We start from the raw sequence: 144,179 nt of genomic DNA on the forward strand, positions 1-144,179 counted from the left end.
GACACTCGGGACTTTTTAACAAACCGCGTTGGGGTAAGACACCCGAAGTACCCTTAGGGGCGGGAGGGGGCGAGGGGCTGACATTAAAAATATTCATAAAATAGTGTCGAATCCATACTTTTCGGGGTCTCTGAGATGAATACTGACACTCCGGAATTTTTTAAAGTCCAAATTCAGCCCCCTTTGGGGTGGGGGCGAAGGGGAGTGAGATATCAAAATAATCGAAAATGGTGTCGAATCCATCCTTTTCGGGGTCGCTGAGATGAATATTGACACTCCGGATTTATTTCGACAAACCGCGTGAGGGGTAAGACACCCCACGTACCCATTGAAAGGGGGGACATACAAAATATTCAAAATATTCAAATATTCAAATATTCAAAAATATTAAAATATTAAAAAAAAGTTTCGAGTCTATACTTACGTGGTCGCTGAGATGAATAGTGACACTGGTAGTTTTAAAGTCCAAGATAAGCCTCCCTTGGGGTGGGGGGCGAGGGGGAGGTGATAAACGAAAATGATCGAAAATAGTGTCGAATCCATACTTTTTGGGGTCGCCAAGATTAAGAGTGACATCATGGATTTTTTAAAGTACAAGTTCAGCCCCCTTTGGGGTGGGGCGCGGGGGGATGATATATCAAAATGACCGAAAATAGTGTCGAATCCATCCTTTTCGGGGTCGCTGAATATTTACACTCCGGATTTGTTTTGACAAACCCCATGCACCCATTGGGGAGGCAGGCGAGGGGCTAATATATAAAATATTCGAAAATAGTGTCGAATCCATACTTTTCGTGGTCGCTGAGATGAATTGTGACAATCTGAATATTTTTAAAGCCCATGTTCAGCCCCTTTTGGGGTGGGGGCGTGGGGAGTGATATATAAAATGAATCGGAAATAATGTCAAATACATAGTTTTCGGGGTCGTCAAGGTGAATATTGGCACTCCGTATTTTTAGTATCAGGAGAAAAACCGCGTGGGTTTAAGGCACCCCAGGAACAGTTAGGGTTAGGGCAAGGGGGTGAGATATAAATATAATCGAAAATAGTGTCGAATCCATACTTTTAGGGCTCGCTGAGATGAATAGTGACACTCCAGTTTTTAATGTTCAAGTTTAGCCCCCATCGGTTTGGGGGGCGATGGGGGAGTGATATAAAGAATAATCGAAAATCGTGTCGAATCCATTCTTTTCGGGGTCGCTGAGATGAATAGTAACGCTCCGAATTTTTCGGAAGTTCTGCCTCCTTTCGCATAGCGGTGAGAGGAAGTGAAAAACAAAATTTCCTAAATGACGGAGATAATGGACGTATATGTGCATATTCAAGCATAATTCTCAAACAAAGTTGGACCTAATGTCTAAAAAAAATACCTTTGGGGTAAGAGGACCGTAGCCTCTAAAGTAGAGCTGAAATGTTAACATTAAACGAAAACGACCGATATATGTATCTAATCCATAGTTTTGAGGATCGCTGAGATGAAATGTGACACTCTGGATGCCGCTAAGGTTAAATTTAGTCCTAATCGGCAGGCGAGTTAGAACCGGTAAAGAAAAGAAAATGTCAAAAGGGACAGAGTTAAAAGACTCTAGCATACCTCTCAACCAAACTTGGTTTACACATGACTTACTATATAGGAAACATTACTGTAGGGGTCAGATACACCTAGTACACCTCGGGCGAGGGTGAATTATAAAAAAACACTGGAAGACGGGTGAAATATAAAAAATAATAGATAACGACAAATACTGGTCGAGGTCACTGAGGTGAATAATGACACTCCGGTTGTCGTTGTTCAGCCCCTATCGGCATGGATATTAGAAGGGGTGGAAAGGAAAATGTTCAAAATGACCCAGAATACGGATGCATTTTTCATCAAGCATAGCCCTCATACAAAATTGGTACACGTATGACTTACTATCTGAAAAAAGTACTGTTGGGGTAAAACACCCCTAACACACCTGTGGGAGATGGTGAAATATAAAAATTAACGCTTTTTTACTGATATTAATGTCGAATACGTTCTTTACGAGGTCACAGAGTTGATCTGTGACACTCTGGATTGTTAAGTCATACTTCAGCCGCAATCAGTATGGAGGTTGAGAGGGGGTGAAAATGAATGTAAATATAACGGATATTATGGATGTACTGTATGTAGGTATGTTGCAGAATTGCTCTCAACGAAACTTGGTACACACATGACTTACCATCTTAGAAAAAATACTATGGAGATGAAAAATCACAGCCTCCGCTAGGGGTGGGGAACGAGAGGGACTGACGTGCAAAAATGATGGAAAATCACCGATATTAATGTCGAAATCCATTGTTTATGTGTCTCTTATAAGAACTGTGACGCTCTTGATAACGCTTAAGTCCACGTTCAGTATCCACTGAGACAGGAGCTGGGCTTAAACGTATGTAGTAAAAAATGACCGAGATTAGTGTTCAATACCCTGCTTTTGGGGTCACTTGGCTGGTTGTGACAGTCTCAATGACTGCCGAAATCGTGTACATCATTATGTACTGTGCGACTGGTAAATACTTATAATTAATACTTTTTCTTTTTTTGGGAAGAATCAAATAATTCCCAGTCAATTCTAGCTTCCACAAGGACAAGGTTTTACACGAAAATTAAATAATCTAAAACTTGAAATCAGATACATCTGAATAACTCTAAAATTACATAATAGGTCGTAAAATCAATATATCAAAAATAAATCAATAAGCATCTACTTCACACTTAACTAACTGGTAACACAAATACTAAAGGTAAACATTCAAAAGCTACCCGGACAACGCCGGGTACTACAGCTAGTTTTTCATAAATTCCGATTCAGTGCCTCGTAATTCGTTTCTTTTGGCTTGTCGGAGGGTTTTAGCCGCCTGTTTCCGCACTTCTCTGTATCAAATTTATCCTTTGTTTTATCAGCATACCATGCTTTGAAGGCTACTGCTCTTTGATCTATTGTCTTATCACAATTTTTCATTACACCGTCTGTGGTTGAGTGCTCGTCGTAACGGTGCTATTTCCTTTGCAGTATCAACCACATTTTATTTTTCAGGATTTCCTCCCAGGTCCCCATTTTTCTTTCTTGTAAAAGTTCTTGAAAACCACGTTCATTTTGTAATAGCTTTTCATGGTCAATCTTTATTAGGCCGACCTTCTGTTGGTTTAAGTCTTCTCTCATTATTATTATTATTATTATTATTATTATTATTATTATTTCCAATTCCGTAGCGTAATGGTTAGTGTTATTAGCAGTCGTCCTCGGGGACTCGGGTTCGTTTCCCTGTTCTGCCAGAAATTTAAGATTGGCAGGAGGGCTGGTCATCATCATCATCATCATCATCTGTTTACCCTCCAGGTTCGGCTTGTCCCTCGGACTGAGCGAGGGATCCCACCTCTACCGCCAGGGCAGTGTCCTGGAGCTTCAGACTCTTGGTCGGGGGATACAACTGGGGAGTTTGACCAGTACCTCGCCCAGGCGGCCTCACCTGCTACAGTGAACAGGGGCCTAGTAGGGGGATGGGAAGATTGGAAGGGATAGGCAAGGATGAGGGAAGGAAGCGGCCGTGGCCTTAAGATAGGTACCATCCCGGCATTTGCCTGGAGGTGAAGTAGGAAACCACGGAAAACCACTTCGAGGATGGCTGAGGTGGGAATCGAACCCGCCTCTACTCAGTTGACCTCCCGAGGCTGAGTGGACCCCGTTCCAGCCCTCGTACCACTTTTCAAAATTTCGTGGCAGAGCCGGGAATCGAACCCGGACCTCCGGGGGTGGCAGCTAATCACGCTAACCACTACACCACAGAGGCGGCAGGAGGGCTGGTATGTGGTTAAAATGGTACATGCAGCTCACCTCCACTGGGGGTGGCAGAACCTCGGGATAAGGACACGAGTTTACTTATTATTATTATTATTATTATTATTATTATTATTATTATTATTATTATTATTATTATTATTATTATTATTATTATTGCCATCCCTCCAAAATCGTTTGCCATTAAAATTGCAAATTGTGAATTTTATATAATTTTTAGATGTTAAATGAGAGAGAGTTTGAAAACATTCCGCTTCTTAGGCAGTTAAATGGGGGTAAAGATCCAGAAACAAAAATATTCACTCCTTTGAAGCCATCTAACTTACAAAGTAGACATTTCAAAACAATTTTATTCCAGGAGATTTCAAAGAGTACTGCAGTACCGACTCAGTCGTCACAGATGACCAAACGGAGAGGTTATACATAGGTTACCGCTATTTTCTCAATTCTATTTACCGAGCTCGACAGCTGCAGTCGCTTAAGTGCGGCCAGTATCCAGTATTCGGGAGATAGTAGGTTCGAACCCCACTGTCAGCAACCCTAAAAATGGTTTTCCGTGGTTTCTCATTTTCACACCAGGCGAATACTGGGGCTGTATCTTAATTAAGGCCACGGCCGCTTTCTTTCCATTCCTAGCCCTTTCCTGTCCCATCGTCGCCATAAGACCTATCTGTGTCGGTGCGACGTAAAGCAAGTAGCAAAAAAAAAAAAAAAAAAAAAAAAAAATCAACTCTATTATACCTTTAGGAATGCCACCACACAAACTCATCCTGAAAGTTGGTGCAAGTGTTATGCTCATTAGATCAGAAACATGAACTTGAACTCGGGATTAGTTAATGAAGTTCACATGGTGGTATGTGAATTATTGGAACAGTCTATAAAATTTGAAGATATTGCATGTGCTGGAGAGGTAAACATTGTTTTCATGCTAAGAATTAAATTAGTTTCTACAGATGACAAGACTGCAATTCCCGTTAAGACTGGCATTTGCAATGACAACAAACAAATCCCAAACCAGTGTTTACAAACGGCCAAGGTAGCATTTAGCCGCGTAAGAAATTGAGGAGCGAGCAAGTCGCTGCGGGGTGGGTCACGTAGCTGTCAGCTTACAGTCCGGAAATTATTATTATTTTTTTTTTTGCTAGTTGCTTTACGTCGCACCGACACAGATAGGTCTTTTGGCGACGATGGGACAGGGAAGGGCTAGGAGTGGGAAGGAAGTGGCCATGGCCTTAATTAAGGTACAGCCCCGGCATTTGCCTGGTTTGAAAATGGGAAACCACGGAAAACCATCTTCAGGGCTGCCTACAGTGGGGTTCGAGCCTACTATCTCCCGAATACTGGATACTGGCCGCACTTAAGCGACTGCAGCTATCGAGCTCGGTAGTCCGGAAATAGTGAGTTCGAACCCCACTGTCGGGTGCCCTGAGATGGTTGTTGACTGTTGGTATTCGCTACACAATTCATATCATTTTGTTAGAAGTTGCACATAGGAGATATCTTTCATTTTTTTTTTTTTGCAAAATAAAACATAGGAGATTTCGTTTATTTTATTTTATTTTATTTGTCTGCAAAATGACACATAGGAGATTCGTTTCATTAGATTACACCATTTATTATTTGAAAATGTTTACCAAATGAATAGTTCAGATTACAATAATAGCAGGAATAATGGTACAGTACATAAATACATGATTACACACACACGTAATGTCAGGTAGTAGGTAGAATATTTCCTGGAATAGCAACTATGAAATGTCACATAGCATGTTTAGGTCAGATTGTAGAGCGTGGTCTGGGCTTTCCAGTAGTACCAACATCTCATATTCATCCATTCCTGCCAGAGCCATCTACAGTTAAAGCCGGAATGTACACTTGGCAACGCTGTATTTATCTGTCAAGCGGAGGCCGAGTGAAAAGTGGGTGTGTCTGACTTTGAATGACTTCACACATATTCACCACTTTTAGACCAACAGGATGATTATGATAAATGCATACTCTTCGCAAAATGATACTAAGAAACACATACATCAGTAAATGCATTCACTGAAGTTAGAAGTATACATTTTACATGAGTAAAAACAAAAGACTTAATGAACAGTTTTCACAAGCACAATTATTGTGGAGCGTTGACAGCTTCCTCCACTTAATGTTTTTATCCCCACTGCTGACATAACTCGTATTCTTCATCTGCTTTCTGTAATTGTTTAATACGACATTGGAAAATGTAGACAATAAACAATCTATCAGACCGTTATTGTCACGCCCAGGACTATTAATTTTTCATCTCTTCCTAAAGCAGGTCGATAGATGCAAAGTGGGTATCTGCCCTTAAGTGGCCACGGCTGGTCCGTAGTCCAACAGCTCTGCACTCTGACCGGCTAACCGAGCAGAGGAGGGGTGGTCACGGCCTTACCGTGGCCCTAAGCCTCTGCATTCGGGAGACGGGACCGTTGCCTTTACTATCACAAATTTATCCCCTGTTGAAAAACTTTCGCGTGTGAAATGTTTTATGCACACGTCTGAATCCTTTCCAGGTTCCCAATTATCCCGTTTAAAGTGACATCCATTTTTGTTTTAGTTCCTCGTCTGAAGGAAACCTAAACGAGGTAATAAAACCTTCTTTTATGCTATAGTTGCTACGATACATGAGAACACAACATTTTCTGGGCATCTGCAAATACACGAAACGTTTTATTAGTAGGGTCTAACCCAAATTCAGTCTGCGTATTCACCAATAATAATGTTATTGATTTAACGTCCCACTACTACTTTTATGGTTTTTGGGAGACCCCAGAAGACGGAATTTTGTCCCTTAGGAGTTCTTTAACGTGCCAGTAAATCGACCGACACGAGGCTAACGTATTTGAGCACCATCAAATACCACCGGACTGAGTTGGGCTCAGAAAGACAGCTCTGCCGTCTAAACTACTCTCCCTGCTGCGCCTCCACATTATTTCGATAATAGGCTCTTCTTCTTCTTCTTTTCCTACCGCTTTTCCCACACCTGTGGGGTCGCGGGTGCGAACTGCGAGGCACATGTGGATGGGGCCCTGTTTTACTGCCGGATGCCCTTCCTACTCCAACCCTATATGGAGGGATGTAATCACTATTGCGTGTTTCTGTAGTGGTTGGTAGTGTGGTATGTTGTCTGAATATGAAGAGGAGAGTGTTGGGACGGACACAAACACCCAGTCCCCGAGCCAGGAAATTAATCAGAAGCGATTAAAATCCCCGACCTGGCCGGGAAATTTCGATAATAGGCTCTACGTATGATTATTCAATCACTTATTTTGTTATAATTATATACTCGAACATATCCGTGATAAAATAAAACAAAACACAAGACGTTCACTACACATCAACATACACGGATAGCTCCCGCGCTTTCTTCTTGGCCTCCGCTGCACGTTGCCAAACTTACATGACTCCGGCTTGTAACTGTAGTCGGCTATGATTGCTGCACGTAGGTTCTTTTCACAGCAGTGGCGATATTTTGCACGTTATAAACGGTAAATAAACATCATACATCGCTGAAGCGTATTTGGAGCCACCTGGACATATCACGATCCCAAAAATCATCTGTACAACTGCACTCGAACATCATTTTGGTGATTGACGTAAGTGTTTACAGGAAGTTTTCACGTAAAAATGAAATGGCATATGGCTTTTAGTGCCGGGAGATCCCAGGACGGGTTCGGCTCGCCAGGTGCAGGTCTTTTGATTTGACGCTCGTACGCGACCTGCGCGTCGTGATGAGGATGAAATGATGATGAAGACAACACATACACCCAGCCCCTATGCCAGCCAAATTAACCAATGATGGTTAAAATTCCCACCCGGAATCGAACCCGGGACCCCTTTGACCGAAGGCCAGCATGCTAACCATTTAGCCATGGAGCCGGACAGTTTTCACGTGATTAATGAATAGAATAGAATCGTGAGTTTATAGTTCGGACATCACATGGCGCTACAGCCCCGGAGGGACCTTGGTCTACCAAGTGACTACTACTCAGCCTGAATGCCTGCAGATTGCGAGGTGACGTAGTCAGTACGACGAATCTGCTCGACCGTTGCACGTGGGTTTGTAGACTAGAACCGCTATCTCACCATCAGATAGCTCCTCAGTTTTTCTCCTTAAGCCGAGTGGACCTCATACCAGACCTCAGATCCAATTAAAAAATCCTTGACCTGGTCGGGAACCGAACCCGGAGCCACCGATTAAGAGGCAGGCTCACTAACCCTAGACCGTGGGGCCAGTAATCCTGATAAAAGGTCTGCCTGTCGTAAGAGGCGACTAAAAGGGGCCCCAGGGGCGTGAATGTGAGTTGGCGATCACGGGGTCCTTAGCCGAGTCCTGGCATTGTTTCCATTCACTTGTTCCAAACTCCTCACGTTCATCCATCCTATCTGACCTCCTTTGGTCAACTCTAGCTCTTTTCCGACCCCGATGCTATTACATTCTGAGGGCTAGGTTGTCTTTCATTTTCACGCCCTTCGTGGCCTTTGTCTTTCTTTGCTCGTTACCTTCATTTTTCGAAGTGTCGGACTCCTTCCATTTTTTTTACTCTGATTAGTGTTATATAGAGGATTGTTGCCTAGTTGTACTTCCTCTTAAAACAATCACTACGACACATGTTGAGTACTAAAGCCCGGAGGCTGGTTGGCTCCACCGTCAGCTGTCATAGATGGCCTAGGCGTCACTGATCAGTCGTACAAGGGAAATGAGTAGTGAGGTAGTTTCTCGTTGCTTTCCTAACCAATCCATGCCCAATGAAATTCACGCACAAACCAAACCAAACCAATCTCCATGGCACTACAGCCCTTGAAGAGCCTTGGCCTACCAAGCGACCGCTGCTCAGCTCGAAGGCCTGCAGATTACGAGGCGTCGTGTGGTCAGCACGACGAATCCTCTCGGCCGTTATTCTTGGCTTTCTAGACCGGGACGCACAAACTGACCCTATTGGCAACATTTTCACACCACTCCTAGCAGGGACTAGCTGCACAACGAATGACTTTACTAGTATTGCTCATACCTCAGTCGGTCCGATGACCTTAGATGTTAGGTCCCTTTAAACAACAAGCATTATCATACACCAGTCATTTTTACATTGTCAAAGCCAAGGATGAGATTTTTTTTTTTTTTTTGCTAGTTGCTTTACGTCGCACCGACTCAGATAGGTCTTATGGCGACGGTGGGACAGGGAAGGGCTAGGAGTGGGAAGGAAGCGGCCGTGGCCTTAATTAAGGTACAGCCCCAGCATTTGCCTGGCGTGAAAATGGGAAACCACGGAAAACCATTTTCAGGGCTGCCGACAGTGGGGTTCGAACCTACTATCTCCCGAATACTGGATACTGGCCGCACTTAAGCGACTGCAGCTATCGAGCTCGGTAAGGATGAGATTGAGATAGCTCTATGAAAGTAGCAAATTTTATCCTAGCCTATACCAGAAGACAAAGTACAACGTAAGCACTGAATCTCGCCGGCAAAGGCATCACACTAACACCGTCAAATTCTACGGAATTCATTTCTGAAGAAATACACCTGTCAAATCGCAGAACCAAAGACTGTTGAGAAGTTCATATGTACTTGTTTAAGCTGTATTTTTGGGATTCAGGAGGAGAAAATGGGGCAAATATTCATTTATAGGGCGAGAAGTAAGAGACTGGAATAATTTATCAATAATAATGTTGACATGATATAGGCTTTTGCGCTTATGGCGTGTCAAGAAAATAAGGTGACATTCTTTACGTTTCGCAGAGAACTTTTTCTGCGTCTTCAGAAGAAAATCTCGACTGTCCACGAGAAAGGCATCTCAAACACGACGTGTTTATCCTCTTGAATTCCAATCATAAAGCTTAAACAAGTACATATGAACTTTTGAATAGTCTTTGGTTCTGCGATTTGACAGATGTATTTCTTCAGAAATGAATTCCATAGAATTTGACGACTCACAGAAAATCCCCAGTTGTCACGTGTTTGAGAAACCTTTCTCGTGGATGGTGTCCGGAAAAGTGCGAACACGGAAATTTGCGAACACATCATTAAAGTGGAAATTTGCGCACACTAGGGATTATTACTACGTGACCAGGATTTTCCAAGTCTTGGTACATATTTCGTTGTCGGAAATTTGCGAACACTATCTTCAAAAAAGGAAACAAGACATGTAATGGAAGCGATCCATGTAAAAAATAAAAAAACTTTACCGGGCGAGTTGGCCGTGTGGTTATGGCGCGCAGCTGTGAGCTCGCATCAGGGAGATAGTGGGTTCGAATCCCACTGTCGGCAGCCCTGAAGATGGTTTTCTGTGGTTTCCCATTTTCACACCAGGCAAATGCTGGGGTTGTACCTTAATAAGGCTACGACCGCTTCCTTGCCATTCCCAGGCCGTTCCTGTCCCATCGTCGCCATAAGACCTAAATGTGTCGGTGCGACGTAAAGCAAATTACAAAAAAAAAAAAAAAAAAAAAAAAAATCTTTAATCCATACAACTTACTGAAACTGATTTCCATCACACTTTACACAGGCTTTGGACTGTCAAAATGATAATTATCATCTTACCATTTTGGTGTGTTTAAAATCAGCCTTCATTGGCTTCGTCATTATTTCATACATTCGTCGTTTAAAAACAGCTTTTATAGGCTTCGTCATTTTTACACACGTATATATTTACATGTGGGTTACCGTCATTTATTCCAATTTTTTAATATGAGAAATGGCTTTTAAGCAGGACATAATATATTTTGTCTCTCTATATATTTTTATGGTTTTCTCAATCCTGTCGTCCAGTTTCAAGTATTTTCTCTTTCTCTTCTTCCCTTCAAGATATATTTCTAACCTCATATGCAAGCAATTTGTGTGTTCCGCTGCCTTCTTCAAACATTACACCAGCATGTTGACTCTGGGATGACCGAGCTCGATAGCTGCAGTGCAGTCGCTTGAGTGCGGCCATTATCCAGTATTCGGGAGATAGTAAATTCGAACCCCACTGTCGGCAACCCTGAAATTTTTTCCGTAGTTTCCCATTTTCACACCAGGCAAATGCTGGGGCTGTACCTTAATTAAGGCCACGGCCGCTTCCTTCCCACTCCTAGCCCTTCCCTGTCCCATCGTCGCCATAAGACCTATCTGTGTCGGTGCGACGTAAAGCAAAAAAAAAAAAAAAAAAAAAAGGGATGGGGGCTTCCAACGATAGTATTTAATTCGTTGTTCCATCCTTCTACAGCATTCGTGGTTCTATGTCTCTTACCGTAGCAACTCCACATTTCGATGGGGAATTCTTCATTTTTTAGCCATGTATCCACAAAGTAGTCGAAAAAATCGAAGAGTTTCTGGATGTCGGGAGCTTCCGCACGAATCTAGAGCCATCCGTCCTCCGGTTTCAAAAATGCCAGTGCCGCACACATGGCGACGTGAAGCCTTAATTCTTCATTCTGACGGTATTCCTCTTGTAGACCCAAACTTTGAATTTTTCTCCATAAGCATTTCTTCATGCCGGGCTGAGTGGCTCAGACGGTTAAGGCGCTGGCCTTCTGACCCCAACCTTGGCCTTCTGACCCCAACTTGGCAGGTTCGATCCTGGCTCAGTCCGGTGGTATTTGAAGGTGCTCAAATACGTCAGCCTCGTGTCGGTAGATTTGCTGGCACGTAAAAGAACTCCTGTGGGACTAAATTCCGGCACCTCGGCGTCTCCGAAAACCGTAAAAGAGTAGTTAGTGGGACGTAAAACAAAAGAACATTATTATTATTATTATTATTATTATTATTATTATTATTATTATTATTATTATTATTATTATTATTATTATTATTATTATTACATTTCTTCATATGCAAGTGTCACCCACTCACTTGAGTTGAGGGAAAAACTTGATGTAGAGCCGATATTGCAGCTGCCTCAAAATCGACATTGATTTTACTGGGACACTACTGTGGAACTACTACTTTAATAAGAAGGAACAGGCGAATGTAGGTTTCTTCCTTCTTAATAGGGAGCAGGGCAAGTATCACAGGGAACACATTTGTTTCGTCCGGCCGGCCTCCTAGGTTTGCGTGAACAGTGTAGACTTGTGCAAACTGTTGCAGCACCTAAATGTACCATCCATAAAAAAAAATGTGTAGATGTTTTTAAACTTACCTTCCCTTTGTCTCCACTGAAAACTAGGATTCTTTCTTCTAGTCCGTCATCTACAAGAAGAAAACTGCTACCATCGTTCATTTTTAAGATTTCTTCATTGAGAATAATGTCACCACGTTCTTTTGGCTCTTGTTGATTTCCACGCTCGTTACTTCGCTGATTTCGCAAGGTCCTCTTCAACGATTCTGCGTGGGGCATTTTTGTCACAAAGTTATAACCTGAAACGACCATATTGATTAATTATAAAATCTTAATTATATTATTAGAGTATATATTAAAACATCAAAATATATTCTCTCATTCTTATTTTTCTTATTTCTAACCTTACAATGCATTTTTTAAAATCATAAAAAACAATTTTGTAGAAATTATTACGCTCTATAATTTGTGTTCGGTCAAAATTTGCTTTTAAGTACCATCTAAAGCTAAAAATCACAACAACAAAAAAAACAATTTATGTCAAGAGAGTAGAAGAGCTCCAACAATTTATTGTTTCCGGATGAACAGGCTATGCCAAATAAACTATATTAGCAGTAAATATATGATTTTACGTAAATATACATTACACATTGTTATTTATTGACCTATAATATGATTTGTAATACAAAACTCATTCTTGCTTTATTTTACCATATGGCACGTGTACTTTATATTAATATAACATGAAAGTTATTTATATTATAATAAGGACGTTTCTTTAGTAACCTTTATTATGTAGGTTTCCTGTTTCATCGGTGTATATCTCACATAACTGTGTAGTTTCTTCTCGAACCCTCTTCTTGGCGTTACAGACATGCTTCTTCACTTCTTGAGCGGCGTCATCAGGTGGTCCACACAAATGTTCGGATACAAAAAGTACTTGTTCATTCTTCGACCGCATCAATCCCTTACAGTGACATGACTTTTGGCGTAAACATAGCCACGTAACAACACCTGCTTTTGTTTCTCTATACTTACGGTACGCGTAACCATTATAATGAGCGCAGGGCCTGATCGTGGTAACAATTTCTATACTCAATATTGTTAACGCTATGGAGGTTAAAAGTAAAATGAACAAAAGTAGGAGTATGCGCCCCGAACCGGCGGTGGAATCAGCCGCAGCGGAAAACCCCAATATTGTTCGCATAGTTACAAAACTACCTTCTAGATGTTTGTGACATGGTGTGGGAGGTTGCAAACACAATGTTAAAATCGGAAAGCTTATCCAGATGGGATTCTCAGGATAGTGTTCGCAGATTTCCGGCAAAGAAATATTCACCAAGACCTGGGAAACCCTAGTCAGGTAGTAATAATCCCTAGTGTGCGCAAATTTCCGCTTTAATGATGTGTTCGCAAATTTCCGTGTTCGCACTTTTCCGGCATCCCTCGTGGACAGTCAAGATTTTCTTCTGAAAACGCAGAGCAAAGTTCTCTGCGAAATGTACAGAATTTCACCTTATTTTCTTGACACGGCATAAGCCCAAAAGCCTATATCATGTCTAGGCTTTATAAGTTTGGGCCGTGAAAGCATCAATGGCAATAATAATATTATTTGCTTTACGTCCCACTAACTACTTTTACGGTTTTCAGAGATGCCGAGGTGGCGGAATTTTGTCCCGCAGGAGTTCTTTTACGTGTCAGTAAATCTACTGACACGAGGCTGACGTACTTGAGCACCTTCAGATACCACCGGACTGAGCCAGGATCGAACCTGGCAAGTTGGTGTCAGAAGGCCAGCGGTTGCCGGACATTTGCGGTCACTGCAGCAGCGGGTGGGCCTCATTAGCTTAATCTCGGGGTATCCCCGCTACCCTACCTGAGCACCTGCTCGCTCCTTGTAGATCAACATTTTTCTCTCGCGGGCATTATTTAGAGATTGATACCTTCAACCGAAACGTCCTGGCCTGGTGTACTGTATTTACTATTGTGTGCTGTAATGGAGTTGACAGTTACTATTCAGGGAAATCGTTGTGCACTTTACAAAGGTTATTTATGTAAAGAAAGTATAGGGAGAGTCAACCTGGTATCGTCTCCTGGGTGTGTCTGAAGGAGAAGAACAAGTATAAAGGACGGCTGAGGACAAGAGGCGAATAAATTCTTCATACCATTTTTCATCAGTGTGGACCACCTGAATAAGCGGCCTTCACAGTGAAAAAGCAGGTTCAAGAGGCAAAGGAGCAAGTTGCTTTTCGTCGCACCGACACAGATAGATCTTATGGCGACGATGGGAGAGGAAGAGGTTAGGAGTGGAAGGAAGCGACCGTGGCCTTAATTAAGGTACAGCCCCAGCATTTGCCTGGTGTGAAAATGGGAAACCACGGAAAACCATCTTCAGGGCTGTCGACAGTGGTGTTCGAACCCACTATCTCCCGATTACTGGATACTGGCCGCACTTAAGCGACTACAGCTATCGAGCTCGGTAGGCAAAGAAGAGAGCAAGAGAAGAAGCGACTCCACTATCACAGATTTACGTGCATTAGTTGGGTGATCTCCATAACAGGGGCGACTTGTCACTGATATGCCAGTTCAAGAAACTTTAAAAAGAACATTGCGTCGGCAACGAAATCATGCACGCGGACTTCAAGTAGAGCCAAAAACAAGTGCTCAGATTATTCTTAATGAAGAGGTGTAATAATGAATAATGGCAGCCCGTTTCTTTTAGCCGACGACTGCATGGGAGAAATAATTATAATTTTTAGTGCCGAGAAAGGTAGAGAAAACCTTAGGAATTGTGCGCCATTTTTTATGGATGGCACGTTCAAGAGTTGCAACAAACTGTTCGCCAAGATATGCACCATTCACGCAGACCTTGGAGGCCGGAGTAAAGAAAGCAACGTTTATCCAGTCGTCTTTGCGTTCCTGCCTAACAAAGAGAAAGAAACTTGTGTTCGTTTCTTTCACCTTATCTTGGAAGCGATTCCCCAATGGAATCCTAAGAAAATCACTATTGACTTCGAAGCAGCTACGATATCAGCCCTACGATAAGTATTTTCGTCAGCAGAGTTAAGTGGCTGTTTTTTGTTTTTGTTTTTTCACATGAAGCAAATTCTGTAGAGAAAAGTACAAGGAATTTGGCCTGACGAGCGACTACAAATATAACGAAGATATACGTCTCCACATCCGAATGTGCGCTGCTCTGGCATTTTTGAAGCCAGATGACGTCAGTGAGGGATGCCTGGTGATACATTCTCAGGTTCCTTCTACAGAAAAACTGACTGGCTTCTTCGGCTATTTTGCAGATGTATGGCTTGCAAACAGCGAGATACCAATCACTATGTGGAGCTGTTACAAAAAGTGACATCGAACAACAAATGCTGTAGAGGGATAGCATCACAAGATCAATCCACATCCTCGATTCGACGATTTGGTGGTTTGTTTAAAGAGGGAAGCAGAAGCAACGAACTGCATGTACCTAAAACTGCAGCTCAACCTTGAAGGTAAGAGGAGGAAGACGAAATATGTGAAGAAAGGTGACAGGATTGAAAGAACCCTTAAGAAATATGAAGGAGCCAGCGACATCAGGTCGTGCTTAAAGGCAATTTCTTACATAAGAAAACAAGCGTAATCTTCTTGCTGTTTCAGGTTTTCATAATGTAAGTAGGTAAGTACAAAGGAACGAAGTTATAACGACGCTTACCTAAAACCGACAAAAGTAATTGACGAAGCTCTGTTACAGCTGATTTTAAACACACCCAAATGATTTTATTAATCATTATGATAGTCCAAAGCCTGGTTAAAGTGTGATGGGAATCAGCATTTTAAAACATATAATTTACTGTCGACCAAATTATTGTATGTACTCGAGTTTGGAGGTTGTGACCCCCTGTAGGTGGGGGGCGCAGACGAAGAATACATCCACGGTATCCCTTGCCTGTCGTAAAAGGCGACTAAATGGGGCCTCGGGGCTCACAACTTGGGAGCGGGGGTTGGCAGGATCGAACTTGCCAAGTTGTGGCCAGAAGGCTAGCGCCTCAACCGTGTGAGCCACTGAGACCGGCATTTCTAACTCTTTCCCATCTCATTTTAGCGTGACGTTCGACTACCAGAAATAAATAAGTTATTTAAATTAATTAACGATGGATTAACTTTTGTTTTTTCTAAAAATGAAGGACTGGGGCGGAATAAAACAGTGTCTCTTACCTTGGCCTACCTTTAATTATTCCACGATAAATATATATGAAACTTATTTTTTGAATTAGCCTCTGATGTTTGTATATAAACATTCACTTTGTGGAGATCAAAATATCAAATATACGAGCTTGTTTATCTGCGTGACTGTAAAAATTGATAGGCACTCTGCCACCTGTGCGACAGCCCTAAATGCAGATCATTGATGATTGATTGGCCGAGCGAGTTGACCGTGCGTTTAGGGGCGCGCAGCTATGAGGTTGTATTCGGGAGATAGTGGGTTCGAATTCCACTGTCGGCGTCCTGGAAATGTTTTTCCGTGATTTCCTATTTTCACGCCAGGAAAATGCTGTGGCGGTACCTTAATTAAGGCCACAGACGATTCGTCCCCACTCCTAGCCCTTTCCTATAGCGCCGTCGCTATAAAACCTATCTGTGTCGGTGCGACGTTAAAGCCAGTTGTAATAAAAATGATTGAGATTTTATGACCGGATGCCCTTCATGACGTCCAGCCTCATCAGAGGAGTTAATGGGATGAAATGAATGACGTGATATATGATACTCCATGGACTAAGCGCTAGAAAAACACGAACGACGGAACAAAATGTTCAGGTAAGTGCCACTGGTTCATGAACACGACTTATTTGTATATTTTAGTTTTATTATTATTATTATTATTATTATTATTATTATTATTATTATTATTATTATTATTATTATTATTATTATTATTATTATTCCGATCGGCATATTTTTGTCTACGTTATGCTTTAGCCTCAACGAATTTAAACTAAATATTCAATTTTATTATACTTTAATGGAAAGAAGCTTCGTGGCCTTAAGTTAGGTACTAAGTTAGGTACCATTCCGGCATTTGCCTGGAAGAGAAGTGGGAAACCACGGAAAACCACTTAGAGGGTGGCTGAGGTGGGAATCGAACCCCCTCTACTCAGCTGACCTCCCGAGGCTGACTGGACCCCGTCCCAGTCCTCGTACCACGTTTCAAATTTCGTGGCAGAGCCGGGAATCGAACCTGGGACTACAGAGGTGGGAAGATGAGGAACAGGGAAATGTTGCTGAGAAGTGTGGAAGGAGGAGAAAGGGAAAAGGTAGGAAAGGGAAATCTGGAGTAGTGGATAGGAAAAGACAGGTGGAACTGGGTCATGGGATGGAGAAAAGGGAGGAGGAAGTAGCTTCTGCAGCTGTCAGGAAAGATAGGACTGACCAGGAAGGGAGGGGATCAAATGAGGTGGGTAGGGTTGAGGCTATGTTCATGGGGAATTCCATTGTTAGACATGTCGGGAAAGTGTGTGGAGGAAAGGGTACCAGGGTAGAGTGTTATTCAGGAGTTAGGTTAAGGCAGATGTTGAGGAAAATAGAAGAGAAGGAGGAGGGAAAGGAGAAGGTGGTAGTGTTTCACGTTGGTTTCACGTTGGTACTAACAACGTAAGACAAGCAGGTATAAGTATCAACATAGTTGGGGATGTGTGGGACCTGGTAAATGCAGCCCGGGTAAAGTTTAAGAAAGCGGAGGTTGTTATCAGTGGAATAATGTGTAGGAGGGATACTGACTCGAGGGTGATGAGACTATGGAGTGGGTATGTGGGAAACTGGGAGTGAGATTTCTAGATCCTAATGGGTGGGTAGGAGATAGGGATCTGCGCTTAGATGGCCTTCACTTAAACCGCAGTGGTACATATAAGTTAGGAAATTTGTTTAGAAGGGTTATAGGGAGGTACGTTCAGGGAAACGGGGTGGCCTAGGGAGCGGTGATGAGGGAACAGGTAACTGGAAATCAAGTAGGGATGAATCATGTCAGTAGTAGGTTCGAATCCCACTGTCGGCAGCTCTGAAAATGGTTTTCCGTGGTTTCCCATTTTTTCACACCAGGCAAATGCTGGGGCTGTACCTTAATTAAGGCCACGGCCGCTTCCTTCCCACTCCTAGCCCTTCCCTGTCCAATCGTCGCCATAAGACCTATCTGTGTCGGTGCGACGTAAAAACAACTAGCAAAAAAAAAAAAAAAAAAAATCATGTCAGCGTTTTTCGGGGTTGTAGGCCATGGTCCAGGAGCGAGTGAATGTCCCGACGTTTCACCGAAGACTGCGTTCGGCATTCCACTGAGAGCTTCACAGCTATCGAAGTCAGTCGGAACCCTTGATAATGCCGAATGCAGTCTTCGGTGAAATGTCGGGACATTCACTCGCTCCTGGACCACGGCCTACAAGCCCAGAAAACGCTGACATGATTTGTAACGACGGCCGTGAAAGCCTCAACTGCTACAAGTAGGGATGACATAAAAATGCTAGTGCTCAACTGTAGAAGTACCGTATCGTAAAGAAAGGAATAGAATTAAGTAATTTAATAGATATATACTTATCAGATATTGTAATAGGAGTTGAATCATGGCTGAGAAATGATATAGTGGATGAAGACATTTTCTCACGGAACTGGAGTGTCTATCGTAGAGATAGGATAGGAATGGTGGGAGGGGGAGTATTCATTCAAGTGAAAGAAGAATTTGTAAGCTACAAAAAAAAAGTTAAAGATGACAAACATGAAATTCTAGGTGTAAGGCTCATCTCTAAATATAATAGGCAACTTGATGTCTTTGGAGTGTACAGATCGGGAAAGGGTAGCGCAGACGCTGATTTAGAATTATTTGCTAAGATAATCAGATATGTGGGAAACGATAAGGAAATGAACGTGATTGTGGCGGAGGATCTCAATTTACCAAATGTCAGTTGGGAAGGTAATGCGAACGACAGGGGGCAAGCATAATTGGCGGTCATACGAATTTTAGTGAAAAATGGAAGAGTATGTATAGGTACTTTAAGGAAGAAACATGTTCCAAGAAATCTAGGAATCATTAATGAACAAGGGGAGTGTGTATGCGAGGACCTTCAAAAGGCAGAAGTATTCAGTCAGCAGTATGTAAAGATTGTTGGTTACAAGGATAATGTCCAGATAGAGGAAGTGACTAATACTAGTGTAAACAAGTATTAAAATTTACCTATGACAACAAAGACATTTACAGTCAGATACAAACGTTGAAAACTAGAAAAGCAGCTGGAATTGATAAGGCTTCGGGGGATATACTAAAGACAATGGGTTGGGATATAGTACCATACCTGGAGTAATTTGATTATTGTTTGCATGAAGGAGCTATACCAAATGAATGGAGAGTTGATATAGTAGCCCCTGTGATAAAGGAAAGGGTGATAGACATAAAGCTGAAAATTACAGGCCAGTCAGTTTGACATGCATTGCATGTAAACTTTGGGAAAGCATTCTTTCTGATTATATTAGACATGTTTGCGAAATTAATAACTGGTTTGCTAGAAGGCAGTTTGGGTTTAGGAAAGGTTATTCCACTGAAGCTCAACTTGTAGGATTCCGGCAAAGTATAGCAGATATCCTGGATTCAGGAGGTCATGAGTGCAATTGGACTTGAAAAAGAGTGGCTGAATGGGTGGCTATGTTTCTAGAAAATAGAACTCAGAGAATTAGAGTAGCCGAAGCTTTATCTGTCCTTGTAATAATTAAGAGGGGAATTCCTCAAGGCAGTATTATTGGGCCTTTATATTTTCTTATATGTATTAATGATATGTGTAAAAAAAGTGGAATCAGGGATAAGGCTTTTTGCAGATGATGTTATTCTGTACAGAGTAATAAATAAGTTACAAGGTTGTGAGCAACTGCAAGATGACCTCGATAATGTTGTGAGATGGACAGTAGGCAATGGTATGATGATAAACGGTGTTAAAAGTCAGGCTGTGAGTTTCACAAATAGGAAGAGTCCTCTCAGTTTTAATTACTGCGTTAATGGGGTTAAAGTTCACTTTGGGGATCATTGTACTGTATATATCTAGGTCTTAAAATAAGGAAAGATCTTTATTGGGGTAATCACATAAATATGATTGTAAATAAAGGGTACAGATCTCTGCAGATGGTTATGAGGGTATTTAGGGGTTGTAGTAAGGATGTAAAGGAGAGGGCATATAAGTCTCTGGTAAGACCCCAACTAGAGTATGGTTCCAGTGTATGGGACCCTCATCAGGATTACTTGATTCTAGAACTGGAAAAAATCCAAAGAAAAGCAGCTCGATTTTTTCTGGGTGATTTCCGACGAAAGAGTAGGGTTACAAGAATGTTGCAAAGTTTGGGCTGGGAAGACTTGGGAGAAAGGAGACGAGCTGCTCGACTAATTGGTATGTTCCGAGCTGTCAGGGGAGAGATAGCGTGGAATGACATCAGTAGACGAATAAGTTTGAGTGGTGTCTTTAAAAGTAGAAAAGATTACAATATGAAAATAAAGTTGGAATTCAAGAGGACAAACTGGGGCAAATATTCGTTTATAGTAAGGGGAGTTAGGGATTGGTATAACGTACCAAGGGAGATGTTCAATAAATTTCCAATTTCTTTTCAATCATTTAAGGAAGGTGTAGGAAAACAACAGATAGGGAATCTGCCACCTGGGCGAGTGCCCTGAATGCAGATCAGTAGTGATTGATTGATTGATTGATTGATTGATTGATTGATTGATTGATTGATTGATTGATTGATTGATTGATTGATTGATTGATTGATTGATTGATACATTTTTGCTATTAGTTTTATGCAAATGGGATTTTAATTTCAGGATAATTTTATAAAAAGACATTACCTATTTGTCAAAATTAATTCCGATGTAATGTTGTTCTTCAAAACGTATAAACGCTACAGAATGGCGAGTGTACATTTCTGATATGAAAAACTTTGTAAATCACCACCCCTAACAAAAATGCTTTGCATCGCACTAACGCCCGTAAAATGGCATAACTTAGGCCACATTTTGTATATTTTTAGACTTTACATGTGAAATATTCCCATTAATTTTCTGAACAGGTAAGTTCTGTCGTCTTTGTTCTTCATTTTTATGAATGTACATAATTGTAATTGCTTTTCAGTAATGAATTATGATTATTGAAAGAGTGGCCGGTTTAGGATAACTTAGGACACCATATCTATAAATAACTCAAGAAACGAAGTTTTCTATGAAGTTACTTCGGCCACCGTGAATGTTTTAAAATCCTGCAAGATTCCCAGTATAAACAACCGGCAAGCAAATTAACACGATTCACGGTGAAACAGATGTAGTGATCAACTTTACAGGATAGTGTCAAACAATTCACATTTTCCCCAAAGAAGAAACGATTTTATTTATCCTAAGCACACAAACATTGAATGACATTACGAAATACGTAGCCTATTATATTGCATGACTATTTGTAATGGTATGAAAGATAATAAACTTAATAAAGTATGTCAAAATAATTTTCTCTTGAAGTCCAATTTATTTAGAAAAGAAAAGAAAACTCGTAGACTACCCTCTTTAATACATAAAGCGTCAAACACACACCTCAGCTGAAAGAATGCATTAGACGTCCTACTTTTCATGAGTGCTTCTCGTTTAGCTCGTCTTGGAGGGTTGATCGCGGAACAGTGTACTCCACAATTGTCAGAGGCTTTCCGAACCCTTTTCGTGCCTTTCTTGTTCTCTTCTAAAACGTTTTTCAGGTAAACGGGTTTGCAATTACAATTACAATGCATTTACCATTTATGTTTTTTCCTTCGGAATCAGCGAGGGATCCCACCTCTACTGCCTCAAGGGTAGTGTCCTGGAGCGTGAGACTTTTGGGTCGGTGATACAACTGGGGAGATCGACCAGTACCTCACCCAAGCGGCCTCACCTGCTATGCTGAACAGGGGCCTTCTGGAGGGATGGGAAGATTGGAACGGATAAGCAGGGAAGAAGGAAGGAAGCTTCGTGGCCTTAAGTTAGTTACTAAGTTAGATACCATTCCGGCATTTGCCCAGAAGAGAAGTGGGAAACCCCGGAAAGCCACTTCGAGGATGGCTGAGGTGGGAATCGAACCCCCTCTACTTAGCTGACCTCCCGAGGCTGAGTGGACCCCGTCCCATTCCTCGTACCACGTTTCAAATTTCGTGGCATAACCGGGAATCGAACCCGGGACTAGAGAGGTGGCAGCTAATCACACTACCCACTACAACACAGAGGCGGACACCCGGAAAACCTACCTGAATAAAGTGCATCAAATTGTATTGATCAGTTGCCAGACATACATACCTTTTGAACCCATAAACTGTTGGAATGGAGTATCAAATGCTGGAAATGGAGAACAGATCGTTTTCCGCTGTTACCAAACAAGACAATAGTCGGTGTTGTGAAAGAAATCGCTTTACTCGACAATGAATCCGCCTGTGCTCTTTTGACTAGCGGGTGTTGATAGAGCATTCTATTGCACGTGCATTTTAGTTGTTGCAAGCGATTCGTATTTTACAGTATAGGAGGCAGGAGGATATCAGTGTTGATATGCGTCAGTGGCCGAATTTACCCCACATTACGGTACTTTTACAGCTTTTGGAGACGCCGAGGTGTTGGATTTTTTTCCCCACAATAATCCACAGTACAAAAAATTAGAGGAACATGTTCTTGAGCGTACGCCATGCTCCACAAAACAATACCTCACACCATTTATTCTTTACCGTTGAAGTATACAAGAGAACATCGATGGATTCGCGTTCATTTTCAGAACACAAACGGAAATGTCCAAATAGGTGCGAAAACAAAGTGATAGCAGTCCTCCAGGGTGGATTTTTATCACAGTTGGAGAGCTTCAGAATGGTGAATGTCCTCCACAAGCATTTATCACAGCTTGGTACCTACGTGGCATGCTCCATATAAGTCGACGGAGGTCACGTTGCGGTATCAAGTCGCATTCTTCATTGAGAGCCTGTTCGAGGTGTTGGAGAGTCTGTGGTGTAACAGGACGCCCACGAACACTTCTGTCAACCCTACCCCACACATGCTCAATAGGATTAAGTTCGGGACTCACTGCTGGCCATTCCATCTCTTCTATGTCCAGTTCTCGCAAGACAGCTCTGGTGATGCGTGCTACATGAGCCCTGGCATTATCGTGCATGAGTACGAATTCAGGGCCAACGCCGTATGCAGCAACCAACACATGCTGTAGCATTATTTGCTCGATTTTAAGTGTTAAGATTACCACGGACGACAACAGGATACGTACGGCCATCAGTACTTATGCCACACCACATCATCACAGAACTTTCTCCGAATCCGTCGCCTTCCTGGACAACATTTGGCATGCACTGCTCAACACGGCGTCTCCATACACGTTGACGTCCATCACACTGTGACGGGGGAAATCTGGACTCGTCTGTGAACAACACAGGTCTCCATTGGTGAAGTTGCCAGTTGACGTGGGTACGGGCAAACAGAAGGCGAGCTGCGCGATGTTGCTACATTAAATGGAGCACGTCTGGATCGTAAGGACTCTTCTCTTAACCTGTTCCTTACTGTCTGGTCAGACACAGTGACTCCAGTGACCCTCCTGAGGTCTTGTTGCAGTTCTCTGGCAGTTGCTGAACGACGCCGCAACGCACAGATGGTCAGATGTTGGTCATCCTGTGGGGTTGTCATACGTCCACGACCTTGTTCAACCCTCTTTGTGAACTGGCATGTCTCACTGTAGTGATTTCACAAGCGTTGAATAACTGACGGAGAGACATTGAGATCCACAGCAACACGACGAAAAGTCCATCCTTCCTGGATCAAAGTGACGGCCCTTGCGACTTGAACCTCGTTAAGATGTCTCATGGGATGTGCTGGTTTACGTATGAACTAAAATGACCACAGTAGTCTGTGTACCTCACAACGACACACGGACGCACCGCTATTCACTTTGTTTTGAGGGGTCATCTGACAGTTTAATGCATTGCTACGCCTACAGACGGAGTATAACTTCGATTTGACATACCCTGAGTAGCTAAGGTCTCAAGGTATGCTGCACGACTATTGGAACCCCATCTACCAAAGTAACGTTCACATACCAGACGTTACAAACCATGTTCCCCTAATTTTTTTGAACTGTGCACTTTTAGGTCCCAGCAAATGATACAAGTCTATCGTATTTGAGCACCTTCATGTACCACCGGATTGAGCTGGGATCGAACCCGTTAACTCGAACTCAGAAGGCCAGCACTCTATCGTTTGAGCAACCCGGCCCAGCTAAGACTAAAAGTTACAGTATTTAGTGCTCTATGTTTACAAGTCGAAGGCAGTGCGATAGCCAAGTTCACCTCAAGTGTCTCCGAATAAAAAAATACGGTATTGAAGTATCTTGTTAGTGATACACAACAAAGGAATCAACGTGTCTGTTACTGTACGAATCACATTTGTAGGAAGGCCAATTTCGCTAGTTGCCGGTTATTATTTCTTGTATAAGGCCGATTTAATTTTTCATTTCATAGTTGTTATCTATCGAAATGACATTGAAGACATAAAAAAAAAATAGTTTGCTGAACAAATAATAATGTTGTTTTCGTGAATTATGTCGAAATACTGTGCGAAATTCTGTAAGCTATTGAAATGGCAGACGGGATGGACGGGACTACGGAAGTTACCTTGCGAGTCCATCGCGTCACACGTAATTTTCTCGGTCAACTTGCGAGTCTATCCATCGCGCCACACGTACAGTAACGTTCTCGGTCAATAGATAGCAGCACTAGTGATAGAGCTACGGTTACCATGGCACCGGCAAATTCAATATGCAATATTTATACAAAGAAATATCAAACTATGTGAATTTAGGAACCTAGTTTTCTTTTCAACTTCCTCAAAATGCCAGACGGGGAACATACCACAGCTGCACCAGCTCCTAGTGGACACTTAGACGTAATTATTATAATTTATAGTTATTAAATTTGTTTGCACTTTATCTAAACTTGTAGATCTATAGAAAAATAAGGAATTTTCCTCTCTATACAACATTGTAATCAGTGAGTGACTTTGGGAGACAGTGATCGGTAAGTACGTAGGCCTACTTTATTGGGTGTGTTTGATTTCAAATGCTAAAACTTATTCTCTTGCGGACAATTTAGTTGATTTATCTCAGTTAGGTGATTGAACATTCATTTTTCTGTCTTTAAGCTTCAAGTGGATGGTCCGTGAGTTTCTTTTTATTGCTGCATCCATGGTAATTATTACATGTGTGATGGACAATACATCAATGAGACTAGATGCTTCAAAATTCCTATTTTACTCTCAGTGCAATAAATGCCTTTCATGGCCCTTACCTTTCTGTTATTGATACCTTCATTCTTTTTGTCACCCCTCTTACATTTTCCTTCTGATTAGGAATAATATAGGATGGCTGATCAGTTATGGTATACTCATGGGCACTTGCTCCCCCTGGAATTCTAAAGATGTTGATGTTCAATTGTTTAATATCATACCAGATTATTTCATAAACTGAAATTACTGACAGTCATCTAGCATGTGTTATAACTGGAAGTTTCTGTAAACAATTTAATGTTGCTGACGTTATATTGGTTTTTATATTCAAGAAAATTGTTAATGTGCCCCCCCCCCTGGAAAAGATCCTGCGGGCGCCCATGGGTATACTATCACTTAAAACAATAATCACCACCACCACAGTGTTTGTTCTGTATGGTGAAAGGGTCCTCTATCACTGTTCATTGTTACTACTTGGTGAGGTCATGTGCTTGGTTGAGGTGAAGGGCAGTGCAGTCTTCAGTTCATTCATGCTGGATGCCAAGTTGCTCTACTGTATTTGTCCTCTGATCTGTATTACTTCTGTGTCCAACTGATTCCTCTTCTTTGCAGTTTTTACATGTAGGCCCAGTGCCAGCACATAGCTTACTCCTGTCGAATAGCACCAAGGCTTAACGTCTGCATCCGACGGACGAATCACTATCAAACGCATCAGGAAAAGGCTAGGAAAACAACAGATAGGGAATCTGCCACCTGGGCGACTGCCCTAAATGCAGATCAGTATTGATTGATTGATCATATGCCCTCACTCCACATGAACACTGTGGAGAGGTTTGGAATTGAATCAAGGCTTTTGGCACACAATCTGGTGATTAGAAATTGTATATCACCACTTCTTCTCTCCTGCCAGCCAACATCCTGACAGTGAAACATTTTTCAACCAACGGAACTTGAACCGGCTAACTATGGTGCCAGACTAGAATCAACATCTTAACGATCATGGCCACCATGCAGGCTCCTCTTGTCTAACATGTGGAAAAAGTAACAAAGGTTACCAACACACTCATCACCATAGCAGATATCCAAAGCAGAAGTGGAGGGCCAATTATTTTTGTATAGTACCTTTGAATCACTGATAACTTTTGTCATTCTCTCATGTCTCTGCTGACGAGAGCTGGAACCAAGATGAGATGATGTGGACACATTTTCCAAAAGCCTGTTATTTAAATTGTTCACAAGACTTCTGAAAAACTGCTTTCTGTCAATTTTTTACAACTTTTCTAGGATCATGTAATCCTATCTTTCTAAACTTTTTGTTTTCTGCTGCTTTAAGACCTGTTCTGTAGTATTCTCCAGAAGATGAGTTACACATAGATTCAAACACTTTTATAGTGTGCTTGATTGCATTTTCAGCCTCTGTCAGACTTGTCTCTCTTTTATGCAACTCTAATGACAAATCAGCTAATTCAACAAGAGCATCATACATAATTGCAATATTTTCTAGAAATTCTACACATGCTAACATATTTTCTAGACCTTGGAATTTTGCCCTTTCTTTGGAGTCTCTCTGGTGGTCATTTTTGGCCTCACTAAAATGTTTTACTAGTGCACTATAGTTTTCCCAGAGAGCCTTTACAGTTCTCTGGCTTGATGCTACCCATCTTATTGTAAATATTTTCCTAATATTCTTAACTCTTTGTTCCAGTGAAGCAGCACAGATGTTGAGTTCCCTTTGATTTTTGGGAGACATGCTGTATAAAGAATACAGTTTGTCAAAGAAAGAACTAACTTTCCTATTTGACCTCTCTTGGACAACTTTTGTTCTTTTCTAATCCTGACAGTATGAGGTTTGTGAGGCCTACAGAATCTTTCATTTTCATGCCCTTCATGGTCCTTCCATTTCTTTTGCTGATACTTTCATTCTTTGATGTGTCGGACCTCTTCCATTTCTCTTGTGACAAATGTTAAATGTTGCCCAGTTGTACTTCCTCTTAAAACATTATCACCGCCACTAGGCATTAGAGCTGTGCAAAATGACATGCAGAGTTGCTCAGGCTCACTTACAATAAATGGGACCCGCTCAGTCTAGACTCATTCAGAGCTTCCTGTTCAAGCACTCTGTTCAGTGAATGTTTGGAAAAAGCAAATTTGTAAAGGCGCTCAACTTCACTGAACAAATGACTCTATTGAAATGTCATGCTGTCTTATCACAATGACCAGAAACAAGTCTGGACAGATCAAGCAGCTCAGAAACTCGAAAGTTCAAGTGACTCACTCACTGGTACACTGTTGCCACTTGCATTAGTTCTTTGAACATCTTCCATTTACAGCCACTGCATGCATACGCGTGAAGCAGAAACATGACAACAACTCACAGTTTGATCAGCCACCGAGTGACTGAACAATTGAATGGTCCAGTATGTGAAGCCTGTTATTGAGTTTCGAGTTCAGGTTGACTCACATAACTCACTGCTCAACTGAGCAGCAATGAGTCTGGTTCAGATCAGTTCATACTCATTCATTTATGAGCCTATCTCTATTCTAACAATAGGCTCATTCTCTGAGCTGAGTAAACGAGTTGGGTAGTAGGAGTGGAGACAGAATGAGCTCAGACCCACTCATTGCATGACTCTAATAGGCATGTCATCACTGCTACAACATATTACATGTGATTGTCAGTGCTCTTTTGTCAAAATTATGCTTAAAGATTATCATAGCAGACTTCAAATAGGTACTCTCAACAATTAACAAATGAAAAAGTGTGTTAAGTAGAAGCAAGACAGATTGAAATTTAGGTTTGCTATTTCTGTGACTAGTTACGGCAAAGTGAAGTTTCTCAACAATGCAACTTATCAAAACATACCTGAGAAAAACTATGACCGGCAAACAGCTTAGTAACTTAGTAGTAATTTGAATTAAAGAGTGGCTAAAATAGCAAAGACGTATGAGTGGATGATTGCTACCGCTGATTCTATGTTATTAAGAGTATTTGAGCAGTAAGTAGAATAGAAAGTGTTGAGAGCACCAAAGAAGGACCAGTGTTCCCTAATAAATTTAAAAGGAGGTGACCAGCGATTATGTGAGCTGCTAAATGGACAGAACCAGATGTGTGAACCAGGTGCCATAATTTATGATGATGATGATGATGATTGTTGTTTAAGGGCCTAACATCTAGGTCATCAGCCTCCATCATGGATACATTTTTCGACAGGAAAACATACTGACTTCATTTCATCATATAGCATGAGCATTGAGCATGTAATAATAATGTATTTCATGTCCTATGTGGACTTTAAAAATTTTAATGCAGCATAATCATTTAATTCCTAAATTTAGGTAGTGCTCTGCTTGCAAACAATTTGGATCATTCTGTTAAATAGTATGAAAATATGAATACATTAATGACATTTTGAATATTATTCTGCTTTTAAAATTGTATGAAAATGACCATGCAGGTAACTTTAAGTTTGGGTCCACCAAAACTATTTCTTCTACAACTGCCACTGATTCTTTCATGTTTTCCTTCCCATTTCCACAGTTATCTTCAATACTTCCTTGATCAATAGGGTTTTGATGAACACACGGTTTTGTACCTTATGAAGATAATCATGTCGGCAAGCATCACTGATAGTTAACTTATTGCTATGATGAATGAACAATATTTCCATGTTTGTGATGCTTACTTAGCAATACAAATATGAGTTCATGAAAAATCTCTGTTACCATAGCTCATATGGAAAGAATGTATCAGGCATAAAAGATTGGACACCGAATTTTCTACAAATTTTATCATGTACATGGTTTTGATGGAATGAATATTTGCAAACATATTTAAAGGTTTGTGAAAGATGTGATAATCATGAATATCTCCATTATTATTCATCATACAGTAAAAACGTTTGAAACATGAAAGATCAAAACTTATATGGTACAGTATTTTGCACAAGTTTATTAATGTACAGGTTTTTGATACAACTGGTATTAACAGAGTAATTTGACATTTTCTGTTTTGACTTTCTTAATATTGCTACACCACTGCTGAAAATTAAATATTTTGTGGGATTGGAACAGAATGTAAATATATCTTTTGATTGTACAGGTTTTAAGTTAAACTTTCTGTAATCACATTTGATTGTAATGAAACTGGACCATGCAGCAATACTTTCTGGGATGCAAAGGAATTGATGATTTCAATGTTATCCATAGATGACAAATTTGATGATGAGAATGCCTGTGAAAATGATTGTTTTGCAGAATAAACAGCAACAGTAATAATTAGATCTAAAATCTGATATTTAGGAACCAATTTTCACAGTTTCTTTAACAATAACTTGGCATAGATATTTGCGAGAAAGTTTGCCGCTTGTGTTATGAGAGACAGCTTACTTAGACTCAACATAATAACAATAATTTGCAGCCAGATGCAACCTATCCGACAATTACATATGCACTGTAAAAACAAACTTTTTTGACTCATTCTACGAACACATTGCGATGTTACCTTTCCTGTGTAGAATGGCATTTGGGTAAGTTATTTATTCGCTTATTTACTTTTTATCGAGAAATCTGCGGGTGCCTTATCCCTTGGGTCAGCCTGCATAGAAGGCCTTTCAGGCCCTAACCTTATGCTACTGGGGTATTTCTGGATTTCATTCCTCGTACAAGGAATTGACCTTGGTACTTGCCTCCTATAAGCATCTACTTTTACTCTTTTCTTCTTCAAAATTTAAAACAGCCTCTTTGAAATTCCCTTTAATTGCATTTTTGGCAGATTTCTTGTAAGAGCTCCTCTCTGTATATTGACTGGCCTTTAATTTTCATGGAAATTATCATCAATTTTAGCTTTGATAAGAGCCATCTAATGAGGACTATTCTGATATAATAGGTTTACAATGCTCTTGGAGTGTGTTACGGAGATATCCGTGGAGCAGAAAGAGGTGAAAGAAGGTGCTGGGGTGAATGGGTCTATCTAAAATACCAAAATTAATTTAAAATTTGAACTGAAGGTTGTATTTCTTCAAACACAACAAACTTAACAATTTTTCACTTGGTGAAAATAACAATGATATCTCAGGTACAATGCCAGACAAGGGTGGAACACCCCAGAATATGGAATTTAACAATTTTGGGCATCAAGTCCTCGATTTATTTCTGAGCTACAAGCTCAAGTTTACAAAATTTACAATTCAAAATGAGGAATAATTTAGTCAAGGGCAGAAATCCTCCAATTCAAGAGCACTTGCACCAAAAATTACAATCTCTAGCCTTCCAGAGGTACCCCTCACTATTACCAAAACTTATGAAAGAGCTGACATGCTCTCAATTTCTTACAGCCTACTCAAGGCAACATTACATCCAAGTCTTACACTCTCTGGCCTCACAAAGCATGCTTTACAAATGGAAATAGTTTTACACAGGGGTATCTAGTACCCAACTTACTGGGCCTTTGCAGAAAAAGAACAGGTTAAATAAATGGCCCGAACACAAACTGAATGGAGGCATACACTTGCGCTCCTAGATAATGAAATATTAAAACCTTAACAGGGCTCTGGGCCCGATGAAACAGGGGCTAGTCCCAAGCTACTGAGGTGACTCGCACAGAAATAAATTTAATACATTGCAGGAAGAAAACAGTTATGAAGTCGTAGTCATCTCAAACCAAGATGAAGGGCAGCTCGAGAGGGTAACTCACTCTCTATCCCTGATTTACAGTTAAAGACTTTATGAAGTTTCAAATTAGCTGAAAGAAAATTTACATTTTAGAAAAGTTTTCTTAAAAGTTAAAAATTTGGACCTTCCCCTCGGATAAGTCTGCGGAGGTAGCTACAGAAAAGAGAATTTAGGTGGCCATTACCTGGCTGATGTACTGCCTGCCGAAGAATGAGGCATCCCGTCTCCTGCCTTAACACACACATTCAGAAAGACAATGATCAAGAGACATGGAAACTAGAAAACCCGCAACTTATATATCCTCAGGGAAGGTTCGAGAGGATTCTGGGCTAATCCAGACACACCCTCTCATTTTTATTGGCTGAACCCAAAAGTTACATTCAAAACCGAACAAGAAGCCTGTGATAGGCTGAAAATTAATTACAGAAAGTTTTCATTGGCCAGATTAAAAACTGGCGGAATGAGACAGAAGTGTTGCAAACCTACAATTACATAAAAAACAAATGAAAGTTGAGAAAACCTATAAACACAAAATTTCTCTCGATAACAACTTCCTTTACCTTGCACCAGAGTGCATGACCATAGTTTCTTGGTAGTGACATCTGTGGAAAAATATCCAAACTTCTTGATGTACAGCAAAAACAAAACCGAGAAATCAATCAGTTTAGGAAACTTCACAATAACATAATTACTTAATACAGGGAGAATAATTTAAGTGTTCAGACTTCTCCTTGCTGCCGTGGGAAGTTCCGATCGAGCGCCATATGGCTTCTGTCAATGCTGGCGAGATAAGAAGTGTTTACTGCCAGCACGTAGCTGTTTAGCATTCTGTCCCACAGTTCGCTGGGACTTTTAAGGTGTGTTGTGAGGTTATTATCATGATGGTTAAATACACTATAGAGCAAAGAATACTTTTGGTCGAGTGTTATTTGCACAAGAAGAAGAAACCAGTTAAAAGGTGCCTTCGAAAATTCCGTTGACAATTTCCCGGTGCGACAGTACCATCAAAACGTTACATGCATCAGCTCGTTTACAAGTGGCGTAGTACTGGTTCCGTTAGCAATAAGAAAAAGAAGCAAAGGTGAACAGCTCTCACATGGGAGAGGTTAGAAGATATACAGGCAAGACTCCAGGTCAGTCCACATAAGTCGCTTCGGAGAGTAGCTCAGGAAAGTTGTATTTCACCTTCTTCAGCACATTATGCAACAAAATTGTTGCATTTACAATCTTATTGGACTCATTCAGTCCATAACATACTGCCTACAGATTTCAATGCAAGAATATGATTTTGCAATTGGCTAATGAATAGTGTCCACGACGGTATTGTGGATCCAAACTTTATTTTTATGAGTGACGAAGCCTGGTTTCATTTGAGTGGATATGTCAATTCACAGAACAATAGAATCTGGGATACAGACAACCTGCACATTTTACAGCTGAGACCTCTGCACGATGTGAAGGTGGGTGTGTGGTGCGCTATCAGTGCCAGACGAATTATCGGTGCGATCTTTTTTTCAGGACACGATTACTTCTGACCGTTATATTCACAACATTCTGGAAATATTTTTTGCTGAACTGACTGAAGAAGAGAAAAGGTACGGCTATTTCCAGCAGGATAGTGCAACGGCCCATATGACGCATAGTTCTATGTGACGGTTATGGGAAATGTTCGATGATGATCAGATCATCAGTAAAGGATTATGGCCTCCTTGTTCGCCTGATTTAAGCACATATGATTTTGATCTATGGGGAAATCTTAAAGGAAAAGTTTACAGAAATAATCCTCGAACTGCAGAAGAATTAAAAATTTAAATTAGGAACATTGTGCGTTCTATCGGTGTCCATGAACTACAAAGTGTGTTTCGAAATCTCATTACAAGATGTGAAACTTGCATTGCAGCTGAAGGAGATCACTTTCAGCATCGTCTGTAAATACCGGTGAGTTCAGTTTAATTTCCTAGGTGATTTATTTATTTGTTTATTCATTTACTTATTTGTCCAGAGCATCTATGTAGCCGGTGAGTTCAGTTTCGTTTAGTTTCTATAGGCGTAATCATGCCGCATCTTTGAGCCGACTGTGCCTGCTTGTCATGGCGGGCACTGCACTTGCTGTCTCTGCTTCCCAGTGCGCCTAATCCTCGGCACTCTGCTCTGAACTTTCAAATTAATCACCCTGTATTTCAGTAGTGACACCTTCTGATTAAAGTCTCAACTTTATGTGTAGTAATTTCACATTTTGGTCGGTAGAGGAGTTCATTAAGGCGCTTATTTGAATGTGTGGAGTTGAGGTGTACCTCCCGGTACAGAGTAGAAGAATCAGCTAGTATATCAACAGTGCTTGGAGGATATACAAATTCACAAATTTGCACACTCTACAGGGAGGCTTCATTTGTGTTCCTCATAAGTAGAAAATACATAGCTAACATTATTAGCAATGTGAAAAAAAAACAAGTCAAGAGAAAGTTCTTATTTTTTCTAACAGGTTAAGTTCTACAAAAATTAAATCTCCATTATTATACTGCTATTTGATGCTGCTAGGAATTTTTTTTCTCTAGATGGCATACAGAGGGGAAAAACATCCTATTTTTTGTATCAAATACTACTCTGTACATTTGTAAGGTAACGAGGACATGAAAGTCGAGAACTGTGCAAGATTCATTTCCCTCTACTGTCTTAGCTGGTAACTTGGTATAGATTACATCAAACTTTGGTGGAGAATCAAAGTATTAACTCAGCTATAAAAATCTGCAGCAGCTTGGTTATAACAACAGTAAAGTATGAATGAAAATCTAAATAAATAAAATTGTAATTTTGTCTGTTCATTTAACATTTTTGCCTCATATTTTGACAAAAGTAGGTTCAGTTTAAATTTTGTCTGTGTGCATGTCTCTCTGTGTCCGACTCGTTGGATGAATGGTCAGCGTACTGGCCTTTGGTTCAGAGGGTCCCGGGTTTGATTCCCGGTCAGATCGGGGATTTTAACCTTAATTGGTTAATTCCAATGGCCCGGGGGCTGGGTGTTCGTGCTGTCCCCAACATCCCTGCAACTCACACACCACACATAACACTATCCTCCACCACAATAACACGCAGTTACCTACAAATGGCAGATGCCGCCCACCCTCATCGGAGGGTCTGCCTTACAAGGGCTGCACTCGGCTAGAAATAGCCACACAACATTTTTTCTGTGTTTGTTACCACATAATAACAAAATGGCTTAACAGAATTTTTTGAAATTCAGTATTTAGGTTGAGGGATAGCTGGGTTGTGTTCTATGTATATATTATTTTATTAGTAGTGGTGTAGCAATATCATGATCTGAAACAGCAAATACTAAATTTTGCCATTAATGTTAGCTGTATTGAAAACTGTGCATAATAAACACTGTGCAAGACATAATTTCTGATCTTTTACGTTGCATGCAGTTTTTCCTTACGAGAAATAGCAATGGAGATATTCGTGATTACCAGTGTTGTAGTTGGAAATTTTTGTAGGAGCTGCTGTTGAAATCATTTTCCACAACATCAAAGGCATCTGTACTTCTTTTGTGGTGATTATTATACTCTTGTCATCTGGCCAACATTTTCAGACTAAAAATAACCACAGCAAAATTTAAAGTGGCAAAACTCCTTTTTTAACAATGATCATATCTCTTGTTTTAGTTGCTAAGTGAACATTTGAATATGGCTAAGCAATATAAATTCAAAGCTAAAGGATTTCTATGACAAAATAATTCTTGAGAAGGGTTTGATTTGGCAACAAAGTTCCTCCTGTAGCAACTTTACACCATGGCTTCTTCATGATTTTTGAAATAAGCTAATCACTACAGTAGAATTCCTCAGGTGTCACAATGTAATTTTAGTGTAAACTGCTCATTTTGAAATCTCTGAGTTACAGATCAAAAATTAGATGTTGACTTTTCAGGCGTTTGCTCTATTAACCAGCGTTTTGTCTTAGGTCTGACACATCCCACTCTGAAGAGTCTAGTGTCAGACCCTACCCACTGACGCTGGGGTGTATGCAGGTGAACTTATCAGAAGCCTATTTAAGAGGCACAGTCTGATAACTGCATATGGGAGATAAAACTCCACAATGGAATTAATGCCCTCCTAGCTATTCCAAATGGAAATTCTAAGTTCCCATGGAGGGAATTAGATATTTTTCCACCAACAGAGCATATCAAAATTCAGATCAAAAATTAGATGTTGGCTTTTCAGAGAGTCTAGTGTCAGACCTAAGATGAAACGCTGGTTAATAGAGCAAACGCCTGAAAAGCCAACATCTAATTTTTGATTTGAATTTTGATATGCTCTGTTGGTGGAAAAATATCTAATTCCCTCCATGGGAACTTAGAATTTCCATTTGGAATTGCTAGGCGAGCATTAATTCCATTGTGGAGTTTTATCTCCCGTATGCAGTTATCAGACTGTGCCTCTTAAATAGGCTTCTGATAAGTTCACCTGCATACACCCCAGTGTCAGTGGGTAGGGTCTGACACATCCCACTCTGAAGAGTCTAGTGTTAGACCTAAGACAAAACGCTGGTTAATAGAGCAAATGCCTGAAAAGCCAACATCTAATTTTTGATCTGAATTTTGATATGCTCTGTTGGTGGAAAAATATCTAATTCCCTCCATGGGAACTTAGAATTTCCATCTCTGAGTTAGCCGTTTCACTTCTTCATATTTTTTACCATAGGTTTCTCTCTAAATTCTATCCATAAAAGTTATTCTAGGCCGGCCTCTTCCTCTTTTTTCCATCTGTCCGTCCCTTTAATATTGTTAATACCTTATATACTAAAATCATGGAAATACAGTATTCATGATTTTTATATTTTTGTGAATTTCATGAATGGCAAGTATCACTAGACATGGAAATATTGCTAATTAGCTTCAGCTGCTAACCCTATGTTTTTGAGTTGTTCAATAACCCATTGGCAATGGGTAGGACAGCTAGTACAGAATTAGAAAAAGGGTTATTTGTTCATTTATTTGATGTATGATACATGAAATGAGTCATGTTACAATTACATTTTAATTTCTAACTTCAACATTTCCTTAGGAAAGCCATACTGTATCCTTTCTTTCATGTCCTCTTGCAACAACAACAACAACAACAACAACAACAACAACAACAACAACAACAACAACAACAACAACAACAACAACAACAACAACAACAACAACAACGTCCATGAAGGAAAGGAACTGTGTCTTTTCCTGATGCAATATAATGTTTTATGCTTTCAGGTGTCTGCAGGACCCGAGAAGTATGATAGCCAGGCATCAACTGTACCTCCTGAAGCTGCACCAGGGTTTGTGATGCAGAGTCGAGATCGTTTCCCGCAACAACCCTTTTTACCTAAGATGGCTGGGAAGCCATGCAGACCATGTTATCCCCCTGATGAATACCGCCCAGCTGGTGTAGCTCCAGCTCAGATTGGTGATGGCACCACTGTCCCTTCTGCTGCAGACTGGCCTGCCAATACAATTTGCTATCAACCCCAATCAATTTCCCTTCCTCTTAATCCTGCTGAGCCAGTTCCTTGTCAACCCACTGATCCATATATGTGTTGCGTTCCTAATTATACCTCAGAACATAATAAGGATCACAATAAGGACTGTCCAGTTTTTAATAGAAAGGACTGTTCAAATATTAGAGGTCCTGCTTCTCCTACAGGATCGCCTAAGAAACGAGTACATTTCTCTGATCATATTCCACCCAAGTACGATAACAAATGTCCGTGCCCACCTTCTATATCCCAAGCATGTTGCCCTAAAGAAAATTTCCCCCCAAATCATATACCGCAACATTCTGAGTGTTTTCCTCCTGCAGCAGGAAATTCACAATCTGCTCCTCCAGAATACTCTAGAGATCCATTACCTCCCACTCATCCTGATCAAAGGCCACAAGACACTTCTGAGCCACATTATGTTCCACAACAGACATTACCTCCCTCTCCTGCCGATAATAAGCTGACAGCTTGTTTTCGTCCAAAGCCACAAGAAGCTTACCCATCAGTGCCTCCTCAGCAGCCTTGCTATTGCTATCCTCCTCAAGGAACTATTGAACAAATGCCTCCTGAAGGACCCCCTTGCTATCTCCCACAACCTGAAGATGCTTTCCCTGCATCTGATGTAACTTCGCCTGATGGACAGGAAGGGCAGAAGATGGGACCCATTGGTCCATGGGCTACGGGACGTCCTGACTGGGGACCATTAGCGGGTATGACTGGCACTCGTCCCGTGGTAGACCGGTATTCCATTACAAGGTACAGCGAAGGTGAATGGCGGAAGCACAATGAGGATATCGTTAAAGGTGCAGCAAATGAACGTCACAAAGCAGACCTGTAAGTAGGATATTATATACTGTGAAAGATGTCTCCTTAAATTATGTTACCTGAATGAAAATTTTGAAGTGATTCTACATTTCTTGTCATGTGCTTATCAGCTGCAGAGAGACTGGAATTTACCAGCATCATTACAAGTTTAGAATAGAATGCAAATGACGTGGGTTTAAAATCCCTCAGTAGGCTTTATAATATAAAATAAAAAGGTAGCACAGGGTGCAGAAGAAATATACTACAACTACTAGCAGTATGTTTAAGTGGCCAGGATTCTCTGAGCAACAGTAATTAGACATCTCTCTTAGCAGAGGGTTGAAAGAGATCCTCCCTTTTTTTTTTTCCCTTCTTTCTGCAAGTGATTTAATGTTACATTAACAGATGAAAGGTTTTCGGGGATGCAAAGATGGAAAGGTAGCAGCCATGGCCTTAAATTAAGTACCCTACAGTCTCAGAATTTGCCTTGCAGGTGAATTGGAAATCATACAAAATCCTCTTTAGGAGTGCCGATGGTGGTGTTCAAATTCACTATCTCCTGAATGCAAGTACAGCCAACTTACTTGGATAAAGAGTTCTTGGCCAGAGCATTAACTTATTGATAACAGGGTGCGGAATCAGAAAGAAGTGGTGGCGGGGGAAAGAACATAGGGCTTATGTACTTGTGTTTATTTCAGGCAGTATCCTGCGGTGGGGGGGTGTTAAAATTCCCCTGTAATTAAATTACCCCCTCCCCAGAAAAAAATGTTAATTTTAGATCTTTTTGTTTGAATTTTGTTGTTATAACAAGAATGATAAACAATAGAAAGTTATTCCAATCAGCTGAAGAGTTTATGAGAGACAGTCGCTTTCTTAAGAAGGGTTAGACAAGGTGCGATTTGTTCTGATTTATTGCCTTATTAGTGAAATCTTCCTCTACCAGGGCTTTGTGCTGACTGAACAAATTTGTCGGTTTGTACACTCCTTAAGTAAATAGTGTCCTATTGATAGCTATCGGAAACACACCATCTTCAAGAAGTACATGAGTGATGTAAGCTCAAGCTATGACAAAGGAGGAGAGCTTCAAGTAATTAGTGTACATTTTTGCCCCGGGTTCCAGATGGATTTACCAGAGTGAAACATGCTGCAGGTCCAGATTGCCAATGCTGCGTTGTTTTATTGTTCAAGGCCTGGCAGTCATTTGAATTATTGCTGATGTTTTTATGAAAATATGTGCAATACAAATCATTAATTTCTTTAATAAATTATGTGTGTTCTACATTTTCCTCATTGTTTCATAATGAAAGAATCCCCCCGGACAATTTTGGTGGTGGTGGTGGTGGTGGTGGGGGGACATCTGAGATAAAATCGCCAGTAGTGGGGAAATCCCTCCCTTCCCCCCTACGATTTCGCACCCTGCTCAAAAAACTAGAAATAGTCTTACAACATCATGATACTGTACATTTTCTTTCCTTAGGCTGAAAATGAAATTGTATGAAGACTTAAAAGGTATTTCCAACTGTCTGAAGAACACCATTTAAATAATTTACAGACATTCCACATAAGGCAAGTGAGGGAAACAATTTTGTGTGTTCACTATCCAGGGTTTGAAGTACCGTACTGGCATCCATTTAAAATTAAAGTACCGAGCGCGATAGCTGCAATCGCTTAAGTGTTGCCAGTATCCAGTATTCGGGAGATAGTAGGTTCGAACCCCACTATCGGCAGCCCTGAAAATGGTTTTCCGTGGTTTCCCATTTTCACACCAGGCAAATGCTGGGGTTGTACCTTAATTAAGGCCATGGACGTTTCCTTCCCACTCCTAGCCATTTCCTGTCCCATCGTCGCCATAAGACCTATCTGGGTCGGTGTGACGTAAAGTAACTAGCAAAAAAAAAAAAAAAAAAAAAAAAAGTTAAGGTGTTTTAACATGTCTCTTACATCAGATAAAACTAGTTCATTAAAATAATATCTGTCTGCTTAATTAATGTCCATTTAGGACAGTTCAGCTGTAAGTATTATTCGCACACTTTTTAGTGATTGATTTTTGCACAGGGGTGAGCAGTAAGGAGGGAGCTCTCGCAGTTCCGGTAATACTGCTAACTGAATGGAAATGAAATCTGAATTGAATCGATAATATGATTGATCGATATGAATTTTCTAAACCTTTATTATCTTAAGCCAACAACTGTGTCACACACACACACGCACGCGCGCGTGCACACACACACATTATATAACACTAGCAAGATACCCGTGCTTCACTACGGTATTATACTGAAATTTATAATTGAATGCTTATTGTTTTATATATAATCCGCCAAAATTCGCGATCTGACTGGTTTTCTGAGAGAATCCGCCAAAATTCGCGATCTGACTCGTTTTCTAATGGATTACGGCAAGTTTCCTACATTTTTCAATCTTTCTTTCCAGCAATCGATTTCGTACTTCCCAGGCTAGGTCCAGGTATTCTACCTGGTCAGTTGGGTCCCTAAATCTTTGCCATCTTTTCCTATAAGCATTTTTAATATGGATCAAATCCTTGAGGAGATCCGGCGTGGTGTCGTCTTCGGTGCCTTGGCGGTACTGAACCCGCAGCCGGACTGCATTCTTAGTCATTACCCATCCAGGACCCGTTTTCAGAGCGGTCTGCACATTTCACGACGGTCCAGAACATTATTATTATTATTATTATTATTATTATTATTATTATTATTATTATTATTATTATTATTAGTATAGATGTTCTGGACCCCATAGCAAGATGCAAGACCACTACTTGGCAGTAAATTACATCTGCTGCCATTGTCATTGTTAACAATGTGACCAGCACCAGTGTCGCGCGTAGGCAAGTGTGCAGGATTTCTGGCGATACGAATTACATACTTCCGTGCAGTTTTGACCTTATTATAGAGGTGAAAAATTGAACAATTTGTCGGTCAATCTCATTCCTATCGTTTATATCAAATGTGTTTAAATTCTTATTTCTATGCCAGGAGAACCTACTGTAATCTAAGAACGTTCTCCGAAGGAAAAGATGGCTGTTGAAAACGAACCCAGGAAAGATTAAAAATGATGAGTTTATGATTAGAATAAGCTCATCGAAAATCTACAGCCTGTTTCCAGTCATTCGACAGGGTCAGGAATGGAATGAAGAAAGCCCCATCTAGCGGCGACAATAGGAATTGTGCCGGCTGCCAAAGCACTCCTCTGAGGCAATGATCAATGAATGACAAATGAAATGAAATATTGGACAGTGTTGCTGGAATGAATGATGACAGGGAAAACCTGATTATCCGGAGAAAAACCTGTCCTGCCTCCGTTTTGTCCAGCACGAATGTCACATGGAGTGACCGGGATTTGAACCATGGAACCCAGCTGTGAGAGGCCAGCGCGCTGCCACCTGAACAACGGAGGCTCCTTATAAGTACATTATGAACAGTAAAATCAACTGGTCTCACCTCCTTTTACACCCCACCGAGCTTGATAGCTACAGTCGCTTAAGTGCGGCCAGTATCCAGTATTCGGGAGATAGTAGGTTCGAACCCCACTGTCGGCAGCCCTGAAAATGGTTTTCCGTGGTTTCCTATTTTCACACCAGGTAAATGCTGGGGCTGTACCTTAATTAAGGACACGGCCGCTTCCTTCCCACTCCTAGCCCTTCCATGTCCCATCGTCGCCATAAGACCTATCTGTGTCGGTGTGACGTAAAGCAACTAGCTTTTACACCCCACCGCCGTTAAGTTTAATTACCCCCACACACACACACAAATTAAAAGAAGGCATGTTTCTGTATGTTTAAAGGAGATTCCAAACACCATTGTTCACATCTATTACCATCAGTTTTGAGATATAAGTATCCCCATAACAATTATTCACTTTTTTCACTTCCTTTCACATTCCTCACCCCCACCCCCCAAGTGAATTTTCTGGCAAAAAACCATGTTTCTTTAATAGTAAAGGATCTTCTAAATACCAATTATCACGACTCTAACTTCTTCAGTTTTTGATTTATGTGTTCTCATGAAAGGAATTCAACTACTTTTCACTCCCGCCCCCTCCCCCAAGATTATTCCCCCCCCCCATCAAAAATCGCATTTTTCTTTGTTTTTAAAGTAGATCCAAATATCAATTTTCACGTCTGTAATAACTTTAGTTTTTATTAGACGTAAGTATTCTCATACAATTAAGTCAATTCATTTTTCACTCTTTTCACCCCTCCCCCTTCATTGGATTTTTCAAGAATATATGTTTCTTTACTTTTAAAGCAGATTCCAAATATCAAATTTCATGTCTGTAACATCTTCATTTTTGAGATATCAGTAGCTTAATTAAAAGAATTCAACACCATTTTCAGTCACTTTTACCCCCCCCCCCCTCCGCCCAAGTAGTATTTCGGAAAACTAAAAATGCACGTTTCTTGACTTTTAATAGAGATAAACAATACCATTTTTCACTTCTGTAACATGTTAAGGTTTTGAGATATACTGTGGAAATTCTCGTTTTAAAATTTCACCCCCTTTTTAGTTCCCTTAAGTGGAGTTTCCAAAAACAAATCACCTATGTTTCTTTACATTTACAGGAGATTCCAAATATCACTTTTTACGTCTGTAACATTTTACATTTCTCAGGTATTCTGTAGATATAGTCTTTCAAAAAATTCACCCCAATTTGTCACTCCTGTTTAACTGCCATTAATTGGATTTTCCAAAAACAAAAAAATACATGTTTCTTTATTTTTAAAGGAGATCCCATGCACAAATTTTCAGCTCTGTAATATCTTCAGTTTCTGAGATATATGTATTCTCATTAATGGCATTCAACCCAATATTCACCCTTTTACACCCCTCCTATTGGGATTTACAGAACACAAAAAAATACGTCTTCCTTTATTTTTTAAAGGAGATTCTAAATATCAATTTTTACATGTGCAAACTTTTAAAGTTTTGAGATATAGATACAGTCATTTTAAAAATCCACCCCCTTTTCACCCCCACGATTTGGATTTTCCAAAAGCAAAAAAAAATATGTTTCTTTATTTTTAAAAGACTCCCAAATACCAATTTTCAGATCTGTAATATCTTCAGTTTCTGAGATATAAGTATCCTCATTAAAGGCATTCAACCCCTTTTCCACCCCTCCTATTGGGATTTTCTGAAAACAAAAAATACATGTTTCTTAATTTTTAAAGGAGATTGTAAATACCAATTTTTACATCTGTAACTTTTCAAGTTTTAAGATGTAGATACACTCATTTTAAAAATTCTCCCCCCTTTTCACCCCCCATATTTAGATTTACCAAAAACGAAAAAATACCTGCTTCTTTATTTTTAAAGTAGATCCCAAATACTAATTTTCAGGTCTGTAATGTCTTCAGGTTCTGAAATAAAAGTAGCCTCATTAAAGGCATTCAACCCATTTTTCACTCTTTTCTACCCTTGCTATTGGGATTTTCCAAAAACAAAAAAAATACATTTATTTTTATTTTTAAAGGAGATTCTAAATACCAATTTTTACATCTATAAACTTCAGAAGTTTTGAGATATAGATACACTCATTTTAAAAATTCTTTCCCCTTTACACCCTCCCATTAATTGGATTTTCCAAAAACAAAAAAAATATGTGTTTCTTTATTTTTTAAAAGAGATCAAAAGTACAAATTTTCAGGTCTGTAATATGTTCAGTTTCTGAGATATAAGTACCGGTATCCTGATTAAAGGCATTCAACCACTTTATCACCCCTTTTTCACCCCTCCTACTGGGATCTTCTGAAAACAAAAAAAATATGTGTTGCCTTATTTTTAAAGAAGATTTTAAATACCAATTTTTACATCTGTAAACTTTTAAAGTTTTGAGATATAGATACACTCATTTTAAAATTTCACCCCCTTTTTCACCCCCTTAGCGACAGAATATCCAAAAATCCTCTCTTAGCGAACACGTACATCTTAATATGAATGAATCCCCAAAATTTCATTTCATTATGTCCAGTAGTTTTGGCTCGGCGATGATGAATCAGTCAGTCAGTCAGTCAGTCCGGACAAGTTATTTTATATATATAGATTATATAACATTTCTCGATGCGTATCTTGTTTCTAGCATGAATTCTATAGTTTAGCTTTGCTGTGTGAACAACAACAGTACTAGTACATAAAGTGTACGCCAGATGTCGCACAGCGATGCATAAGCGATTCATAGTTTGTGTTTCAAAGGTTGCCAATACGAATCTTGAAGAAAACCAAGGTCGACCGATTCAGCAATAGGGTGTATATGTATCACTAAAAGGTGCGCGCACTATACATGTATGTATAATATATATACAGTTGGAGTTCTTCCTGATCTGGTAGAGGTTCCATGCTCTTTAAAATCTCTGAGAGGGTCATTATTCACGAGATGTATATATCACCCACAGGATCCTGATCTATGAAATTAATGTTATTTACTTGCGGCAGAGTCCTTTCTCTTTAAATTTTCCTATTCAACCTGTTCTGACCAGCCCTTAATCTCTTCTCAGTGGTGTATGAATTAACCCGGCATTACTCGCTATGTCTTTATGTGCGCCGTTACTCGCTGGTGAGCGCAGCGCTCACCTTTAAGTTTAAAGGCTATAATATGTCCATATAAATATGGAGGTATTTTTAATATGTCCATTCGAGCTAGTTATTTATTTAGGTACACAGCCGAGTGGAGTGGCTATGGAGGAAAGCTCAACATTCGGGAGACGCGTGAGTTCGATCCCCACCGTTAGCTGTCCTGAGAATGGTTTTCTGTTTACGCTTCCAGGCATATACCGGGGCAGTTTCTATTCACAGACTACAGCCGATTCCTTACACCTATTTAGCCACCTTCGTTCACCATCATTTATTTTATCTTTATTAGCTCTTCAACTGAGGTTGGCGTCAGGAAGGGCATCCGGTCGTAAAACAAGCTATGTACATTGATATCAAAGTTTGCTATAAACGAAAGTCCTCTCCTTCCCCAGAACTTGCAGGCATTCTGAAACAGAGTTATGATCACTTCCGTAAACCTCATCTATTTCATACCATGTCTCGATGTTCAAGACCTTCCCTCCTTCGTTTCACATAACCACGAAAGTATCTGATCACTGGATGCCACAATAACTTGTAAATATTGTCTAAAAACACCCACAGTATAAACATTTTGCATTAAATACAAGCATAAAACAAAACCTGACTTATTACAATGAGCGAAATATAAGTAGCACAGTTCCTCGCTACTGAGCGCACCGCTCACCAAACATACACTGCCGTGCCTAATAATGAATTGCGGGCGTATATTTTCAAAGATAATGAAAATGACTGACACATCCCCTTTATAATAATCTGTTACAAAGGTACAGGGACTTACAAAGGTGGAGGTTTTGTAACATTCCAACAAGAAGCAATATACTACGAAGGTGAGCGCCGCGCTCACCATGCGAGTAACCGCGGGTTAACATTTAAAATATGTTTCATCTTGTGTTTTGTTCCTAAGTAACTCATTCTAATTTTTTGAAGTTCCCTCCTCCATTAGTAATGGATCAAAGATTCATAACTTTAGATGATCTTTTTTGTTGATATCTCTTCATTGTTAGCTCATAACACCAGTTCAGGCAAACAAACTTTACAACAAAAACACCAGCTTCATCACACACACTTTTTATTGTGAACTGTTGCCCACAACTACACATCACACACAGCTAGCATTCAAAGAATAAAAATACAGGGTAGACAAATCAACTCCATTTCTTCAAGGAATAATACACCTGAGTTACCAACACATAATCTTACTGTAGATTTCTTACAACTAACATAAGATATATATAGGCCTATGTATGATATTTATTTTTATGAGAAAATCACAGCATTCCAACATTTTAAACTTTAGGTGATTTTTTTATACAAGGATTAATAAATAAATACTTTTGAAATTCACTTTCAGCTTATTAGGTTGTGCTGTGTAACAAGCAGAGAGGATGTAAAGTACAGAACAAAAAAATGGCTGACCAGACACCAGTGGAACTGAATCCGCAGTCTTCCAGTTTCACACTGGATGCTCTAACAATTGAGCCAATGGATTGAGCTATGGAGGCTTAGGCCATATTTGTTCTGTTGGAAGGGATCTGAGCTATTCACTTGAAGGCTCATAGCAGGTGACAAGTACGCACTCCAGTTCAGATACAGCAATATGTTCTGAAGAAGTTATGTCATATAAAGATGGCTAGTCATGGGAGAATGGTTACTTATCATGTGGTGACCTAGCTTTTTTGTTTTTCTTTGTAAACCTTCAAGCTTTGCCCCTCCTCAGCATCTGAATACGCTTTCTTAACTAACTTTCTTCAGCTTATCCCAGTTATTTCTGGTTACATCTGTGGAGTGAAAAAGTAGTTGAATTCTTTTCATGAGGATACTTATATCACAAAAAATTAAGATGTTACAGACATGAAAATTTATATTTGGTATTTTCTTTCAAAGTAAGTTAAGTTGGTTTCACCCCTCACAAAAAAGTGTGTATTTCTTTATTTTTCAAGGAGATTCCAAATACCAAGTTTCACGTCTGTAGGCCCAACCTTTTTTGAGATATAAGTATCTCCAGAATTAAATTTTTTTCACTTGCTTTCACAACGTCTGTAAACTTTTAAGTTTTTGAGATATAGATATCCTCACATCTAAAAATTCACCCCCTTAGCACTAGAATATCCAAAAATCCTCCCTTAGTGAGCACCTACACCCTAATATAAATGTATCCCCAAAAATTCATTTCTTTATGTCTAGTAGTTTTGGCTCAGCAATGATGAATCAGTCAGTCAGTCAGTCAGGACATGTTATTTTATATATATAGACTAGCAATTACCCGCGGCTTCGCTCGCGTCGAATTCATAATTTGATCAATTCTTGAAGTATAAAAACTCACCCAAAAATTGAATTTTATTTACCAGAGAAATTGTTTGTAAACCATGTTTGTGGTATTACCTTCCGGGGCTAAGATAACCCTGCGACATAGAACTGTACATGTGTCTTCTCTCAAGTCGAAAAATAAATACATGTTTCTTTATTTTTAAAGGAAATTCCAAATACCTATGCCCACATCCGTAACGTCTTCAGTTTTTGAGATATACATAAGTATCCCTACAAAAAGAATTTAACCCCTTGATCAGTCCTTTCTCCACCCTACCCCCGCTTAAGTGTATTTTCCGAAAACAAAAATACATGTTTCTTTATTTTTAAGAGAGATTCCAAATACCAAGTTTCACGTCTGTAACATCTTCAGTTTTTAAGATATAAGTATCCTCATAAATAATGAAACTATTTTTCACCTCTTTTCATCTCCCGTTAAGTGCTTTCTCCGAAAACAAAAAGGTACATGTTCCTGTATTTTTAAAGGACTTTCCAAATACCAAGTTTCTTGTCTCTAACATGTTAAGTTTTTGACATATAATGTAATATAATGTAGGTATACCAATACATACATACATACATACATACATACATACATACATACATACATACATACATACATACATACATACATACATACCCCACATCGTTCCATCTTATGCGATGGGTCGGCGAACGAGGCTTCTCCACCAGTTGTGGTCTCTGAACTTCTCTCCTTCTTTGATGCTTTCCAAAGTATGTCCTCACTGCTGAGTGTCAATCCTCACCATGTCCTTGTACCCGAGTCTTGGTCGCCCTCTTGGTCTTTTGTCTTCAAGTAGATCATACATTTCTTTTGGTAATCTGTTATCTCCCATGCGTCGCATATGTCCATACCATCTCAGTCACTGCGCTAGGTATACCAGTACTCACTTTAAAAATTCACCCGCTTTTCCAATTCCTTTCAGCCCCTTAACTGGATTTTACGAAAACAAAAGAATACGTGTTTCATTATTTTTAAAGGAGATTCCGAATACCAGTTTTCATGTCTGTACATCTGTAACACCTTCAGTTTTTGAGATAAATGTATAGGCTACTTATAAAAATAATTCAACTTCTTTTTCACTTCTTTCCACTCCTCTCCTGCCTTAAGTGGACTTTCCAAAAACAAAAAGTATGTGTTTCTTTATTTTGAAAAGAAATTCAAAATACCAACTTTCACATCTGTAACAGCTTCAGTTTTAAAGATAAAGTATCCTCATAAACATATTTCATCTCCTTATTTACTTATTTTCAACCCTACACCCCTTATGTCAATTTTCCCCCCCAAAAAAAAAAAAAAAATGTGTGTTTCTTTATTTTTAAAGGAGATTCCAATTAATAATTTGCATGTCTGTAAACATCTTCATTTTTTGAGATATAAGTATCCTCATAAACGTAATTCAACTCCTTTTTCAACTCCCCCCCCCCCACCTTAAGTGGATTTTCCAAAGACAAAAGAACATGTGTTTCTTTACTTTGAAAGAAGATTCCAAATACAAATGTTCATGCCTCTAACATGTTCAGTTTTTGAGGTATAAGTATCCTCATATAAAGAATTCAACTAATTTTTCAATTAATTTTCCAAAAACAAAAGATCACGTGTTTCTTTACTTTGAAAGAAAATTCCAAATACAAATTTTCATGTCTGTAACATCTTCAGTTTTTGAGATATAAGTTTCCTCATGAAAATAATTCAACTCCTTTTTCACTCCACCCCCACCCGTTAAGTTCGTTTCACCCCATCCAAACAAAATGCGTGCTTTTTTCTTTTTCAAGGAGATTCCATACCAGTTACCACGTCTGTAACCTTCAGTTTTGAGGTACAAGTTTCTCCAGAAAAAAGAATTCAATTTTTTTCACTTCCTTTCACACTCCCCATTTAAGTGAATATTCCAAAAATAAACAGTACCCGTTTCTTTAAAAGAGCTTCCAAATACAAATATAATGACTGTAACATCTTCAGTTTTTGAGATATATGTATCCTTGTAAAAGGAATTCATTTCCGGTTTCATCACACACACCCCACTAACAAGTGGATTTCCCCCCACCCCCCGAAATGAGTGTTTCTTTATTTTTAAAGGAGACTCCAAATATAGGTTTTCATGTTTCTAACATCTTTAGATTTTTTGGTACATATCATACAAATAATTCAACTAATTTTTCAATTCTTTCTCCCCACTCCCCCACCATTAAGGGTTTTTCCAAAAACAAAATAATATGTGTTTCCTTATTTTTAAAGCAGATTCCAATTACAAAGTTTCACGTCTGCAACATGTTAAGATTTTGAGATATACTGTAGATATGCTAATTTTAAAAATTCACCCTCTTTTTCAGTTCCCCTTTGGATTTTCCAAAAATTTTTTGTATGTTTCTTCACTGTTACAGGAAACTCCAAATACCAGTTTTCAAAGCTTTAATATGTATTTTTAAAAGTTCACCCTGTTTGTCACATTTGCTCACGCCCTATTCATTGTATTATCCAAAAACACAAAAATACGTGTTTCTTTATTTTCAAAGGAGATTCCAAATACCAATTTTCATATCTGTAACATCTTTAGTTTTTGAGATGTAAGTCACCTCATAAAAGGTGTTCAGCACCTTTTCCCTCATTTTTCACCCCCTTAATTGGATTTTTCAAAAACAAAAAAAGATATGTTTTTTTAAAAAAGGAAATTCCAAATACCAATTTTTATGTCTGTAAACTTTTTAGTTTTTGCAAAATAGATATCCTCATTTTAAAAATGCAGCCTCCCTCCGCCCCCCTGTTTCACCCCTTCATGCCAGAATATCCAAGAATCCTCCCTTATTGAGAACCTACACTCTAATATAAATGTATCCCCAAAATTTCATTTCTTTATGTCCAGTAGTTTTGGCTCGGCAATGTTGAATCATACCAATATATTTATTATTTATTTAGCGTATGATATTAAAAATAAAAAACACACAATCACAAATTAAATATACAGTACACTATGTAGGTTACAATTTCACCATCAAGCTCTGCAAATAGTCTATACAAGAAGGATTTGGGTCCGTTATTGGACATTATAAATTTTCCAGCTAACTCATTCCTGGTTGCCAGCATTTTGCCCTAGGTGTGCTAGGTACCAACTGATGAGCCCAACCTAGCAAGATATGGATGAACTACAAATTACAGTGGAAGACCTAAGAAACAAAACCGACAAAATCAAGAAACTCACAGACAAACAAACCAGACTACAAATCAGAATCAACAAACAGACAATAGGAAGGGTGATTCCCGATGAAGAAAGAAGGATAAGATCAGAGAGAATGAAGAAGTACTGGGCTGACAGGAAACTAAAAAATTCTTTGTATAAAGTTGGCTAGAGTGGTCCAATGAAGGCCATAAAATGTAAATAAATAAAGGACCATTTATATTGGTACTATAAATTTACTCATTCGGGACAAATATTTCAGATTCCCTATGGGAATGAACTATATTATCAGATGATGAGTCAGTAAGTCAGTCAGTCAGGGCATGTTATTTTATGTATATGGATTAGACCCAAATATTTAAAGTGATTAACATCTATTTCTGTGTTGTTAATATACATCTTTGAATGATTAATATTTTTTATACTCATCTTAGTTATTATCATATATTTAGTTTTCTGGACATTCATAGTTAAGTTGGAATATTGTTAATCTAGTATATAATATTTTTTAGTTGTATGGTCTGATGATACTTACAAGCAAGAAAGTAATGCCCATTGGCATAGCTCCCTCTTTCATGGAAATTTTATAAAATGCTGATGTCATCTGCTTAGACAACCTTGTATAGTGACAGCAGGAGTTGCATTACATGGTTTGAACTCATGAAATTGATAAGGGATGGCAACAGGTGATGCTGATGGAAAATAGCAGTAACTCAATTTGTCACATTTTGTGGCAAAAGTCACTATCCCACTAGGTTTCTGAACAGGCGCATCTATGTTTGTCTTGTTAGTCGAGCTAACACCATCTAAAACGAAAGATCAACGATTATGATTACATAATATTATGGCATATATACTATAGTATAACAGCCATAAAACCTAATTCTCTTCCGCATAAATACCACTTAAAGTGATGAAGGCTTCACATCTGTCGCATGATAAAGATCTGCTGACTGTGCGCTCTGTTTACCGCTTCGCTGAGGCAAACATGTGGAGCTTGAATTCAGTCGGGGCACACTTGCGCATTTGATGCACTTGGAAACACTGCACAGAGCTGACCATGCTGGCTACTAGGCTCGTGTGTTTGCCTCAGTCGAGATGATAACTTAACAGTAATCATTTGCGGAGTCCAGTGGTGATCGTTAAGAACGTGTCTTGTGCTTGCTGTGGCTTTCTTGTTGTTAAAGGGAGATGCATTTATGATGTAGCATGGATGTGGCTGTGTTATTAAGGACTTATTAACAGATTCATTCTCTAGCTGAACTCTTGTTGCTTAGATACAAATCATAGACAATGGGAGACCCCAGGGGAGACCCACTCCTAGTATATCAGCTATGGTAACAGAAAGAAGTGGCAAAATGCATCATTTTAATGATTCCAGGTACACAAATGATACATGACTGTCTGCCTGTTTGAAGTTGTGTTCCTTGTATTCCTGGCCTTGCCTTTTATTTTCAACAGACACAAATGTTTGAACAACAAAGGGAGTTTGTATGTTAACAGTTATTATGTACTAAAGAAACAACATGAACAGTCTGTAGATTACAGTATGTTAATTCCAAAATAGCTTTACTGAAGTTTGGTAGTACTAGAATGGAGGAATCTCTAAGTCTTGCCTTCATAATTTGTTGGGACAAACATAATGAAAAAATGAAAGCAAATCATTATACAGTTAGTTGTCTAACAACAGATGCTGTTTGTTTCCTGGTGGAGCAAGAGCTGCCTTTTAGGAGCCATACTGAAAATCACTACTCAAGAGAGGAAATTTTGTTGAATTGCTCCATTATATAGAGCCACTTATGATGAAAAGTTACGGGACCATTTGGAAACATCTCCTGCTCTCCTTGGTACTTCCCATGATATCCATAATGAGTTAATTGATTCAGTCTCAGCTGTTTTATTAAATAAAATAAAAGAAAAAGTCAAAGAAGCACCATTTGTAGCTGTGATAGAAGATGAGGCCAAGGACTTAACACAAACTTCTCAGCTTTCTTCTGTGCTTTGTTATGTTACATTTTATGATATTCAGGAGAGATTTACTAGGTTCATTGATCTAAGTACCGATCACTCTGCTGTTTCTCTGGCTTAATCAGCTTAATTCCAATTTAGTGACAAATTAGTCACTCAAAAGTACAATGGGTGTTACATTATGGCTGGAGCACATAACGGTCTGCAACAGATTATTCATGCCAAATATCAGTCAGCCTTATTAGTGCATTGCTATGCATACAAGCTAAACCAAGTACTAAAACACTCTGTTAAAGGCATTAAGTAATGCAAAGTTTTCTTTGAAGCTCTGTCTTGGTTTGCAACTTTTTCTCAAGATTTTCAAAGAAAAAAACTCCATTTCAGGCGTTTACTACTGAGCATTTACCATCAATTTCCCTGACCCACCAGATACATAAATATTGTTTGGCTAAAGTAATATCAGAAATAAAAAGGATCTGAAAACTTTTTTCAAGTCAGTCATAAGGCATACCCAAGAATGGGACAGTGAAACAAAAACCTGTTCAATAGGTTTCTTTGCCACTCTACAAGATTTTGAATATATTTTTCTGTTAAATTTATTTTAATTTGTACTGCATCAAGTGAAGATCTTGTTCAACATATTACAAACCAAAATTAATGACATAATATAATGTGCTGCCAAGGTCGATGAATTCAAGAGATTTCTGAATGACAAATGTGACAAATTTTATTTGTTTTGGAAGCAGTATACAGACAAACATTAATCAGTTTTGCCAAATTAAAATGAAATTGGAGTAACAAGACAGCTAACTGGTGATGTGGAAATAGGCAAAATGTGGACTGCATTGTGAAGTACTTGATTCAATGGTTCGACATATAACGTAACGTTTTTCCGAACTGATAAGCTGGAATTTCCTTCTCTTTTGGATTTTGACTTGTTTGAAACGTTCATGGACTCTTTTCCTGTCGGCCATTTGAGTCCTTGATTAAATCATGAGGTAGCTACTTCCACGTCCTGGAACTCAAAAGCGATATGTCGGCCATCTATCCATCAACAGAATTTAACATGGATATTTAACATGATGAGCATCCGTGACTCAGACGGCAGCGCATCAGCCTCTCACCGCTGGATACTGTGGTTCAAATCCCGGTCACTCCATGTGAGATTTGTGCTGGACAAAGCAGAGGCAGAACAGGTTTTTCTCCAGGTACTCCCGTTTTCCCTGTCATCTTTCATTCCAGCAACACTCTCCATTCTCATTTCATAGCACCTGTCAGTTATTAATAAATCACTTTGGGAGTGGCGACCCCATCGTACTAATAGGCTATATCTGCTTCATTCATTTCATCCCTGACCAGGTCAGTGACTGGAAAACAGGTTGTAGGTTTTCATTTTCATTTAACATGATATTTAACATGAATTAAATGTGGCATTACCTGAAGTAACCAAACTCTGTTCTTTAATTTTGAGTATTCCTGCTACTAGTGCCTCTGTTGAACGATTTTTTGGCAATGAAGCGGATTTTATTTATTAATAGGGTTTGAGGGATGTTCCACCATTCAACATAATGTAAAATATTTGAAATTTATTAAGTGAAGAATAATTAAATCAAAGGGAATTTGATAACAATCATCATGAGGATTGCCTACATACATCTCAATAGGTTGACATAAAACATGATGGCGAATTTATATACAAAATGGCAATTGCCTAAATACATATCAATAGGTTAACATAAAACATAATGACAAATTATATACACAATGACATGAAATGCTTGGCACTTTAATTAAGTTCTTGGATCTGGGTTAAAAATACTGCTGTGTGTTTGTAGAACACGGAACAGACTTGTCGGTCTTGTTTCAATCAACTTGAAAACATATGAACTACTGGCAGTTGAAATAAAACCTAACAGTGGCGTGCACTGAAACCTATCTACCCCAGCGCTGCTGGGGTGAAGAACTTTGTATTAACATTTTCTAATTATTCCTTAGAACGCTTTTTATAATGTTTAAAAATTACGAACATCTAAGCCAAGCCAGTTATAGCTGTCTCGACAATCTGCTCGCACTACCACAGTTCAGCTTGTACAGTGAGTTGGGTTTCCTTGCCAGCACAAAAGAGAGCTACCCCAGCAAAATTTTAGGTCGCTTGGCTCACGCATGCACTTGAAGCTTCCTTTTCCTGGGAGCTGGGCAGAGCTCCCCGACAGTAATTTACGGCGACAGCTCGCTGGAGAAGCTGAACTGCAGTAGTGCAAGCGGATTGTCGAGACAGCTGTACTTGGCCTGGCTTGGATGTTTGCAATTTTTTAAACGTTATAAAAAGTGTTGTAAGGGATAATTAGCAAATGTTAATACATCATTTAGGGGCAGTCACGCAGGTGGCAGATTCCCTATCTGTTGTTTCTTAGTCTTTTCTTAAATGATTTCAAAGAAATTGGAAATTTATTGAACATCTCCCTTGGTAAGTTATTCCAATCACTAACTCCCTTTCCTATAAACAAATACTTGCCCCGATTTGTCCTCTTGAATTCCAACTTTATCTTCATATTGTGATCTTTCCTACTTTAAAAGACACCACTCATATTCGTCTACTAATGTCATTCCACGTCATTTCTCCGCTGACAGCTCAGAACATACCACTTAGTCAAGCAGCTCGTCTTCTTTCTCCCAAGTCTTCCTAGCCCAAATTTTGCAAGATTTTTGTAACTCTACTCTTTTGTCAGAAATCACCCAGAACAAATCGAGCTGCTTTACTTTAGATTTTTTCCAGTTCATGAATCAAGTAATCTTGATGAGAGTCCCATACACTGGAACCGTACTCTAGTTGGCGTCTTTTGTTTTTTTGCTAGTGGCTTTATGTCGCACCGACACAGATAGGTCTTATAGCGACGATGGGATAGGGAAGGCCTAGGAGTTGGAAAGAAGGGGCTGTGGCCTTAATTAAGGTACAGCCCCAGCATTTGCCTGGTGTGAAAATGGGAAACCATGGAAAATCATCTTCAGGGCTGCCGACAGTTGGGGTCTTATCAGAGACTTATATGCCCTCTCCTTTACATCCTTACTACAACCCCTAAACACCTTCGTAGCCATGTGCAGAGATCTGTACGTAGGGTAGCTTTCACTTTTAACTTTGCTTTCATGTCCATCTTAACTTCCTTATTCTTCAAACAGCCAAGAACTCCCCTTATCTCTCTTGAGGTTGATGACCTAAAAGTTATTCTTAAATTTGATTACCCTTATTCATTACTGGAGCTAGTGACACTGTGTCTTTATTAAAAAATATTCTGAATAATTTAGATTGAAACACTCTTCTTATGTATATGAACCATTTTATCTGTATTTCAAAGTATTGTAGCCTCTCAGTCACTTTCACAATTATTCATCAGGACATTTTTCATCACATTTCTCACATGTGATAACTCTTAGAATAATCTGGACTCAATCAAAGACTCTTGATACACAGTTAGCATATGATAATTTGTAAAATTCTTTCAAGAATAAAATTACTTGTAATATTTATAATATTATATAATATTTATAGTCACCGCCAGCCGAATTTGGAATTCCCTACCTGCTGAAATTAGGAGCGTGTCAAACCACCTCCGCTTTAAAAAACTCTGTCAAACCTGGTTAATAAATAATAATAATTTCTTATAACATAGTAGGATTAGATCATAGCTAAGTTATTAGATTAATTAAAACATTTAATTGATACCTTAAGATATTAAACTGTAGATAATTTAGTGTATATTTAACTCTTCATGTAGGTGTATGTATGGTCGGACAGAATAGCAGGCTTCATAGCCTGAGTCCCGCCATATAAAACAAGACAATAAATAAATAAATAAAATGATAATTTGGCCGATGACCTCAATGTTAGGTCCCTTTAAACAACAAACAACAACAAAGCATATGATAACTTTGGAAATCATGACACCCACTTTAATGTTACTCTTCTGTAGGCTAAATTACTTCAGATTTTCTGTTCTGTGGTTCCATGTTGAATATAAGGTATGTCTGTAATCATTGGTATTGTCACTTCTTTTATTTTATGTAATCTAGGTGTTATTCTTCTTCTTCTTCTTGCGTCCTGGCCTTCTAAGGACCACGTTACAATTTCAATTGTTCCTCCTTAGTTGTTCTTTCCTTTTCTTGCAGTATTCTTTCATTGTTTCACTGTGTTTCTTTTTCCTGTCTTCAGTCCACTTTGTGTCTGTTTTCTTTTCCTTCCTCCCTTCAAATCCTTCCATTTGTAAGACTTTCTTCCTAAAAATCTTTCTTTCCAATAATTCTTCTTCTCGTATGTTGTTCCTTTCCAGGTCTTTCTTGACTTCTTGAATCCAGGTGGTAGTTGATTTCTTTTCCCAAAGGTATTTGAAGATTCATTTAGTTAGTCTATTGTCATCCAATCTGTAAATGTGTCCAAGAAATAGCAATCTCCTTTTTCTTATTGTTTCTGATATGTTTTCTACATTCTGGTAAATTTCATTGTTACTTCTTAATTTCCAAAACTCTGCAATTCTTAGAGGACCTAATATTTTCCTTATAATTCTTCTTTCTAATATTTCTAATTTATCAAGCTTGTAGTTCAGTGCTAGACATTCACTGGCATAAAGGCATTCTGGTTTCACTACTGTGTTGTAGTGCTTTATTTTAAGTTTTCTTGATAAGCACTTTTTGTTGTAAGTATTCTTAGTTATACCGTACGCTCTTTCCATCTTTTGTATCCTCTCCTCTATAGCAGATTTTTCTAAACCATTTTCTTGAATTGTCTCACCCAAATATTTGAATTTCTTTACCTTTTCTATTTGACCAATATCCGTTACTAAAAACTTTGGGGCACTTTTTATATTCGTCAAAAATTTTGTTTTCTCGGCAGAGATTCTCAAGCCTGTCATTTTGGCTGTCTTTTCAAGGAGACTGACTTGCATTGCTGCATCTGTAAGGGTTTCTGAAAGTAAGGCAAAGTCATCTAGGTGTTATTCTATTATTCCCTTTATTAGTCTTGGGCTCCAAGGAATGATCATTTGTCCCAGAGGTATGAGTGGAATTGGTCACAGTATATATTTTTCTATTCTTTCCAAGACTCCATTTCCTTTTGATGCCAACTTTACCTTTTCCGCTGACTTGCTAGGCCAATCATAGTCAGGTTTTTCTGTCATGGTAAAATAAAGTAAACTCGTGTCCTCATCCTGAGGTGGGGCAGCTCTTTTTAGGTACATTCCCAATGGAGGTGAGCTGTATGTACCATTTTAACCAAACACAAGCCCTCCTGCTATTCTTAAATCTCTGGCAGTACTGGGAATCGAATCTAGGCACCCTGAAGGACGGCACCTAATTGTGCTGACTGTTATACTACAGAGGCAGACTCTGTCATGGTGATTTCCCTTAATCTTTAATAGCACCTTTACTCATCTACAAGGTAGCAGGTGCATTTTATACCTACCATCAGGTGTTGAGTAAGGGCGCTCCTTTGAACTACAGACATCTTTTGTAGCTGCTTCACAAAAGTGCAGGTGCTGCTAGGTGAAGATAGCTCCTTTGCTTTGTCTGCAGTTGGGATAGCAAGTCCTCTTCCACTGACCAAATCAATGAACATCTTCTCTTGAAACCCTGGAATGAGCACTAACACAGTACTAGCAGTGGGGACAGCTAGACCAAGCTTCTTTAGAGAGTGTTATTCTTCTATCACTCACCCTTCATCCTGCCTTATGAGGGACAAAGTCTGTCTACCTAAACATTGGGCCCAGGTTGGCAGAACATCCATGAATTCCAAGTCATTTTCAATGACTGTAACAATAGATATAATTGGCTGGGATTCCAGTAGTGCTGAACTCTCCTCACGACATCCAGTCACTAACACTGAGATGTTCCCAATAAGTATTTTTGATACTTAACATTGGTCATTTGGAAATTTTTAAGAGTTCTAATAAGAGGTTCTGTTCTCTCAAAAACATTTTTGATAATTTTGAAGCCTTTTATCCATCTATATAAAAGAACATGTCCTGACTGACCAACTGACTGACTGACTGATTCATCATCGCCGAGCCAAAACTACTGGACAGAAAGAAATTAAATTTTGGGAATACATTTACATTACAGTGTAGGTGCTGACTAAGAAAGGATTTTTGGATATTCCATTGCTAAGGGGTTTGAAAGGGGGTGGAATTGTTTAAATGAGTATATATTTCAAAAACTTGACAGCTTACAGACGTATAAATTGGTATTTGGAATCTCCTTTAAAAATAAAGAAAAACATGTTTTTTCTGAAAATCCTCTTGACAGGGGTGAAAACAGGTAAAAAGGGGGTTCAATTCCTTTTATGAGGATGCTTATATATATAAAAAAAACATGAAAACTGGTATTTGGAATCTCCTTTTTTGTTTTCAGAAAATCCATTTAAGGGAGGGGGGGGGAAAGAAGTGAAAATATGTGTACATTTTTTAAATCTATAGTAAATCTATAGTATATCTCAAAAACTGAAGATGTTACAGGCGTGAAAACTGGTATTTGGAATCTCCTTTAAAAATAAAGAAACATGTTTCTTCATTTTAGGAAAATCCACTTAAGGGGCAGAGGGGGGTTGTTGAAAAGAAGTGAAGGAGTTGAATTCTTTTTATGAGGATACTTATATCTCAAAAAACTGGGTATTTTTACAGACGTGAGTGAACATTGGTATTTGGAATCGCCTTTGAAAATAAAGTTACATTTTCTTTGCTCTATGAAATTTCACTTAAGGTGCAGGGTTTGAAAAGAAATGAAGGGTTGAATTCTTTTTATGAGGATACTTATATCTCTAAAACTGAAGAAGTTACAGAGATGAAAACTGGTATATATATAAAAGGCAATTAACACCCACTAAGGAAGGGTTTCAAAACATACCACCCCTAAGGGGATGACATGGGGGTAAAACACTAAAGCCATTCATTCCTCTGAAAGCATTGACCACACAAAGTAATGTAAAATTTTGGAAAATAATCTTCAATTTAAAACCGTAATGAAGCATGGGTATCTTGCTAGTTGTCCATATGTCACAAGATTTTACCAAGTTGCATTCCAAGGTGCATTCACCAGTTTTGTTACACACGCCAAACCCGAATCCAGTATGCATCCATTCAAACCATATTGAAAGAAAGACTTCTTCTTCATCTTCTTCCTCTTCTTCTTCTTCTTCTTCTTCTTCTTCTTCTTCTTCTTCTTCTTCGCTTTGTCATCAATGTATATTCATTGATGACGTCCTGGTTGTGGAGCTGCTGTTGCAAATCGTATATTATTTGTAACTACAGCATCTTTTAACAGTAATCACACCTCATTTTATTTCAGCCTGCCAGTGAGACACCTTAATTGAAACAATTTAAATAGCATGCTCCAAGACAATCATCATTACCATGTTGTTTAATACTGATGCAGAATTTGTCTATAGTTTCAGAATTCCACTTGGACCTGTGAGCATTATAAAGACATGAAATTCTAAGATCGAAACAATTTCTAGATAACATGTGTGATGATTGTTCAATATCTCATTTGAAAGAAGAAAGATCACTAGGGCACACACACCCAGCCCCCAAGATCAGAATTAACAGTGAAGGTTAAAATCTGCGACCCGGCCAGGAATCAAACCCAGGGCACCTTGGTCCCAAGGCCAACATGCTAACCATTTAGCCATGGAGCTAGATGAAAGACAACGATATCTAGCAGCAATAGTCTGTCCTCGGTATGACATCATCGGGTAATTCAATAGCGCTTCTATCATAGAATACTAAAACGTCTACCATTGACTGAACCTGTAAAATACACCCTCAGTTTGTACGTCAAACGGTTTTGGGGGAATGATTATTAATTTTCTTATCTGACCTACTTGAAAATAAATTCTACTCTAGGTTTTTTATGAAATGGTGAATAACTTTATCATAAGAAGTGGGTTGTAACTTAATAAAAATATCACTTTTCTCCTGAATACTCCTCCAGGAAAAGGGATTATTTAATAAAGGTTCAGTTAACACACACTTCAAACGACTGTTCGACATCCACATTAATGCCTTGAAATTAACATACATACGTACATCCATCTTCGTTATAGATTGTTATACCTTTCAGCTAGTGGCGGTCAGTCAAAACGTACTACCGGGCTCTAGCACATAGCTTGGAAAAGTAAGGAATTATTTATATTCAGTACAATTATCTTGGTGCCTTTTCTTTGTTTTGAGTACAGTATGAACTTGTGTTTTGTTAATATCAGGACGAAATCTGTCAAACACCTAGCTCTGTTCTCCTGGTGAACTTGCTCATGCTCCTGTGAAATGAGCTCTGGCCTGTAGCCTGAAGGAAGCAATATGCAGGTGCAGCCAAGCTTGCAACACACCCTGTAGCTGGTGGAGTATACCATAAACCGGGATCAACTTTCACTGATCCCATCTGTAGTTATTTTCCTTCCCACAAGAACGGTAGCACTGCCCGATGTCTCCTACTACCCTGATATTGAACATGGTAAGCGATTATGCTACTAGTGAGTAACATCATCTGGGCTCAAAGGTAAAGCGTAAGTGGGGGGGCAATATATTGCAAACATAATGTCCTTATTAAGGTAACCAACCAATGCTTATTAAAATATCCATCTTCCTTTTGTGTCAAAAATAAGAAATTCGTAGGTGAGCGAAAGAATCGCGGACTGACCCTAAATGTTATCCCGCATTAGAATGTAATTTATGCTGGTCATAGGGGAGGTCTCAGTGATTCAGTTGCTTTGTGCATTTTTTGATCTTATGGTTATATTGCTGGTGCTTGCTTCTGTGTCATTGTGTTAGTGCTTTAATTCATACGGAGATTTGTCCAATTATTTAACCACTGCAGTGTATATAAAGTGAAATTAGCTAGTGGTCTTAGTGAGGATCTATATTCCAATGATTCTGTTTGCAATGATGTAAGTTGGGAAGTGAGTATGCACCATAAATAGTGTGGACATTTTAATGAAAGAACCATTTTCTAGGAGAACATTAGAAGAAAAAGTGAACATAAAAATTATAGGTCATCCCACACCGGTCTTAAATTTAAATCAGAGGGCTTTGAGAGGGTAAAATTCCAGTTATATCAGGCATTTCAACTGAAAACTTTATGACAATAACAGTTGGATATGTGGCTGTAATATAAGAAATGCTTTGTTTTTTTCTTTGCATCTTATTTGGAAATAATACCTGGAGTATGAAAGGCGTGAAGGATCTGGGGCATTTAAATAAGTATATGAATAAGCATTCGTCTAACAGAAAAAACAATTAATAATGCAGTGGATCTGATTTCTCAAGGAAATATGGACATTGCAAGACAACTTAGTATGGCACTTTGCAGAGATATAATGCAGAAACAGAGAAGAATAGGTATATCTTGTCTAAAATCATTGATTGTATAAAATTGTGTGGGGTATTCAAACTAGCTTTATGTGGTCATGATGAGTCTGCAGTATCTGAGGTTTCAGGAGTGTTCTTGGAATTAGTTGATATAGTGAGGAGTTTCGACTGTGCCATTAAGGAACACATGGAATCCATAAGGTATTTAAGGGAATATCAAAAACCATCCAGAATGAAATGTTACACAGTATGCTGGAAGTCTGCCTTGAACAGATACTGGAGGAAGTACATAACACTAAATACACTGCTATCATGGCAGATGAAACTACTGACGTCTCCGAAGAGCTACAGTTGGCAATTGTGTTCAGATATGTATTACATTGGCCAACCGCTTGAAAGATTTTCGGGATTCTTTAATCCAGGTGGACAAACCATAGATGCAATGTCTGAGTGCATACTGCAGCAGGTCAATAGTAGTTTACAGGTTAATCCAGAGAAAGTTACCGCACAAACTTATGATGGAGCATCTGTGATGAGTGGTGAAAGAGGTGGAGTTCAAAGGCAAATCAAACTCACTGTCCCTTAGCCAGTTACATTCACTGCCATGCCCACCAGATCAACCTCATATTGGAACATGCAGCCGCTCAAAATCAAGTTCTGCGCATATTTTTCTGTAGCCTTATCTACATTTCCTGCATTCTTTTCCAGGTCTCCTCAATGCCTGGCAGCTTTGGAAAAAGTGGTAGCACAACGAATTCCATGGTGTTCATCAACAAGATGGAACATCAAGTCTAGAATCGTCAGTGTCATGTATGAAAACAAAGATGCTTTGTTGCAATGCTTTCTGATCTGGAAAAGTCAAAATCTGTAAGGACAGTTCAAGAAGCATGTGGACTCAGACACTATTTGGAGGAGGAAAAGTTCTTATTTTGGCTCTCCTTCGTTCATAGAATAATGTCTCATGTGGTTATTTTGTACTCCCAGCTACAAGCAAGGTCAACAGATGCAATCAAAATAGGAAATGCTCTTGGCATTTTTATGAAGACATTTGCTTCAGTCAGGGATTCTGTTGATTAAATGAAGTTTCTTCAGAAATGCCACAAAAAAATTTGCAGAACAGAATCCTACTGGACAGCTGATGCTAAGGATGTTTGTGATCGAATCACTGTGGAGCTAGGTTGTAGATTTGAGACTGTTTCTTATTTAGAGTTTGCAGATTTATTAGATTTGATAAATTTGAACAAGTATTCAAAACAGTTCCCTGTAAAATATGTTTACACCATGTGTGACGTATACAGACTCCCAGACAAGAATAGATTAATGACTGAGCATAGCGTTCTGTATGAAAGAACTTATTTCAGAGAAATTGATGGTGCAGTTCCTTTGCTTCAACTGATCCTGAAGAACAAATTTGCCCAAATAACATAATTGTTCAGGATTTTGATTACAATGCCAATGACCACTTCAGAACCAGAAAGATGCTTTTCGAATCCTAAAAGGATTAAAACGTTCCTTCGAAATACTATGCATCAGGAACAGTTGAATGCATTAGCGATGCTATCAGTCGAGAAAAAGCTTATCTCAGAAATAAAGAACTTCAACCAAAAGGTGATCAACAAGTTTTGCAGCAAAAAAGATCATCGTGTGGACTTTGTATTTTCCCATTAGGTGAGTAGAAACAATATTTCTGGAATTAATTATTTGTCTCATTGACAGTTGTTGAAGTATTCATCTGCTTCCAAATTAATGTTGTTTTTGTTTGTCCTGTGTTGTGAATTGTGAGAAACGCAGTTAAAATGATCAATTTTTATTAATATTGTTATTAGGGCCTATTATTATTGTTGTTGTTATTATTGTTAACAAGTTGTAAGTGTGAGCTATTCATCATGGCAATATGAATCTTTAAAACAGCGTATTTAGCTTTTTTTTTTGTGGCACGTAAGCTGATTTTTCCACAAACTGCTACTGCTTTCAGCGTTCAGTCTACAAGCCTCTGTGATTTTACTAAATGGTGCCGAGGGACTGTGAGATAATATCACCTATGTAGTGTGGACCATATATACGATCGTTTAATTGTTAACAGAGTTGTTACTGGGTCTCTTGTTATGCACCACAGGTAGGATGCCCAATAGAGGAACAAGATGGATTTTGGAAAGAACTGGAGTCATTCAGCCACTCTATTGATGACAGAGAACATCTGTTAATCGGTAGAGACCTCATCAGCCACATTGCTACTCAAAGGATGGCTTGAATGGGTGCATAGTGGATTCGGGTTTGGCGTGCGTAACGAAACTGGTCAATACTCCTTGGAATGCAACTTGGTAAAAGTAAATATGTTCTTCAAGAAATGCCTGTCCCATATTATCACATACAGTATAGTCAAGATGGAAAGTTTCTAGGGTCAACGTAGCTCAATCGGTACAGCACCTGCTGCGAAAACTGAAGGTTGTATATTCAGGTTCCACCGTTGTCCAATTGTACTTAACATTCTTTTAGCATGTGTTATATGTTCTCAACATACCTAATAACAATAATACGGTAATGTTATTTGCTTTACATCCCACTAACTACTTTTATGGTTTTTTGGAGATGCTGAGATGCCAGAATTTAGTCCTGCAGGAGTTCTTTCACGTGCCAGTAAATCTACCAACACGAGGCTGATGTATTTGAGCACCTTCAAATTCCACCGGACTGAACCAGAATCGAACCTACCAAAGTTGGGGTCAGAAGGCCAGCGCCTCAACCATCTGAGCCACTCAGCCCAGCACCTAATAACAGAAAAGCTATTGATACAAAGATAGCTTTAATTTTCTGAATTTGAAGAAGTTATGAGACATGCAAGTTTCTTTTTTGACAGCTCTGTAAGAATCTCAATTTGAATAGTAACAATGGGAACAGCTGCAACTAGATGTTGTTGTCAAATTCATATTGTTGGTTGTTCTAGCATGAAGGTGGCTAGACATTTTGGTGCCTTCTACAAATTTGACTGCACAAAAGTACGAGTCAAATTCTACATCTTTCCACACTGTCTCCTGATTAATACCAGTTCTGCTAGTTCTGTTTCTTCTCACCCAGAGTTAGCTTATTCATGGCCTTCTTCGGAAGGACTGGTATCCACTCACTTTCTGTTTTGATCTAATTGTTGTTAGGTTTCTTAGGGAAAGAGGAGGTTTTTCATATTTGTTTTTCAAGGGCCTTGCTGTCTCAAGGTACAATCACCTCTTGATTGTCCATAGTATTGGTGGTAGGACCCATTATATTATAACAGGGAAGTAAAGAGATTAAGAAGGAAGTGCAGATTAGAAAGAAATACAGTTAGGATTGGTTGAGGAGTAAGGAGAGATTGAAGGGGCTCAGTAGGAAACTGAACTCAGCAAGAAAGTCAGTCTAAGGATAACATGATGGCAACCATAATTGGTGGCCATGTGAGTTTTAGGAAGCAGTGGAAGGATGTGTATAGATACTTTAAGGCAGAAACAGGCTCCAGGAAGGACATTCCAGGGATCATTAATGAACAAGGGGAGTGTATATGCAAGGACTTCCAGAAGGCAGAAGTATTCATTCAGCAATATGCAAAGGATATGTAAAGCTGGATATGAAGATAATATCCAGATAGAGAAGGTGGCTAATACTGGAAAAATACTGAAATGATAAAAAAAATGACTTTTATAAAAAGATACAAAGGTGGAAAGCTAGAAAGGCAGCTGGGATTGATAAGTTTTCTGGGGACATATTAAAGGTAATGAGTTGGGATATAATGCGATATCTGAAATACATATTTGATTACTGTTTGCATGAAGAAGCGATACCAAATGAATGGAGAGGGAAAGGGTGACAAACGTAATGCGGATAATTACAGGCCAGTCAGCTTGACGTGTTGTTTGTAAGCTGGAAAAGCATTCTTTCTGATTATATTAGACACATTTGTGAAATTACTAACTGGTTTGATAGAAAGCATTTCAGGTTTAGGAAAGGTTATTCCAGTGAAGCTCAACTTGTAGGATTCCAGCAAAATATAGCAGATATTTTAGATTCAGGAGGTCAAATAGACAATATCGCTATTGACCTATTGAAGGCTTTTGATAGGATAGATCATGGGAGATGAAAATGAAAATGAGGGCTACTGGACTAAACAAAAGAGTGGTTGAAAAGGTGGCTACATTCCTAGAAAATGGAACTCAGAGAATTAGATTAGGTGAAGTGTTATCTGATCCTGTTATGATTAAGAGGAGAGTCCTGCAGTGGACCTTTATATTTCCTTGTATACCGTATATAAATGATATGAGTAAAGAACTATGATCATGGATAAGGCTATTTGTGGATGATGTTATACTGTATAGAGTGATAAATGAGTTGCATGATTGTGAGCTACTGCAGGGGGACTTAAACAATGTTGTGAGGTGAACAGCAGACAATGTAAATGGAGTGAAAAGTCAAGGTGTAAGTTTCACCAAGAAGTAAAGTCCTCTCAGTTTTAATTATTGTGTTGATGGTGTGATAGTACCCCATGGGGATCACTGTAAGTACCTAGGTGTTAATATAAGGAATAATCTTCATTGGGGGTAATCACATTAACAAGGTTGATAAGAAAGGTTACAGATCTCCTCACATAGTTATGGGAGTCTTTAGGGGTTCTAGTAAGGATGTAAATAAGAGGGGATATAAGTCTCTAGTAAGACTGCAGTTAGAGTATAGCTCTAGTATATGGGACCCTCACCAGGAGATTAAAAAAAAAAAAAAAAAAATTGTTCATGGTGTCCACCTATGGAGATCATTTGCCACTACTTTCACCATTTGAGAGGAACCTGCGTGTAAGTAAAATTGCGGAAGTGTAGTGTGGTTGAATGTGAGGCAAGGTACATTAAGGACGACACAACCAGGAATATTAATAAATTACAATTAAAAACCCTTGACCGGCCGGGAATCAAACCCGGGGCCGCCGGGTGACAGGCGGACATGTTGCCCCCTACACTGCGGTGCTGGACCTCACCAGGACTACTCGTTAAAAAAACTGGAAAAAATTCAAAAGAAAGCAGCACAATTTGTTCTGAGTGATTTCTGACAAAGGGCTAGGAAGACTTGGGAGCAAGGAGGTGAGACGCTCAACTATGTGGTATATTTATAGCTGTCAGGAAAGAGTTGGCATGGAATAACATAAGTAGATGAATAAGCTTGAGTGGAGCTTTTAAAAGTATGAAGATAAAGTTGGAATTCAAGAGGAAAAATTAGGGCAAATATTTGTTTATAGGATGAGGAATAAGGGATTGGAATAAATTATCAAGGGAAATGTTTGATAAATTTCCATGTTCTTTGAAAATGTTTAAGAAAAAGCTAAGTGAACAACTGATAGGGAATTTGCCACCTGGGCAACAGACCTAAATGCAGATGATTGATTGATTGATTGATTGATTGATTGATTGATTGATTGATGGATGGATCGATCGACTGATCGATCGATCGGTCGGTCGGTTGGTTGTTCCATGGATAAACAAAAAGTGGTTATTACAAAATTTGTCATAAGCATAATAAAAAAGAGAGTTATTTTTTAAAACTTATACCAATGAAAATGCCCCACAGCTCTAGAATCATTCACTGTGAGAGATTATAAATTTATTGTTGTTTAACAGTTCTGACTTTTTCTAATTGTTTGATTGTTGTCAGCTTTTGTTCGGTACTGGTACTAACAACTTTTCTTTTATATTTGAGCTCTACATTTCACTAAAGATAACTCACACTGTGGCACTATGAAGTTATACAACAGACTGGGTATATGATGACTGGCACTTACTCAGCACTAAGTCATGTCACTTATGGTGGAGGATGAAGTTTATGGGATCTAAGCTCAGTTCACAGGTACTATATATGAAACATTGTGAGGAAACAAAGAAAACTGCTCTATGGTTAATCTGTATGCAGATAATTGAGAGTGGACTACTTGCATTTCTAATAATTTAGACACCAGTTCTCTTATACTTCCTTTTACTTTCCCTATGCCATTATGTATGTTAAACTATTCCTCCCTCTTGAAACCAATGAGTATAATACCATTTCACTGGCTGTTTAAGGGCAGAATTCAACAGCCGTCGGTGTATTGAGATGACATCTGCGTCAACAGACAAGTGTCAGGCAGACAGTACAAACCGCTTGAGACAGAGAGCTCATGAAGTGTACCATTGGAAAAATGAACTGGAAAGAGCTATCAATGCAATGGCTGATGAGATAAATCTACTTGAATTACAAAGGCAGCGACTGAAGACTTCGATGGGAGTTCTACGTATTCCAGAATCTATTGCTGGAGAATGTCTTGAGCGGCGAACTGGTCGGTTAGAACCGGACCTGGTACGAGATCAACCCGAAGAAGAACTTATAAAGGTATGCAGACACTTATATACTAAATTTTTATTCATTTATCTTTAGAGGAAGTTAGACAAATGGTTTAAAAGACAATTATCATCATAATTTCTTCACTCCAGCAAGCCGGGTGCAGTTGTGTAAGAGCCTCCTCCAGTTTGTCTGTCCATCCTCAGATGTTGTTCATATATGCAACGCCAGTTTACATTTCTAAATTTCAAGGTCCTTGAAAATCTGCATCTCCTAAACATCACAAGGTCTTCCTCTTGCTCTTTTCTAAGGAACACTGTGCTCAAAGTATGCTTGAGGAGTCCTGTAGGGATCCATCCTTTCCATGTGACCATACCATTGCAATCACTTCACTTCTAGGATCTCCAGCAAGCTTTCCACTCCAAGCTACTGTCAGATATACATATTCCTTATTTTGTCCATTTTTGTTTTTTTGTAGACAAGAATGGAGGAACTTCATTCCTGTTGTCTGAAGAAGACTCTTTGTTGATTCAGTGAGTGTTTCTGCTTCCAGACCATAAGTCAATATAGGTAGCAGATATATTTTGTACAAACTGATCTTGGAACCTAAGGGAAATGTTTCATCCTGAAGTATTTGATGAACAGTATGATAGAATGTGGAAGCTTTCTGTATTCTGTTGCTAATCTCCTGATGTATGGTATTGTCTGAAGACAGTACACTACCCAAGTATTGGAAGTTGTCTACAATGTCCATCTCCTCATCCCCAAGACTTAGATGAACAGGTGGAGAGTTTCTACTCATCACCAAGCCAGCTGTCTTGGGTTTGCTGATTTTAAGACCTAAGATTGTAAAAATCATCATGCCAAAGATCTAGTCTAGCTGGCACTTCTGCTTCTATCTCACCCCATACCAGTTAAATCTCGTTAGTGCATTCCTCATGAACATGTTTTTCCGTTTAGCATATTGTAAATACCTCACTTATCACGTCATGAATTTTCGCTATTACTGTTTAGTACAATCACATTTTCTCTAGCCCTGAAAATGTTATTTGTAATCCCTTGTGAAAGAAATGTGATTCTCAGCTCAGGTAAGTGCCATCACCACAGTTTCATGATTATGGAAAAAGGCCTTAAATTCCTGAATTTCACAGGATAAGTTGCACCTTCAGGGAGCAAGCTATTAGCCTCAGGAATATTCAATTTTGCTTGCCGATTAGCAGCGAGATTGTTGAATAACACAGTGAGCCTACTTGTGCTTGTATTCACATCCCATTCAGAAGTTAGAAATTTATTTTGTTTTGAGAGGTACAGTGAAGTGCAGCGAATATTTGTCGTGTGATACAGTAGCCTATATCTGGATCAGGAACAAAATGGTGTGAAACTGAATAGCATGATGCAAATTTGTCTTGTGAAAGCCTAGTTATGGCCAAACAAGTCATGAAATTCCTTACTAATGAAAACAAAATTAAAATCTGTCAGAAAATGGACTGGCATCCGTATCTGTGCACAGAGGTCACGAAAGTTGAAATCGCACCTTTGAGTATCGACCTGATCCTTTGAGTTGGTCAATGTTTATTCAAAATGGTGGCCAAAGTCATTCCTCCTGGTTGCATATGGTCGAATATAACCTCCAATTCATTCTCTAAGAGTGTGATCAGAAAATAATGTTTAATAACCCACTGCTCCAAAATAAAATGCTTCTACTAACATTTGTTTTAGAAAGAGTGTGTGATCTGCAATAATACTTTGATATTTTTATTGGGCCCTGTGCACATATTTTCATATTTTTTGTTTGATGTTTTTCACACCTTTCATTGCACTTGTTATTTTATAAGCCCCAGTGGAAAAGGTTTTCATATTTGTTCTCTCATGTTTTCCACACCTTTTAATACTTTCCTCTCATTTTTAGAAACAGTAGATATAGTTTTCACTGTACCCACGGATACATGACATAAAGTGCTCTCATGTCAGAAAAAATCATATCTAGTGTTTCCATGTCCCTGTTGACTAGTTTTTATTTGTAAATTCAGTAGTACATTTTCTTGCTTTTAACACATACTTTTCTGTTGTCCCCTGCAGAAAAATCTTAACAAGGTTTTACTGTACATCATCGGCAAAAACCAGGGGCATTAAAAGACAATATAAAATAAAAAACAATTTTAAAATTATTTGTTATACAGTTGACATGTCCCCTCATTTCCCAAGATTGATATTGATGCATACATAATGAAAACTTTTCCAAATGTTCAGCAATTGTTGATGGGGTGCTGGGGTCTGTTGATGTTCAGATGTGTTCCATTATTACTGGAATGATGGCTGCTGCATAGGAAACAATGCCTTTTTTTGGCATCCATCACCAGAAGACCGGAAGCAGGTCTCATGGTGGACTGATGACATTGCAGCAGCCATATCTGATTGTCAAGAGGCTTTTAGTCATTATTGTCAGAATCCTACGATGGCCAAGCATATTACCTTCAAGTAGTAACATGCTAAAGCCCATTTTTTGATTCAAAAAAGTGAAAAAGATACTTGAGAAAAGTACGTATCTTCAATGATGGCACATACTCAGTCATCACAAAAATGTGGACAAAACTTTGTTGTATTGTCTGAGTATGTAACTCACCAACAATACATGGAATCTCTGTTAATGGAGATCTAGTCACGATTCCTTCCATCACTTCTCATCACATCGCATATATGCCCAGCTCTGGAAAATATGATCCTACTTTGCTTCTGATAAAGGATGAGGTATAGAGGCTCACTACCAGAACCTTTGTTTTGTCTCTAGTACTTTTTATTCCTATAGCATGTTTTTCAAAGAGTGGTAATTATGAAGCACACTTGTGCTGTACAGTGACATAGCTCCTGGGCTGGACAAAATCCTTGGAGAGAGGGTTTTATTGACTAAATACCAGTGTGGTTTTTGCTCTCATTAATCTACCATTGATTCATCTAGTTTGCCTGGAGAGCATCATTCAGGAGGCCTTTCTTCAGAATGAGCACTTGATCACTGTGCTGATTTACCTCGAATAGGCTTACATTACTACCGGTTGGTAAGGGATTATTATCTTCAACGGATCTCCTACCCATCGAAAATGTGTTGTCCAATGACTGGTTTGCCATAGGACACCCGCAACAATAACAGTTGAACTTTGGGCAGGCATGAAATCAGCATGGGTGGAGATATTCCAGATGGACATCCAAAGTATGTTCTTTTCAATGTCATGATGTGTAGCAGCAGTTATTGCTGCCTGTGGTGGGGTCACAAAGTACTGATTTTTGCATGTTCTGCATGTTGTACCAAGCTGGAAGAGTAATCAAGTCACCTGTGTGTGATGGGTGTTTTGTCCAATAAGTCTGATTGTGATGGCTCACATTCTTCTAGGTGATGCATTTTTAATGGCCAGAATTGCAGTTAACCATTAGTTTAGTACCTTATGTATGCAATATTTTAACACAAATTATCTGCAGAATAATAGAAGTTGAAGTTGAATTGGTTGAAGAAATTGGCTTCTGAAGACATGTAGTAGAAAAATTATTTTTCCTTTGCCATCACAGGCTCCGCTGAGGTCAACATTCTCTACAGCACGTATGCTGCAATCTTTGATGCTGGAAATTTCTGTCCATTCCTTGACGTTAAACATTCAAGAAGTTTGCCTTCTCGCACAGCCATCATACATCTATTTGGCTTCCTAACAACCACTGCAAGATCTGATATTGGTCATTTCGTGATATTTTGCACACACAAAAAAAAAAAAAAAAAAAAAGGTTGGAATTTCATTGTCTGAATAAGTTCTTGGTATACTTTTTCCTCTTTGAACACTTGTTCATTTGTTAGCCAATCAAACATTCTATGATGAGTTCATATTTTGAAAGCCTCCATGTAGTTTAATCAAGGACTATATTTTTACCCCAGACAATATGACAGACCAAATATACCCTTTGAGTATCCTTTGCCTAAGTTTAAAGTTTAAATTATCATTACGGTAGAATGAATTTTATTCAAAATGGTTGGTGTCATTACATTTCCCTGCTTCATTTCCTCAGGATCTTGTTGAACATTGATGGTGTTCCCAGATATTTGAAGCTGTTTATTCTCTCAATCTGTTGGTGCTCTTCCTGTATGATTGACTTGTTTTCTGAAGATGCTTGGTCTTGTTAATACAGTATATATTTTCAGATTTACTTCTTCACCTGTTGCATTTGCAAATTTTGGAGACCACTCAGGTTGTATTACTTTGAATACCATACCTTTGACATTTGTCAAAAATACACTGACTGACAGTGACAATGCAACACCAAGGAGGAGTGGTTCGAAAGGGATGAAAGTTGGGGAAAAAACAGAGACGGGACGGACGAATAATTGATGTTTATTTCAAACCGATATGCAGGTTACACAATGCGCACGGCATCGACTCAGTAGGATGTAGGACCACCGCGAGCGGCGATGCACGCAGAAACACGTCGAGGTACAGAGTCAATAAGAGTGCGGATGGTGTCCTGAGGGATGGTTCTCCATTCTCTGTCAACCATTTGCCACAGTTGGTCGTCCGTACGAGGCTGGGGCAGAGTTTGCAAACGGCGTCCAATGAGATCCCACACGTGTTCGATTGGTGAGAGATCCGGAGAGTACGCTGGCCACGGAAGCATCTGTACACCTCGTAGAGCCTGTTGGGAGATGCGAGCAGTGTGTGGGCGGGCATTATCCTGCTGAAACAGAGCATTGGGCAGCCCCTGAAGGTACGGGAGTGCCACCGGCCGCAGCACATGCTGCACGTAGCGGTGGGCATTTAACGTGCCTTGAATACGCACTAGAGGTGACGTGGAATCATACGCAATAGCGCCCCAAACCATGATGCCGCGTTGTCTAGCGGTAGGGCGCTCCACAGTTACTGCCGGATTTGACCTTTCTCCACGCCGACGCCACACTCGTCTGCGGTGACTATCACTGACAGAACAGAAACGTGACTCATCGGAGAACACGACGTTCCGCCATTCCCTCATCCAAGTCGCTCTAGCCCGGCACCATGCCAGGCGTGCACGTCTATGCTGTGGAGTCAATGGTAGTCTTCTGGGCGGACGCCGGGAGTGCAGGCCTCCTTCAACCAATCGACGGGAAATTGTTCTGGTCGATATTGGAACAGCCAGGGTGTCTTGCACATGCTGAAGAATGGCGGTTGACGTGGCGTGCGGGGCTGCCACCGCTTGGCGGCGGATGCGCCGATCCTCGCGTGCTGACGTCACTTGGGCTGCGCCTGGACCCCTCGCACGTGCCACATGTCCCTGCGCCAACCATCTTCGCCACAGGCGCTGCACCATGGACACATTCCTATGGGTATCGGCTGCGATTTGACGAAGCGACCAACCTGCCCTTCTCAGCCCGATCACCATACCCCTCGTAAAGTCGTCTGTCTGCTGGAAATGCCTCCGTTGATGGCGGCCTGGCATTCTTAGCTATACACGTGTCCTGTGGCACACGACAACACGTTCTACAATGACTGTCGGCTGAGAAATCACGGTACGAAGTGGGCCATTCGCCAACGCCGTGTCCCATTTATCGTTCGCTACGTGCGCAGCGCAGCGGCGCATTTCACATCATGAGCATACCTCAGTGACGTCAGTCTACCCTGCAATTGGCATAAAGTTCTGACCACTCCTTCTTGGTGTTGCATTTGCTCTGTCAGTCAGTGTATTAAAAATTCCAGACAAAGAGTAAACCATGTAATGTTTAAGGATCTGTCACTATTTGACAGTTATGAATGGGATTTCTTAGACAATTTCAAAACTTTCTTAAATTTTGATAGTAGTGTCTATTTCAAAAAATATCAGAATCAACTGGCTTGACCAGACTCTGAAATAATGTCAGTGTTTCCACCATTCTATGACCATGACTACATAGTCGTTGCCCAGATATCATAAGCACCATAAAGAAAGTGGTCAGTTGCTGAGAATGGCTTCCAAACTATATATCAGAACAGTTTTTCCATGAAATCTTGAACAATACCATAGAAGGTTAGTTTTGGAACTAACAAGTTGCATGAAACTATATTACAAGTGATCAAACAACAATACAGAACTGATTCTGGAACTGCACATTTTCTGTAAATTGCTTCTCAGTGGTGGACAATAGTAAATATTAAAAAATCAGAAAAAAGGCCGCCCGAATGGTGCTCTCCAGTCTGACAAGATGATTGGTGGCAGATAGATGAGAGCAAAACTACACTGGTTGTTAGTCAAGAGACCTTCCTTTTCCATGGCCCACACAACACACTGGTCAACCATTCTAATAGCTTATGAAGGCATATTGATCTATAACTATCGAGAAGTTGAGATACCCCCTCACACAAGTGATATCAAAATGGTGTCCGGCTAGTGACACCATGGGTAAGCGTATCACAACAAGGAAGCAACAACATAAAATGGCACCAAAATCACAAGAATAAATTTAAGATAAATGTGGAAGAGTGAATATTTAACACAAGGGACCCATTTCCCAAGGAATTAAAAGGGGTGGGATCAACAAGGGAACCAGAACAAGCATCTACAAGAAAAATTTATACACCCTTTTCAAAAAACAACTATACTATAATTAATTCAAAAATTAATACAAACTATTACATATTTAGCAGCAAATAAATAGGTGAAATAAATCAATATTATCTAGTTAGAAGAAATATTTGAAGTTTCAATAAATAAAAATAAATACACAAGTCATATCTACAATTGTTTTTTTTAAAAAGGAAGAGAAATTTGGTTAAATATAGTGCTTTTAAAATTAGAATAAATAATTTATAAATCCCAAGGTGAGGATTTTAACAAATAAATACACTATCTCTTAATTTAAATAAATAAATAATTTAGGTAAATAGTACAAAATTTAAGAAAATATAAATTTTTAAAATTAAATACTAACACTAGCAACCTAACTAAGAAAGGAGCTCCTTGAAAAAACCTAAAGTGAACCATATTACATGCTATCTACACTTAAAAATAAATAAATTTTCTAAGAACCATTGTCGATGGAGGGTTCTCCGTACCGAACGCATAGCAGAAGAAGAAAAATGCAAATTTGCGTCGCATCAAATCAAATCACAAAGACAAATCTTGATGGAAAATATCAGTCACATTAGCATACCACAAAAATAGAACCATATAGCATAGTAAAATTAAACACTACCAGTATTAAACTACAAACAGAAAGAAACAAGAAATCATCATTCATATGACGTACACTTCAAGACAAAACCGGTCCGGTAATATAAAATGTCAGTAATAACACATATTCAAGTACATGCTCATAAGAGAGCAACAACAATAGAGATCTGTACACAACGGCATCCAGAGGCAGACTCCACACACGATAAGATGATAATAATAGTATCAATGCAACAGTAACGTAACAACAGGCAAAGATAAGAGCAGATAATCAACAATAGCAGACCAGACACGGTTCGAGGTGAGATAAGTATACTCAATAATGCAAGAATGATGGCACGACATAATTAAAGCCCTCCATTAACAATGTCCTTACATTCTATAGAAGCACTAAACGAAAAATGAATAATACCGAACTTTACTACCATCAAATAGACCAAAATATAATTATGTACCTTAAATTACTTTTAATAATAATAATTACTATTTTGGAAAATGAGTGTCAACAGAGATTGCTCGGTAGACAATTCAAAATGTACAGTTACAGAGGAGAAACTAACCCGAATAAATGAAATAAATAGAACAAGGTGTCACAATAAAATTTAACGTCAAACACAGGCAGAATTTACAAGCACGGACGGCAATAAATCAAATGAAAACACCAGCATGAAGGAAATGGCACGAGAAGCACACACACAAAATTTAGCCAAATAAAATAAATAAGATGAAAAATAAAATGGGAAACGATCAAAACACACCAAGAGTTCATCGGACATCACAATGCACATACGACGGCTCTTAAATACAAGTCCACATGACGAAAATGAATGAACACAAATTATGCCTCACAAAAAATATGAACACCAAACAACGAGGCGCATACAAAATTTAGAAAAAAACTTATCAACAAATAAGTAATGGCGGTACTTACATAAATGAAAACTACATTACCAAATAATCCATAATGAATTAAGCAACCGAACAATCACTATCACTCACAAGGCAAACACTATATTTTAAAACTAATACGATACTATATTCATCTTATACACTAATGCTATACATATTATTTACAATTCACAATCCCTGAAAGGGATACAGAATGCCATTCACCCAATGCCTGAACTAGGCATGTTTAATACGCCAGCTGGCATTACAGAGCCAGTTATGAGCGTCATTCTCCAGCGAGTTCAAATACCAGACAGATGTTCCTAAAGCGCCCAGAACACTACAGCAGTCTAGCAAGTCACACGCTATCTGTCTATCAGCGTTCAAACTCACCACAAGTTCCACTGTGCACGCACAGATGGCATTAACGTACACATTTCAGGCAGTTGAATTCGCAACGTTACCAACATAGAAGTATAAACTGTGCCGTGCATATGGTCCAACAACACATACGAAAAGTCCAAATACATTATGCAGATATATGAAGATGTACACCGTCAGATTTCAAGTTTATTTATTAATTGTAATGCCACAAAGTTTTGGATCTGTACCTGGCTTGGGAACTGCTATCACAATTCCCTCACGCTATTGAGATGGAAACACTCCCTCACTCCATATGTTGTTGAATATGGTGAGGATATCCTTGAGACATTGATTTTGTCCGGTCCAGGAGCCGTGTCACTGCACAGCGTGAATGCACTCCGCGGTTCTCATTCCGTGAATGGCATGCGAAACACTAGAGGCGAAGGAGAGATGGTGTGCCTCTGCTGTGCAGAGATCCTCTGAAAGCAGCTCTCACATATGCAAATGATGAACATTTCTGATCATGGCTAAACAGTTGGAGAACCCTTCATTTAAGCCATGGTACACTGATGACAGATACTTTCAATGTTATGCATAATTCTGTTTTATACATGAATTTCTCATGGTCCCAGCAAAATATAACTTAAATAAATCCAATTAGTATGCTACTCATTTGTACATAATTATATGCATTAATTTTTGTTAAATGCAGTTTATTTGTATAAATGAAGTTAAAATAATGTCACTGACATATGCATTTCCTCAAACAAAACACAGGTGATTCAGAAATGTGATACATTAGAGTTGGCTTTGTTGGCGATGAGTCTTTAGCTGTAGACGTCAGAGTGATATGGTATGGTTGTGTAACAAAGGTAGTGGGAAGTGACCACGCGGCTTTTAACTAAAAGAGAAAGATTATGAGCTAGACACATGTTTGTCGAATACAATTGATTTGCACGTAACAGAGTTCAAATAATGTCATAGACTTATGAATTTCCTTGTGTTGCAGAAATACAGGCGAGTTAGGAATGCGATTATTAGAGTTGGCATTGTTGGTGGCAGGACTAACTGCAGATATCGGAGGGGTGCGGTGCGGTGGTATAGCGAATGTCATGGGAAGTGACTCTGCAGCATAAACCTACAGTAGAAAGATTATGAGACATGTTTGAGAAATAGGACATGCTTCCGGTTTAACTGTTTAGCAGGTTATTTAAATGAGGGACATTAAAATGAAAGTACAGTGTAATTTATACTGGCAGTGGACAATAATGCACATAAAACTAAAGATGAAATAGCTGGAGATTCAATTAATAGTGTTGCAAACCTGATATATTAAAAGAGTAATCAGTACAAATAACGTTCGTAAGTTATCTCTGAAATAACTTGTATGTAATCTTATTTTTGAAAAGAGAGACAATTATTTCAATAAAAATTATGTGACATAATATCTAAACCTGATTTGTAAGTAATTCTTAGCATGGGCACCCATATGAGAGTTTCTAGAGGGGGGCCCAGACCTGGGGGTACATAGTAATTTTAATATTTTGGAAGGTAAATGGCGATTTTTATTCTGCGGTAGAATAAGCCACGGTATTCCCTGCCTGTTGGTGGGTGACGGTACTACCGTTTTTACATAATACTGACTTTTAAGTCATTTTCTTGAAAGGAAAACACATGACTGCACTAGATTTTTGTCTTTCCCTGAGAGCTAGACGGGGGCCGCGGCCCCAGCTTGTCCTCGGGTATGGGCGCCCTTGATTCTTAGTTATACGTAAAATCTGCTCTTCACCTTGAGGATGAACTGTATATACTTTCTTCATCACATAATAAAATAAAAATTTAAAAAATCTACCACAAACCAGATATTGATCGAGTTATTAGGTTATTTGCCTCTCCTTGGAGTACACAATATTTTTGTGGTAAGCCCTTCATTTATTCAGTCCTGGGAGTTCTCCAAAGATTTTAAAAGAATTATCTTGTCTACATTCAGATTTAATAGTACTAGAAATAGAACACAAATGTGCCTGGTTCTTTGTTAGATAGTTACCTTTTCAATTGACTTTCTACAAATACTGACAGAGTTATCTGGAATTTTGTAATGCAATGAACTTAAATGTGCGTTACCTTTCAGGAAGTATCATTGATGAGTGAAGTGAGAGACTTGATGAATCGTCTTCTGAAACAAATGGAGGAGCAACTACGATGTAATAAGGCCATCAAGCAGCGACTGGAAATGGACTGGAGTGATAAGAAGGAATGTTATGATTTTGAATCTCTGAATATCAACTTAAAAAATACATCGCCTACCATCCTCTTTAGACCAGGGGCAACCCGATTTCAAGATGGGCAAGTAACAAATTGTATTAGTCTGTTATGGAGAAGAAATATGACAGCTTGCAAATGAGGTCTGTTCAAAAAGTAAATGAACTTTGAAAATACAGCCCAAATCTGAAGTTTTAGCAGTTGCTGTTAAGTGGTACTGAATAGTATTATCCTTCCTAAGTAATTAGTCATTTGCCATGCATTTCTAAAATAGCTAATTCTTGCTCATCAGCTTTTAGTTTGTGAGTGTGTTGAGTAAGAGTTGTCATTGTCGAGATGTCTGAATACAGTATTATGAGCTGCGTATCAACATTTGTTTCTGCTTTAAACTGGGGAAATCATTTGTGGAGGCTTACCAAATGATCAAAGTGCTGAGGAAAGAATTTGCTGAGACTGAAGAAAGCATGGCAGTTCAGGTCAAATGTGAAACTATTGTTGATGGCCTGTTTTGACATCAACAGTGTTGTGCACCATGTTCTCTACGTTGCACTGACACAGATAGGTCTTATGGCGGCAATGGGATAGGAAAGGCCTAGGAGCGGGAAGGAAGCAGCCATGGCCTTAATTAAGGTATAGCCCCAACATTTGCCTGGTGTGAAAATGGGGAACCATGGAAAACCACTTCAAGGATGCCGACAGTGGGGTTCAAACCCACTATCACCCGAATGCAAGCTGATAGCTTCATAACTCAAACCATGCAGCCGTGAAGTCTTATCTGAGGGTCAAACAGTGAATCGCTAGTATTATTTCAAAATCCTGAGTCATTTGAGAGAAAATGTCAGGAGAAACAACTCCTGGAGCCTCCAACATGACAACGTACTAATTCTTACATCACCATCGATTTTTTAATTTTTGATTAACACAAAGACAACTGTGCTTCCCAATCCATCCTAATCAACTGATCTAGTCCCTGCAGACTTTTTTCTATTCCCTGAACAGAAATTTATCTTGAAAGGATGACACTATAGTGAACTGGAGAGATCAGACTGAAATTGCAGGTGGAACTGTGTGTTATCCTCCAAATTGCCTACCGGGTCTGTTTCTGTAACTGGAAATCATATTGAGGGTGTTGTATTAATAGAAGAGGGGAGCACTTGGAAGGAGGCAAAATGTAACTAGGCTGCAGGTAAGCCACTTAAAGAGATATTTTCAAAGTATTGGTTATATTTTGAACAGACCTCGTTCATGCCAACAAAGGAGACTATCCCCTAATACAATAGTCAGTACCACTGTATCGAAGACAGCAAGCAAGGAAGAAGGATGTCTACATAAATGGTAAACACAATGGCAAATCAGAGGGAAAGAGTCATAGGAAAATGAGAGACAAAGACCCAAAAGGATGAAGACAAACTCTGTATCTTCCCATTATGCTGATACCATGGATGTGTTCTCTCTTTTTATAATCTTCTTCTTCTTCTTCTTCTTCTACTTCTCTATTTCTGATTTATTTCACCTTTATTTGTATTTTCATCCTCCTTTTAAGCCTCCAGTTTCAGATGATGTATATTTTTGCTAGCAAGGTTGTAGTTTTACATGACTATTTGTATTGACCATAGGTAGAGCTCTGCACGGATGCAGATATCTGCGGATCCACAAAGTTAACATCTTGGCGGATGCAAACTGTATGATAGTGCAGATAATTTTGCTGATAATTTCTAAATAATTATGTTTATTGATTTTCACTCAGATATACTCTAGAAATCTCAACATGTGAGTCTTTCATACATTTCATGCAGTTATTTTAGCTTGGCTTAAAGTTACACCTGGCATTAGGTATAAAATGCCTGTGGGAGTGGCATTCCTACCATAATAATAACCTATGTATGGTATGGTACTCTGAACTTGCCTCAGAAAAGGTTAGGGCATACCTTGCAAGCAATGCGCAGTTTCTTGGGCACTGGGGGAACTATGAAAAATGGGCGACTGGTAGCTAACATCATGAAGGTAGGCATAATCAACCTTATGACTCTGACAGGAAAGGCAGGAGAAGTGGTGGATTTTATGGAGAAAGATGGTATAGAAGTGGTGGGGATGAGTGAAGTTAAATGTTAGGGGTAAGGAAAGAAGGGAATGAGGAAAGGATATACACTATACTGGACTGGTGGCCAAGAGGCAAAAATAGGGTGGACCTGATCATTTTAAAACAGCTGGAGGAGTATGTGGATATGGTAGAGAACATCAGTGTCAGGATAATGAAAATTACCGGGTGAGTTGGCCGTGCGGTTGGGGGCACATCCGGGAGATAGTGGGTTCAAACCCCACTGTCGGCAGCCCTGAAGATGGTTTTGCATGGTTTCCCATTTTCACACCGGGTAAATGCTGGGGCTGCACCTTCATTAAGGCCAGGGCTGCTTCCTTCCCACTTCTAGCCCTTTCCTATCCCATCATCACCATAATACCTGTCTGTGTTGGTGTGATGTAAAGCAGCTTGTAAAAATAAAAAATATAATGAAAATTAGAATGGGAATGAGGAAAGTAGTGAAGGACTTCATACAAGTGTATGCACTTCAGACAAAGAACAAAGAGGAGAATATTGAGGAATTCTTGAAGAAACTAAAAAAGGTGATAACTGATGAGGATGTGATTATAATGGGAGACTTAAATGCCCAGATGGGAAACTAAAGACAAGGAAGGAAAGAAATAATCGGACCACATAGATATCGAAAAAAGAAAGAAGAAGGAGAGGGATTAGTTGCGTTTTTTGAGAGGAATGGAATATTGGGGGCAACAAATGGTTTCAGAAGAAAAACATCAGGAAAATGATAAGATATGGCTGGGGTGACAGAAGTATAAAATCAGTAATTGATTACTTTCTGGTGGGAAGGACAAATCACTGATATTTGATGGATGTAACAGCTTTACCAGGAGAAGCATTCGATGGAGATCGTAGATTTATGAAAGCAAAAATGATAGTGGGGAAAATGGAAAGATTAAAGGAGATAAGAGAGAGTAAAATAAAAGTGTGGGAATTAAAAGATAAGAATGTATAGGAAGAATTTCTGGAGAGACTGAAACAACAAATTCCAGTTACTGAAGTAAGAAATGTGGAAGATGAATGGTCCAACTTCAAAAGGGCATTTTTAAGTGTTGCAGAGAGTACCTATGGTAGAACGTCAACATAAGTGAATGAAAAGGAGACACTATGGTGGAATGAGAAGGTGAGAGAAACAGTGAAAGGAAGGAAGAAAGCCTGGCAAGAATGGAATAGAGATAATGAAGAAGCAAAATGAAGTATGTTGACAATGAAAGGAAACGTAAGAAATTGGTACGAAAAGATGCAAATCGATGGAGCTAGCAGTGAAAGAATGCCGTATGGAATTGTACAAAGTAATAGGAAAGAAAGGCTTCATACAAAGCTGATGAAAGAGGAAGGTGGAGAGTTGATAGCACATTCAGAAGAAATAAAGAGAAGATGGATGGAGTATTTTGATAAACTGCTGAATGTGAGAAATTGTGTAGAGGAGACGGTAGTAATACAGTGTTATGACTCAACAATAAAAGATAATATAACCATGTTAGAGTTGTAAATAGCAGTCCAAAAAAAGAAAATGGGGAAGGCACCAGGGATGGATGAAATTAGTGTGGAAATGATAATGCCTCCTGGACCTCTTGGACTACAATGGATGTACAGAATGTTAATTAAAGTACAAATGGAGGCAGAAATGTGTGCCCAGAAGACTGAGGAAAAGGATAAGTTGCAAGAGAAACAGTATGGCTTTAGAAGTGGAGGATCTACTATGGATCCAATCTTCAGCATGAGGTGATTCATGGAAATGAATTGTCATGATGTTCATAGATCTAACAAAGGCATATGCCAGTGTTTCCAGGGAGAAAGTGTGGGAAACCATGGTCAAAATTATATTGGGTACACAAACAGTGGAAATGGTGCACGAAATGTACAACAACTGCATCAGCAGTGTGAATACTCTGGTTTTAAAGACAGAATGGTGCAGAAATGAAATTCGACTAAGACAGGGGAGTGTGCTGTCACCCCTTTTTGTTTCTAATGGTTATGGACATAATTGTAAAGGAGGAAAAAGGGAGCATATGGGAATAGGGAGATGAAGTTATTACTATTTGCAGACAATATTGTGATCCGAGGAGCAAACAGCAAAGGACTTAATGCACTGAACAAGAAAATTGTATGGTCTGAAAATCAGTGCAAAGAAAGGCAAGACCATGGTGATATCAAGACAAAGGAAAGGCTTTGTGAAAAGTAGTGGTCAAAGCCTTGAAATTGTTGACATTTTCAAATATCTAGGCAGTGAATTAATGCAAACTTCAAGGCAGGAGATGTAGATTAGCAAGAGGGGTGCAACAGGGTAATGCATTCAACTAGAGTGTAAGAAACCTTGTCTGGAATAAGGAAGTACCAAGGAAGTGTAAGAGATTGTGTACAAAATGTAATACGCACCCATATTGACTTATGCGACTGAGACCTGGACAATGACAAGTAGGGAGGAGAGTAGATTTCAAGCCAGTGGAATGAAATACCTAAGAAGTATGATAGGAAAGACAGATTGAGAAAAAAAGAAGTGAGAAAGGAGGTTGGAATGGAAAACCTGAATGATAGAATTGCTAGGAGTAAACTAAGATAATTTGGACATGTGAAGATGATGGAGGAGAAAATAACAAAACAGATGATGAAGATGAAGTTAGAGGGGAAAGAGAGCAAGAGGGAGACCAAGGGCAAGGTGGATCGATTCAATAAAGAGGAGTGCCATAAATGCTCATACCTGACAGGAGCTGGATAATGGGAAAAGAGGAGGATGATCATGATAATGAAGAAGTAATGCATTATATCACAAGAACTAATGAGAATGTGTGGAACATTTAATTATTTTTTGTGTATGACATATAAAAAGCATATAGAGAAATTAAATTTGAAAAAGCATTGCACAGTATGTAACATGTTTGCAGCTGATGATGACATGTGTGCCATGAGTCTACTTTCACTCAGTGCTTATGATGACACACATGTGTCACACTCCGTGCCAGATATTAAAGCTCGTATTTCCACCAGTACCTATGTAAACAAACGAACCTCTTATCTGTGCATTGTTAAGCTGTTGTTAAACATAAGCTCCACCTGGATATGAGGTTAATTATTGGTTACTATTTTTGTAGTCGTTACAATTTGGCATAATTTTCTTTGATGTCTAAAGATAACAGTGAGGTTGCAAGGCCTTCTCAGAAGAAGAAACACTGTCTCATAGGCTCCCAGAATCTATCACACCTCCTACAGGAGCAGATTTTCACATTTTGCCAGTAAATATGTGGCTATGGAGAATGGGCATAGATCACAGAAGACATGCAAACAGTGCAGGACTGCATGTGCTACTGTAGAGACTGTCCAGGACAGCCAAGCTTGTGTCTTGAGCAATATTTCATGGAATTCCACAAAAGACAGAAGCAATTGACTCCAAACAATGCCATGTCTACCTGTGTTTGTTGCAGCGCACTTTTACAGGCTACGGTATTGACTAGATCCGTTTTACAGCAATTGTTCACTCAGGAATAACACAGATTTTTACCATTCAGCGTTTTTGCAAGAAAAGTTCCAAAACAAATTTATCTGTCATACGAAAGTTATTGATTATCTCTGACCAAACAAAACATTCATTCCCGGATTCCACTTCATTACCTGCCATGATGCATACGCTGCATCCAATGGTACTGCAGGCGAAAATCTCATCAGTAGTGCCGCTGACACACCGTGTGCATCATTGCTCCCATGCACAGAAATATTACTGAAATAATTCAAATGATAATCTAAAATGGATAAGGACACAGAAATAAATTCCGTCAAGCAAAAAAAAGAAGGTATTACGCTGCCGCGGTAACGGTTACCCGTATCTGAGTGGCAGCAAACGTGGTAAGAAAGGAAAAGGAGGGAATTCAGGGGGTGGTAGAGCAGCAGCCCTCACAGCTGACAACTAAGATTCTAGTGGTGACTTAATCAAAGTCTTCTCTTTGCCTGCACTGGTTGTCATTACCACAGTCACAAACAGTCCCACTTCACAACTGACACGGATGAAACTGAGTCCTTCTTATAGTGCCCCGGGATGGGTGGAACTAGAATTTTGACTGCTGAATTGATCGTCAGCATTCAACTTACAGATCATCAAATTTGATCTTCAGGAAACAAGCAAAGCTCATAAACATTTAATAATTTAATAATACAGGGAATGAACATTTATTTTGACTTGAATTACTCCAACTTTTTTGAGTTTAAGTTTGATTTAAGAAATCATTTATGATTTCAGCTCTATGTTAGGTGTCAGAAAGAATTCACTAATATTCTATTATTTTATCTCCATACCTTAACTCATTAGTATCATTGTCACAAAAATTCATATTCTTGACAATATGAAACCAAATTTTGACTATAGTGCATTATTAGACAATGTTGTAAAAATAGTACACAGTACATCTATTATTGTATTACATATATTACACGTAACACAGCCTGTTTGTATGTGTTTTTGTATTTCTTCTTCTTTATTACGGGGATACATCAAATATAAACGGGAATTTAAAATTAGTGGCTCTGGTAGTGAACGGAAATGGGTGGGGTTTTGAGAGGATGTTGGTGGGGATGTCTGAAGTATGAAGCTTGATGTGTCACACACTGCAGAGCGACCGCTTACTTCAGTACATCATGAGCGAGTAAGAAGTACATTATCATTGAGTTTATGATGAAAGAAGGCACTAAAGCTTCAGAAATTTTGAGAAGGCTCCGTGCACAGTTTGGAGAAGCAACCCTTTCAAAGACCCAAGAGTAGGAATGGCACATACAATTCTTGGCAAGACGGAATGCAGTGGAAAATGAGCCCCACCAAAGATGACCATGGACAAGCATCACTGCAGACAACATTTGTGCTGTAAGTGACCTTACTGAAAAAGATCGGTGCATAAACATTTCCGAAATTTCTTCGCTTTTAGGAATAAGCTTCAGAAATTGAAGACCTCAGTGCAAGAATGGGATAACTCATATTTTACACATTTTTTAGAAGGCACTAAAAACGAATTTAAAAATCTACACATGATATTTCATGCTATCATTTATACAGGTTGATTAAGGGTCTAAGGGTTACTTTATATGCACAAAAACAACAAAATGAAATCGATTTTTAAGTAATCAGCTAATTTAAAAATGTACTTATCCCATTTTTTTGCACCGGAGTATGAAATAAATAACTATCAAGCCTATTTCAGTCTACTTTAATGGAAGTGTTGCATGCACACACTATTAGAAATTGTTATTAGAAATATATAATTATTGTTATAGAAAATCTTTTGAAAAGTATATTAACACAGTTTCTTGCCCGGAATATTGTTACTGATATGTAAATATAAATGATATATAAGAAGCAATATTAAAAAATATTCTCTATCACTTTCAAGTTAAATAATTCAATCTCTAAGAAGAGTCATCGCTTTCGGATCACAAACCCAATCCCGATATCAGAAATTTATAGTACCACATGTGATTCTTACAAACATACTGCGATGCATGTTTCATTGTATCCTTGAGTCTGGCATTCTTAATAGGAAGCCTACTGATATACAGGCTCGGCAGTGAGTATTACTTGTTATCCAGGCTTCATCAAATAAAACTGCGTTCAGTGCAAAATAGGGATATCTCCAGTATTTATCCCTTTCTTCTACCAAAGTGGTATAGGGCTGGTATATGTGTATGAGATATCTCCTTATACCAAAAGAAGCATAATTTTTCCTTTACACAGCATTAAAAAAGTGGTTTACAGAAAAAAATGGAGTTATCACCTTCTTACACCGAGGTCTTCAAATGTTTGCCAGGTGGATTCCTTTTCTCCTCACCCAGGAACAAAAGAAAATTATGTCAGAAGGTTTGTCACAAGCATTTGAATCACCACGAGTGAAAGAAGAACTGGGAGGAAAGTGATTTCATGATGATGCAGTGGTAGAGGAACATGTGTGCAACTGGCTGCAGACATCATCTTCTCTCTTCAAGGATGGCATAAAGAAGTTGTCATTTCAGTGGCAAAAATATGTGTCAAATTCAGGACACTGTGTAGAAAAATGAGGTGCTTGTTTTGTATTTGTTGATGGATTCAGAAAAATTCTAAAAGGTAATTCTTGTTTATATATGAATCACCCTCATAGTTTGTCATTATGAGCATTTCAATGTAGCGTCTGCTGTAATCTTGTTGTTCTCCCTGATTTCTTCAATTCTCTGTTTAATAACTTAACAAGAGTGTTGCATTCCAGTTCATTCTCAGTTTTATATCTTTTTTTTCATCTATTGATATTTCTTGTTTATTTGCAGTTTTTTTTTTTAGAAGATGTGCCACTTCCATATCTTTATTGTTTAAAATACATTCATTTTTCTTTTCTGTTATGACTTTATTCTTTTATACTCTCATCAACTACCACCAAATTATCTCTCGTACTTTCCTTTTTAGTTAATATTTCAGTTCTCATTGTCATATCCCCCTGTGGGTGGGGGTGGTAGAATGCATCCATGGTATCCCCTGTCTATTGTGAAAGGCAACTAAAAGGGGGCTCAGGATCTTTCATCTTGGGATTGTGGGTTAGTGATCATGAGTCTGGCATTGCTTCCGCTTACTTGTGTCAGGCTCCTCGCGTTCAACTTTCCTATAACCTCCCTTGGTCAGCACTTTTTTTTCTGACCCTGACAGTAATTAGGTTTGTGAGGTCTAGGGAGTCTTCATTTTCATGCCATTCATGGTCCTTCCCTTTCTTTTGCTTATACCTTCAATCTTTGAAGTATTGCACCTCTTCCATTTTCCTTCTGATTAGTATTAATGGATGATGATAGCCCAGTTGTACTTCTTCTTAAAACAATAATTACCAAGATCGTCATCACCCATTGTCATATACCGGTACTTACTTATTTTACAGAATTCTGATATTGTTTTCTTGCTGTTACATTCTGGCCTTATTGTTTGTTCTTTCTGTATCTTTCACTCTATGGGTGGGGGTGGTAGAATAACACCCACAGGATCCCCTGCCTGGCGTAAGAAGTGACTAATAGGGGTCCCAGGGGCTCTGAACCTTGGAACATGGGTTGGCGACTGTGGGGTACTTAGCTGAGTCCTGGCATTGCTTCCACTTACTTGTACCAGGCTCTGGAATCTGTTCACACCCTTTGTGGCCCTTGTTTTTATTTTTTTGGACGATGCCTTAATTTTTTGAAGAGTCGGATCCCATCCATTTTTTCTCTCTGATTGGTGTTATATAGAGGATGGTTGCCTAGTTGTACTTCCTCTTAAAACAATCACCACCACCACCTCTTTCACTCTTTGGACCATCATATTACACAATATCCAGTTAACATCCTTTGATAAATTTCTTTCCCAGTACTACACATTCCTAGGTCATCTAGTATGCTATTTTTAGAATTTAAACTCCTGTACTTGCTTTTAGTCTCAACGAATTCTGAACTATTCATTAAATTTTGCATTACAGACAGTCAACACCAGAAAGTTGGGAAACATCCACTAAAGAAAATTTGGGCTTGTTAGAAGCAGAACGAATGAAATCTGCAGATCTTCGCACCTACCTGGATGACATTTTGACAAATGTCACAAGGGATTTGAGGATGCAGGCTGACCGCGTGGATACAGCACTAGCAAACAAGATAGCAGTCAATGATGAGTGCAGGCGTCGTCTAGAAAATGATTTATTGCTGGTATGTTGACTTTTGATATAATGGCAGTGTGTTCAATGTTATATCTGGGGTACAATCTGCTACCGGTTCTGTTCTTTGTTCTAGAATGCTATATTGAACCCTTAATCTGTGAATGTTTCGGAAAGTGTTCATGTGAGATACGAGGCCTACACAAAATATAACTGTACTTTGAAAAGAACTCTTTAGAAGCCTTATCTGCAGCCTTGTTAGTTCTATCTTCTTTAAAGTACTTCCTTCCTTCATTAACCCATTCATGTCACAATAAATGGTCACATTGTTGACTGTGGAATCATATTTAATTTGCCCCCCCCCCCCCCCCCCGTAGTTTGAGCGTACCTGTCACACAAAAACATGCATAAAATAAAAAACGAATGCAGATAATTCATTTAAATTTCACTTTCATGCCATTGAAGGTTATGACTCAACCATTCTTCATTCCTTGAGTGACTGCTGGCTGTGATACAAATGTTTCGTTTGAAATAATTTCAAAAAGAGTGCATCTGTAACCCCCCCCCAAAAAAAAATCATAATTTTGGAAGGTGGGTGGACTGTAAAATTTTATGTAAGTATTTCTGAAACACCGCTGTATTCACGAAATGGATATATATCAAGATTACTGTCTTTTTTCCCCAATTTCCAATCACTACAGTTCTTTTATATCACCGGCCGCATGTTTGGAGGAACTTGGCGCAGCACTTTGACTCTCACTTTCTTCAATGTTCTGCTCACTTCAGTAACTTTCACTGTTGCTATCACTATCCTCGAACTTGGATTAATTTTCTAAAGTGTCATTATTGCCATCTAAAACAATTTCTACAAGCGCTTTCAATCTCTCGTCGACATTACCGCGAAATCGGTTCTACTGCATAATGAATGCTGAATACTGATGAAAATAAACCGTTATTCAACAATTTCAGTGTCACACAGAAATACAGACAGCATTGTTTACCAGCAGTACATGCCTCTAGTTCCCTACAGTGTGTGATATTAGAAATTATATTGCAAATGAATGCTAATATATGAAGATAAGCAAGGCATGTGTCATTGTGAGCTGAGCTCATAATTTGATTCATGCACTAAAACACTGCGTGCGATCACAGCTCATCATATGATGTGAATGGGTTCATATAACACTTCCAACAGTGTTTCTATGTCTGTAATCAGTCCTGGTAGGCTATTTGCAGAATCATGCTCAGTTCTGTCTGTGATTTCAGTTTGATCTCTTCAGGGATAGATCAGGTGAGAAGCGTGAATGGAGAAGCACAATTGTCTTTATGTTCATCCAGAATTTACAAATCAACATGCATGGTGGAAGCTCCAAGACTTATTTCTCCATAAGTCTCCTGAGATTTTATCAGTAGTTTACCCTTTGACCCTCAAGTAGGAATTCAAGGTGCACAAATAAGACCACCGAATCCACTTTCACTTTCAACATTACTTAAACCACTTTCTTTGGTTTTGGCAAATCACCATAAACTCTCTTCATCATTTTGTACATCTCTGTAAACATTTTTCCTGGTTTGTAGCAGCAGAAAATGTTGGTATGCTGCTCGTAATATTCAGATATGTTGATAGTCTCAACACCTACTCAACACTCATGCAAACTTCAGCAGTTCAAAAAATAACCATATTTTAAAAATACTGTGCAAATGTGAAGTCTTAGCAGTTTCGAGTAAGTAGCGTTGAATAGTGGTATCCTTCCTAACTAACTAACCATTTCTGAAACAGTTATCAATCAGGAGCTGTTTTTTATTAAGCACTAAGCCAGTAGTTCATTTCTTCAATGCAAATCTTGAATGGTCACTGAATAAATCACTCACAAAATTAGCATAAGTAGGGATTTTGGTTTCTTCTATGTACACACAGAGCTACAAAACTGTTACACATCAAACCGTACAGATTTACACGAACCCATTGTTTAAAATCTGCTGATCCAGCCACATGAGTGAGATATTGCAAGTGGTATCTTGCATCACTGAATGATCATTTATTCGACCCACAGCTTGTGTTCTTTCTTGGTTTAGAAATAGCATTACTCAGTCTCAGATCCCGATGAAATTTTGCGGACTCTTCAAGAGTTTCAGATGAACAGAAGGATGCGGAAATTCTGAATGATCCTCTGACATGATTTTGATTTCTATCAGGAAAGAAAACCGTGCTAATAGCCCAGAATATTTAGGCTCTGATGTGACCAGTATGATGAATCTTCGTGCTAATTTCAACAATGTAACCATTGATAACTACTTCAGCAGTTATCCTTTGGGCAAACACTTGTTGGAAAATGGGCTAATTACCTTGGGAACCTTGAAGCAAAATAAGAAAAGAGATACCATATTCCCCCAGGACGAATTGCTTGAAGTTTAGTTGAGTATATTTGGCTTCCAGTTTAGTGTCTTTCATCAACAAGAAGAAGAAGGCTGTGATTTTATTGTCTTCAATGCATGGTACTAATGAGCTGGATCATGAAACAAACAAATCCTTGTAGATTACTGACTACAATTCAACAAAGAGAGGTGTTGACACTGTTGACTTGCTTTCTTCAACATATAACTCCTCTAGAAAAAAAGAAAGATGGTAATGTTTTATGTAAACTTTATATTGCAGCCATCAATTCCTACAAAATTTTGCCAGAGAAGAGGCTTCTATAAATTAGTTATGAGCCTTGTGGAGGAAAACTTGAAGTATAGGGCAAAAATATCTAGTCTTATTAACCCCTATGCACCCGTAAGCGGACTGGTGGACGCTCGAGCGGCTGGGCCAGGACTCCACAAGCGGACTGGTACGCCGGGATGCAAGGTCGCATATTGGAGACATTTGTGACATCTGTTGGTTTTTTTCGGAAACATTTATAATTGATATCTGTTCTTGGTGTCTCAAAGTGTCACCAGAGTGCTCTGATATGCTTCTTTGGCAAAGGGAATTGATTAAAATATCGATTGAGAAATCTGTATTCAGTTGTTGACAAGATTGCTGAGAAGGAAATTGCTTGCTCGCATGAAATGCTCAGTAATAGCTAAATTCAAAGCATATTTGATGTTTTAGGCTCTGATTTCAGCAGTGTTAGTGAGGAAGAAGTTATTAGTGATCCTGTGCATGAATGAACACGAAATATATCACCAGAGATCTTTCGCATAGTAATATCGTACGACATGGAATACCGAATGAACTTTCTCCCGCCCCCTCACGATCCGATTGCGACTGCCGGATTTGAATCTACGATCTTGGTACCTGGATGTGAATACTTTACCACTGATCCTCAGACTGAATCTTAATAATAATAATAATAATAATAATAATAATACACCGAGTGAAACATACGGCTGTAAGTTCGTATTTGGGATATAGGTTCCAAACTCATCATTCACTTACTCATGATTTGTTTCCCATTAGTTCCTTATTTCCAAATCAGGAAAATGTTAGGCTCATGTCGTATTGATTTCCTATTATTTCCTTATTTCAAAATCAGACAAATGTTAGGCTTGTGTCGTATAATTAAGGCCATAACACACACTAATGGACTTCCAAGGTGAGATAAGTTAATGAAAAATTTAAGATTTCAAAGGGATTTTTTATGCGTTATATTTCTGTATTGTTCTGTTTTTTGTGTCATAAGCAATAGTGTGGAATTTCTCAATAATACAAAACAGGTCCCATGATAATACGCGCAGTCGATCACCCACTATACTGTTTTAACCGAAAGCTTGCAACACCCAGGTTGCATACTAAAAAGTTGGCGGATTCCTAGCAATGTCAGAGTAAAGGGCAGGTGGGTGCATGTGGGTTAAGGAAATTTTTGCTTCTCTATCAAAATACAAGGAAGAGACAAATCCTCAAATGCCAACGTCGAGTTACCTGTGAGAAGTGTGACAGTAATACCGAGAGAGAATCTTACGAGTAATTCTTCTATGACATTGTACTTTTTCATTGTTTTAATTCAGGAATGAGACGTTTCATTGCAATATTGATTTTACTTTGTTGTGAATTGTGTATAGTTCAACAGGTTCCTTGTGAAGCTGAATCACGTTTATATTTTTCTTGTTTGAACGACTTATTCTTGTTTTATTATTCTGTTTTTATTTTACTACTCTTTCTAGCGCATTAATTAATTAAACATACTTTCACATCTGCCTAATATGTGCCTTTTGTCATTTATCCAATTTACACCATAATAAAATGTTTTAACATGGAAAAATTGCCAACTTTTCTTTTGCGGTCCAATTGCCGCAGTGCGAGCTCTTTCAAGACTTTTATAGGTGCGAGAGCCTGGAGGTTAATCAGTAAATAAATTCAGATAATAAAAAATTTGAAAAACTTAATTGTTGAGTAGATAAGAACCAGAACTCTGGTTTTTGTGAAACTTTGATCAGTGAGAATGACATTGTAAAATGTCTAGACATCAGTGAAGGCTACCAAATTCAGAGCCAGGAGGAGATTGCTGAAGCTGTTCTGAGGGGCAGTCAGAAAACTGACGATGACAAAGATGATGATGATGATTATAACCATGACGGCTTGATTACACAAAAAAAAAAAAAAAAAAAAAAAAAATTATGAAAATTTTAAACACATTAAGAGACAACTTAAAGTTCAACAAAAGTGTTGCAGCACAAAATGTAAACAAGAGGTTAAGGAACATGACAACTATAGATGGATGTGGAAAGCGGCATGGAACCCTGAGAGGTAATGGAACGTTGCCTTTTGCGAAGAAAAAAACCATACAGGGTAATTGCCTTGGATTACACATATTTATTTTAAGAAAAAGGAAACAAATCAAAACTCAGAAAGGAAATCAAAACTCATAATAGAAAGGAACAAATCAAAACTGAAAATAGAAATACTTTTATAAAGGAAAATTAAGGTGTTTTAACTGCGTCTGCGGACATGCACAGTTCATTACAAGAAATTTAATAAAAGAATTTGAATTGAAAGAAAATTTCCAATGATACATGATGATTGAATGAGGGCTAATCGCAATCTACACAAAAGTAGAAAGAAGATCAAACACTGAGGTACAGAACACTTGCATCACTACCTAAAACACTTCAGGTAGTGAGCATAGATTTTCCATACTTACGTAAGGTGACACAAAAATACAGGGGGGCACACCCGAGGGATAAGTTAATTACATTATTAGTTACAAAGCTAAAAAAAAAAAAAAAAAAAAAGAGGGTATTGCCTCCGCAACAAAGGTACAAGACCTTAGCTGTAAAGCTAAGTCATTTAGACAAATTTAGTGGTGAACGTGAATTTCGAGGATAAACTCCTGTGCATGAAAAGGAAATTATTACATTTAAATGAATTTGAAAACCGAAATAAACGTAAAAACGGTGCTTACCCTGAGACCGGGTTTCCCACGAGCGGACCAAGAGAAGAGCACGTCCGCTCACTAAGATGGTCAGATGATCAAAGACCCAGATGCTACCTTGCTCCTACCAAAGGAGCAGGGTAAGATTGAGAAACAGGAAATAGTGCAGCCACCAAAGAGAACCCATCAGAAAACAGGATTTACCCTTGACTTTCACATTCACCAATTACATTAACTCTTATTTTCTCCAATCAGAAGTCTCTTCATTCTTGTTGACAAATGTTTGAGAAAAGGTCTTTGTTTATACAACAGGAAACTTGCTTCTAGAACTTCACGTCTAAATACACGCCGTTTTGCAAATTTTGACAACAAAAAACATAATATTAAAATTTACAGATAAATTATAATTTTGATACAACACATAAAAAAAGTTTCTAAAACAGAATTTTTCCAATTCCAAAGGTCTAAACAAAATAAAATCTTATACAAAAAAAAAAAAAAAAAAAAAAAAAAAAAAAAAAAAAAAAAAAAAAAAAAAAAAAAATTAAATTAAGAAATTTCAGTCAATTCCCACTGCTGTCTTAACACTAGGATTACCAAACATTCTTTCTACCTACTTTTACCGAAGCGGTCATTTTGACCGATAGTGGCACGTATTCGTTTCTTGAGGATATTGGTGCCAGGAAAAGGTTCGAATTGAGTATAAAAACATCATAGACCATAATTTAATTTTTATCATGCATGACTTGTAAACACTATAGTGAATAAATAAATAAATAAATATACAAATAAGTACACTACTAAGGCAGAATGTCACTTTCTGCTTTTCAACTTATTTTTTGCACTGTACACACACTTTGCTTGGTCACCTTTGAAGTGAACTTAACCACAGACCAGTTTTCTACAGATTGCACACCTTTCAATAATCTTGTTTCCTTTGCACACTTCTTCCCTGATTGATGAAAAACTTAGCAAGACGCAATACTACGTGTTCACTTAGGATTTGATCGGTGGGTCGCGTTTCATCTTTTCCATGATAGGGAATACCGTTTACAAGATACTTGGCTTCCACATCGACAGCCAACCAAAATTTCATACCACACTTTTCTGGTTTATTGGCCATATACTGAATAAATGGGCAGCTTTCGATGGAAAGAGCTGTTCATCCACGGTAATGTTCTCACTTGGTCTGAAGCAAATAGTAAAATTAGGTATAAACTTATCCCCCACAACAGATACAAGTGCCAATCTATCAATTTTCAGGTGATCCCTGCTGGTAGATTTTTCATTGAATCGAAGAAACCTCATGATATCCGGAAAATGGTTTCGTGCCATAGTTTGGGAGAAAATTCCAGGACCCCACTTCTGTGACCACAGATCGAGAACGTTCGTGACAGCTCCAAAAGTTCCGCGTGCGTATAAAATACCAATGTCAGCGTCCAATTCTTCCAAAGAAAGTGTTCCCTCAGGATTGTTCAGAACTTCGCGGGCTCCAACCGCAGTATATCATTCGATGTGGCGCAGCTTGGATTCGTCAAGAAAAAGACGACAAGCTGTAGCGGCACAAGTTCCTTCAATGTGGCGTTTTGCTTGTCTTGTGGGACCTCGGACTTCCCTCAGTATATTTTACTTCCTCGACGGCCTGGCAGGTTTTGGAGATCAACAAGAGTCCACACTGTTCCATCCAAAGCGACTTTTTCCTCGCCGACCGTCATGTGCTGACCATGCCCGTATTTTGACTTACCACAGCGTATGCTCGGCCTTCTGTAGTTGATATCGTGCTCCTTGCTAGTAATTTCTTTACCTTCCTTAGTGTTTCCTTTACCTTCAAAATATAATACCAAACTTACTTACACTGTTCACAGAATTACATAAATACAAAATGACTAACTTCAAATAGGCTTACCATTGTCATCAGCTGCTTTGCTAGTGTGTGTGCATCGCCATTTGGCGGGTAGTTCCCTAACCTATGAGGTCGAAGACTGCTGTGTGATTTCATGTTCACATGGTAATTCTTCAGGCTCGACGCAACTAGAATCACTATCCGAACTATTTCCGTTTGTCAAGTTATACAAAACCAAACCAAACCCCATGGCACTACAGCCCTTGAAGGGCCTTGGTCTACCAAGCGACCGCTGTTCAGCCCGAAGGCCTGCAGATTATAAGGTGTCGTGTGGTCAGCACGACAAATCATCTCGGACGTTATTCTTGGCTTTCTACACCGGGACCGCTATCTCACCGTCAGATAGCTCCTCAATTCTAATCATGTAGGCTGAGTGGACTTCGAACCAGCCCTCAGGTCGAGGTAAAAATCCCTGACCTGGCTGGGAATCGAACCCGGGTCCTCCGGGTAAGAGGCACGCACGCTACCCCTACACCACGGGGCCGGCTGTCAAGTTATACACCTCTTCGAAATTACTGAGGTCTAAATCAGTCCCAGCTTCATCGCTTGATTGTGATGGGGAAATTATATGCTTATGCTTCAGAATTTCGGCATCCATTTGCAGACTACGCGAGAATATGTTTCTTTGGAGTAATTACAAACAATCGGGAAATCATGTTTGAATTTTGTACTGAGTGAACACGGCGTTTGACTGCTCGTTACGATTGCTCACCTTTCATTACTGAACAAATACTGACTGTATTTTCCTGTCAGTGTAGTTGTATCATTGTTTGAAAGGAGCCAACAGCTGTCCCATTGCAGCACAACAATAAGTTCTATTCGATACTATGGCAATAAAGTACACTGTAACAGCTTGTTAGAATGATATCCCGTTCTAAATGAATGCTACAAAAGTCTGATGGGGTAGCTATTGCAATACCGGTCAAAATGACCGTCCGGTAAAAGTAGGTATATGAACTCATAGCGCTAACTAGAAAGGAGTTACGGGTTTGAGAAGCTATATGCCAAAAAGTACACTTAATATCAATAAAAGCCACCAAAGGGTTTGTATGTTCTAACCGTATAACGAGAGTGATAGAGAAAACAAAACTGAAAAGGTCATTTTGACCGCTGCGGTAAACCTAGTGTTAATACTGCCACAATGATAATGTTGAAGAAACAGTTTCAGCTCGTGCCAAATTGTCAGTAGTTAATATATGCCTCATCAGATCCAGAGGCAACTCCTTATTACAAACATTTTCAACAATTTTGGTCAATAATTATTAAGAAACAGTGTATAAGTGGAAAGCACTGAAATTTAAGGCATTTGTCAAGCTGAATCCACATATAAAATGGCTTCCTTTAAAGTAAAGGAAAGCAACGCAAAGCAAGGTCATCTCCGTACAGGCCATGAAGGCCCTTGGAGGAGTGGAAGGTAAAGGCTTCCACTGTCCGCAACCTCGGCACTTGATGGGGTAGAGTGGTTAGCTCTATGCCCGGCTGCCTTTGCCCCCAGGAATTAACCTGGTACTCATTTTTGGTGTAGGCTGAGTGAACCTCAGGGCCATGTGCACCTCCGGAAGTGGAAATCTAGTTTCTTAAATTTTACGACTTCCTGACGGGGATTCGAACCTACGTCCTTCCGGGCGAACCGAGCACGCCTTTACCGCCTCGGCCAGGCAGCCCCTTCGTTTAAAGTATCTTAACAGTACTGAAAGTCTTCTATTTTGAATACAAATACGAAGATTCATGATTGAATGGAATTTCAATTTTACAGACAACTATTAGCTCCTAATAGTCTGTTAAATTGTGAGTTTACTGTTCCTTTGATTGCTTGCAACAACCTACCCTTAATCTCGTAACTCTCCTGTAAGGCAAACCTCCTTTCCCTTGGTACTCTTGTCATATACCTTCTGTGGATCTACCATATGTGACAAAACAATTGACATTGAAAGGTCATTTCATTGCATTGGTAGAGTATGTGTTCAAAATGTGCACCATAACGTATCACACATCGTTCATAACATTTCTGAAGATGATTGAACATGTTGAAGCACAAAGGTTGCTGTAAGGATACCAAAAAGAGGACATTATCTTCTCCTGTAATTCAGGAATATTCATAGATGGGTCATTTGTCTTGAAAACTAATTCCTTCAACATGCCCCATAGGTAAGCATTTGGGGCTGTGAAATTTGGGGAACAGGAAGGGTATACGAATGGAGTTCCATAAGAAATTTGGTGATTTCCACAGTGTCAGTACAGAAGGATAAGTGCCTCCTCCACAGTGGGGGCTGTTGCACTATCTTGCTGCATCCATTGTCATTGGAGGGGTAAGTTTCTAGCCTGACAAAAGCAGTGCATATCCCACATGAACGGGGGTGGTAATGAGGTCACTGTACAGTGGCGGTGATAAAGACCCAGCGGATTCCACGGAGCGGGAGGGGATGCTCATGGCTTTTGAGGGGCCATGACTGTTTCTTAATTCAGTGACTGAATAGTGATTTTACATATTGATAAAGCTACAACACACAACACAGTATTACTTGTATTACGGAGGGTTATTCCAAACATGGGCCATTGTAGTGAAGGGCTTCTTTCATCAATATGAGTACGGTAGTTATTTCTGAAAGAATATGGGTTTCCCAACCTGTTCCAATAATAACCATCCCTTGCTGCCACTCACAACAAACAACAAGGCTTTTGAAGTAATTAGCCAGTTCTGAAAACCCAGTAGTCAGCGAAGATGCGATAACAAAGACATCCTCCTTATCTAAACTCTAAATTTTGAAGTTTTGAGCCTGTGTATAACTCTCAGCAGTCAGTGTAACTATGTATGCCTACGATGGACGGTTGAGTTATAAATAGTAGTAAATTATTTGGTCCTAGGAACTTATTATTTCTTAATATTGTGACGGTCAGCGTGTTTTGGTTGCTATAACTGGAAAATGCATTTGTTTTGTGTATGTGTGTGTTCATACCACATAAATGTATTATTTTAATTCCTTTGGATTCAAAAACTAAATTGTGTAAATTATTATTATTAGTACACTTCTCCACAGGAAATATGGGTAGTAACGGGGCACGGGATGCACCAAGTGCCTTACAGTAATTAAAGTATTTACACATTATAATACAAACATTGATGTACAGGCTTATACAAAACTCTAGATCACGGGATCTTCATTCTTGCGAGAGGAACAGGAACGATCGCAAAATGTTGCATGTTGACAGGAGGACAGAGTGTTTCATAATTTTGTAGATGTTCGGTGGAAGTACCAGTTCTTGCAGACTCTTGTGAAGTGTGTGTGTGTGGAATGAGACCGTTGACCGACAGAATCACAGGGACTATCCGTACAAGTTTCATCTTCCAGATCTTCGATCTCTTCTGCAAGTTCCTTGTACTTGCAGATTTTCATGGTACTTCCTGTCAATGTTGGTGTCATTGGGGATTGCAATGTCAATAATGAAAGTTTTCCCAGTTTTCTTGTTTACCAGTATGATGTCTGGTCTGTTATGGTTGACTGTTTTGTCTGTCACTACAGCAGTGTCCCAATAATGCTTAATCGACTCGTTCTCTAGGAGTGGCATTGGATTGTACTTGTAATAAGGGATATACTTCTAAGTTAATTGGTTTTCCTGAGCAAGTGCCTGGTGTATAATTCCCAAGACATGAATGTGGTGTCTCGTGTGTTCTACAGAGGCAAGTACTGGGCAGCCCCCTGTGATATGGTCAATGGTCTCGAGATGAACGGAGCATCATCTGCATTTGTCGGATAGTATGCTGGTGTCTTTGATGATGTACTTTGTGTAATTGTTTTTAGCTATTATTTGGTCTTATATAGCAACTGCAAATCCCTCTGTCTCCCCAAACAAGCGTTCACATTGTAACCACATGCATGACACCTTCTTGTCTATGCTCTGCTGGTTTACATTGCTGTAGTATTTTCCGTGGAGGGTCTTCTCTCTCCAGGTCCTTTCTTTCTCCTGCAGGGATACTTGGTGACTTGTATGAGGGTCAGAGACATTATATGGATACAAGTATAGTGTACTTGTCAGCAAGTACTACAGCTTTATGGAGAAGGTCGTATTCTTGCTTTTTTATAGAAATATCTTCTTAGGTTCTTTATCTGATTCAGGAGCATGACTTGAAGATCTAGTACTCTTTGGCCTCCCGATTTTCATGGAAGAGTGACCCTATCCATGCATGAATTTGGATGATGTAATCTATAGGTGGTGAGCAAAGTTCTCGTTTTTCTATGCATGCTGTTTATTTCTGTAGCAGACCATTTCAGAATTCTGGACAGATCCCTGATCCCTGATATTATCAGGGTCTATTGTCTCTGGCAGAATCTCATTAATTGACCACAAATTGGACAACAGGGTGTGTTCAGAACGAACTTAAACATAAGAGATGCGGGTGAAACTTGTGTGACTCGTGAAGCACCGAGTTGAATGCAAAAGATAGCCAATGCAGTGAAGTGTTCCACTGAGAATGGTCTTCATGATGAAAAGCGATCAATGCAGATTGAAGGTTATGGTTAACCCGCTCAATTAGAGATGGTTGTGTATAATAGGCTAACGTTGTTACATGTTACCAGAATTTGCAAAATAAATTAGAGGTGAATGCTTTGGCATTATCAGAGGTTATATATTGGCAAAAACCAAAAGATGCAAAAATAGTATTAAGGCAAGAAATAGTGGATTGAGCAGTGGTCATCTTAGTCAGAAATAGCCATAAAAACTGTGTGAAACCATCTACAAACACAAGGATGAATTTGTTCCTGTCCCCATTATACTGAGGGAAGGGTCCGACATAATCTATGTATAAGCACTCCATAGGGCGAGATGCTTGATGAGATGACAATTGCCCTAGCTTAGTAGACAACATGGGCTTCTTTTTTTAAATGTTATTTGTTCGGGGCGTCGACCTATGTAGATCTTTTGCCCCCACTGGCACCATATGTGAGTAAACTGCATGTATTATGTAATGGCGGAAGTGTAATGTGTTGAATTTGAGGAAAGGAATGTTAAGGATGACACAAACACGCACTCTCCAGGTCAGGGGAATTAATCATTACAATTAAAAACATCTGACCCAGCCGGGAATCGAACCTGGGGCCACCAGATGACAGGCGGACGCATTGCCCCCAACACCGCGGGGAAGGACCAACATGGGCTTACTTACCAAACAAGATTTACACAAGCTTTAACCATTTCTCTAATTTCACCATCTGTACTCTTCCAGATCAACATTTCTCATTTTTTTTTTTTCTAGTTTGGAAGATGTCTAAATTACAAGTTACAAGTAACTAATCTCATTTTATTCGATATTGAAGATACAATAAGTAAACTCTTTCAAGATTAAAATTATTGTGTCCACCTTTTCAATACAAATATATATTTTTAGTGTTTAAATTCTACAAGAATTAAAAACACCAGTTAGGGACATGTTTCGCCCTAGTTATGGGCATCTTCAGCCTATACAGGGTAAAGCGTAATTCGCGCACTCGGGCGTCGCAGCACGACTCCTCACATGCCAGCAATAAAAAAATGTCTCTTACAAAATTTCGTCTTGCGAGTATATCCGGTAGAAAACGGACGTTGAAGAGTAGCAATCTGGCAACACTGTAACCATATGTAGGGTAACTACCGCTGTCAGCACGTTCTTGTCGTGCTGTACAGTTAGTGCAGTGGGTAGAGTTTTTTGTTGGCATGCAGGAGGTCGATGATTCGATCCTGGGTTGAGGCGCATTTTTCATCATCATCATCATCATCATCATCATCATCTGTTTACCCTCCAGGGTCGGCTTTTTCCCTCGGACACAGCAAGGGATCCCACCTCTACCACCTCAAGGGCAGTGTCCTGGAGCTTCAGACTCTTGGTCGGGGATACAACTGGGGAGAATGGCCAGTACCTCGCCCAGGCGGCCTCACCTGCTATGCTGAGCAGGGGCCTTGTGGAGGGATGGGAAGATTGGAAGGGATAGGCAAGGAAGAGGGAAGGAAGCGGCCATGGCCTTATGTTAGGTACCATCCCGGCATTTGCCTGGAGGAGAAGTGGGAAACCACGGAAAACCACTTCCAGGATGGCTGAGGTGGGAATCGAACCCACCTCTACTCAGTTGACCTCCCGAGGCTGAGTGGACCCCGTTCCAGCCTCATACCACTTTTCAAATTTCGTGGCAGAGCCGGGAATCGAACCCGGGCCTCCGGGGGTGGCAGCTAATCACGCTAACCATTACACCACAGAGGCGGACGGCGCATTTTTTATTTGCTAATTTCCATCTGACATTACCTACTGTAATACAGTAAGACACCGTTTCTGAGGTCACATGTATCCTACATTTACAACATTTTGTAACGCTGAAACAACAAATACCTGGTTAGACTAATAAGAAATAGACAGCTGAAACAAACAGGTTTCACATCTAGTAGATGAAGTGGTGCGAATAAATTCACGCCCACGACGTGGAAAAGGCGCCTTTCAAAGCTGACCAATGAAAACGATTGTTCGTCCATTTCTAGGATCATAGTATGTAAGTGCAAATGGTTTCTAGAGGACCCACTGCAATCGCTGTTGACGGTTAAGATGCCAGATACCATACCACCTGGACTACATTTACGAAATAAAAAAACATACGCCTCAACCCAGGATCGACCACTCGACCTCCTGCATGCTAACCCAAAACTCTATCCACTGCACCAACTGTACAGTACGACTAAGTTCTGCTGACAGAGGTAGTTACCCTGCATGTGGTTACAGTGTTGCCAGATTACTACTTTTCAATGTCGTTTTTCTGCCGGATATACTCGCAAGACGAAATTTTGTAAGAGACATTTTTTTATTGCTGGCATGTGAGGAGTCACGCTGCAACGCCCGAGTGCGCGAATTACGCTTCACCCTGTATAATCTTAAGGTCAAGAATTAAAACTATAAACATTGGAACTTATAGTAAACTAACTTAATACTAAATACAATTGTCTTATGCTATTTACATAGTTTACAATATGTACAGTATGAACAATATGTGCATTAACTTTGCCAGAATTTATGAAAAATGAATTAACTTATTTTATAATGACTAGACTTCCAATTGTGGATTGGATTGATCACAGCGTGTATTGGGGTTTCTCAAATTGTATTGACTAGAATTTATCACTGTGTGAGTTAGGGTTTCTTCAACTGTTATGGTCGCCTGAGTCATAAGAATTCTTACAAAACCGGAATCTTGGTTAAAGTCGTTCATGTTAGGGTTTGAATCAGTTTGAATATTCCTTTCGAAAGAAGCATGGTTATGCTTAAGGTTGAAGCGTGTAACTTGGAGACATATTGTTGATATCTTTCATTGCTTATCGGATAAAAATATTTTGGAAAATTCCGTCATTCTTGTTGATTAACTACCCATTGGTGCATATTCAATCTGGGAGGAATATGAGTTGTCTGTAACTGGATAAGAGAAAAAAACGGGGAATTAGAATGATGAATGTGGAACCCAGTACGGTAATAATTGCAGAGTGAGTGTTTATCGTATGAACTTACTTGTCTTGTCAATGTTAGCTGGGACCAATTGTTCCGGTTGTGTCTGTACAGCTAAGCTTGTAATGATTAACATCCTTGGCCTGGGGGCTGGGTGTTTGTGACATTCTTAATCTTCCTTTCCTCACACATAACATTCCACACTACCACCATTCCAATTACATGCGGGTTCATACAATATGTTGCCAGTAGGGGCGAAAGATCCACATGGGTCGACACCCCAAAATAGCATTGAAAGAAAACCTTAGAACACAAAAAACAATCTACAAACTCTTCAGGTTATTAAACTTAGAAACTAAAAATATCTTTGAAAATTAATTGTCCATCCTCCCACCAGAGGGAGTCCATAAGTCGATAGAAGAGACATCTGATGATTAAAGTTCAAACTTCTTCTAATACACAGTTCAAGGTTCACATTACAGATGCCTTCTGAAAGGCACTCAATTTAAATGTACGGAGCAGGTGTACCTCTGTTATTATTATTATTATTATTATTATTATTATTATTATTATTATTATTATCATCATTGCTGTTCATTGTAATAATCTACAACCTTGTACTATAAATAAACTTGTAACTTTCCTTATCAGGAAGCGAGGGGCCCATTTTCAATTTTTTGTGGGGGAAGGTGTGTGCAAGCATCTTAGCGTCACTACTGTCTCTGTAGACTAACTGGTCCACTGTTTTTGGATTCTGTGCAACATCATCGAGAAAATAAGGGTCCAATATTACATGACCCGACACATAACACCTGTTGGAGAAGTCGTCTATGATTCTAATAATAATGTTATTGGTTTTACGTACTGCTAACTGCTTAAAAAGAATGGTTTTCAGATACACCAAAGTGTCTCACAGGGGTTTTTTTTATGTAGAAGTAAATCTACTAACTTGGGGCTTCAATACCTTCAAATACCAGTGGACTGAGCCCAGAATGAACTTGCTCAAAAAGCCAGCGTCTTAACCGTCTGAGCCACTCAGCCTAGTGTCTATGATTTTTGTTTGGTGGTGTCAGTTCTTGGGTGCCCTTCATTGACATAAGACTACTGTTCTTTAACACGAAGCAAACTCGACCCATTCTAACGCTCCACTCCATGTGGCCATAAATAAAATGTTCCATGTTAAATATTTTCTCCTCTGTATGTATGTATGTATGTATGTATGTATGTATGTATGTATGTATGTATGTATGTATGTATGTATGTATCTTTTTAAATAATTTATTAACATTATGCTCCATTACAGAAAGTAATACTACATGCTTGTATATAGGCGTTTGTCCAGAACTTCTTATTTCTCCACCGGCCAGTGGCCTACTGAGTTTATAACACTTCAACAATGTTTTTTTGTAAATTTTTATATTTGGCTTTACGTCGCACCGACACAGACAGGTCTCATGGTGACGATGGGACAGGAAAGGGCTAGGAGTGGGAAGGAAGCGGCCGTGGCCTTAATTAAGCCCCAACATTTGCCTTGTGTGAAAATGGGAAACCATGGAAAACCATATTCAGGGCTGCCGACAGTGGAGATCAAATCCACTATCTCCCGGATACAAGCTCACAACTGTGTGCCCCTAACTGCACAGCCAACTCGCCCGGTTCAACAAAGTTCACCTCTCTCAGAGTTGAGTAAGTTACTCTCCCAAAGAATATGGTCAACTGTCTGATGATTTGTTTCACCACACACTCATGAAGGATCTTCTGTTATTTTGAACCTAAAGAAGTATTCACCAAGTTTCCCATGGCCTGTTGTCATAGCCGTCATATGATGATTTAGGTGTAGTTTAATTTTCAGTCTACTCCGTACATTAGGAAAGTATGATTTTTTAATGCTTCTGTTTGTAGTATTTTCCCACTAGCTCTCCCACAATCAAATAGTTTCCTCCCTCAGGTCTTATTTGATTGTACAGATACGTGTTTGATTGTAAACTACTTCTAAGTCCAGGTTGTTTGCAGCTTATTTGGTCAGATGGTCTGCAAGTTTATTTCCTTCACTGCCAACATGAGCGTTGATCCATGTAAAATAGATGATCCAGTTTTCTTGCTGAAGATATCGTAAAATACTTTGTATTGTGCTTTCGGTTGTTTCATAAAAGATCCAAGATTATTTTACTGTCAGTGTGTATTACAGCAGATTTTTCATGTATGTTATCTATGTCTTGTAACTTCTCAAGGGCCTTCAGTACCGCAACTTGCTCAGCCTGATTGTTTGAGCATCTATTATATAATTTGAACCCAAGTTGGTGAGTTAGTTCAGAGTTGATATATGTATAGCTATTCCAGACCCGACACCTGACACGGTATTGCTGCTGTGTGTATACAGCTGGACTGTATACAGTACTTCTTCCTTTTGGTCTTGTATTATTATGTTTTCAGCTGGATGAGGCCAATTTTTATACTTCTTTGTAGAGTCAATTTCAGTGGTATCTCTCATGCATTTAATTCTTCCTTTAATTATATTGGAATAATTTGCAATTTCCAAAAGTTTAATATTAATTGGAGTCATTCTACCTAGTATGCATAATGCTTCACGTGACGTCGTTCTGAAGGCTTTGGTAACTTTAATATTTACTACCCTCTGTACTCGTTTTGGTTTGTTGACATTATGGTTTGTATTTGGGGCATCTACCAAAATAGGAACTCCATATGAGAGTAATGGAAATGTTACTCCTTTGTAAATGTTACTGATTACATTGGAATTCAATCCCGAATTAATTTTAGCTGACTTTGACAAGATGTGTGTAATTTTTGTAGACTTTTCAGCTATATGTTGTATATGACTATTGAATGTGAACCTGCTGTCGATTAATATCTACAAATATTCCATTAAATTAGTCTGATCTTGTCATTGTTGAGATATATGCTTAAAATCTGTGGGTTTCTGGCTTTTTTCTAGGCACCAGCATTACTTGAGTTTTATTTATGTTGAAAGATAGTTCATTTACTTTGGCCAAACTGGATATTTTCAACATTTAAATATTGTCCTTGTTTTAAGTTTGCAGTGTGTTTTCACCTCTAATGAGGACCAAGATATTATCTGCAAAAGCAATCACTTTAGTGTCCTTCTTGTAGATTAGTTTTAATAATGAGTTGTACTGAACATTCCATAGACCAGGTCCACAGGAAGATCCTTGTGGGCATCCTCTGCTTACATTCCTTTCTATCTCTAAGCTGTTAATGGTTAATATACATCTTCTCTCATTTAAGTAACTTTTGATCAAGCTGTAGAGGTTCTTAGGACAACAAAATTCCTTTAAGGCGTTAAGAATCCCAGGCCACCAGTATCTATCAAAGACACCTTCTACTCCAAGTTGATCATAGCGATGCTGTCCTTATTTTTCAATGACTCCTCTATGTAGTCCTTGATGGCCATAATTGGGTCTACTGTGCTGGATTGAGGCCTGAACCCGAATTGATTTTCGTGTAGCATATTATTCGAGTTTAAGTGATGCATTAATCTATTTATAAACAGTTTCTCCAACACCTTCGCCATTATATTGAATAACTTGAGTAGTCAATATTTGCTTACATCTTCTGAGTTTTCTTTACATGGCTTAATTATTGGGATGATTTGGCTTCTTTCCAATTTTTAGGAAATATCCCTGTTTCTAGGCATTTGTTGTACAGTGCAGTTATATACAAGAGTACTATGGTGAAAAAAATGTATTACTATATCGCTTGTCATCCCATCCTCTCCTGGAGCTTTCATGCAATACATACTCTTAATTATTGCCCTTATTCCTTCTTTTGTAAATGATCTGTCATCATCTGTGTTAGGTTGTTGCATTATTTTGTTTTTAACACTTCTGTGGTATTCACCGTCTGTTTTATCATTATCTGCAGGTGTAAAGTGATCCATTATATAATTCATTGTGTCAGCTAGACCTGTTGTACAGGTTCTATCTGTTTTCTCAAGTGTGGACAGAGTGTAGGTGTGTCTGATTTTTCTGACTGCTAATTTGTACACAGCATTCCATGGATTAAAAGATGAGGTAATACTACAGAACTCTTTTCAAGATTTCGTTTTCTCCTGTCGATTGACATTCTGATATTACCATGGTTACAAATTTATTTATACAAATATCTACAGTACCAGTTCGACTCTTCTTCACACTAGATGTAAACTACCAGGATTCAATCTTGTTGCAGCTACCTTCCATAAAAACTATGGCATCTCTACGCACGTTCGAAATAATATTGAGCAAGTAAAAATTCTTGACATCAGCTCTGATAACATTTTCACCACCAGGATTAAAGTTGCAGATTTGGAAATAGTAAACATTTACAAACCACCATCTTAACCTCGGTGTAATGAAGCCATCAAGAATGTAAATCATCCAGCAGCTATTATGGGAGATTTCAGCAATAGGAGTACTTCCTTGGGGTATGGAGATATTAATTCAGATGGTCTTGGTGTGTTAGAATGGTCTGAAACAGAAGATGTTTTTCTTGTGTACGATGCAAAAGAGAGAGGTTCATTTCACTCAGTAAGATGGGAGAAGGACACCAACCCAGACCTCTGTTTTGTTTCAAGGGACGAGCATGGAAGACCTTTACAGTGCAGCAGGAAAGTCTTAACCAATTTTCCCCGAAGTCAGCATAGACCAATTCTTCTAAAAATTGGCATTGAAGTCCCAATAATAAGATCAACACCTGTACCTCACTGGAATTTTGAAAGAGCAAACTGGGAAGCATTTACTAATGGGATGGATCACAATATCCAGTCGATTCCAACCAAACTGGACAACTATAAGTGATTTGTTAGTTTAACATGCTCCATAGCAAAGAAACACATTCCCAGAGGATTTAGAAAAGAATATATCCCCAGATGAATAGAAGATGTGATGAGCTTTACGAAGAATACCGAACAGCAACAGAACAGAAGTTGCTGATGAATTATTGCAATGCCTAGATTCTGCCAGAAAAGATAAATGGAACTCAGTGACAGCAAGCATGAATTTCCAACACTCAAGCAGAAAAGTATGGACTCTTCTTAGAAAACTTGGAAGTTGTACTCCCAAATATATTAATAAGAGCTCAGAGGTATCTCCAGTAGATGTAGCTAAAAGAATCATCAAAATATCCAAAACACCAGAAAATGTCAATAAAGATGAATAAAAAACTCAAGAAAGAGCTAAAAACCAGGCTATTCTCGACTGAATCATCCCCCCAGTTCTCAGGAGAATTCACAACTGCAGAAATCTCAACAGCTCTAAAAGAAATAAAACCAGGCAAAGCAGCAGGAGTGGATGGGATAAATCCAGAATTCCTGAAACATTGTAGACCTAGAACTCTACACTGGTTAGTTACGTTCTTTAATGACATCTTAAGAAGTGGTAGGCTTCCATCCTTGCCTAAGAGAACTAAAATATTTGCCATTCTAAAGCCTGGAAAAAAGTGGAGATAGTCCTGAAGATGTTCTGAACAGTAGAGGAGCAAGAACTGATCCTTGGGGTAAACCATCGTTTAGTAAACAGGGCTTACTCTTATTGCCGTTTAAATGTATTTTGAATGCTCTATTGCATAGCATGTTGTTCAGCAGTGTTGCAAGGTTCTTACAGGGAATGATCTTCAAGAATTTCAAAATCATCCCTTGTCGCCATACTGTGTCATAAGCTGATGTCAAGTCCACAAAAACAGCGATGGTCTTCTTCTTGTCTTGAAATCCATTCTCAATGTGGCTGGTGAGTGCCAAGACCTGGTCACAGCAGCTTTGGTTAGGATGGAATCCTGCATGTTCAGTTGGTATGTGTTGGAAGGCTGTGGTTGAGATTCTGTTGTAAATCATTCTTTCCATTAACTTGTAGCAAATACTTAAGAGTGCTTCAGGTTTAAGGACCCTCTTCTGATTTCAACTACGGTTGCATCTTCATCAGATAACTGTTTGATGATCAGAGCATCAATTGAATTGTTTAGCACGACAATACAAGTCCATTTTGTACTTCCAGGGAAAAATAGTTTATCTTTAGTTGGAATTCCTATGGGTTTGTTCTTGAAGATGTGAGGTTCTTGTAAGAATGCTATGTCAATTTGTAATTTCATGAATAGTTGTACAACATTTTGTGGGGCTGCTCTTGAATGTTGCAGGTTTATTTGTAGGCATCTTATAGGTGTCTTTTCAGGGTAAGAGTTGTGCATCAGGGTTTTGTTAGTTGCTCAGGCCTTTAATAATCTGTTTTCTTGATATTTCCTTAAAACTGTATGTATGTATGTATGTATGTATGTATGTATGTATGTATGTATGTATGTATGTATGTATGTATGTATGTATGTATGTATGTATGTATGTATGTATGTATGTATGTATGTATGTATGTATGTATGTATGTGTGTGTGTGTGTGTGTGTGTGTATGTATGTGTATGTATGTGTGTGTATGTATGTATGTATGCATGCATGCATGTATGTATGTAAAAAGAAACTGGAATGTTTCCATCAGCAGAAACTTAGATCCATCATGAACATCAAATGGGATGACTACATAAATCAATGTCACAGTTATTGACAAGGTGCATATGAACAGCACAGAAACCTTCATCATCACTCATCGGCTTAGATGGGTTGGTCACATCCAGCATATGAATGATAGCAGACTGCCTAAACAACTCTATGGTGAGATTTGTCATGGCAAAAGGTCTCAAGGTGTTCCTTTGAAACATTTTAAAGACCAGCTTAAGAAGATGAATAGTACCAACATAAATGCTAACACTTGGGCAACAACTGCACAAAACCATGTTCTTTGGCACAAAGCTACTACAGAAGGTGTCTCACTTTTTGAGCAGGCACACTGCAGACAAGAAATCGAAATCCATGAAAAGCGGAAAGTACATCAGATCCAACTGTGTCCTCCACCCACCTTTAGATGTGTGGCCACATGTTTCATGCAAAGATTGGCTTGATCGGTCATCAGTGACATCTCCACAGAGCCAACAGACTTAAGAAGAATTGCAGGAGAAAAACGTATCCTCTGAAATAAGTAGCGGCGGCCGTCGCCGATTTATGTACGGTATGTATGTATGTATGTATGTATGTATGTATGTATGTATGTATGTATGTATGCCCCTTAGTCCTATTTTCCGGTACAGGGTTGGGGATGAGGTACTATGTTGTATGTTTCTATGGCTGGATGCCATGAAACTGGGTAAGGAGGTGGAAGGAATCGGCTGTGGCCTATGAATAGGAACTGTCTTGCCATTTGCCTGGCAGTGAAAATGGGAAACCAAAGAAAGCCATTCTCAGGACAGCCAATGGTGGAGTTTGAACCCACATGTCTCCCAAATGCAGAGCTTGTCTCCATAGTCCTTGTACACATTAACACACATGGCCACTCCACTCGGTACCTTCTCCTCTGTTCTGAGAACTATAATTGCAGAAATTAACACAATACTGAATTCACAATACAATATATCAAACTATGAGTATCATATACAATTAAATACTTTGTTGCAAGGGAAATTTGTGTCATTTGTTTTGCCACATACTATAGGCCCTACATAACAAACATAACTGCCTATTCCTCTCATAGCATTTTTCAGTTCTTTGTTTCATTATGTGTAATTTAATATCAGTGTATAATGGTCATCAAAATTCTAGAATTTCTAGAATTTCCTAATACATTTTAACTTGTCTTTCTTATTCTCAGGTCCTTCGTCGTATATCAGACACAGAGAACTTACGTGCAGGCTTAAGACAAGCCATTAGAAACCAAGATATGGCACTAAAAGTGGCTCAGACTCGACTATCTAATCGCATGTTACGTCCTCGTGCAGAAAATTGCCGAGATCGTGCACAATATGGGTAAGTATTTCTTTGTCTAAAATTCTTTCATAATAAAGTTGAAATTGACTTATACATAGATCAAGGGAAACTATTCAGTTATATATTACATAGAATTATGCACAAATAAGACTTAATTTTTGAGTGATTACTGACTTTGAAAACTTTGGAGAATTTTCATTACTACATTCAAAATTATGAGGTGACACATAGTCAGTATGATGAATCCTCTTGGCCGTTATTCTTGGCTTTCTACATCAGTGTAACTATCTCAATGTCAGATAGCTCCTCAATTGTAATTACGTAGGCCGAGTTGTCAATCTACTGCACATATATTTAAACAGTCGAATCTGTCCTAACACATCTATTAAAGAAATTATTTGAAATAGTTTATGTTGGGTCCACCTTGTCAATACACTTTTAACAATTGAAAATTATTTGTTCTATCATACCTGCTTCAGGAAAAATATGCATTTCCATCATCAGTGAAGTCAAATCAAGAAATAAAAAACCATATAACACTATATTTTAAATAGTTTCTTTAATAGATTTAGACAAGTCAATACAGGATCAAATAAAATACCTATTATGGTTAAGTTTAACAACCTGTCCTAACAGACACCCTTATTCAGCAGACACCTCCCTATATGGTCATTTTTTCTCGCAACCGATTTTATTTTATGTAAGACACTTGTTAAATTAGCCTCATTTAAGCAGACACCTCAAAGTCCGGGCAGAATGCAGGCTTTCCTTCCAGCTGCCAGATGATATTTATCAAAACATGAATTTCATGTTGAAAGATTTATCTGTTTTGTCACAAATTCAGGGCATAAATCAGAAGAATTAGCTGATGCATCAACACCATCCTTCTCCTTTCCCTTTATCCAGCTCCTGCTGGATTGGAGCATTTATGGTGCTTCTCCTCCTTCTTCTTGCCTTCCACCATTTGTCTTTCATCATTTTGTCCCAATCCATGTTTCTTCTTCTTGCACTCCTCTTTATTTGAATCAATTCACCTTATTCTAGGTCTGCTCTTGCTCTTTTTCCCTCAAACAACATCTCCATCATCTCTTTTGGTATTCTTTTCTTCTCCCTCCTTCTTACATGCCTAAACCATCTTAGTTTAATCCTATTAATTTTCTCATTTAGGTTTCCCATTCTGACCTCCTCTCTCACATTTTCGTTTCTCAATATGTCTCTCCTTTCTTTCCTAACATACTTCTTACGTATTTAATTCTGCTGGCTTGAATTCTACTCTTTTCCCTACTTGTCATTTTCCAGATCTCAGATGCAGACACTGTCAGTTCCGAGGAAAAATGTCCATTATGAGAGATGTTTGCTGAAACAAGTTTCTAAAAAGTAATTAAACACTTTATTGGCAAAGAACATCCACTTTAAACATAAGCACATATATATATATATATCTATCTTTATTTTGATTATTCTAAATTTCTGTTTAAATATCTCCATGCGAGATAATACAATTGTACATCCTTTACAAACATTATAGGTTTGTGAAGTAATCATTAAGCTTTGTCTATGCAAATTTAGCACAAGTTTTCTTAACTGCAATATTCTCAAAAAGGGAATTTATTTATTATTTATTTATTTATTTTATGCCTTTGTATGTGGCGAAGTTAGGGCTCACGGCCCTCTCTTACACTTAACCACTGCGTACAGTACATAATCACATACTTTGGTAAAATAACATTAACAGTCCCTAGGAGCTACCTAAATTTATGGAGTAATATTATAACAGATTATAATTGTTATTTTTAATGATTAATATTATCTAGCCTATCTACATCACCTAAAAATAGTTCTAAATCACACTTGCACTCATACACACTAACATTGATACAAGCTGGTCACGTATTTAAGAGGAAATCTCGACGAGACCGTTTAAATGAGACTGTTGAAGTGCTATTACGTATACTGACAGGGAGTGTGTTCCATAGCCTTGCCCCAGACACTTGGAAAGAGTGGCTGTATACAGATGAATGATTAACCGGTATCATAAGGGTAGAAGTTGATCTGGTGTTATGTCCATGGATAGATGAGAGGAAGTTGAAATGTGAGGATAGGTATTCAGGTGTAGATTCGTTCAGAAGTTGAAAAATTAGTGTCGCAGTATGTAAATTCCTTAGTTGATCAATTTTCAGCCAGGATAGCTTCTCATAATAAGGGGAAATATGTGTCCTAAAGTTCAATCCTTGCTTCATTGATAAAACTTCTTGTTTTTCTTTTGCTTCACTATCATCATAACTTTTTGTTCCTGATTCAGGTTCTGTAACACAAAAATAATTTTTATTCAAAATGCTCCTTTTGTACAACTAGTGAAGGCTGCTGGGTATAGCTATAAATATTTATGAAGTGAAATGAATTAAATAATAGCTGAAAATTTAGGTTACAAGAATTAAAAATTGTGTATCATGAGAAGATAATAAATGATAAGTCGAGGTGCAAACAAACGTACCCTATGATACATGCAACACACAATTACTGTACAACTTGATAACACAGAAAGCTTACCATAAAATGGGTCCTGAAGTCATGACTGCCAGTTGCCCTCAAGATCGTTACTAATTTCAGATGAATTCAGACTGAACTACTCAAAGATGAAGAAGAATATCAGACGACCCTCAGTCATAAGACATACAATATTTAAAGACATCGTTAAGGATGAATGTAATAGAATCTTGTCGAGGACTGAGGAAAAAAGAACATCACATTGGATGACAACAGAAAATATAAAAATAGTGAAGAGCTTACCTGCCAAGCCTTCCGATTTACCCAGAAACTTTCCGTTTTTTAACTCGCCTTCTGGTTTTTTGATTTATTTTTACTTCCTATTTTTGACCAATATAACCTCCAGTATGGTCAATACTCTTTACCTAGGATGAATTCTTATGGGCTTGTGTAATTTATGTGACCTCATTTTCAAGCGTATTTATTTGATGCTTTATTTGGCGAGTGTATCATCCGTCGCCTTCATGTATTGTATTTCCCGCTTACTACAGCAGCGTGTGTGCTGTTCAGCAGGGAATTCAGGACGGCAATCATCCTATAAGGCAGAGAAGGTAGAGCGCACTAGCGACCTCTAGCGACTTCATTAATCGGGACAAAAGAGCTAGTTTTTTATTGTGTGGTTCGCACGCTCGTTTCTGTGCATAGTTTCATTGGAGTTGTAGGCCACGTGTTTTTTCTTGCGGTTCTGTGCTTTTATCCCTGACAAAGTCGTATGTTAATAATGTACAAGACATATTGATTTGTTTTGTATGTGGTAGTTTCACATATTTCAGTGCTTTTATGTTCATTCTTAGTTCATAACTTTAATGACTTGAATGTATTTTAATTATGTCGGTGACAGTTTCTGGTATTTTCTCTTCACATTCCGACTACAAAACATAATAAACCTTATCTCCAAGTGTTCAGGGATACCTATAAAACTGAATTTCTGTTTATTTTACAGTCTAATAAAGGAAACTATTATGCATTTTGTTCTGTGTGTTGGTGTGATATAAATATCTTGCATGGAGGGAAGACTGATATTGTAGCTCACAGTGTCACACAAAAACGCAAAGATAGTGCTAGCTGTCTCGAGAGGAACAAAAGGCGGGAAGGAAGATGATGCAGTCACTTGAGCAGAATGTTTGTTCATGGCATTCATTGTCGAACATAACCTTGCATTGTCTTGTTCTGATTACGCAGGACTATTGTTCAGAAAGATGTTCTCAGATTCTGACATTGCGAAGAAGTATGCGTGTGCTAGAACAAAAACATCTGCCATAATTAATTAAATGGCCCGTGACGCAGATGGTAGGGTGATTCAAACTTTAAAGACTGAACCTTTTGTGATTTCAACTGATGGTTGCAATGATAAAGATAGTAAGCTCTATTCTATCATTGTCTCTTTTTTCAACAAAGAATTGAAGATGACTGAAAATCGTTTGCTATCCATGGAAAATTTGGAAGGCAACTCTACTGGTATTAATATAGCTAATTTGCTCCTGGATGTTCTGAAAAGATATGACGTTCCAATGGCAAACTGTATAGCTTTCAGTGCAGATAATGCTCCTGTTATGATGGGAAGAAAAAATGGTGTTGCTGCCTAACTAAGAGAGCAGTGTGAAAACATTATTAATATGGGATGCCCATGTCATTTGATTAATTTGTCTGCCATGAAGGGTGCAGACTCCCTTCCTGTCAAAATTGATTAGATGCTAACTGATATTTATTATTATTTAGACAAAAGCTCGAAGAGAAAAGATCATTACAAAATGTATCAACTTTGTAACAAACTGATGTTAGAAAAATATTAAAGTATGTGTGTACATGCTGGTTATCCTTAAGGAAATGTTTGGAAAGATTGATTTCAGAGTGGAAGCCACTGCAGAGTTTTTTAAAGGATGAAGTAAAACAGTCCATTGGCACAGACACATCTCTGAAGTATTTCCAAATTCCCAAGCTAAGGGCACATGAAGATACAGAAATGGAACGTGGTCCTTGTGTCAGTAGAGCACAAGACCAAGCTTCTGTTATTTCTGAAAAAAGGAAGGTGGAGAGTAGTTTATCTCCATCTGTGAAGAAAATAAAGGAGCCTAGTTGACTGCCAGAATTTCACAAGAGAAGAGACTATTTCTTTTTCTGTCTTCAAACTTTAATAAAGCATTTTGCTCATTTCTCGCATTTATCATTCCTACTTTTGAGAAAACTAATAAAGTTCTTGAGTTGCAAGCACCTCACATTCATGTCCTAAGATCCATGCTGGCTGCTGTGTTGAAGGGCATCCTGTGTAGGTTTTTTAAGCCAGTGGTTATAAAAAAATTATCCTATAGTTTTAGAAGTGGTCTATCACATGAGAGAGAATCAGAAATCTGATGACGATTTAGTAATCGGCTGCTCAACATCTCATCTTGTAGAAAATCTGGCACCTGAGGAGAAGAAAAACTTTTATTTGCAAATCAGGAACTATTTTATCACAGTTTGTGATTATATTATTCATAAATTAAATTTGAATAGTGATGTTTTTGTTAATGCTGAAGTAACTCAGATAAATTCTTTGCAGCCTTCTTCCTTCAATGACATACAGTATTTTGTTTCCAAGTTTCCTGTTATATTGCCAGTGAAAGATGATGAAGATGATCAAGAAGCAATGGATGCATTACAGTGCCAGTTTTGTGCTCTCCAAGTGGAGGATTTACTATAATCTGTTGTGCAAAAAGAAAGAGTAGATTGTTCTTGGTCTGCTATAGGGGATATATGAGGTGGAGATGGGTGTTTCAAATATGATAGAATCATAAAAGTAATGCTCTCAATATTGACAATCCCACACAGCAATGCCAAATGTGAAAGATTGTTCAGCCAGGTAAAAAATGATGAGGACACAATTCTGATCATGACGAAAATCTTAGTAAGCTATTGGTTGTCAAATCAAGTCTAAGTGGAAAGTGTTACGAGCAGCAGTATGGCAGTGCATCGTTGAAGAGGGCAAAGTTAGCTGCCAGTTCAATGCTAAACAAGTAAACACAGCAATCTCTGTTCCTACATGTGTATATTTTTCACCATTTGGTAAGTTGTAGTCACTTCTTGACTTATCTATGTAAATGTTACTATTCATATGTATGTGTCATAAATTAATGAGAATGATTATTAGGTTCATTTTCTTGTAATCATTTTTATGTTTTTTTAGTTTAAGATTTTAAATGTAATGGTCAATTTGCATTGTAACTATAGATATGTATGCCTTTTTATTGAGACTGTGGCACAATATACTTGATGAAATCCAAGAATTAAAAAAATCTTTTTATTTTTTATTTCTAAAAGTTAGCAGGTATGGAAGAGAAAGAAGGAGGGAAGTCAAACTTCTGAAGGATAGGGAACTCATGACTCTTGAATGGAGATTTCCAGAAAAATGTTTGCAAAATAAGCATCGGTACTATAACAACATCTGTACTGACTTGGAAGAGGAAAACAAAAAAGGCAACATGAGAAAGGTCTTCCAACATGTATCTACCTTGAAGAAGGAAGTTTCAATCAAGAATTGGAATGGTCAAGGATGCTAATGGAAAAATGATTTATGATGGTGAGGGGATCAAACAGAGGTGGAAAGAGTATACAGAGGACCTGTATAATCAAGAGATAAAAACTGACAATTCATTGAAAGAGACTAAATTTGATATGGAATCTCTTGTGTTAGAAGATGAAGTCCCTAAAGTTATTTTTGCTAGTTGCTTTATGTCACATCGACACAGATAGGTCTTATGGCAACGATGGGACAGGAAAGGGCTAGGAGTGGGAAGGAAGCGGCCGTGGCCTTTATTAAGGTACAGCCCCAGCATTTGCCTGGCGTGAAAATGGGAAACCACTGAAAACCATCTTCAGGACTGCCGACAGTGGGGTTCGAACCCACTATCTCCCGAATACTGGATACTGGCCGCACTTAAGCGACTGCAGCTATCAAGCTTGGTCCTAAAGTTATTAGCATAATGAAAGGCCTCAGGAACAGATGGAAATGCAGATGAAATATGGCTAGCAACAGAAGAAACATCTGTTAAAATTTCAACTGTAATATGTCAACAGATTTGGTTAACCTCAACTTGACCCACAGATCGGAAACAGTCCCTTTTTCATCCCCATACTCCCCCCCCCCCCCAAGAAAAGGAGAGATCTGTTGGACTGCTCCAGCTAACTTAACACACAATAGCTCTAATAACACATGCCATCAAGGTGATACTGAAAATCATACTACAAAGATTATAACCATACATGGAGTGTGAAATATCCACTACTGGTTTTCGAAGAGATAGATGAACCAGAGACATCATTAGTGACATGTATTGGATGATGGAAACAGCAAAGGAATACCAAAAGGAGCAGTACACGTGCTTTACTGATTACAGAAAGGCCTTTGATAGCGTAAGTCATGAGATGTGGAATGTATTCAGACAGATGGGCATACTTGAACATTTCATTGTCCTGATGCGTAATCTCTACTTGGGACAAGAAGGCATCGTTAAAACTGAGCATGGTAAAACAGAATGGTTCTCCATTAGCAAAGGCATAAGACAAGACTGTATACTTTCACCTTACTTGTTCAATCTGTGCCCTGAGTACATCATAATGAAAGTTAGAGGAGTTAGAACATGGGCCTGTACCAGAATATCAATAAGACCAAAATCATGACAACAGGTTTACCATGAAACATTCTGATAAACAATGAGTTAATCAAAGAAGTTAATAGTTTCTATTTGTTGTGATCAACCATTAGTGAAAGTGGCTCAAACAGCAGGATTCAAAAGCCTGGATAAGATCTTCAAGTGTTCAGATGTATTTTTGCATATGAAAGTCAGAATGATTAAGTCTTTCCCATAGCTACATATGGTTGTGAAAGCTGGACTATACTTGATGGAGTGTATCCATGTCAATGATGGCTGCCCTTGTCTCCGAGACCCCTCCACCTTCCCCTTTCCAATGAATCACAGCATCTCTAATCTTCGTTGTATGATTTTCAGTATCACCTTGTCACAACAGCAAAACAGACGCAAGACCGAATACTTTACAATGACGATGAGACTATTAAATAGGAAGCATATTAATGCATTTGAGCTTTGGCGTTGGAGAAGGATATTGCATATCCCTTAGGCAGCCAAATGCATGGGTCACTCAAAAGATCAAACCAGATCTGTCTCTTGAGGCATTCATTACAAGATAACAGCTGTCATATTTTAATACCACATGCCAACAAGATAATATATTGTCTGAGACCCTTATCTTTGAGGGTTCAGAACTTATCCTCTGTCTCTTATAAACATTACTGAACATTTTCTAATTTTTGAGGTCTTTTTGCACTCTCTCACAACCCTGTAACTCATAAATTACTCTATACAGTATAACATCACATGCAAAAATCTGCATCTGTGATTCCAGTTCTTTACTCATATCAGTTATATATATCAGTCAATATGTATATATAAATTAAGATGTTTCTTTTTTAGGTATAATCTGTTAAATGTTTTCTTTTTCAAAATTTCATTTATTAATATTTTATTATTTATTAAGTGTATGACATGAAATCTACATATATACAGTTGAATAAATTACAATGACAAGAAAACAATTTCAAATCAGGATGTCCAGCCCTTCCATCCACTCCAACGCTACCTCTGATGGAATCAAGAAATCAGCCCAGCTACCTGAGTGAGCACGCAGCTTGCAGCTGCAGATGATGTGAGCAATGGTTTGCCATGGTGCAGCACACCCCCTGTGGGTTGGGGTGGTAGAATAACACCCACGGTATCCCCTGCCTGTCATAAGGGGTGACTAAAAGGGGCCCCAGGGGCTTTCAACTTCGGAGCTTGGGTTGGCAACCATGGGGCCCTTAGCCGAGTCCTAGCATTGCTTCTGCTTATTAGTGCCAGGCTCCTTATTGTCATCTATCCTGTCTGACCTCCCTTGGTCAACTCTTGTTCTTTTCCGACCCTGGCGGTATTAGAGCACTCGAGGCCTACGGAGTCTTTCATTGTATGCCCTTCATGGCTCTTGTCTTTCTTCCGCCGATACCTTCAATTTTTGAAGTGTCGGATCCCTTCCATTTTTCTCTCTGATTAGTGTTATACGGAGAATGGTTGCCTAGTTTTACTTCCTCTTAAAACAATAATCACCACCATGGGGCACCACAGTCGCCTTCCGGTGCTGTTATGCAGTTCCACTTGTAGAGTGAGTCCTTGCATCTTCCATAGCCTGTCCGAACTCGGTTAAGAGTGACCCATGCCTGTGCGGAAGACGAAATCCACTAGCAATTTGCACACCAGAAAACATGTTGTGAAGGGACAAGTCTCTGTTAAAGATCCCAATGGTCTTTTCAATTTTCCACAGCATTAAAGTTGTTGTGAGGCATGCCAGCAGCATCACACAACAGTGGGTGGCCTGACTTCAACCTTTGAAGATTGAGCACAGAGATGTCTTCTTGTATCGATAGTTGGTGTTTTTTTGTATATTTTACAGTGCTCACTTAAGAGGGCGTTCGATCTGTGGTATTATTATTGTGAGCAGTGGGAGCCAAGAGACTGGCATGAATCTGATTGTACCCAAAATAAGGCGCATGCTGTTGCTTAGCTGTGTATTAACATATCGGGTAAATGGGCTATTAAGCCATATAGGAAAACAATACTCTGCACTGGAATAAACCACATCAAGAGCAGAATGTTGTAGAGTGCTTGCTGAAGATTCCCAAGTTATCCTTCACAATTTCTGCAGAATATTGTTTTGAGTTTTCAGTTTCTTAGTAAGTTCAGTAGATGTTTCTTGAATGATAAAGTGCAGTCCAAGTTTCATCATCACCATCATCATCATCATCATCATCATCATCATTAGTGTTCCACTCCAGTCACCCGGGTATGGTTAATTCAAGGTTACACCTAGATATTTAGGAAACCAGATATGACTAAGAACTCAATTGCAGAAGCTTATGTTCAATTTTGTGTTAGCCAGTCATTTATATAAATGGAAGCATGACACTTCTGTTTTACTTGCACTAGGACTAAGCTTCCATTTCTTGAAAGAGTCAAAACTGAAAAGAAATGGCTTCCACTATAACAAAAGAAATTGGTTTAGTCATTCCTGAAATTACTCTCCATATACAAACAAACAAAATTTCTCTCTTCATAATACAGTAGTATTAATGAGCATGCCCCATGACCTAAGGGTAGTGAGCCTGCCTCTTACTTAGAGGCTCTGAGTTTGATTCTTAACCAGGTGAGTAACCTGAATCCGAGTATGGTTCGAGGTTCGCTCAGCGTACATGAGAACTAATGAGGAGCTATCTCATCATAAGATAGCTGCCTAGGTCTAGGGAATCAAGAATAATGGTGAAAAGGATTCATTGCCCTGCCCACACATTATCTCTTAATCTACAAGCCTTTAAGCTGAACGGCAGCTGGTTGGTAGGACAAGGACCATCAATGTTTTTTTGTTTATCTTGTAATAAGCAATTCATTGTTTTTCTCAGTTGCTGAGGATATACAGAAATATTCTCTTTGTGCAATGTTATTGGACTAAATTTCTTATTTTATGCAAAGGATGCTAAATAAGTTTTCCTTTCAAGTGGCAGAAAAGTATTCAAAATGCTTTCTTTTGCAGGTTGGTGGATGAAGTAAAAACTATTACAGAGAATGTAGCTGCTCAGCAAGCAGCTCTTCGGCGAGTTGAAGATGGTCTGAGTGGCTTATTTAAAGTCCGTGGAGACCTAGAGCGGGAGATCATGGTAAAGAGAAAGAGCCTTCAAATTGATCGTGATCGTTGTCAAGAAATTCGCTCCCATTATCCATCTTCAACAGCACTGTCAGGTTATGCCTAACTTGTAATTAAATGTTATTTCTAAGATAACTTACGATGCTTTTTTTATTTGAAATTAAGAATCACTCAGGTCCAAATAATTGTTGTGAATGTGAATTATTGTGCGTTGTGATGTCGTGTGATACTGTGATGCTAAGGTTACATGTTCCCTGAATTTTTACTGTTATAAGAAATGTGTTCCTATGATGTTATAACCACTTCTTTGTTATACTTATACAGTGTTGAATGTTTTTAAATGTATTTATTTGTTAATTTATTTAATATTTACTGTATTGTGATACTTGACAAATAAATTTACACATTTATTAAATGGGCCAGTACTGTTCATTTACAATGGCTGGTCTTGTTTTGCTCTTCATTTATATGAAAATGTACACATCTGTGTCAAACAAATTTCTCAACATCAGTTGTTGATTGTGTCTGAGTATTCAATTATTTCCTGACTAACAATCTACTTCACAGATTACATTTTATGTACAAATTTTTACATTAAACATGCACCCACAAAAATTGCACTTTAATGAATGGAGAGGAATGTGGTTGGTTTTGACAAAGCTTGCATGCTCATCATTTGATACCTTCATTTCTGTGATGGTCTTGTTCACACACTTCATTACTGGCAGAGACAGTCCAGCTTCCAAGTAAGAGGTTTGAGGATTCATATTTGTCACTTTCATTATTTATGTAAGCTGGTGTTGTCTCAAATGGTAAGTCAGAGTAGGGCCGCACAAAAAGGGGAGCAAGGAGGACATGTGTTGGTGGACCTTCGCAATTAGCATAGATTCTGGTGAGAGAGGTTTTAATAAACCGTCCCTCACAAAGAACCGTATAAGATGCATTTTAGGAGACGAGAAATTGAATTGTGTTTCTGTTTTTTGATAGAACATGAACTAGTATCAGAATTGTTAAATATCTCAAACATTATAGATGATTTTATGACAGTCAAAGTGAGAAAATTCAGGATGCCAGTGATACTGAATATATTGGATGACTCAGTAGCAACTTTTTTTTTCTTGAACTTGTGCTGGTAATTAAATGCCTGTTAGTTATACCTTATGAAACATCTTACAGCAAATTTTACATACACATAGTCTGATATAAGCATCGCTGTACAATGAAAAAATCATACTAGAGGTAGTTAGTAAGAAAGGCCCATCTTAAAACCACTGTACCTTTTATTTATTTTTATGAAATATTACAGTACAGTACAAACTACATCCACCCCTATAGTTATCTCAGGAGAAGTGCGTATCTGTTTGGCCCAAGAGGCCATTTTCTTTTGAGAGAAAAGGGTGGTCGACATGTTAAAGGAGATGAAATAGGTTGCGAGCAATTGCAGACATGTCATTACACCACTCTTTTGTACAGTCTTGTCACATCAAAATTGATACAAAAGAGTTATTTCTTCAAATATGGTATAAATTCTTGTTGAAATTGTTGTTGATGTTGTTTGGGTCATCAGTCCATAGACTGGTTTGATGCAGCCTTCCATGTCATCCTATCCTGTGCTACCCTTTTAATTTCTGCAAGGTCCACCAGAATGAATAGCCTGATTTGAGTCACATAGTACGGCGTTGCTGTTGCACCTGCACGAACTAACTATGCGTACGCTGAATTGAGGAAGGACTGCCATTTGTACAGTATGCAAACTGTTTCTTGATCCCAAGTTCCCATTCAGCACTATGGAGCTCAGGGATCAAGAAAAGTTTCGCGTACTATAAGTATGGCCCTGTGGAATTCAGAGCATTGAGCATTCGCCATAAAATAACGAGTCTTCCATCATTGTTCAGCGACTCTTTCGTCGCCATTTTCAGTTAGGCTGACATCATAAAGTCCCAGATCATCAGACAAGTGTACAGTGGGTGCAACAATTCAGGACTACTGCATCGTGTGCAAAGAAGAAAAGCCTGGGATGATAAAAGACAGAGAGGACCCCAGAGCAAGTGGAGGAGGCCTGTCAAGCACTTATCCGAATTCCTTGGCGTTCTGCTGCCAGACATGCCTTGGCGCTAATAATGTCAGACCGTTCCCTGCAACGCATCATCCATGATGACCTGCACAACATGCAGGTCGCACAGAAACTAAATGAACAAGACAAAGATGCCCGACAAATCTTTGCGTTACGTTTCCTGGAACTCTTAGCAGATGAGAAACAACATACTGATGTTGGAGGAGGCTTATTTTCATCTAGACGGTGGTGTCAATAAACAGAATCACAGATACTGGGTGCCATTTAATCCTCTTTGGCTGCATGAGTAACCCCTGCACTGTGAGCCTGTGACGGTGTGGTGCAGCGTGGCTTCATTTGGCATCATCGGTCCATATTTTTAGAGGATCTTCATGGTCATGCAGTAACAGTTAATAGCGATTGCTGTATCGAAATGTTAAATGACTTCCTCCTTCCAAGGGTGAACGATAACATATGGTTCAAACAGAAAGGGGCAACAGCTCATACGGCGTGCCAGTCCATGACTGTCTTGCGGTGTCATTTTCTTGGTCGATTGGTTTCCCGATTTGGCGACATTCATTGGGTAGCATGGTCACCCAATTTGACTGCCCCTGATTTCTTCTTGTGGGGATACTTGAAAAGTCAAGTGTACGTTACATGTCCTCATACTGTGGTTGAACTGAAGGAAAGGATACGTACAGCTGTAAAGGAGATCCCATTGGACATGCTGGAGTGGGTGATGCAAGCTTTTGTTCGCCACCGGGAGGAATGCTCTGAAAGTGATGGTGACCATCTGTCAGGTGTTATATTCAAAACCAACTAAATGGCATATGTGGTATGTAATGGCATATATTGTTATTTGTTTTCAGTGTGTGTTTCAATAAATCTTTCTATTTGTTTTGATGTTCTGTCCTTTTTACATCCTACTATTCATTCCACCATATCCTGTACACAACTACTACATCCTACATTTACTCTAATCTGTTTGTCATATTCATTCCTTGGTCTACCCCTAACATTCTTACCACCTGCAATTTCCTCAAAAACCAACTGAACAAGCTTTGAGTGTCTAAAGATGTGTTCTATCATTCTATCTCTTCTTCTAATCAAAACTTTGCCAAATCATTCTCCTCTCACCAATTCAATTCGGTATCTCTTCTTTTGTGATTTGATCTACTCATCTCACCTTCAGCATTTTTGTGTAACACCTCCTTTCAAAAGCTTCTGTTCTTTTTTTTTTTTTCTGAGCTAGTTACCATCCATGTTTCACTTCCATACAGTTCCACACTCCAGACGAAAGTCTTCAAAAACAACTTTCTAATTCCAACATCAATGTTCAAGCGAGCAAGTTTCTTTTCTTATAGTTTGATAGCCTGCATTTTATGTCCTCCTTTCTTCTGCCCTAATTGGATATTCTGCTACATAAGTAACAATATTTACCTACTTCTTTTAAGATTTCATTTCCTCATCTAATAATTCCTGCATCATCTGACTTTGTTTCAACTGCATTCTATTACTTAAAAATAAAAAAATAAATAAAAAATTTATGTATTTTCATCTTGTACTCCATCTGAAAGACTGTGTATACCATTCAAAAATTTCTCCAGATCTTCTGGTGACTCAAATAAAATACCAATATCATCAGATAATCTCAGAGTTTTGATCTCCTCTCCTTGGATTGCGATTTCCTTTCCAAATTCCTTTTTGATTTCCTTTGCCGCTTGTTCTATATAAACACTAAAATGGAGAGGGGACAAATTGCAACCTTGCCCTTTCTGGATAGCTGCTTCTTTTTCACAGTCCTCAATTCTTATAACTGCAGACTGATTTTTGTACAGTTTTTGAGATAATTCTTCTTTCTTGGCATCTGACCCTGATCAATTTCAGAATCTCAAATAGCTTCCAATCATCATTAGTGAATACCTTTTCTAGATCTATGGATGCCATGTATGGGGCCTTGTCCTCCTTAATTTGATTCTCTAACAGCAGATGTAAAATCAGGATTGCTTCATGTGTTCCTACATTTCTTCTGAAGTCAAACTGATCTTCTCCCATCTCAGCTTCAACTTGTCTTTCCATTCTTCTGTAAATAAGACGTGTTAACATTTTGCAGGCATGAAATACTAAACTGATGGTGGGATAGTCTTCACACTTGTCAGCATCTGATTTCTTGAGATTAGGTATGACAACATTCTATCTAAAATTGCATGGCACTTCTCCTGTAACATGCATCTTACACATTAAATGGAATAATCTTGCCATACTGGTTCAATCAATCACTCAATCATGATCTGCATTTAGGGCTGTCACCCAGGTGGCAGATTCCCTATCATTTGTCTCCCTAGCTTTTTCTTAAACTTTTTCAAGGAACTTTGAAATTTATCAAACATATCCCATGATAAATTATTCCAATCCCTTCAGTCAGTAATTCTGAGGGTATGTCATCAATTCCAGGTGCCTTGTTCCAACTTTGGCAGGAAATGAAATTCCAAGAAGACATTAGAGGAATTAAATTTAGGCTAGGCAATTGTCTAGGCAACATATTTATTTGATTAAAGTTACCAGGTCACAGGGTCAAGTATGTGCAAGAAAACACCACCAATATATCACACATTAATAACTGCTGTAGTCAGCACAATTTTGAATGAAATTATGCAAATGTGCATGCATTGTGTCATACAGGTGCTGTGTATCATTTTGAGGGATGGAGTTCCATGCCTGTTGCACTTGGTCAGTCAAATTAGCGATGGTGAGTAAACTTGAAAATAATTATTTTAGTATTGTGAAGTGGACTGTATTGCTATGAGGCTGGTTCTCTCACAGGATGCAAGAAGGGATAATATAAACAACGGTAAACTTGACTAACTATATTAGCATTGTCATGTGAACAATCAATATATGCTGTATAGGTAGTTAATACATTGGTGCAGGACTAAGCTGCCACTAACACTCAAGTAAACATAACATCTTCGTCCATTATGTCCAGAGGTACCCACAAAAAACATCGCTGCCAGGGAACATACAGAGGGCATCTTGTAGTGCCAGAGAGAAGAGCATCACACCAAAGGGAAGTGGTGCTACCTACAGGCTACTGACATATACATTACTCTAATATTATACATCCTCCGCCCCGTTGAACTTGTTCAAAACATAACTATGTGACAATATGCACAGAGGGTTAAGAAGGAGGCAGGGGCACCAGCTTCGTGATAGCACGCCTTAAGATATTGGAATTGCATCTGACATCGGCAACTCTTATTAAATTGTCCTTTCCTGGAAACACCTGCTCAATAATGCCCATCTTCCACTGCAAAGGTGGCAGGTGATCTTCCTTCAGCAGAACAAGAGTGCCTGCTTGAAGATTCGGATGTGACATGGACCATTTCTTCCTCTGTTACAGAGTGTGAAGATAATCCTTGGACCATCGACGCCACCAGTGCTGCTGCATCTGCTGAAGGTGTTGCCAGCATGACAGTCTGTTTGGATGAGATTCAGTCATATCAGAGTCAGGGATGGACATGAGTGGAGCTCCAATGAGAAAGTGACCAGGTGTGAGAATAGAAGGATCACTAGGGTCATCGGATAATGCACACAATGGTCTAGAATTGAGGCACGCTTCAATTTGCGTGAATAAGGTAACCAACTTTTCGTAGGTTAAAACTGTTTGACCCACTACCCGATGGAAGTGGAACTTCATCGCTTTCACTGCGAACTCCCATATTCCGCCAAAGTGTTGTGAACGTGCAGAAATGAAGTGCCATTTGAATTTTGATGCTGCCGCATGATTGCTTATTTCCTTGTTGAATTGTTTGTCCTTCAGCATTTGCTGCAGTTCCTTGTTAGCCCCAACAAATGTTGTAGAATTATCACTGTAGAGATCTTGAATATGTCCACGATGGGAAACGAATCTTCTGAGGGCTGCGATGAATGCCTGAGATGTCAAACCTGTGACAGGTTCGATATGTACAGCTCTCGTGCTGAAGCAAATGAATATCGCGACATAGCATTTGTAAATCGATTTACCTTTCCTGGATCCTATTTTAACATCAACTGGCCCCGCAAAGTCAACACCTGAGGACAGGAATGGACGAGACATCTGGATGCAAGCCTTTGGCAGTTGGCCCATGCGTTGACTTGCATTCTTTGCCTTAAGCCTATAACTATTTAAGATCTTCGCTAATTGGCTGATGATGACACTTAAAATGTGTTGAAACCGGTCCCATTAAACAGGTTGTAACTACTTTTTACCATCTTATTACGGAGTATTGAAAGGTGGATCCTGCCCTATAATATTGTACATCTTATTTCTCTATTCAATACGGAACAATAATGAAGTTTTTAACTTTAAATGATAACGCTTACCAAGCAAAATCTAAAGCCTATAACTATTTAAGATCTTCGCTAATTGGCTGATGATGACACTTAAAATGTGTTGAAACCGGTCCCATTAAACAGGTTGTAACTACTTTTTACCATCTTATTACGGAGTATTGAAAGGTGGATCCTGCCCTATAATATTGTACATCTTATTTCTCTATTCAATACGGAACAATAATGAAGTTTTTAACTTTAAATGATAACGCTTACCAAGCAAAATCTAAAGCCTATAACTATTTAAGATCTTCGCTAATTGGCTGATGATGACACTTAAAATGTGTTGAAACCGGTCCCATTAAACAGGTTGTAACTACTTTTTACCATCTTATTACGGAGTATTGAAAGGTGGATCCTGCCCTATAATATTGTACATCTTATTTCTCTATTCAATACGGAACAATAATGAAGTTTTTAACTTTAAATGATAACGCTTACCAAGCAAAATCTAAAGCCTATAACTATTTAAGATCTTCGCTAATTGGCTGATGATGACACTTAAAATGTGTTGAAACCGGTCCCATTAAACAGGTTGTAACTACTTTTTACCATCTTATTACGGAGTATTGAAAGGTGGATCCTGCCCTATAATATTGTACATCTTATTTCTCTATTCAATACGGAACAATAATGAAGTTTTTAACTTTAAATGTGGATGACTGATCGAATGGTTTGTCTTGCTCTAGGAATCCAGTACCTAGATCGTAAGGATGTGAGCAGCAGCTGAATCTCAGCGTGGAGAAGTCTGTGGTGCTCATATTGAATGAGTAGATGAGTAAAATGGTGATTCGGAGGGAGGATTATTTGATGCTTCCTATCGTAGTCTAGGTCTGAGTTGACAAGTCTTCCTCCAACTCGCAGAATTTGTATTTCATCCAGAAAAGGGCTTAGACATAAAATCTTGCTCTTGTGGGAAATAGGCTTCCCCTTGCTTAAGGCTGCGATCTCATGTGGGTAGCTGAACTGCTGAATCAGTCTAATACAGGTCAGGCTTGCCTCTTCAAGCTCCGTTGAAGAGAGTGGTGTGATGTATTTGTGCTGAGGGTTGCGACAGTTTAGGACGAAGTGTTTGCAATAAGCAACTATTCGGACTAGTTTACTGTAAGAGGAATATCTTTCGGTTACATCCTCGGAGACCCCTGTAATAGTTAGCAGTGAGGTGACTGGTCGTACTTCAGGTAGGTCTTGAGGAAAGTCTCTAGGAGTTGAATTTAACCAGAATTCATTCTGTTCCTCGAGCCACTTCGGGCCCTTCCACCACAATGGCGTTGACTAAAGTGCTGCAGGATCTGCGCCCCTAGAGATTAGATCTGCTGGATTATCATGCGTCGATACATGTCTCCAGGATTCCATGTTTGTCTGCTGCTGAATCTGAGACACACTGTTAGCTACAAAGGTCTTCAAGCGGGTGGGTGTGCCCATTATCCAGGCGAGCACAATCATAGAATCAGTGTATAAATGAATGCTATGGATGTCGAGTCCAACAACAGGAACTACCCTTTCAATTAATCTTGCGAGTAATGCTGCTCCACAGAGTTCCAGTCTGGGCAGAGTGATCCGTTTCACTGGAGCCACTCTTGATTTGGTGCATAATAGTTTGCTTGTGATTGTGCCGTGAACATCCATGGCACGAATGTAGAGGCAAGCTCCATATGCTCTTTGACTAGCGTCACAAAATCCATGAAGTTGTATGTTGGAAGTGAGATGGGGAACCACAAGACGCTCAATTCTAATGTAGTTCAAATGTTGTAGAATGTTGACTAGGCTGAGCCACTTACCCTGCAATTCGTGTGAGAAAGGATCATCCCAGCCCAAACCAGAGCTCCATAAGTCTTGCAAGAACACCTTATATGTAATAACAACTGGGCTTATAAGTCCCAACGGATCAAGTGTAGAAGCAACTATGGATGCGACCTCACGTTTAGTAATAGGGTGCCTTGAAGGGATCTTGTTATCTATTGTTCTTGAAATGCTTCTTATTAGGAAATGGTCTGTTGACGGGTTCCAAAGTAGGCCGAGGGTGTTGACACTATCATGTGTATCGAGTGAAATCAAATCTTGAGTCTCCTTACAGGTGGGTGGAATTCTTTCCAGAAGCTCGCTACGGTTGGCTGAAAACTTTTGAAGCTCAAACCCGCCCCTTTTGAGCAAGGCAATTAAATCTTCTTGTAGTTGTACAGCTTCTTCAACCATTCCGGTCGCGGTGATTAAATCATCGACATAGAAGTCCCTCTTCAGGATTTGAGATGCTAATGGAAATTGTTTCATTTCATCACCGGCTAGTTGTTGTAGAACACGTGTTGCAAGAAATGGTGCACAACTAGTACCGTACGTTACCGTTGTCAATTCATAGATCTTGAACTTCTGATCTGGGCGTGATCTCCAGAGGATGCGCTGGAGTGGAGAGTCTAGCTGGTGCATGTAAACCTGTCTGTACATTTCGCAAATGTCAGCAGAAAATGCTACAGGCTGCATCCGGAAACGCAAAATAATGGAGTAAAGATCCTGTTGTATGTTGGGGCCCACCATTAATGTGTCGTTCAGTGACAGTCCGTTGCTAGATCGCGCAGAACCATCGAGCACTACTCAGGTTTTCGTGGTGCTACTTGTATCCTTGAAGACGGGGTGGTGCGGCAAGTAGAACACTTCCCTTTCGGAATTGTCATTGTCTGGAACTTCTGTCATGTGATCTAGTTGCTCATATTCAGACATGAATTCATTGTAGGCATGCCGAACATCTGGTTGTCTATGCAAACGACATTCTAACTGTAGCAACCTCTGTTTTGCGTGTGAGTATGAGTCTCCCACCGGACCCACTTCTGACCGACGAGGAAGGCGGACAATGTAGCGACCTGTAGAATCTCTCGTTGTGTTGTGAGTGAAGTGTTCTTCACATCTCATCTCTTCAATAGTTCGAGTTTTGTTTGGGAGGTCTTCTAGTTCCCAGAACCGTTGAAGCTGGTCATCCAATGAGGTTTCTCCACGGATGAAGAATGACTGTTGCGGCTGTACAGTTGAGGACAGTGTGCTCGATGCATTTATTGTTCCAGACAGAATCCATCCAAGCTCTGTTTCTTGCAACACTGGGTAGTTCCCTGGTTTGGTCATCTTCCCACGACGCAAAATTTCGAAAAATATTTCAGCACCTAGAAGTAAATCTATTCCTCCTGGCTGATGGAAGTTAGGATCCACGAGTTGGATGTCATCTGGGAGATTCCAATCATCATAGCAAATCTTCACAGATGGCATGTCTCCCGTAATACGTGGTAGTACAGCGCAAGTGACTTACCTTGTAATTGCTTGCAGTAGACTGTAAGTGCAGAGATACTGAGTGTTTCGACTCGGACATGACCTCATTAATTCCTTGGATTGGAAAAGATATGCGAGACTTCTTCAACTGGAGCTTCTGAACTAAGAGTCTAGAAGAGTCTAGAAGAGCTCTGCATTTTTGAAGTTGTCCCAACTGATTACGGACCATGACAATGGCTGTAGCAAGGAATGCATGAGCAGAAGCCTTAGGTTTAAAGGCACAATATGAACCGAATCCTTCGTGTGAGTCTTATGACGAATCCGCCTCCGTACAATTCTCGACACTTACTGGCATGGCAGACTGTGTATAGTGCTGATAGATAAGTGTATGATGTGCCTTGCCACACTGACGGCACACATTACCTGATGGACAATTAATAGCATTGTGCCCACTAGCCAAGCAATTAAAACACAGTTCATGTTCCTTAACAATGTCTAACCTTTCTTGAACACTAATGTCCCTAAATCTTCCATATTTATAGATAGGATGAGAGAGCTTACAGGCTACACATGCATTGTTAGTTGAGACATAGCTGTGTTTAGTATCTCTGTTTAATTTAGGTTTTGTTTTCTCTTGTTGGATAATGCTAGGCATGTTAGATTTAATTAATTCCTTTTCTCTAAGAATTGTAGAAATTCGTCGAGTGATGGAGATTGTTTTGCTGATAACATGAGTTCCCAGTCCCTCCTAGTATTGGCATCAACCTTATCTAAATACAGCTGAGAAATGATTAGCTCATGTAGTGGAGTTGACAATTTTAGTGCTTCAATAGCATTTAAATGACCCTTACAATGGCTTAATAAAATGCGTAGGGAATATGGGCAATCCTTATTTGTTGCTGGTGGAGATAACAATGCCTTTATATGTGTACTGGCTACTAAGCGTGGATTGTCATATCTCTCACAGATCAGATTCCAGGCAATATCGAAATTGTCAGCAGTGACCGGCAAGTTCTCAATTAACTTATGTGCTTCACTTGATACTGCTGACAATAAGTAATAATATTTCTGAATCTTATCTATAGTATCATTATTGATTACCAAGGAATAGAATGTGTCATAAAAATGTCTGAAGTTAATAATATTGTTATTAAACACAGGCACCTTTATAGGCGGCAGTTTTACATTAGCCCTGTGTGAGCCCACAGAATGTAAACTTGGTGGAAAATTACTGCCCTCTTGATCTTCGATTAATCTCGTCATATGAGCCTGCAGATCATAGTACACCTCTGAGAATTGTTCCCTATCCCTTTCATGTTGTTGGGAGTCGTCATCTTCTACTTCTAGTTGATCTTGCACGACAGTATAGTCCTGCCACGCTTGTTGTAAACCATCAAGTCTAACCTTAACACTGAATTTATCAATATGACCAGTTAGAGAATCGGTATATTTCTTTATATTGGTTATCTTCGATTTCGCGATCCCACACTTCTTTATTAATGACTTTCTAATATCGGAATCCATTGTGTGCAAAGATTTGACAAATGAAAGGAAGTATATGAACTGAGCTTACCAATTGTTGATTATGCTAATGAACTCGCAATGGTGCTGGATCCAGTGTCTGCGCAATCCATTAATTTTAAAGTACACCTTCTATGCATCCGGCCCGTGATGGCCATGAATAAACTTGAAAATAATTATTTTAGTATTGTGAAGTGGACTGTATTGCTATGAGGCTGGTTCTCTCACAGGATGCAAGAAGGGATAATATAAACAACGGTAAACTTGACTAACTATATTATCATTGTCATGTGAACAATCAATATATGCTGTATAGGTAGTTAATATATTGGTGCAGGATTAAGCTGGCACTAACACTCAAGTAAACATAACATCTTCGTCCATTATGTCCAGAGGTACCCACAAAAAACATCGCTGCCAGGGAACATACAGAGGGCATCTTGTAGCGCCAGAGAGAAGAGCATCACACCAAAGGGAAGTGATGCTACCTACAGGCTACTGACATATACATTACTCTAATATTATGCAGATGGTAAATGCTTGTATTGAATGATGCTAGACTTGTTGTACAATAATGTCCCATATGTGCACAATGGGTGAAAGTTTTGGTGATTTTGTAGGCCAAGGCAACTGGTCGACACTCTGTAGAGCACATTGGGTGACAGTAACGGCATGATGATGAGCATTATTCTGTTGGAAAACGGCCTGTTGAATACTGCAAATGAATGGCAGCATGGCCAGTTCAATCATCAGTCTGATGTAAAAATCTGCTGTCAAGGTTCTTGGGATAATAACGAGAGTGTTCTTGCTGTTAAAGGAAATCGCTTCCCAGACCATAACTCTTGATGTAGGTCCAGTGTGTTGACACCGCAGACAGTTTGGCTCCAAGCACACACCTGGCCTCCTCCTTACCAACCTATGGCCATCACTGGCAGCAAGGCAGAAACAACTCTCATCTGAGAAAACAACAGATCTTCATTCTACCTTCCCATGAGCTCTAGCTTGACACCACTGAAGTTGCAGAAGGCAGTGATTTGGAGTTAGTGTCATGAACACTACAGGAAGTCTGGCTCAGAGCTGTCCCTAATATAATTGATTTGTTACAGTTCACTGTCACTCTGGTGCCAATTGAAGCTCTAATGGCTGTCAAAGATGCAGTACGACCCACCACGGCCATGTGGAAAACACAGCAGTCTTCCTTCTCCGTAGTGGCCCTCGTGTGGCTGGACACTGGTCTTCTTGATACGATGCCTTCTTGTGATCATTGTTGCAAACACCGATACACTGTGGGTACATCCCTGCCTAGTCTTTCTGCAATATCGTGGAAAGAACAACCACCTTCTCGTAGCCCTATGACCCGTCCTTGTTCAAACTCATTATGCTACTGATACTGCCTTCTCCGTCTCTCTTAACCCTCCAGCAGATGTGCATAAAAATTGTACATGACTAGTGTGCATGGTGTACTTTATACCCCATACCTTAACGTCACATAATATTGTGAAATAATTCATTTTTCACCACATTTTATTTACCCATATCACTAACAATATGGCAAAGTTTACTTTATCATACCCTGTAAACTGCTAAAACACCATGCACTACACAAGTTATAATTTTCTCTTTTCCATCTATAAAATCCATAAACTTAATTTAGGATGACTATTCACCTTTTTCCTCACTGTTGCAAGAGTCATACATGCACATAATTTTTTACACATTTCTTGCAAGCAAACTGTTTGCAGGAAATAAACTGAATGGTAATACAAATGTATTTTGCTTGACCACATAAGCAGCATCCACCACGTTTCTTCTTCTCTGGTCCATCAGGGTCTACTTCTACTGCAGGTCCATGATATATGTGAAGGAATGCTCTGACATTGGATGGCAGTGGCTTAATGGTTGCTCTTTCTGTGAGGTGGGGATTCATAGCACATATTTCAGGAAATTCCTTCTGGTTACCTTAGAATTTTCAATATTTGAACAGTAGAGAACTTGAGCTTTTATACTGGCTATGTTTAACAGTGACTAAAACACTAGCATTGCCTTGTAATACGTGAAACGCTATAAATATTGCTTGTTTAGCCAATCTTGTCCAAAACTTCGTTACTTATATTATAATTTATTGTCATCACAGATTTCCCAGTCTCAGAAACAATTTATGGTGTATCATGCATTACAGATATAAGAATTACAGCTCGGAAGTGAGACCTTCCTCCTCAGATTCACTCTCATGGTCCTAGCGATGACTTTATATTTTTCATCTGATCTGCACTGTCCAATTTGTCTTCCTCTGATTGTTCATGAAGTAATTTAGCTATTTTCTCAGGTGCCAATGCCTTAAATAAGCAGAAAAATATTGTAATTGAAGAAATAGTTGTTAATAGTGTGTTTTAAATGCTGACATTTTTGAAAATATTCAGAAATTCACATTGTCAAAATACTTACTCCATCAGGCATTGTATCCCACCTGTGACTCGTTCTGAATTAAAGTACCTAACCATAGAGTCACTTAGGTTCACTCACAGATATTCCAGCTATCACATTCAACAACTGAGTTTACACTGCACGAATAGCAGATGACCCACACCTACATTACAACATCAATACCAGATGATGACTAACCTTAACGAAGTGTACAGCATGAATTTAAAGCTAACTTTCTTTGTAATGTCATAGTGGTATTACTAGCTCTGCTCTTCATTGACTGGCGTGCAAATCTGAATAGGCATCATCTTTCAGATGTGCAAACACACCTCCAAAATTTTGTTTATCTAGCACAACTCCTTCTTGGTGTTGGGATTTCATTTTCCACCAGTGTATATAGGTCTCTCAAAGCTCTGTCAAATTCTGATCTCAAAATTGGATCTCACATTTCATTAGCATCAACAGCCTCTTCTTGTTCAAGAACTTTATCATCTACTTCTTTCCCTTGATATAATCGTTGAATATGTTCCTGCCACTTTTCTGCCTTGTTTTCTTTTTGCAGAAGTGGTCTTACATTTCCTACAATCATACAACCTTCAACATCAGCCAGTTTTCCTTAGATGTTCTGTACTACCTGTCTACTTCATTCTTTGATTATCTGTATTCCTTTCTGTCATCCTTATTCTTTGCATTCTTTTAGCTTTGCTGTTTGTCACTCAGATATAGTATCTTCCAAATTATTTCCTGATTCTTATTTGATCTTTGCTTTCTTCCTAAACTTTTTCATACCGGGCGAGTTGGCCGTGCGCGTAGAGGCGCGCGGCTGTGAGCTTGCATCCGGGAGATAGTAGGTTCGAATCCCACTATCGGCAGCCCTGAAAATGGTTTTCCGTGGTTTCCCATTTTCACACCAGGCAAATGCTGAGGCTGTACCTTAATTAAGGCCATGGCCGCTTCCTTCCAACTCCTAGGCCTTTCCTATCCCATCGTCGCCATAAGACCTATCTGTGTCGGTGCGACGTAAAGCCCCTAGCAAAAAAACTTTTTCATCAGCCCTGCTGATCTCATTCTTCACTGTCCAATCTCCATCTGTTGTGCTTACTTCCTTTCCATTTAGTTGTTGTGCAACATGTTCCTTAACACAATCCCTCATACTCTTTTCTTTCAACTTATCTAGATCCCATCTTCTTGCATTCCTTTCTTCAATTTCTTCAACATCAGATGGCATTTCATGACCACCAACTGTGATAATACAACACGTCCACTCCTGAGAAGCTTGCAACCCAACACCTAGTTTCTGAATCTCTGTGTAATCATGATGAAATCTATTGTATTTGATACTTTCCAGTGTCTCCAGGTCTCGTTGATATATACTAATGTTATTATTTTTACATCCCACTAACTACTTTGATGGTTTTTAGAAACGCCAAGGTGCAAGAATTTTGTCCCGCAGGAGTTCTTTTTTGTGCCAATAAATGTACCGACACGAGGCTGACATATTTGAACACCTTCAGATACCACCAGACTGAGCTAGGATTGAACCTGCCAAGTTTGGGTCAGGAGGCCAGCGCTTCAACTGTCCGAGCCACTCAGCCCGCTGTTTGTGGTGTTTGAACCTAGTATTAGCTAGGACTAAATTATGATTGATCAGAATTCAACCAGCCTCTTTTATTCCTTTTTCCCAGTCCTACTGCATTACCTTCTCTTCCTGGGACTACCACAGCATTCCAGTCTTCCATCACAATTAGATTCTCATCTCCTCTTACATATTGTATTAAATCTTCTACCTTTTTTTCATATATTCTTTCAGTTTCTTTATCATACACTGAACTAGTAGGCATATAGTCCTGCACTATTGTGGTGGGCATTGGCTTGGTGTCTATCTTGATATCAATAATCTGTTCACTATGCTGGTCATGGTAGCTTACCCGCTGCCCTAATTTCTTATTAATTATTAAACCAATACCTGTATATCCCCTGTTTGATCTTTTGTTTATTTAGAAATCTATAGTCGCCTGACCAAAAATCCTGCTCTTCCTGCCAATGTACTTTTCTTATACCATCTACAACTAATTTTAGACTATCCATTTTCCTTTTCAGATTTTCTAACCTGCCACGATTAAAACTTCTAGCATTCCATGCTTCAAATTGCAGAATGTCAGTATTTATCTTCCTGATGACTGCCCCCTCTCATGTAGTTCCCACCATGAGATAAATGATATACATCGTACATAATAACTTACACCATGTAATTACTCCTGTTGATGCAGTCAATAAAGATTAAAAACAAGGCCGTAAGGCTTTAACACACAAGCAAATTTTCCAAGTGAGAACTTCAGTCTCGTAGTGAACACCAATTGTGATCATAGACCACGTCCACTCCTGAGAAGCTTGCAATCCAACACCTAGTTTCTGAATCTCTGTGTAATCATGATGAAATCTGTTGTATTTGATACTTTCCAGTGTAATGCTCGAACCTGCACACTTGAAGTAACCACGTGGAATTAGGTAGGATAGATAGCTGACTTGGCAGAATAGTGAGGGCTCATACCCTCCTTCAATCATGCATAGTTTTAAATCTTTAGATTGCACCTCTAAACTTCTTTGTTCCTTATTTGAACCAAGGTTTACTTCACCGGCAACCGGAAGTGAGGCAATTGTCAGAAAAGTTTTAGCTCCTAATACTCAGCCACAGATGCTTGATAAGTTAACTGAAATGTCATATTTCACTGTAATGATAAGACTCTTCTAGTCTCTTCTAATCATGGAGCAGATAAATTGGTTCCCATAATGGTGAGATATTTTCAAGAGGCTTCTGGTATTAATGTTAAAGTTTTAGAACTTAAAATGTTTCCCAGAGAGACCAGTGATTTTTCTGTTTTAAGCAACAATGATCTTGAAGATAAAATTGTTCGCTTGTCTGCGGATAATACAAGCACTAATTTTGGAGGTGCTCAAGTGCATGATATCTTTAAAAGTAGGAAAGATCACAATATGAAGATAAAGCTGGAATTCAAGAGGAAAAATTGGAGCAAATATTCGTTTATAGGAAGGGTAGTTAGGGATTGGAATAACTTACCAAGGGAGATGTTCAATAAATTTCCAATTTCTTTGTGATCATTTAAGAAAAGGCTAGAAAAACAACAGATAGGGAATCTGCCACCTGGTTGACTGCTCTAAATGCAAGAATGGGCCTAAGAATTTTTTTGCAACAAACCAGCTGGGGTCCCTGTTGATTCTGAGAGGATTATTGTGAAGCTATTCAAATTCTTCTGTATCCACACTGTGTGTGTGTGTGTGTGCGTGTGTGTGTGTGTACGTGTGCGTGCATGCGCACAGGGGGGGGAGCTAAAATCCTTTTGCAAGTTTGTTAATGTAATGTACAGGTAAAATACTATTGTACTCCAACACACCATGGCTGAGGCTTTTGCCCGCACTTGAGCAAGTTGTCACGTTTTATCCTTTTGTAGAGATCTAGCCGAGTGAAATAACTTTACGTTTGACGGGCTTTGGTGCACGGACACGAGACAGTCACTTGTTACAGTCTTTGGAGTCATGGTTATGTTGTGTACATAGATGTGTCGGAAATACAGTCTTACCTTGAAGAAAGTAATTTGTTGTTACTGTTTCCGTAAATAAGAAGTGCCTGCATTTTTGACGAACCAGTCTGCCAGGTAATTTTTCTGGTTTGAATAGAACATTAGTGGCGACCGCGACTGGACAGATTCGATTCGACGTGAAGAAGCTGTAAGTAAGTCAAGATGGAGAGACTCGTAAAATCGAGGAAACCCATACGTGCAGCATTTACGAAGACCTTTGACTCATTGATGACAGAAACACAACTCGACAAGGTAAGATTATATTTAACTAAGTTAGAAAGACTGACTGTTGAACTGAAAGAAGCTGATGATAAAGATTTAGACGTGCTTCTCAACAGTAGCGATGGCGCAGATTATGAAAGTGAATACAATAAAGTGCAAGAATACCGTGATAAATTAGACGAAGCACATCAGAAGGTCGAGAACTCGTATGCAGTGAATGTAGCAACTGTCTCAAGTAAAGGTGTCGATGTGTTGAGTGACAATTCCAGTTCCGTTAAGAAAAAACTTAAGTTGCCTAAGATTGAACTGAGGAAATTCAGTGGTGAAGTTAAAGACTGGTTAGGTTTCTGGAGCCAGTTCTGTAGGATACACGATGGTCCGGACATAGAAAGGGAAGATAAATTCCAGTACCTAATTCAAGCTACTACAGAGGGCAGTAGGGCGAGAGACATCGTAAATAGCTTTCCACCTACAGCTGATAACTATGAGAAAGCAATTCAGTGTTTACAGAGTAGGTTCGGAAGAGAAGAATTATTGGTGGAGTTTTATGTTCACGAACTGTTAGGATTAGTTATTCAGAATTTCACAGCGACTCAGAAATTCACTCCCTTGCAACTCCATGATCGATTGGAGTCGCATCTTAGGTTGCTGGAATCGTTGGGAATGACCAGTGATAAATATGCAGCCTTTTTATTCCCCCTTGTTGAATCATCACTCCCAGAAGATCTGCTAAGAGTGTGGTTAAGAACTGCCATTTCTTTGCCTATCAGTGAAACAGCAGAGCATCTTTATTGTAAGAAATTGTCACAGCTATTACTTTTCCTGAAGAATGAAGTGGAGTGAGAACAGAGAATTTCTCTAGCCCAAGGGGGATTCCACATATCCTCACAGAAACCGGGAAAGCAGAAGAGCAAGTCACCTCAACCTGAAACTATACCTACTGCTAGTAACCTATTTTCTGGAGAAGCAAGAAGTTCATCAAATGGAAGCAATTGTGTCTTCTGTAAGAGAAACCATGATACGAACGATTGTTTCAAGGCACAGAATATGACTTTGTCTGAGAAGAAAAGTATATTGATGAAAGCGGGGTGCTGCTACCAGTGTCTGAAACAAGGTCATACAGCTAAGGCTTGTAAAGCGACTGTGCGGTGTCAGGTAGGCCTATGTGGGAAGAGACACCGTGTTCTTATGTGTCCAAACTTGCCATCAAAGGAGTCGAATGAAGAGCAGAAGGAGGAGCGAAGTACGGAAAAAGACACCGTGTTCTTATGTGTCCAAACTTGCCATCAAAGGAGTTGAATGAAGAGCAGAAGAAGGAGGAGCGAAGTACGGAAAGACACAGTGCTACTTTGAGCAGTAAAAGCTATGGTCAAGAGGTTCTTCTTCAAACTCTAATGGTGAAGATCCTATCCGGAAGACAAGAACGCATCGTCAGGGCTTTGATCGACAGTGGATCGCAGCGATCTTATTTATTGGATAAAACTGCTGTGTCTGTTGGACTTCAATCCTCAGGTACAGAGACTTTAACTCATGCTTTGTTTGGAGGTGCCGAAACTGACAGGCAGTTGCATTCGACCTACCAGTTGAAGATCTGCAGTATGGATGGAAAATATTGTTGTGAGATTCCTGTGCTCAGTCAGCCTGTGATTTGTGGTGAAATTCCTAGGCTTCAGAGGGGTCCCTTAATGAAGGAATTGAAACAAAACAACATTTTTATTTCTGATTGTGGTCCCAATAGACCTGAAATTGAACTGCTTCTGGGAGCTGACGTGCATGGGCTGTTACTGACCGGGAGAATTAAAACTTTGAACTGTGGGCCAGTAGCTGTAGAAACCCATTTGGGATGGGTTGTTATGGGAAGTTTGGCGGGTCGTCATTCCTCCTGTAGCGCTAACATGTTTGTAACATCCTTGCTGACATTGAATTCTAGTGTTACTGAACTGTGGAAATTAGACACTCTTGGAATCAAAGATCCTGTGAAAAAGAAGTCCCGAGAAGAAATGGAAATTGCCACACTTGACTATTTCAAGAGTACCATTTCTATTAACAGTGAGGGACGCTATAAGGTCAGCTTACCTTGGAATGAGAGGTTCGAGGATCTGCAAGAAAACCTGGAAATTGTTGAGAAGAGGTGCAGGTCTACTTCAGTGAAACTGATCTGTAAAGGAAAGTATGGTGACTATGACGAGGTACTTAAAGAATGGCAACTAGAAGAAGTACCACTCGAATAAATGCCACTACTTACCACACCAGGGAGTATTCAAAGACAACTCCACTACATCTGTCAGGCCGGTATCCAATGCCTCCAGCAAGGGTAAGGGATCTCCATCTTTGAACGAGTGCCTAGAAAAGGGTCCCAATTTACTGGAGCAAATTCCACCGATTCTGACAAGATTTCGCCGTGGGTGAATAGGTGTAGTTTCTGACATTTAGGAAGGCCTTTCTTCAAATTTCTGTTGCTCAACCTGATAGAGACTTTCTCAGGTTTCTGTGGTGGGAGGATTTTTCCCAAGGGAAATTCAAGGTTTTTGGGCATAGAAGAGTAGTGTCTGGACTCAACTGTAGCCCTTTTTTGTTGAGTGCTGTACTTAACCTTCTTCTGGAGAAGAGTCCACCCGAATTAAGGAATACATCTGAAATGCTAAGGAGGTCTTTCTATGTTGACAATTGTGTTGCGTCCGTTGACACTGAAGAAGAGGTGATCCAGTTCATTGATGAATCCACACGACTTCTTGCAGAAGCAAAGTTCGAACTTCGAGGCTGGGAAAGTAACTGCTTTGAAAGGACTATAGGACTGCAAAGTGTTAATCCCGTTCTTGGCCTGCTATGGGATAAAGAGAATGATGAACTGTTCTGTGACGTTTGAATGATGACTGAAACTGGGACCATCACTAGAAGAAAGATCCTGTCTATGGCCCAAAAGATTTTTGACTCTGTTGGATTTTCATGTCCGTTTACTTTGATCCCGAAACTTCTTATACAGAGTAGTTGAAACCTCAAGATGGGATGGGATGATCCATTGCCTGAAGAGATGCGAAAGAAATTCAAAAGGTGGGAGCAAGAAATTCTGCAGCTTTCTGAGTTGAGGGTACCAAGACGCATAAGTGCTTGTGAAACTGAAGAAACTTGGAGCCTCCACACATTCTGTGATGCCAGCAAAAGTGCCTATGCTGCAGTTATTTTCCTGAGAAGTGGACTGGAAGGATCTGTTCTGGTGCAACTTGTCATGGCGAAGTTGAGAGTTACGCCTCTGAAGACTTTAACAATGCCCAGGTTGGAACTTCTGTCTTGTTGTATAGGGAGCTGTTTGGCAGCCAGTGTGAGGGAGACTCTAGGTAAAGACATCCCAGAGTATTTCTGAACTGACTCTTCTACAGCATTGCACTGGATCAAAACAAATGATTCGTGAGGTCCATTTGTCAGTAACCGTGTGAAAGAGATTAGAACACTGACGAGACAACAAGACTGGAGACACATAGCCGGTGACCTGAATCCCGCCGACCTTCCATCCCGAGGATCTTCTGTGCGATCTCTGATTGACTCCCGATGGTGGGAGGGGCCAGGTTGGTTGAAGCTGGAAGAAAAGGACTGGCCCCTATCGTGCATTAATGCAGACAAAGACAAAATTCGGCAAGAGAAGAAAAAGTCGTCTCCATGCTTTTTTTACTACTTCGCACCAAGATGCAGCATGGTATCTATGACAGTTTTCCAAATTTACTCAGATTGTCAGACTTGTAGCTTGGATACTACGCTTCATTGCCAGAACACTGAGGCAGATAAGGTGTGAAAGCGATGACCTCACAGTTGATGAAATAGAAGAGGCTGAAGGAAGGCTTCTGAAGCTTGTCCAGACAGAAGCACTAGGAAAGGGATAAAGTGACACTATGAAATCACTTTGCACCTTCATTGATCGGGATGGCCTTCTAAGGCTGAAAACAAAAATTACTCGAAGGGAGGACGATGAAAACTTAAGATACCCTATTATATTACCTTCCAAACACAGAATCACACAACTTCTGATAGAAGAGTACCATGTGAAACATTCATACGCTGGAGTTCAGATGTCGTTGGGAGGGCTAAGAGAAAAAGATTGGATTTTGAGAGGCAGGAAGACAGTTCGTGGAGTAATATCCAAATGTGTTACCTGCAGAAGATTTGAGTCAAACAAGACAATGGCTGAGCCTGCACCGCTGCCAAAGGACAGGGTAAATGATGCTTTGGTTTTTGAAGTAACTGGAGTGGACCTCGCTGGTCCACTTTACTTGAAGAGTGGTGAGAAGGCATGGATCGTGCTGTTTACCTGTGTTGTCTATCGTGCTGTACATTTGGAGGTGGTTCTGAGTCTCTCGACAGATGCATTCCTCCAGGGTTTGAGGAGGTTTATCGCAAGAAGAGGAAGGCCTTGTGTAATTTATAGCGATAATGGCACAAATTTCACTGGAGCAAATAGCTTGTTGGCCTGACTAGACTGGAGCAAGCTAAAGGAGGTTGCAACCATTCAGAGAATCCAGTGGAAATTCATCCCACCCACTGCGGCATGGTGGGATGGATGGTGGGAGAGGGTGGTGCAGATGATAAAGAAACTATTAAGGAGGACACTTGGAAGGGCTTCTTTGAGCTATGAAGAGATGTCTACAGTCTTGTGTGATGTGGAGAGTGTAGCTAACGCCAGACCCCTGACCTACCTGTCCGAAGACCCAGATGACTTGGCACCACTGACCCCTGCAATGTTCCTGCAGGACAATCTTTCAGTTGGGGTGGCAGACCTTGACCACCTGGATGCTGTAGATATCAGGAAGAGAGCAAAGTACGTCCAACATCTGCGGGAGCAGCTGAGGAGAAGGTTTCGGGAGGAGTATCTGAGTGTTTTGGTGCAGCAGCAGACTGGGAAGGTACACAAGGAACCTTTGAAAATTGGTGATATAGTTCTGGATGGTTCTGATGATAAAAGAAGACTGGAATGGCCTGTTGCTAGAGTGGTAGAGGTAATCCCAGGACAAGATGGTCACGTGAGAGTAGTGAAAGTCAGAGTTGCAGGAAGAGATATCATCAGACCTATTCAATGAATTTTTCCTTTGGAGGTGTCTTCACCAGAGGAAGTACCACATCTGGAAAGAGATAATGATGTCAACCTGAGAACTGACGTTCCAGCTGTGGAGCCTTGAGTCTTGAAGACTAGGAGTGGGCGTTCAGTGAATGTACCAGTTCGGTTTAGGGAGTAATCTAATGATGATAATTTTTGGAGTGATCGTTTTGATTTTATTGTATAACAAAAAATCAAGGTGGGAGGTATGTCACGTTCTATCCTTTTGTAGAGATCTAGCTGAGTGAAATAACTTTACGTTTGACGGGTTTTGGTGCACGGATACGAGACAGTCGCTTGTTACAGTCTTAGAGTCATGGTTATGTTGTGTATATAGATGTGTCGGAAAGTAATTTGTTGTTACTGTTTCCGTAAATAAGAAGTGGCTGCACTTTTGACGAACCAGTCTGCCAGCTAGGTTTTCTGGTTTGAATAGAACATTAGTCTGCCAGGTAGATTTTCTGGTTTGAATAGAACACAAGTATTGGAAATAATGGAAGCGCTCAAAGCTTATTTTGCATCTCCGAAAAATCTGCATGATCTGCTACTACATATTCCCTATTTTCCTATATGGATGTGAAAGCTGGATCTTGGATCTAAGCACTGAAGAACGTATAGATGCCTTTCAAGTGTTTCTGTATCACAGTCTCTTCTGCATACCTTTGACATTGAAAATTTCAAATGTCGAGGTCCTTCATCAGATGAAAGAGCAAAACGAACTGTTCTTATTATAAAATAAAGGAAAACACAATACTTAGGGCATGTTATAAGGGGCAAGTGGTATCAATTATTACAGCTAATTATTATTATTATTTCGTATGGCATGAGGATACATTGTTACAATTTGGTTATTAACTATATTTATACATTTGAGCTCATCAATATCTGCATTGCTGCTAAAGCTGAATGTCCAGTTTTGTTAGCCAACTCACAGCTTCATCACTGGCCTCGTGGATATCCTTTATTGTCCCACTGAATCTTCGGAGTGGGCATTCGAAGGTGGCACAGATGTGTTATCAGAAGAAGCTTTTCATAATGCAATGTCAAGATCAGAGCTGGCTACATGGATTGCCAATCTCTGTAATCTTAAGAAGATAAAATTATCCCCCTCCACTTCTGAAAGAAAAAGAAAAAAAAAAACACTGTGCGAGTTGGCCATGGGGTTAGGGGCATGCAGCTGTGAGCTTGCATCCAGGAGACAGTGGGTTCAAGCTCCACTGTTGGCAGTCCTGAAGACTGTTTTCCATGGTTTCCCATTTTCACACCAGGCAAATGCTGTACCTTAATTAAGGACTGGCTGATTCCTTCCAACTCCTAGGCTTTTCCTACCCCATTGTTGCCATAAGACTTATCTGTGTTGGTGCAACGTAAAGCAAGTTGAAATTGCTAGGCGGGCAATAATTCCATTGTGGAGATTTATCTCCCATATGCAGTTATCAGAATATGCCTCTTATAAGGGCTTCTGATAAGTTCACCTGCATACACCCCACCGTCAGTGGGTAGTGTCTGACACATCCCACTCTGAAGAGTCTAGTGTCAGACCTCAGATAAAACGCTGGTTAATAGAGCAAACGCCGGAAAAGCCTTGCATCTCATATGTT

The 144,179-nt window shown here is 39.1% G+C and overlaps 1 protein-coding gene across 1 annotated transcript; it reads left to right on the forward strand.

The window, feature by feature from the left end:
• Window positions 1–36,057: 36,057 nt before the first annotated feature.
• On the forward strand, window positions 36,058–120,301 carry Tektin-A (Tektin A). The gene is made up of 6 exons (XM_067151924.2): window positions 36,058–37,184; window positions 66,629–66,935; window positions 77,422–77,640; window positions 87,091–87,309; window positions 109,669–109,823; window positions 119,943–120,301. The coding sequence occupies exons 1-6, from the start codon at window positions 36,058–36,060 to the stop codon at window positions 120,157–120,159; spliced, it is 2,244 nt and encodes a 747-aa protein (XP_067008025.2). The 3' UTR covers window positions 120,160–120,301.
• Window positions 120,302–144,179: the final 23,878 nt, after the last annotated feature.

The sequence above is a fragment of the Anabrus simplex genome, chromosome 7 (assembly GCF_040414725.1).
Source record: "Anabrus simplex isolate iqAnaSimp1 chromosome 7, ASM4041472v1, whole genome shotgun sequence".
Lineage (NCBI taxonomy): Eukaryota > Metazoa > Arthropoda > Insecta > Orthoptera > Tettigoniidae > Anabrus > Anabrus simplex.

Coding starts and splice junctions, on each gene's coding strand:
- Tektin-A (XM_067151924.2), top strand. CDS start 36,058: ATGCAATATAATGTTTTATGCTTTCAGGTGTCTGCAGGACCCGAGAAG. Junction 37,185..66,628: donor GAACGTCACAAAGCAGACCT/GTAAGTAGGATA, acceptor TGGCTGTTTAAG/GGCAGAATTCAACAGCCGTC. Junction 87,310..109,668: donor TAGAAAATGATTTATTGCTG/GTATGTTGACTT, acceptor TCTTATTCTCAG/GTCCTTCGTCGTATATCAGA.